Source organism: Helicoverpa zea, chromosome 3 (assembly GCF_022581195.2).
Source record: "Helicoverpa zea isolate HzStark_Cry1AcR chromosome 3, ilHelZeax1.1, whole genome shotgun sequence".
Taxonomy (NCBI): Eukaryota; Metazoa; Arthropoda; class Insecta; order Lepidoptera; family Noctuidae; genus Helicoverpa; species Helicoverpa zea.
In genome coordinates, this window is record NC_061454.1 from 3,455,164 (window position 1) to 3,599,342 (window position 144,179).

General features: G+C 36.0%; 2 protein-coding genes across 3 annotated transcripts; both read right to left on the reverse strand.

Moving 5' to 3' along the window:
- Window positions 1–21,246: 21,246 nt before the first annotated feature.
- On the reverse strand, window positions 21,247–95,352 carry LOC124646108 (homeobox protein aristaless-like). 2 transcript variants are annotated; one of them, XM_047186179.1, is made up of 5 exons: window positions 94,739–95,352; window positions 34,368–34,644; window positions 33,354–33,399; window positions 22,977–23,173; window positions 21,247–22,733 (listed from the first exon to the last, which is right to left on the reverse strand). In XM_047186179.1, exons 1-5 carry the CDS (start codon window positions 94,965–94,967, stop codon window positions 22,409–22,411), a joined length of 1,074 nt encoding a protein of 357 aa, XP_047042135.1. In that variant the 5' UTR covers window positions 94,968–95,352; the 3' UTR covers window positions 21,247–22,408. The 2 variants fall into 2 exon arrangements, with proteins under 2 accessions (XP_047042135.1, XP_047042136.1); XM_047186180.1 differs by lacking the exon at window positions 94,739–95,352 and adding an exon at window positions 38,048–38,102.
- A 31,890-nt stretch (window positions 95,353–127,242) lies between these two features.
- LOC124646057 (homeobox protein aristaless-like) lies at window positions 127,243–143,896 on the reverse strand. The gene is made up of 5 exons (XM_047186091.1): window positions 143,736–143,896; window positions 134,200–134,449; window positions 132,062–132,107; window positions 127,997–128,190; window positions 127,243–127,878 (listed from the first exon to the last, which is right to left on the reverse strand). Exons 2-5 carry the CDS (start codon window positions 134,400–134,402, stop codon window positions 127,461–127,463), a joined length of 861 nt encoding a protein of 286 aa, XP_047042047.1. The 5' UTR covers window positions 134,403–134,449; window positions 143,736–143,896; the 3' UTR covers window positions 127,243–127,460.
- Window positions 143,897–144,179: the final 283 nt, after the last annotated feature.

Below are 144,179 nucleotides of genomic sequence, written 5' to 3' on the forward strand. Positions count from 1 at the left end.
TTAAAGTAGCTCCATCTGTGGTAAATAAAATACATCATCAATTTGTCAAAGGAGCGAGGTGGTAAATGACAATATTACCATACATTCTTTATAGAGGATTATTATTTCAACAGATGGAGTTGTGTATTTTCCGTAATTCACCATATTTTAACACGAAGTGTAATTTTTCGATAGACATTTCAATAGTGTTTGTCAGTTTGCCGTGCCACATCAAAATCCAACTATAATTATTACCTTGATGAAAGGAAAATTAATAGTTCTCGGCCAAATTTAAAACGGTGCCATCTAAATTATTTTTTGAACATTATGTCAAAAATGATGACTTTAGTGGAACAATTAATTATCATTTAAAGTTACAGATGGAGTTCATATCAGGATTTTTTCATAATCATAGTTTAGCTTATCTTCCACTAATGTGGTGGCCTTAAAACAAATTACTTTGAGTGAGTAGTATTAAGTAGACCTTAATTATTTTTTCTGATGCAAAATATGTAAACTTAATCCTAGAAGAAATGAGGATCTATCTCTCGCAAGCGCTGCTAAGCGTGAGGTAGGTAATGTAGGATTCTGTAGCTTTAAAAACAAGCCCAGATACAAAGTGCAGATAAGAAATGGGAGCTTTCTCGATTTAATACCATACACACGTAAAATGCTCTATGCGTCTGAAAACGTACAAATTACGCGCCGCATACCAGAGACATGTTTACTTTCAACTTCTGATCGCAAATACACTGTTCACGATTACGAACAGTCTCCGTAAGACCCGAGCCAAGTCTAAAAAAACACCTTTTATACAAAACTACGTTTGATGTCATTTAATCACAAAGACAGAATTGTTCTCTGTTGCAAATCCTATCCACCTATATCCTATCCTAATCCAGAATGCATTGCAGGTGTGCATTGCACAAAAACCAATGGTATCCTATTCGAGAAGTCAAAAGACTTGACCTGCTAACGTCAGCTTCTGCGCTAAGCAAGTGTTCTTAATAGTACCATCAGAATTACATTCATCGTTGAATGAGGTGAATAAATTTTCAGAAACCACAATAACAGTAGGAGCCAAAGCGTATGATCGCTTCATAGAGCTCTGATTGGCCCCAGGTGACCAAGTCAGGTCTGATTTGTTCGTTCATCAGATCTTTGAAAGTGTTTCGATGGATACTTACTGTCGTCCTGTTTACGTGTGATACAAAATATGGTACATAAACGTCCTCCGCAAGAGCGAAATTTTCCCGGTGTGCGGTAGTGACGCACAGTATACAACACTTATGTTTCTTTTGATTTGCTGGCTCCACCAAGAAATGGCAAATTGCGAGCGTACATTTTGAAAATCTTGGCAAAACTGCAGGTTTCAAGTACGAACACATGAAGTGGACTCGCACAGATACGTACATTTTGCCTATTCGTGAACTAATGCAAACATTTCGGTGGAGTCCCGGCTTAGGCCACCACATTAGGCGTGCGCGATCCTCGGGCGTGTGAGTAGCGCGGGCGCCGCGCGTGCGTCGCGAGCGCGTTGCGTGAGCGTCGCGTTTTGCTGCCCTGCGGCATTTGCAGCGCGCTCGCGGCGCGCACGCGCCGCTCTCCTTGACGTTTAACTGCTAAGGCGTTTAGCGGGCGGCGGGGATAGCGGGCGAAGGGGTAACGCAATTCGAGCGCTGCGTGCTCGCCGCGAGCGCGTCGCTTGCACTCTTCACACATGCCGCAGGGCAGCAAAACGCGACGTTCACGCAGCGGATCACGCACGCCTAATGTGGGGTCAGCCTTACCATAGTGAGTAAGTGCACAGAAAATCCCCGTCATACAAGTGTTTCTCCCCAGTAGTGAAACTATCCTACCCTATGCGCCTGCTGATGATGATGACTCATTTTATCATCCATCCAGCTATTCCCCAACTATGTTGGTGTTGGCTTCCAGTCACCAAATCTGTTTGAGTACCAATATTTTGCTTGGAGCGACTACCTATCTACCTATCTTCAATCCAGTCAACTACACAAGACGATATCCATGGTAAGACTGACAGACTTTCTGGCTTCTGATTAGTCGCAGCAGCTGCAGAAAATGTACAAATGACAGCTTTGTCAGACTCAAAGCATATAGACATAGATTATAGCTGTTTCCTGTGAAAATTACTTACGCACCATACTTACGTAATAATTTTCCAAATTGGCTGACTAGATCCAGAGATATTCACAACGTCACAAACTTTACTTCTTTTGTTTAGATAAATGGTCACATCCACAACACAACCTTGATCAATGAATCTATGCGACTGCTAAGTGCTAATCCTAATTATACTGTCACGTGAAAGAATGCACCTACGGGATAAGTAGTATTTTGACTATTCTATATTGCCCACGCAGACGAAGTTGCGGGCAACAGCTAGTCATAAATAAGTGCACGAAATGTATTGCAACGGATTGAAAATGTTATAAATATGACGTTTGTGTTGTGTTTGAGAATGTGATGCGATTATTTATTGGTAAGTTTTCACCAAATTTGAAATGCCTAACTTTTCGATAGACTTAGAAACACCGTAATTATTATCTATTTCTGAATTAACTGACCCCATTTGACCTTCGCACGTTGTTGTCAAATAAGTGAGCTCTAAAGTTATAGTTAAAATACTTCTGATCAGGCATTACGGACTTAGAATTTATGTGTTGAAAGTTAGTACAAATTTTTGAGTTCCATGTCGCGATTCAAAATATCCCGCCGAATCAACGGTAAAGTCATATGTCAAAACCTTGTCGAGCAGAGGGGTTAATATACTACAATCAAAGAAAATGGAAAATTATATATTATGGAAAAGGCAAATTAATAGGTAGCCATCATCTTTTTTTGAAACCTCCGGAAGTAACTGAACAGATGACACTTGTCGTCCATGTTTGTTTTCAAAAATCGAACGGACTACATATCGATATGTCAGAATTTTTAATCGATAAACCATAGAGCCTTATACTCACAAAATTCTTAAACAACGAATTCAAAATGAGCGATTTATATCGATTGATATCGGTAATTGTTATTCGGTGCGGGTGAGTGCAGATTTGCGATTCGCCTCACTAATTTCTCACAGTTCTATCGATGTAATGGCGGTATGATTTTTGTTTTAACCGTGTAATCAGTGGTGTGGGTAATTCGGTGTTGGCACGTCGTAATTCATCACGATTTTGTGCTGTGTACTGTTTCCATTTTTCGAGGTCCGACGGCGTGAATCTTTGGTAGACTTTTTTTTTCTTTTTGAGTCCGCGATAAATTTTTAAGTGGGTTTGTTTGTGATGCTTGTGTGGTGAAAACAGACATTGCAATTGTAAAGAGTAAGCTTTGGAAGGCGATTAATTAGGGATGTATCTCTTAAAGCTCGGAGTCAAAAGAAACACAAGGTGGGGCTGAATTTTACTGGGTTTCCAAAAAAACTGTTCAAAATGAGATTAACTTAACCTTGTTATACAATAGAGTTACTTGCTTCTTGAAACTACATACCTACCTACTTCATACGAATCGGTTTTTTGTTTGCTAAACGGTGGGTACATCATCATCATCATCATCATCATCAGCCTATCACAGTCCACTGCTGGACATAGGCCTCTCCAAGTGCACGCCACTGAGATCGATTTTCGGCTTCTCGCATCCAGCTCCTGCCAGCCGTCTTGCGCAAGTCATTACTCCACCGTGCCTGAGGACGTCCTACACTACGTTTGCCAGTAAAAGCACTTCCGACGGATTCACTTTTAATACATGGTTTTTCAAAGTTTTCAGTAGGTACCTTGATCAATATCCAGTTTACCTACATGGCATTTTGCATATATCAAGCGCTTACGAAGGGTAGGTAGAATATTTATCATATACATATAATATAATATTACGAAAAAAATATGTTATTGAGGAGTGTTCTTAATATGTTTTTTTCCTTTAACTGTTGCAAGCTTCATCACTTTATTATTGCCTCTAATGACTTAATGATCGCTCACGATTTTTGTTTTTGGTATACATCATCAATAACACTTTTAGGGGTGTAACGTGCTTGCGATTAAAACGCACGTCGACACGACTTATTTGTCGTAGACTTTATAAATAAGTACTGAATTGCCTGTGAAATTGGAAAAATACGTCAAAACTATAGAGTACTCTATACTCTACTCAGTATATTATACTAGATACTTACATTATAAAATTCATACAACGCAACTCCTTTATCTGTCTTTATTCTATCCATGTTCTATAGTAGACTTTTAAACGTATCAGAATTCCTCAGCAAACTACACCCATATTAGCAGATCAATTGAATATTTTAACACCTTTGTAATATCCATAAATCCAAGTAAAGCGTTGACAGACATTTTTTCCGCACAATCTTCGACCTAAAGTTCAATTTGCATCTCATTCTCATGACGGGTCGGCTCACAGAGTAAAGAAAGAGTGAGCGGAGATGCCCATAATGCTGGTAGGTCAGGCGCCTTTTACTAGGTCAAATGAGTAAGGTGACCATGACCAAAACGATTAGTTACGAGTGAACTAACGAGGCTTATGGTTTCTTTGAGACATTTGTCAACGATTTGAAAAAAATATTCTGCTCCAAAGAAGGTGTATCTATAGGGGCGAAGACAATAACGATCCTCGTCCCCCGCGCTATTTTCTTAGGAGTTTGTCTGTTATGGCACCTCCTCTAGTCATTTTGTTCTCCATGGGCTGGCTACAAACTTGCGATTGTCAGTCGTCAATCGCATAAAATAGTCGGCTATCACTGGTGTACCGTGTAATCAAGGAGTTGGGTAATTGCTGAGTTCGCACGTCGTATGTCAAGTGACCGCAAATGCCTGAAGGCGATAGTCACTCGATTAAACCGCTGATTGCAACTGTGTTACGTGTTGGTAGCGTGTGACACTTGCTATTGCTTTGCCAGCAAGTACAATCATATCAACTGTTTGCTGAAAAACTATTAAAATATATTTACGGGAAGAGCTCAAGGTAACCAGTTGATAGAGAGTAGAATTTTTGTAGCATAAAGTAGGGTGCATTTTATATTTTTCGGCAACATTCATTTCGTGTATACGGCTAAGAAGGATTTACTTATTTTTTTTCTCAAAGCTATAACTTGGGATGTGAATGGCACGAATAAAAGATGAAGTTACTCCCAGGAAAATATGCTCTAGGTACCTTCACCTTAATCATATACCGTATATTAATAAAAAATATAAAAAAGTATATAGAATCACAGAAAAAGTGTCTAACTGTACTGTCTCAACATGCTAACTTTTGGCGTTAATGCTCTTCCGTGTTTACTTTTTTGACTAATTTCAAGTAAAAAACGGTTTCACAAAAGTCGTGACTGGTATTCCGCCATCACGTCACGATCAATCAACCAAAAACAAACTCCACTGACATTTAAATCCTCATAAACAGATTAACAGTTATACATTTGAATTTGGAACTCACGAAGGCAATTGCTGGCCATAGTGGCCATGTAGATACGTAATTGGCAACCAACCTATACTAGTATGGCCTCAAATGGGCCGGGCCCAGATAATGTCCCAGTGTCGCCGGGTCGTAACAGTTTGCCATGCAAATTGGTTTATATAAATGGCCCATAATTTGATTTTGTTTTTATTTATCCGCACACCATCAGGTAATAATTCAAATTATGAAAGACAAGTCCTACGGCCGTTATTAATTGGCTGTCAGCTGAGTGATTTGATAGTTAATTATACGTTTATGTGAAGTACTCACGAGTTATAGAGATATAACTGGTTTGGGTATCTTTCGCGACTCCTTGATGTGAAGCAATAAGCATTCATTTAAAAGGAATAACGACACCTTTTATTAATGTCGTTGTGTGTCAAGATGTTCAAGACGGTAGATTTGAGGAATAGAATAGCAGAAATGTCTATTGTCATTATTTAAGGAGCATACCTAAGTATTTCGCCGCGGAAACTAATTATATAACTTAGTACAACGAAACAATATGAAGAAGTTTAGTTTTAGAACATTCAACTGACGAACCACTCAGCTTCGCAAAATCCAGAAACATCGGAATTCCACATACTCCAGAGAAAACTAGTTAATAAATCAGAGAATTACCATCAGACTGGACGTCGCTGGCCTCTAGTTCGCTCCACCGGGGCCCGGCGGGGCCCGGGGCCCGCAATTACTCGTCGCAAACTGCCGCACCACCATTATACAATTTAGGCTAATTAACTACCGGATTTTGTTGTGCTACCCACAACGTAATTGCCTCCATAACATGCTGCTACCACTATTATTAGGCCCAAGTTCATTTTGTTGCTAATACAAGGGAGAACTTGTAATTGCTTCTGAATTTGTTTAGATGCCGATCTCGTGTTTTGGTGGGAATCTTAAGTGTTTAATTTACATGCTGTGTAATCGATGCGAAATTTTGATTAACGGCGTCTTTGATTTGACGGTTTTTTTGATAAAGAGAAATTTTGTCCATGCGCTACGGTTGACGGCGGTGTTTTTTTATTGATAGAGTTAACTACGGTGAACATTTTAATATTTTTTGAATTCATCAACATATTTATGTTTTATGACTTTTGAATTGAAACCAATAGATTTCTGTAAATAAAATATATTCATGATTAATATTTTAAATCTTGAGTGAATTTTAATTACTTAAATACCCAGCAACTTTGTAAAGAATGCCTCAAAATTAAACGCCTTTCAAAATCTGACGGCACGCGACAGTTTTTAAAGAACCTCACTCCATGTTGTTTCCGTGGTAACATTAAGTAAACCGTCATTACTCGGTGCCCTCATTCGGTGCAGAATTATTTAAATGTCAGCTAAATTGCTTTAACAGTCCGAGAGCAGTAATAAGGTCCATACAGCCTATAATTTGCTCTCGCATTCAATCACTCAGGCACAGGAGGCGCGTCAAGCCATAGACTATGAATTTACGAACTGTGAAACCTCTGTCGATTATTACTTCAAAATGGCAGGCAAAAAAGTGCATCTTGAAGCAAGGAGAATTAAAAGCAAACTCATTAATTAGAATTTCGATATATTTATACTCACACATTTCTGCTGATTGATAATCATCAGTTAAAATAATTATAGGAACCTTGAATCTGTAGGTATAAAATCGCAACTGTTTATCAAACAGTAATTGATGGCCAGCTAATTGAATTATACACGCCACATGCACACGAAAAACAAAACGCCGTACTTAATTTGAATCGTGGAACATCACTATCGTTACTACAGTATCGATTCTTTGGCCACACTTGAATTGACTTTCATCTCGTTCAACCTGTCCAGTAGTGTTGTGATAACTTTTAATAGAGCCTGCAATCATAAGCCTATTAATAAAGCTTGTGGCAGAGGCGTCTTCTCGCTTTAGTCAACATTTTCAATGAGATTATTAAATGCCGCCAGTTTCCAATATGGCCGCGGTTTATGCTCACTGATGAGTTTTATGATGTGACCGTGTTGGGTGTGGTGACCGTGTTGGGTGTGGTGACGTATTTATGACGATATTGACGTTGTTATTCTTTGCTTTTTTGACGTTTATCGTGGTTGACATTTTTCCTGGCGGGAAATTGGTCGGTTGAGTTGTTCTTCTGAAAATTTATCAGCTTAATTTATTTTATTTAAAAGGTATTTTTTTTTTGCTTAGATATACAAAAATAAAGACGTTATTATTATTAGCATTGTATAACACAGTGCCTACTTGTACATTATTTTACAAAAAAGAAATTGATTTGATGCTCTTTTCCATAAGCTTTTATATTATTGAACTAGCTTCTGCCCGCGACTTCGTACACGGATCCTGTCCCTTATGCCAGCGACTACGAGGTCAGCAAAATCAAAGATCCCCCTTTAAAGACAGTTGAAGGGAAAAGGGTTCCATACATTTAATTTTTGTACGTCAATGACAAAATCACAGCAGACTAAACAAAACGCTGAGAACTGAAGCGCAATAGGCATGCATGACCATAGGGATAAAAGTAGTGATTCTAATTAGTCACGTTTAACTTCAACAAAGCTTTATCATTGAAAGCATATCAAAGGCCATATAACGTTAGCTTATTCTTAAAAAAATGCAGCCTTTCATCTATTTAAATATGGAACTGCCAAATAATACGACCATATTGAAAGCACGAGCGTCAATCGGGAGCGTTCGTGTGTCGTCGGCGCTGTGTCATGCGCGCGCAATCTGCCCCCGCTGCGATGCGCCCGCGCTGACACCGATGTCTCACTTGATACTGTCATAGAATAACTTTTGTGGACAATTTATGGGGTTTTAATTCCCATCTTAATATTATAGACAGTATTTTGCTTGCAGGTCTAAAGAAAATGGAAGTAACAAGCCACTGCGACATCAAAATGTTACAATTGTACCTCTTCAACAAAGTAATATAAGCAACTAGATCATTTTACCGCCACCTAAATTATAGGTTCTTTGTAGTAACAGGATACAACTGCGACTGTAGTTGAAGTTGATATACTTACTTAGTTAATTTTAATTTAGTGTAGCTAGAGCAGTTTATAAAGAAGACTGATGACGGTCATAGAATAGTTACTTACCCGACAATAGACCTTTTCTTTTACTTGTAATGCCTACTTACCTGATATATAGTCTGCTCTATGTACATTCATTATATACCCACTTCATAAGGGACCATGTTATATTTTTGGGGCGACACGCCTTAAAGCGGGAGGGTCCCACATCTATGTATCTTCGAGAATTAAAATCCCACCTGTCTACGACCATAATCTATGAACCATCGGCAACATACCCTTTGCTATATGATTCCTAATTGAAATATACTTATAAAAAGTAGCTGAAAGCAGTCCGAATGCGATACAGCTTTATTAAAAGCCGCTCCGGTTGTGATTGGTCACCACAAGACGCCATTGTGCGTGTAAATCAAATAAAAAAACGTTGAAGTCATGATCTAATTTAAAGTTTAATGTTTGATATCTTGATGTTCGTAGGTCTTTATGTAATAGCTGTATGAATAGATACGTAGTAGGATGATGCAGAAGTTATTCTAGTTGTACTAACCAATCTACTCTACTTAGGTAATATCCATCCTCCGAGCCTTTTTCCCAGCTATGTTGGGGTCGGCTTGCAGTCTAACCGGATGTAGCGAGTACCGGTGCTTTACAAGGAGCGACTGCCCTATATGACTCCCTACTCTCCTTAGGTAATACAATTTATTTATTTGGATCACCAACACAAGAGCTACAGTTGCAACTACATGCACATTAAGGATAGTTTAAGTATGCTTTGAACTTAAATGATGAATTGTTGTGGAAAGGGCTTAGTTTTATTTAGGTGTAAAATAACAAAAAATATTATGTTGCAAAAACGTATCTTTTACAAAAAGCTTTCTTTGGAACATTTGGGATGAGGGCAGGACAATGATGATGAATCTAAATGATCCATAATTACGACGCACAATGATAGAACTATTTTTATTTACAGTAAAACCACAAATAAATGGCATGAGATGTCTTTTATTTTCTCATAGGAAATTGTAATTACTTAAGTGATCGGTTTTCAACCGCAAAAGATCAAGGAAATACAACCATTGAGTTTCTCTCGTCTATTTACTTCAATTGATTAGAAACTTTAACTATTTCGTCTCTTAGTTCATCCTGTAAAAATAGATTTCCTTTCAAACGCAACACATGTCGCGGGGCGAAAGCACATGTAATTCGAAATGCATTTCCTGAAAATTAACATCACCTAAATTACAATATTTTAAGTACAGACAGTACAAAATTAACATCACCTAAATTACAATATTTTAAGTATTTTAAGTAATTAAATACCATCCAAAAGTACGTTAAAAACAATAAGTCACTGTCAAAACATATTCGTTGTTGAACCATGATCTGTATCGCTGAAAGGCCTATTAAACAGAGACACGCCATTCGTTTACTAATTGCAGAAAACAACAGTCAAACCACAAGACAATGCGATAACCCTTCCCTTTTTAACCGACCAGCTTCATAAGACCCCCTACCCGTCTTCGAAAGTATCACTAAGAAGGACACAGAGGGGAAAGTTCATACATTAGCAAAGGTCAATGTAGGCTGGTGATGTTAATAGCTAAGAACCAAGCTGGGAGGTCTGCCGGTCACCCAGCTAATTGAATGTGTCAATCATTTTAACAACGCAAATGAATAGGGCATAGAACTTATCGCAACCGTTTTATTTTGACCCGTATGAAGTGCTACTTTGCATACCCGAGGGAGGTTTTCAAGAGTGGTCGGGGATTGCCCGCGGCGAGCTATCGCTCATAGTTGCATTATGCCTGTTTTTATCTGACAGCACTAATTGTGTAATTTTCCAGTAAACTCATTAGTTGGCGTGTGCCAATGGGTAAAGTTCGGGTTTTATATCTGAGGTTTATGAAGGGATTTGTTTGTCTATGTTATTTGTTCTTGCAGATTCACTGGCTTCTTGGTACTCTAATGTTTAAACATAGAACTACAGAATATTTTCGAGGAAACTCACAAACCATTTTCTAAAGCCAATAAATGTGTGCGTTCATAATTTAGTTTAAATATGTATTACTTTTAATAAGGGGAAAACAAATGCCCAGTGATGTATTGAATTAAAAATGAAGCAACTGAAGACTATGGTACAACTTTCACAACAGCACTCCTAGTCAGAATTATCCAAAACACAAAAGCTTATTACATATTCAAATAAACAATCAATTGATTGCTGCTCCCTATCATCTTATTATTAAATCAAACGCCAGGCTTTATTTACATTTAAAGACGAAGGAGCATAGAGAAAAAAAGATAATTTGTTACGATAAATCATAGAGAAGTCATATTTCATCGAGGTTGGATTCGAGTGTCTGACATGTCTCATTACAATGTAAAATTAAATAGATATGCCGCCATGTTGCGTTATGTGATTGTGGTATATCAATATACTCTTGGGTTATTTGGTTTATATTAAAGCTTATGTTTAGATAAAAGCGTGAGATATGAGCGACATATGAACAATAATAAAACCTACGATTGGTAAATGTTTCACTGCTTTAATTCAACTCTTTATTAACTAATTTATTAAGAAGGCCTGATAAATATTAGGATGCAATAATAGAGGTGTAAACATAAGTAGTATATGCCAAACTGCAAACACTTTTTGTAGTGTTAAGCAAAACATTTAAGCGCCACCACAATGTTCAAGATGATGCGTAAGGCCGCGTTCAGAACAAAACAAATGAAGAAATAGGTACCTATGTACTTGTCGAAGCAAGAGCTTTTTTTGACAGTATTTTTACTTAATCAATCCTTCTAATGTAAACAGACATAAATAAGTGTTTTGTGGTTGTATCTATACCCCCTTATATTATATGTATAAAGAGGCAAAAATTGAATTTTTGTTTGTAACGGATAAACTCAAAAACTACTGGAACGATTCTAAAAATTCTTTCACTGTTGAAAAGCTGCACTCTTCCCGAGTAAGGTCGGCTATATTTTATCCCGGTACGGACAGTAGTTTCTACGGGACGCGATTTCATAGTTAGAGATAGAATGAGAAGTTGCTCCTTTGTTTTAAACGCACCTTAAGCCGCAAGACATTCAATTTCGGTAATATTGCAAACATGATTAATTGTTATAAGTTGATTAAACGTCATACTCGTATAACAGTAACCATTATTTTAATCACTTTTTTTTATTAAATGTGTGGAAATGTTGGCCTTTTAGAAGCTGTATTTTAGCTAAAGTCCAATACATTTCTTAAGTCCAGGAGTTTTATGAACTCCTCGTAATTTATATAACCTGCGGAAAATGTTGGTAAGAATTGTCCTTATAAAGAACCTAAGTACGCATAATTTTATTTATCCAAAGTGTCATATTTAATGTAGAATGATATCGGATCCCATATTATTAACTTTTTCTAACGGTATTGACTAACTAATATAAGATACCAGATCATCATTATAATTTTATTAACGACTTATTAATATTTATGACATAATCTATTAATTTTTAATAACATCATCAAGTCAAAAAAATGGCCGAAAAAGTATTCGAGTCAGTTTTTATCGATAAAAAATATCATTATTTGCACCTGCGAATCATAATCGATTTCGGCTGGGCACATCTCTTTGGATGTGTAGCGACTGTGGACGTCAAGCTGCGCGCGCGCACCCCTACCGTTACACACGAATATTAGTTCTTTATTAAAACCGTATCGATAGTGTATCGATTTACCTTTTATTATCGAGTAATGGAAATATGAATGGTTCTCTATTGATGTAAAAATGACAATAAATTCGTTATTGATCCGCATACCATTGGACGGACATGTTTACTGGAGTTATTATTATCTTTGTATCAATAAAGACACAGTCTTCTATTATAGTATTAAAATGGCAGGTGGACATGTTTAGTTAATTATCAAATACATATTATTAGATTTGTAATTTTTCCTGCTGTGGAGTGGGCAAGATGGCGATACCACCCTGAAAAATCCAGCTTATTTCCTTTTATAATTTTCTTACGGACTCGCTATTACGCTACATCTGAATTATCATAAATGTGAGTAACTCTTGCGAACTTCATGGATTTGTTATAAATAATTTATACTTAGGCAAGTAAGATATGAAAGCATATTACTGGAATGTTTAAATTCAGAAATGAGTCAACAAACATTAGTAAAGCTGGCAGCATACAAACTCCAAGAGTGGCTTCTTATGATCAGCAAATCCGGAGCCAATTCTTTACCTCTTAACCCGTTGTACGGGAGACACAATTGATTTTCTGCTGTTTTAAACAGCGGCATAAAATCAGTTTTAAATCATAACTACTCTCCAATAAGGTTACATAACACCAAACGCTCCATTCACCCACAACAAAAACCTTCAAATTATAATACAAATCTAGTTTTTGTACTACCTTAACTTAATAAGCGTAATTCATCACTCTCTGGGAGCCAATCGGCTACCTACAGACTATCTTGCCGGTTGATTGAATTAGTTGTATCAATCATTTAAATGAGGCCCTGACCTTACCTGAGAGCCTAGTCGTGAATTGTTCGTGTTATGATATTGTACTAGTTATACATATGTGTATGTATTCGGGTTTGGCTGTGTATTTCTTAGTAGCAGAAAGGGATTTGTGCTTAGTTGATAGCGGTTGTCATTAGGTAACCGCTATCAACTAAGCACAGTTCAGGTAGGTACCTACTTTTCTGTTTAAAATGGAAGAAGAAATGAGTTGCACCTTCGTATCTAACTTAGTGATTAATATTGCTACTTATATTCAATGTCAGTAGTCACTTTCCGTAGTTCGTGAAGTTTAAACTCGTAATTGGTACTCTGTTAAGTTATTTTTCCTAGATCGGTTCTTTGCGTGAAAGTTGATATGTGTCTACGCTTAACTAATATTTATTGAATATACCAAAGCTATAATATTAAATTAATTAATGACATAACGAATCAATACTTACCTATTTATGTAATTATGAAAGATGAGAAACGAGAAAGCCACACAAAACTAACAGGAAAACCAAATGGCGCCCAAACAACCAAACAATACAAACATTCCAAATTCAAATTCGAACCCGCGAAAACAAACTGCCAATAATATTGATTAAAAAAATAACAATAGCGTGTCCACGCATCGTAAGATTATTTCGGGACAGTATTATAATAAATTCTGGTGTTAATTATATCGTGAGTGGGTCGTGCGGCGGTACAAAGGTAGGCGGCGCGGGTACTCGTGTTGATTTTCAGTTTATTTCATTAGATCCGCGCAGCGGGGTGCGCGGGAGTCGACGCCGGGTGTAGGGTGGGTAAACTTGAGGCTAGGTTTGGTATTGTTCGGCTTTGTTTTGGAATAATGATGGATATTTAATTGTAAATAGTTATACTACGCTTAAAACTATTTTAATTTGAAGAAAATGATATAATATACAATGATAATAAGATAAAGATTTGATACAAATATATGTATTCGCAAGAAAATTTATGTTTGAAATTTTGTTTCTCACCTATATATTTTTATTATTTTAGAAGTTATGCTGCAATAAATATCTTTCAAAAATGTCTGTAATCATAAAATTCCATCTGTAAGATTTGTTAACTAACAACAATACAAATTAACCCGTTTCCTTAATTCAACACATTACAATAAAACAGTCCACATACAAACAGCGATTCTCCACGCTTTACACTATGGTCACCCTACTCACCGCCATAGGGTTCACCTGTCCGTTTAAAAATTGTAAAATATAGCATTTTTAATGAAGTAACCTTTTCAATTTTCGGCTTTATGGCCTTTATCGGCGTGACATCAGCCCTAATCAAGAACGTTTGCTTGTTTCTGAACGATTCTGTTGATTTTTTTTCCATGCATTATTTAGTGGCGGGCCTGATTACCTTTCTTTTTTAATTTAAAAAGTGTACACGCACAGAAAATATTAGGTAATTGAATTTTTTTGAGCGTTTCACGAGGTGTAATAGGAATGACGAAGATACGGTTTTATTCGTTGTAGGTTGTAATAAAAAGTTTGTTTGATATCGGCGTTGACAGTATTACATTTGATTGCGTTTTATAAGCAGCTAATTATGTTTTACGCTTATGAGTTTCTAAGTTAGGTTAATCTACGTTGACGAGAGAGACGGAGATTTTAAATTCACGTTTATTTTGAGAACGGACATTTTACATATTTTTTATTCAATTTTCTGTCCAAAAAGTAAAATTGGAACGGAATTGTAAATCTTTTTTCATTTACATTATTGTAGTGTTCTTTAATGACGTACCATAGACAACTTTCTTTATGTTTTTTTACAAAACGTAAAACAGTATATTTTTATGTTGTATAGTAATAAAGTTAAATGGGCCTCTAAAACTTTGTTATAGAGGGTCAGAGGTTGAAATATATTCAATTTTGATGATCGACAGAGGGTTAAGTTATTGGGAATTTATTTAAATGTTTTCTCTATGTTGTGGGCGGGCGCCTAGTTTGACGTAACAACTGGACTATAGACTGATGGAATTATTTTTTTGTTCAATATAAGGCTATGTTTTGAAGAGATATTCTAACACGCTTTTCTGATGTTGTCTGGATACTATGTTTAAGATTTTTTTTATTTTAAATTATCCGTTTTCCAACAGATTCACCCGCATTTCGAGGGAATTTCTTCTCGTGACCGAAAAAAATATAGCTTATGTTACTTGGGGATTGACTGGCTTCTAAACAGTGAAATAATTTTTCATACGGTACGGATGTTTCGAAGCTAGCACATGTTATGGTAAACGAAGTACTAAATTGCTATTCGATTTAATTAGATAAAGAGAAAATAAGCGAACTGAAATAAACACTCGATGAATTTTATTCACCAATCCCAAATTATTTAGACTGGAAGCCGACCCCAACATAGTTTGGGAAAAAGGCTCGGAGGATGAATCCCAAATTACAATAAAATCCTTGTCACAGCAAATAAATCGCTAAGCTGACATCTTCATCTACACATAATGATTTCAAAATAATGACCTGTGTGCACTTAACGTGGTTTTTGTCAAATCTAGTGTAATTACTTTCGTACTAGCACTATGATACTGCAATTTATGAAATTATTAGCTTTTGGTCGAAGGTGACTTGTGCGAAACGGTATGGTGGTATTTAAATGGCAGAAACATGCAATAAGTGTGGGTTAGTAGGGTGTTAATGATTTGTGTGTTTAGGTGGATTACGTTATTTGTCTTAGTAGCGTTATACTTCTTTTATTTATTTGAATTCAGTTAACCAAGACTTGAAAAACATAGCTTCCATAAATATGTAGCTTAACAACACAAAATGCGAATTTTCTTAATATTCTACACTGCTAAGATCGAATAATAGACTATGGTAGGTACCTAATTGAAGCAAATACTTAGACGAGCGCAGATACAACCTGCGACGCTCTTTCAAAACCCACATTTGACAAATAATGAAATGTTTTTTTTTTTTTTTTAATGTACAATAGTGTATCTTGTGAAGTTAAGTAAAAGTCGTGGTGGCCTAGTGGGTAAAGGACCAACCTCTCAAGTATGAGGGCGCGGGTTCGATCCCAGGTCAGGCAAGTACCAATGCAACTTTTCTAAGTTTGTATGTACTTTCTAAGTATATCTTAGACACCATGGACTGTGTTTCGGATGGCACGTTAAACTGTAGGTCCCGGCTGCCATCGAACATCCTTGGCAGTCGTTACGGGTAGTCAGAAGCCAGTAAGTCTGACACCAGTCTAACCAAGGGGTATCGGGTTGCCCGGGTAACTGGGTTGAGGAGGTCAGATAGGCAGTCGCTTCTTGTAAAGCACTGGTACTCTGCTGAATCCGGTTAGACTGGAAGCCGACCCCAACATGATTGGGAAAAGGCTCGGAGGAGGATGATGAGTGTATCTTGTGAAGCTTTCATCCGAAATATAACATTAAATTTTACCCAATAACACTAGCCTAACTAAGGTCCCTTGCAAATAAGATTTAGTACGAAGCAATCTATTGATTTATGATGTTTGACCATTACTTTATTTACTATTCTAATAATTACGTACAAATCGCAATATAACATCACATCAGATGATTCTTGATAATTTCCTATCCGTTCTCTTTTGCATTTCTCCAGTCTCACGTTTTTGTGCGTTCATTCATTCCACTGATGATCTCATCAACTTAAATCTATCGTAAATTATGTTATTCCTTTCATTTTAATAGTTGCTGCAATTATGGGTTGAAATAATTGCTCGATCTTGCTGATCGCTATTTAGTGGGTTTCACTGACCCTCGGTAAGAAAAACCATTGTAGTTACTAATTAATTAACAAAATATATTGTCTTTGTCTCTTACACATTCAATTCTTGACACTTACACTCACTCAACTAGGGAACAAAAAGAAAAAAACACCGTCTCCCAAGGTGGCTTATGATAACAATAATAGTAGGTATTAGGTCTTACTGCTGTTTATTACTTTTGAAATTCGTTACAAAGCCCGAATATATTCTTACTATATTTTTATTTTAATGAGCTTGAAGCTTGAATTCATTAACGAACTGATTAAACAAAATATTAATGAAATTAATTCACATTTTTTTCTAAACTCGATCTACATTCAATACGTTCTCTAAACCCTGCCACCTGTAACAAGCTTAAATAAAAACTCTTAATTCCCTAATCATTAATCCTGAACTCTTCAAAACTTTGAACATAACGACATACCAATGCGTTCTCTAATCGCCAAGGATCCCCAACTGTGAGTAAATCATTAATTAGTCCAACTTCTTGCCTTCGACCCAAAGAAAAACTCTCCAATAATTTAAACCTCCATAATTGGATATTAAAAACAAAAATATCGCATTTAAAACTGGCCCATTCAATTTCAACCGACCTCATTTGTTACTGTTTGTCTATGGTAGTTTTGTTTTAAAGTCTACGTTGTCTCTGGTATGAGATATTGTTGGCCATTTGTTATTTTAATTTAGTGATGTTGCCGTATTAATATTTGGTTAGATGGTTCTGATTTATTTGAAGGATGTATTAAATTAGGTGTTAGTTACAGCCTACAATGTGAGAATGCCTTTCAAGGCATTTGTACATTCCTCTTCTAATTAAAGAACGGTGATTGTAGGTATTTTTCTGAAATACACACTATAATATGTATACTGACCATACAAATGAAGAATTATTTTTAATCCTGTAAGTGTGTTACAAAATGTCTGTATATTAACAGTAAATCTAATCAGAACCTCCTAAATAACTCAACTCAACTCAACCAATTAATAAAGTCCTCCAAAAATCCTATCAAGTTCCCACAATTACATTCCCAATCAAATTAATTTATTTACAACAAAAAACGTTTCGGTTCAAGTCGTGATCGGGCGCCATTACGCGCCGTGCGCCCGTGCATAGCCGGGCTGATAAATCATTGTGGCGCTTCTTGATGCTCATTGGATGTAGCTTTGATTGATGGAGCCAGGAGGTCCAGTTTATCGACTGTTTAGAGGTCCAGGTCTGCGTAACACGGTAATAGAGGCCGCTGATGAGTTGGAGTAATAATGTGGTTACTTGACCATGTTTGGCTTGGATCTTTGGTGCATTAAGTACATATAATATGTACTGCGTTTGCAGTCTTCTCCATGTAATCTTGCTGAAGTTATCAGGAGGAGATTAAACAAAATATACTTGCGTATGATCGTTTTTGTTATTCTGTGGGTACATGTATTGGGGTTCTTAGTGTAGGTCAGGTTTTGACTGACCTTATCCGTTTTCATCATTGGGCTGATGACGTAAGATGAATCAAGCCCAATAAATTTGCAATTGACCGATTCAAAATTAACGAATCCCACTTAATTGTAACCTTCAGTATTTGATACAACAACATTTACTTTTATCGTCAATTTTCCAATATTTTTTATGAATCCTCAATAATTTTTATTTAATCGATTAACCACGCGTATAACGAAGCGTACAAAATCTATTATTTCGAATTAATTTTATTGTATAAAATCACCCATCGTTTAGTTAACGATTCGTTACGAATTACCTACATTCGCGACGTCGAATATTTTAATCGAATCGCACGCGCATATAAACTTTATTTGGTTACTAACAAAGCGTGCGTTATGAGAGTTTCTAGTTTCGATTGTACTATCGATTGTCGTTACCGTTGCGAGTAATCGATATTCGGATGTTATCGTGATCGGGCGTATCGATTAATTATGAGAATTGATTAGGTGTGGGCGTGGTTCGGCTAACGAGACCGGCCGATCTCGTGTTTGTTTAATTACTTGAGATTCCGCCTCCCGCATCGTCATGTGGCCCTGGTACTTTGTAACTGAACGCTTGCTTCTGGTCTTCAGATAAATTGCTAAGGATTACGTACCTATGTGGTTTAACTTAGATTGCCTACATCAACTTCGATCGTGTCTATATTCTATCAGAAAGTCTCTATCTTATTTGATATATTCAAGTTGGAACCTCAGTTTATAGAGCTTTAAATATTCATTAGAGGTTCATCATAGGAAGACGATCATATCCTACTATCTACATAGTTTACCATATCACTGGTCGATTTCATAAAAATAATGTTGTTATCAGTTTGGTCTCTATAAATCACAATTAATTACTGCGTATTGATTCAGCATAAAGATATAATTTAAGAAACGCATCTGGGGTAATTTAATGAACATGGTATTATGAAAATCCTCCCATAAATTGATAATAGCCTGTCACAACAAGCAGACGCCTGTTTCACACGGGCGAATTCTAGGAGGTCACAAAACATACAAAAATGTGGTTTCTCAGTTACTTTTTGTGTGGAGTTCATAATTAGATTTGGCGAGGATCCACCCTCAACGGTAACCGAGAATTGGTCCAAGTTGTAAGCGATGGCATGACATTGAAACACGTTCCATAGGAGTTTTTCTTAATAAGTCCTTAAATTATCTAGTTACTACCATGGCACTTTCTTTAACTAAAGTCTATTTTTCAAGGCTTTAATCAAAAACTTCAAAAATGTGTTTTAATTTTTTTTACTCATTTACATCCATTTTTACGGCTCACATTTAGGTATAATAAAGGAGCTTTTAAGTTCTTTGTACGGAATCTTATTTATCTGTTTATTATATCTCATAATTATTATACATATATCGAATTTGGTCCGTCAGTATTCATAACATCTCTTTAGCGGCACTCGAAACTCAGCTAAAACATAGTGATCACCCAATAGTTCATTTTCCGCTGTCGCTCATGACTTGTTCCATGAACTAATAAGCGGCTGTCGGGAGGCGTTCCCCAGCAGATGAGTTCGGGAGGATAAAAATTCGATTACAATTAAATTAACCGAACTCATATTTATTTTTCATTAATATCTGATTTTGGAACTTGTAGAATAATATTTATATAGACAGAAATATCCTTTTCTGTTGCGTACTATCAAAATTCCAATGCATTATTTTGAATACTAATCTGTCTATGAATTCTTTGTATCATTTGAAAAGATTTCGACTATTTAACAATAACACACAGGTAATATGTTTAGTTCCTGAACACCTTCTACTGTTTTCCCTATCTGTACTGTTATCCGACGGGATTTGTGATTTTGATTGCAACTTGATAAATAATAAAAGTCTTTACAATATATATCTACATAAATATGGAGACAGACTTAGACACTTTTTTTTAAATATCAAAAGTTTCTGAAAATGAAGACTCACTCTTACAGAGTTAGTCATACTGATTAGTACCTAATCTCACAAGCAAAACAGAAAGTGGCAATTAAAACTTTTAGTACAAATCCAAAAAACTAATAGTCGTGAGTCACGGCTTTCTTTCAATCAAACGATGTTAAATCATAAGATAATTGAATTTTAGATTAATGGTTAATCATGAGCCAATCGGATGCGTCCCACGCACCGAACCCACGGCGGAATCCAATGTAATTGCATGTTATTGAATTACAATTTAATTGAATTCGATTATGTAATTAATGTGGCTCCATTGTTGTAGATCTCTCGTGATGAGTGATTCGACCCCCGAACAGTAAGCTGCCATATTTTTCAACTTTTGACATGTAATAAGATCTTGATTGATGTTCAACAACGTTGAAAGGTGAACATTATATCTGTGAACGAAAGCCGAGCTTATTGAACTAATTGAATATTTTAAACCATTGTCTGTTTGTATGTGTGTTTGATCGATTTTGTAGCACTACTATAATACGCGGTGTAATTGCCGATGTGGTGCGAGATTTCGAATAGTTAATCGAGTCATTTTTTACGAGTTTTGTATGTGAGGATCCGATGATGCTTATGGTATTTCAGGTATAGTTCAAACTGCAAACGCTTGATATTAGGGAAGTTCCTAATATTTGGTACTGAATGATATGGTAATTACTAGGTAATTTTAATTGTATAACTGTTGTAAAGTCTACTATTTGTGAATCTGAGGCAGCTTTTGGTAAACTCTTACGTACTGCAAGTTGTGGTCTATTAAATGTTTTGGTGTTAAAACATTTTGCTCGTTCACATTACATTTTTTTATGTATTATCACCTCATTTTTAAAGCAGGTAGCTTAATAGGACTTAAGAAATAGAGACACGTTTAAGTCGAAAGTGCTCAAAGAATAAATAGAAAATGTCAGGCTGAAGATTTAGTATTTAAATGTCTCGGCCACATGATTAATAGATTATAAATAATGGTTTGTCTCATATTTATGTTCAAAGTACTAAATGACTCTTTATTGGGTACTTAAGTAATAAAACAAACACGTAAAAGGTTTCGATACTTTTATTTTTATACAAGATAATCCATAATGATGTTTTTTTTTCCTTTTTAACAAACAGTAAAAGCATAGACACTGTATTTTGTGCAACTATTTTTTTTAAACAGAACTTTGTGGTTCATTCAATCCTCTTTGGTGCAACTTAAAATAACGTACTTTTCCAAAACAATACAAAAACGTGTTAATTTTGAATAGCTATTGATTAAAATGGCAACCGACACCACACCAAAACATATGCAATACCCACGCAATCACATAAAATTATTATTGTACAAAAAAGAGATAAGTTAAAATGCCTTTGAATTACTTTTAGTTAAGAAGTGATCCAATCTTTCTGAAGAAAACTCATTTTTACATTATGAATAAATACTTATTTATTGTATGTTTATTGTCTTTTTACGTATACATACAGTTTTCTAATACTTTTCGTGATTAAAGGCACAATGAAGGCATGAACATTTCCTCGGAATTAGCAAACATCACTTTGAAAAACTTAAAATAATTAAGTACTTATCCTACAATAAATAACAATAAGGCCTATAATGGACGGATTTGAAGTATTTACGTCTTTATAAACGTATTAACATATAACGTACTAATATTTACTACAATAGTTATCTTACAAGGCGTTTAGCCAAAATATAATTACATGTAAATATTTTATATAGCTCACTGGAACAGGTTTATACACTCGATTAATTTACAGAAATAAAAAACGTATTTAATTGTAAATAAGTACTGAGCCATTTAATTTTCTTGTCACTTTTTGTCATTATCTTCCAGATATTTCAAGCTGTACCAACCGAGTTCTTAATTACAATTAAGATATCTAACTGGTTCTAGGTTTTATACTTTTTACAATCTTCGTTAAATATATCTTTTCTGTTCACTTCTGACGCCTCGAATGGCTGAGAAACAATAACTTGGAACTCGTAACAAAAAGCGAAAATAATCAACGGCTAAATGACAAAAAGTGCGCAAAAATTATACTTAATTTTTTTCTTCATAACACAACCTGATTCCCGACATTTTACAAATAAGTAACAGCGTTCACATGTCTAGATATGTTCGCAAACCAGCCTTGCCAAAGGTTCAAGCTTCAATTAGGAAACCGGATTTGAGTTCTCCGAAACGGAGCCGAGGTTGTGTTCAACTAATCAGGTCTGTATGGTGCCTTTGTCGGAGGATCTCTAGTCGGAGCTCGTGTTCTCTGGCAGCCATCCTGAGGGCTGCGATGCTGGAACTTCTTCTCTCTATCTCTGGGGCTGATGGTTGTGTTGGGGGAGACTCGCTGCCGGGTGAGATGGGGGGTGAGACGGGCGGCGGGTCGGGGGACTGCCGAGGTGGGGCGGCTAGGCCTGCGAGTAGCGAGTGGAAGGGAGGGCTGCTGGTGTAGAGAGGGGCGCTGAAGAGCGGCGGCCGGGGGAGAGGGGCGCCGAGGTATTGCGCGCCCAGGACTGGCGCTCCGGCGTATCTGTTGACAGAAGATATGATATGTTAGGTACCACTTTTTTACGTGGGGTGTAGGTTGATTGATCTCTCATATCGTTTCAATTTTAATTACGGTTTATTAAGAATTATTTTCAAAAGCTCGATCATCATCACCATTTTGCTACTTAGACACATAAGTTAACCAAAGCCACATTTTATTTTTAATTATTGTATTCAGATCAACACAGACCCATACACAGTCATCTGCTCCACAAGACCAACTCACCTAAACTGTGCCAAGGCATTCGTATCAAACGGCTTCCTGAAGCCAAAGCCGAGCTGTGAGAAGGGGTTCGGCATGGACGCCACCACAGACGGAGGGGGAGCTCCCCCCGCACCTCCTAAGTAAGGGTTGTATGGATGCGCCTGAGGCCCAACCTTCTCCTGTTTGCGCCATTTCGCGCGACGGTTTTGAAACCAGACCTGGAAGAAGAAAAGGGGTTAGTTAATGGATTTTTATAACGTTTTTAAGTGGTTCTAGAATATTACCTAAGAGTTGTGAAATTCATTTAAATGTGTTGTTAATAGAAAAAATATGATTCAAGATGCCTAAGTCCAATACTCATGTGATGTGATTTGTTATGACTTGATCACAACCGGCAAGTTAAACTTTTTATGGAAATTAGTTGTAAAGAAGTGAACCACTGAATCATAATCTAACATAGAGGCAATTATGGATACCTAATCATTGAAATGTGCGCTTTACCATTCATCTACATACTGATTTAGGAGCCCAAACAAACTATCAGCCTTAAGCTATCTGCACTAAAAGGCAAGAGTACCGCTGTATTACTACTATTATTAAAGTTGAATCTGCATAATGCTCTCTGTATTCTGTCTGTATTAAAATATTTGTGTGTGCAATAAAGAATAATGATAATGCTTCATTATTAACAATTTCACAATCGAGACGAAAGCACTGAGTTTCTCTAGCTTAACCAACCACGCGTGGCTACTTTAACTAATAGGTGTTAAATGTTTGTAAACTAACAGTTAGCTAACACGCAGTTTACCACTAATAAATAACTTTATGGACTTCATACATCATAATCAGGAGGCAGGAGTTTTTTCTACAACGATCCAGTTTTCGTTTTAGGTTTTAATTACTACCTTTCACGCGAGAAGTGGGGTTTTAGAATAATAAATTAAGTATTAATTTATATTGAGCGAATTCTATACAGCTACATATATTTTGCTGAGTAATTTTTGCATAAAGTCAAAGCATTTTATTTCATTTAAGCCTTTCCAAGCACTTCAAAAATAAAAATTTTGATTGTAGTTGCCCTTTCCAAAAGTGGCTTCCTATAGAACCAGCAAGAACCTCAATGGCAGCCCCGGATCTTCAATTTTTTTTAGGCGGGGCAAAAACTGAAAAATGCCGCCCCGCCTACCTACGTACTTATGTTTATTTTCACCAACGAAAGTCACTTTTTTGGTAGGTAAAGGACTTAAAAAAATGTGTCCAAATCATTGTAGGCTCAAACTGTTCGCCAGGTTTAAGTTATGAAGTCGAGACAGACAATGCCGGCTTTAACTCTACTAGCGCCCTGGGCGAGATTTCTACGACGCCCCCAACTACAAGTCAAACCCATACGAAAAACAGAGACATAATATGTAGTTACCGATTGCGCGAGCGAAGCGAGCGCGAATTTTTTTTTATAGTTAACAAGTCAAAGCAAAAATTACCTAAATTGTAGCCCAATCGTACATAAGTTATTGCTGGTTGGTGAATGCAAAAACACGGGAACACAGGTTGTGATTGCGCGAGCGAAGCGAGCGCGAAATTTTTTGTTATATTTTAGAACTCAAAACAAAAATGACTTAAAATGTAGCCCAAACGTAGATAGATCTTTGTTGGCGTTGGCGCCTATGAATTAAAATTTTGGGACTTAAAGTAGTACCATAAATAGAAACTAGAAGTTACTTTCTTATTAATAAAAGGACTTAAAAACGACGCTACCTTTTTGCCTGGCAAAAAGGTAGCGTCGTTTGTAGACAAAAAAATGTTGAAAAATAAAAACAACTATAAAGTGAAGCAAGCCCGAAAAAGCTTTTTTGAGATTTGGATCACTAAAAGTCCTTAACATATATAATAAAAGGCGACTGTGAAGTGAAGAAGCCGCGAGCGAAGGGAGCGCGAATTTTTTTGAGCATTGAGACATTAAATTAAAAGTAGCTATATGTGAAAAAAAAAATGTAAGTGTAAAGTAAAGAAACCGCGAGCGAAGCGAGCGCGAAAATTTTTGAGTACACACATGATACACTACTTTTATGTCCCAAAGGACATAAAAGTAGTGTATCTAACGCGCGTGGCATTGTATGACAATACATTAATTTAATTGAAATTTCTTGGTCCAGGAGCGTACCGCGGCGCCCCTGAGCTCGCGGCGCCAGGGTTATTCGAACACCCTGCACCATAGGTTAAGGCGGCCCTGTAAGTAACTATTATGGTAAATGTAGGATTTAAAATCAGGCAGCCGCCTGATTTTGCCGCCCCCTGAATTTGCCGCCCGGGGCATGGGCCCCGGCTTGCCCCCCCCTAGATCCGGGGCTGCTCAATGGTTAGTCTTTTTTTTAAATAGTAGATATTGGAGTTCAATATGGATTGATACGTACAATACTGGCATGCGAAGATCATGTAGAACCGCAAACAAAAAAGTATAAGTTAAATAATTTCTCAATAACCATAGAAATTAATTTTTAATGGGGATGTTTTAATTCTTAGGAAATGAACTTATTTCTAGCATTTTAGAGTATTCCAAAATGGTTTAAGTAAGTTACCTCCTCTCTTACGTCCTCCAGAAAACACAATACAAAATTACAACATTAACTTATTGTAACTGCTGTAATTTGCTCTTTCACGACAGAACATTGTTATATTAATTTCATGGAACTGAACAAATGAAGGTTTTTCGACAAAAGCACAACCTAGCTTAAGGCCTTAACTTGGTGGTCTGAGCTTTAAGCGTAAGAACATAATATAAGCTATTGTTACATTGTATGAAAATCGCGTGTACATACATCTTGTAAGTACTCACGAGAGACCCCAGGCCTATATATGTTATGGACCATGTGATTAATTCGGGCATTATTTATAATGCCCGAGCATTATGAATAATGTCTAGCTTTATCGGGCCAAGTGATTAATAACTATCTTAACTTAATTATTTCTCACATTGTCGGGGCATTATTATACTGCTACATGATAGTTGGGCAATTTGATAATAAAGCTATATTTTATGCGGGGCGAGGGTGGCAGTTGTTCTAAAAAATAAATCCTGTTACTTGCTACATATTTTATGATTATTGTTTTAAATTATATGTTCTATTTTAATGGGAAATTATAAGTCTAGCCTCAAAATTATTAATTGGACAATTGTCATCTAATTTACTAACTCCGCCTCGTTTTTCTTGATCTCATTTTTCTTGGCTCGTTTTTTTTTAATGGTAGAATTTAATTTGGATTCAAAACATTGTATTAAAAATTGAACTTAGTGACGAAAACGAATCGCTGCAAAACCGACTCCACGTAGTCTTGTCTGCCCTACCCCTAGAGTGCAATTCAAAACCGCGTAGGCGCGGAGGGGCGAGGCGGCCTGCGAGGTGAGGCGCAGGTAGTTGAAGCGCTCGCCGCCGCGGCTGAGGCTGGCCGGCTGTGCCGGCCAGCAAGCCGAAGCTGCGGTGGTGAGCGTGAAAACCATCTGCGACGATAAGCTCGCATGGGACCGCCGGAGCCCCGCAGCGCCGGAGCCGTGACAGAGGCCATGCTTGCTGCATGTTGCATGCTTACTTCCATGCATAAATATATTTTATGATGTCATTTAAGGCAGAAGTCCTTCATAATTAATCCAAATCATGAGGCTGATTATTTAAGTGGTTTAATATTTAGTTTATTTTAAGTTAAATGTCAATAACAATAAAAAAAAGAAATTAAATATGTTTGTATTACTTTGCCCAAAAGGTCACGGGCAATATGTATAGTGCCCGGTCAATTTGATTGTTTGAATAATTATTATCAAATTGCACTCTCATATTGGGCATTTTTCATAATGACCGGGCATTATGTATACTGCCCAATTTATCACTTGGTCCATAACATATACATAAGTACTAGCAAGAATACCAATGGAATCATTCAGTACATTTAAATACATATGTCTTCATTACAAAGTTACAAAACATACGAACAGACTTTTACCCGTCTCTTACATTGTATCTCTGACATACGTGTCATAAAATATGGCAACCCAAACAGATATTTATTATATTAAAACAACAATAAATTATTGTTCAACAAACTCATGTTTATTTCATAATTTCGTCAGATGTCTTTTAACAATTATTTATGTGTTGCAAGGAGGAGAAAAACTTTGGTCCTTTTAGTTTAACGAGAAAATATGTATCAAAAACAACAATGTTTCTTACTCATGTCTGCACCTAGCCTTATTCTAATGCGAATTAGTTACGTAAAATGTGTTTTCTATTAAGAAATATCAGCATTTAATAAGTATAAAGACATGAGGTGCGTGTCGCAGGTCTCGTTAGATTTATAGCCCATTCAATGAGCAGGTCTGTACATAATATCATGTCTCCATCGATGCAATCAACTAGAATTTGTAAAATTATACCTCACACTGTTATTAATTTTTAATTGCACCATTCAAACTGACAGCCATCATATTTTATTGGGAACACAAAAATCCGGCTTTTTACAACAAAAAGTTTACAATTCAATACTTTAGTAAAAGGTCGATTATCATAGCATGAAATATTTATTATGCACTTACAAAAATGTTGAGTCACGAAAAAAATCGTCACGAACCGTACAGCCATTATGTAAACTGTTATTTTTATGGCAATTTAAATTAATTCACTTATGATAAATGGTGTATTGTAAAAAATTAAACGCGTTTCTGTAAATGTCGATGCGGTTTTAGCGGATGCTGTGATAAACGAGAAATGTTTTATGTTTACGATTACGGCTGTCTTTTTAAATTGAGCCTTAATGGGTGGTGTTTATGGTTGGAATTTGTGTAGGGGGGTATGATCTATTAAGTTTACAATGGCCATTACGGATATGAAGCCATACGGCGTTGAGGCCGCGAATTTATAAATGTTGTAATTGGTGGCGGGTAGGCTGACGGCATGCGGGCTCGGTGGGTGCAAAAAGGCACCGACTGCGTCCCAGGTGCCGTGTTTAATAGCTTAACAGAGTCGCGCATTAAGGTAATGACCACGTCGGCCGCTCGGCCAGCCGATGTGTGCCCGGAGCGCTAAAACTGCGCTCGAAGACGTTGGATTGTACACTCGTTGCAGAGCTAACCGTCACTGGTAAGCTTCGGAAATATATATCACTATAGAAAATTATGGGTAAAATAACCTCTTGAGCCCTTTTCAAATAAGGACCACAAGAAGGGAACCAAATCATCATCATCCTCCGAGCCTTTTCCCAATCATGTTGGGGTCGACTTCCAGTCTAACCGGATTCAGCTGAGTACCAGTGCTTTACAAGAAGCGACTGCCTATCTGACCTCCTCAACCCAGTTACCCGGGCAACCCGATATCCCTTGGTTAGACTGGTGTCAGACTTACTGGCTTCTGACTACCCGTAACGACTGCCAAGGATGTTCAATGACAGCCGGGACCTACAGTTTAACGTGCCATCCGAAACACAGTCAATGGTGTCTAAGATATACTTAGAAAGTACATACAAACTTAGAAAACTTGCATTGGTACTTGCCTGACCTGGGATCGAACCCGCGCCCTCATACTTCAGAGGTTGATCTTTTACCCACTAGGCCACCACGACGAAGAAGGGAACCAAATGATTAACTAATTAACATATATGCAATATCTTTGCCAATAGGATATACATTAGCCCTCGTTTAAAATAAACGCATTGGCTGTTTTATCTATACTTAATAACTAAATGCACAAACACCTTGTCCACCTAATAAATTGCCTTAACACAACCAATCTATTGCACCAATAAAGCGCGATCTTAGCCCCCCAAGCTCACCATGATCGAATCAGCTGGTAATAATACAAGAAAATTGCTAATGACCTCATTTAATAAACAAGGGTTTGAAAAATACGCGCCTATTACTTAAATGGATGGAAGCTGTTTGGGCTGAAGACACAGTAATAACTTAAGAGCGTCGTATCATGTAGAGTGTAAAGGAACGTCAAGATGTCGCCTCGTACCAAAAGGTTGTATGCGACTTACATACATTGATGAGGCTTTGGGCTTTTGAGCAAAATTATTGAGCGATTTTTGTTACATTTTAGCGGCTTTTTGTCTTAAATCTAATATTAATTGTTTCCTACAAATAAAATAATAAAATTTTCCACAGATTAGTTTCGCAAAAAAATATAAAAAATTACATGCGCAAATGACAAATAGTATATTGCCACCAGGTGCGGAAGTTTTATAAGTATATTTATTTATTTTACAAAATTTTCAGTTTATCCAAAAGCATTGAACCTAAGTACGAGTATATTCTTTCAGAAAATATTTTTTTACACCGCTTGGATGTAACACATTTAGGCTTATCCAGGGGGGAAAAAATAATAGGTTATTTAATTATAAGAAATGCTGCATAAAACCTATTTATCTTTCAATGTTTCAGCCGTATCGAATACAAATAGTATCGATCCATTGTATCGCTCGATTACTTTATTCTGTGCACTAATTTGTATTCGAATAATCGCATCGATTGTGAACAAAATACACCGTTGCGACAAATAAGTGTGGGTTTCGTTGTATTATTAAAAGAGCTCGAGTGACCAGGAATAATGATGATTGTATTTTTTCTTTGTAAAAAATGGAGGTGTTAATTTTATTTTCAGTATAATTATTTATTTGCTTTTATGTGTTTAAAAATTATATAAAACAACTCAAATTGTCTGTAAATAATTTTAGCCCTCAGTTTTAGTTTTCAGAAAATGCATAGTTAACGTGATTTCTTTATGTGTTCCTTAAAATCTTAATTTAATATTTATCATTGTTGAAATGAACATGTTCTTTAAAAGATGGTAAATATTTATGTTTAAGAAATATTATTATACAGTGCTATTAAATTAGCAAATAAGAACATACAAATTATCTCTGACACTCATGTTTTGTGTTCTATTAATTAACTTGACGAGCCAAGTGCAAAGTAATTCTTTTATTATCAAAACCATTCACAATTATCATTTATTAAATATGACGTTTGAAATGAATTCTTACGTAACATCAATTTGAATTAGATATTTCCCAAATAAAAAAGAAAAAAAAAAAAAAAAAACGTAGTCAATCATAAAAATATGCATCAATTTGTTTTTCTTTACGATATTTTTTTAAAATTACGTATGCTAACGATATTATAAAACGTCATAAAAAGTTAAATTCAGCCAATGGCACAGCGGGGGTCACGTTGTGAAATATATTGATAAAAGAATAAAAAGGTATTTTGCGTTAAAACTAATTAATATCTAAACATTTATTCAGACAATTATATCAAAATCTACATTTATAATTGAAGATAATTTAAGAGCGATAATATCATGTTTCTATTAGCATAGAAGATTATTAGATTGTAATTTTTTTCTCCTTGCACTGCAGTTTCTAATTTAAGTTTTACAGATTGCCATTTAATAAAATAGCAAATACTCTTCTTTACTTCACTGAAACCAGTTTTACTAACTTCTAAAATATTGAGGGCTGATTTTTCAATCATCAGTTGACTTTTATTTCAGGAATAAATATAACGGTTTGGCATATTTTCTATACTTACAAAAACTCTCAAACACATTCTTTAGATTCTACCGTCAATCACCAGATAACTTTTTATGTGGCAATTGACGTTACTTACTCAAAAATTAATAGTAATAGTAAAGTAATAGTAATATCTTTATTGCATTTTCTAACAGAACCAATATTTGATACATTGTAACTAAAATCTTTGCTAATTGGTGGCTATTTTTATAATAACCACTTGCATACCTACATAAGCACTATAAGAATGAGCATTTTTATAATTTCATGATGATTACAAGGAAACTCGTAAACGCGACACGTGTAACGATTGAATTAATTATTAAAATTATAATGAATAATAATTATTCATGACGTAGAATACTATATCTCAATTAAGAGTCTTGAATGAATTGTTGAATGAGCACTAATGGAAAAGCTATGGTGAAAAAGTTAATAATAAAACTGCATTTTCCCATTGTTTTTATATTGTCATAAATTATAAGATGGCAACATGCTCTGAAAGTAATTTACTTTTATTACCTATCCTACTAATATTATAAACGCGAAAGTTTGTATGTATGGATGTATGGATGTTTGTTACTCTTTCACGCAAATACTACTGAATGGATTTTAATGAAACTTTACAATAATATAGCTTATACATCAGAATAACACATAGGCTACAATTTGTAAACATATTGTTCGAAATACTAAACCTGCGCAGACGAAGTCGCGGGCATCAGCTAGTTATTTATATGTCACTAATTGATTCAAATTATATTTTGAAGTCATAGCATACTCATTAACTTTTAAATTGTGAATTTATTGGTATTGTAGAATATATAGATAGGTATCCCAAAATGTTTTTGTAGTTTATTCTTTTCAAGTCTACGATAGTGGCAAATATTAGATTAATAAAATACCGAATGTTTTTAATAGTTAAGTTTTAACCAGGCAAAGTGATAAATTATAAATGTTAATTTGAACCGTTTTCGGAATTGTTTCTTATTTTTGATTTTATCAAGGTAAATAAAAAAAAAGATGTCCTTGAAGCTAGGTTCACACGAAGAATTTTCCGAGCTGTCCTTGAGGACAAAATTTTGGTTCACGGGAAGAATTTCTTAAAAAAATAACGTTCATTACCTCAACCATATACCGCATCTAATCCTAGTGAGCACACTACGCTTCCCTACTCCATGTCCATACTACTTTATTATAGTTATCAGGCAGTCGTTTCTTGGTCTCATTCGATTCGGTCTCAACTGATTGAAGGTTGCGTGACAAGTCCTTGCAAACTACGAATTATTGGTCCCAGTTCCCAGTCTCAGTCAGACCGTTTTCTTAAGGTCTGTGCTGATTGACGCAAATAGAATAGTAGTTACAATGTTTTAAATTGTTAGAGAAAAGTTGCTTCTATGCAAGGTGTAAAAATATCTATAAGTGGCTGTTCTCCTAGCAATACAGGACGTAGGAAGGTCCTGAGGGAAGGTGCAGAAATATTAAGTAGCTATTCCCTGCAGTTGCATCTGCGTTCTGAGGAAGCCTCTTCCCACACCCGGATAAAAACTAACATGTGTTCTTTTTCGGGTTCTGTAAATTTAATTTTATTCAGTTCAGTGGTTTTGGCGTTAAAGTCGGCCAGACAGAGTTTGTTTCGCAATTATAATATAAGTAAGAATTACTGATATGCGACAATTATTTTCTCATTTTTCAAATACCGGAGAAACGCGGTTCGTGATTAGGTTCTTTAAGCTTGGAAATGATTTTGCATTTTTAGCATGCAAACTTATTCATATTTATGTGAAGACGGTTTACACTTTTCTCTCCATTTATTTTGTCGATAAATAAGTTTACGTTGGTACAAAATTCCTCCATTTTAAAAGCCGTTATTGTTCATACAAACAAGTCCATATTTATATATCCCTGATTATCTACTCAACTGAGATTGATCTAATTTATTCATTATTACCTGCCTAAGGCAGCAGGTGTACTAGAGTAAGTGGTACACTAGACTAAGATTCAATATATTTGTCTAGATTTCGATAACAGAAAATCTGGCCTGCATTTAAAATAAATGGTGATTTACTTACGTAACTTACTTGCTAAATTCAATTTGTGAGGCATATCGATAGATTTATGTTATTTGTTTGTTTCTATTTTAATAGTTTTTATGATAAATCAATTCTTCAGTTTTTAAGTATTTATCTATACAAATTTTATAAAGAGGAATACTTTGTTTGTTTGGTTGTAATGGATAAACTCAAAAACTACTGGACAGATTTTAAATATTCTTTCACCATTAGAAAGCTATATTATCTGCGAGTAACATAGGCTATATTTTATTCCGGTGCGGGCAGTAGCTCCCACGGGATGCGGGTGAAGCCGCGGGAAAATGGCTAGTTAACTAAGTTGCCGTTTAAATACAGGGGTTTTTCGGTTAAAGTACTTACTAATATTTACATAAAATTATACATAAATCTGGCCCTAATTTACTACAGATACATAAAATGTAAGGCTCTCGTTTCCCCCGAGGTTTCACATTACTCGTCAGTCTAACCCTCCCTTTACACCACAGATAACGAACAAATGGAATGTGCATCATTATTAACGTGTTCTTCACCCTCATTACCACGTACTAATGATACCAGCTGAATGTTATTGTGTGTTAAATAATTAACTCAAACGCTTTACTTAATTTTATGGGATTACACGCATATTTTTATGTTTATGGCTTTGTTGGTATTTGGAAATTGTCGGAGTTACGACGGCGCCTTTGAGCCATTGCATGGTAAGTGCACTATTACTAGCTAAAGTCTTAATGACTTTAATCGATGTTAATAAAAACTATGTAAGTATTGTTACCTGTATTCGGGCTTCTGTTAGGCCAATTTTCATAGCGAGCTCTTCTCTGTAACAAAAAGAAAGTTTTTTACAACGGGTTTCATAGTATTTTATCATAAGTACTCTGTTCATTCAATCATCATCGTCATTGGGTTCACTGTTCAATTGAGATGCATTGAGCCTTTCATGACGTTAAAATGTCTTTTGTAAGAGAGGTATAGGTGAATGAAAATATACGGAAGAAACCCTAACTCAATTAACAATAAATTGTGAATTCCTGCTAATTTTTGGGCATGTTTCGTCATCTCCCGAGCCTTTTCCTAACTATGTTGAGGTCGGCTTCCAGTCTAACCGGATTCAGCTAAGAACCAGTGCTTTACAAGGAGCGCCTGCCTATCTGACCTTCTCAACCCAGAAATATTTTTTTTGAAAGCAAGAAGTGCAAAATAATAAACAAAATGATTATCCTCACTTAATTACATAATCTGACTATTTATGACTGCTACAATAAATTGTGTAAACGCTCATAAATATAATTAAAATTATTATAAGTAATGTTTATTACCGGGGATTAAGATAATCTTCTTGCAATTATTTTTATAGAGAAAAATGTCTGTTACGCTGTCAGTTATCGGCATTATCCTATTATAAAATAAGGAAGGATCGGATTAATTCAGTGATTAAATACTTTGATAAGAAGAAAGGTTTTCACCACACCTAAACGATTGTATTCATGATTTCATTGAGTATTTAATAAATAATATCGGATTAATGCTTATTTATATTTCGTCGATAATTGTTAGTAGGTAAGAATGAATGTTTTGAAAACAAGAGTTCTTAAATTTTCAGGCACGTACATACTAGACCACATCTAAACTCAAATTATGATTTATGTACACACTACTACGAGTTATTTTTCAAACTATTTAATTAAATTTCATTTCTAAGGATCACTTTCTCAAAACCAACAGCAAACATGAATTAAGTCTATGTTCCTGCTACTAAATTGATCATAATCATCAAAAGCCAACAAACCTCGTAAAAACATCAGGATAATGAGTCCTCGAGAACGCTTTCTCCAACTCCTCAAGCTGGAAGCTGGTGAAGGTCGTCCTATACCGTCTCTGCTTCCTCTTGGGGGCGAACTCATCAGCATCATCGCTGTCTGCCGACCCTGGCGGTGGGCGCTCTGACGGGGACTGGTCGGCCCGGGACAGCTCCGGTGTCGTCCGGGGTGAGTCGTCTTTGGGGGCTTCGGAGACCCCCATAGCAGTTGCGTATTTCTGGTACTCTTGGCTTTGCGTGAAGTAATCTGGAAAGAGCGAAAGTTGGGTTAGGAATGGTGAAGACATTTTGGACAGTGGGTCATCTTTGGGGCGGGTTTTCCTTTTTGATTGGTTAACAATCAAGAAAACAGTCTTGTGTTTGCTTAATTTATTAGTATTAGCAGTGGTTGGGATAGTACAGTTAAACAATGTTTTGTTCGTGGTAAGGGATCTTAGAAGATTAAAAAACCTATAATATGTAGGTTTATCACAAAAACTTAATTGTATTGACGTATTATGTATGGCATTTTAAAAGATAAGTAAACAATTTAGGATTTATTTCCTTCTTAATCTTTAATCTGATAATCCTACTTTAAAGTGTATTTATAGGTAGCAAAATATATGAATGAAAAAACCCAATAACGATAAATATTTTTAACATGATTCATAAAAACTACTATAAGTAAATGTGAAAATATTTGTCAAATCAGGTTAGATGATGTTTTGGGAAGGAGATAGCTAAGTAAAGTAGGTACGTCAGATACTTGATGCTTTACATCCGGGTTAATGGAATAAAAGAAGAAATTATCCTAAATGGTTATTTGCCTAAGAATTTAGACCACCAGTCAAAATTAATTCATTATCCTATTCATTTATGAGTTCTGTTTTTTTCATAAAAAGTTGAGGTAGGTAATTTGTCCATTCCGAAGCGCAGATTTCCATTTTTAAATACAATGTAAGATAACGTTAAAAGTCATCATAAGTATTCAATAAATTATCACCAATTTAACTAAAAGAATTTAATTAAGGCCATTTATCCAATAAATTACGACAAAGCATTAAACATTGAAATAATAATAGCATCAATAGATTGGTTAATTGTCCGTAATCGAATTTATTAAATCAAGAAATTTTCATAATGACTCCATTAGAAAATCTCGTAAATTGCTACTATGATGAATGCGGTCTAATGTCACTTTGACAGTTGTGTACTTTGTTTCATATTTTTAATAACTTTATAAGAAAGCAATTAAATTATCATGGATAATTGCTAGTGGATCTACAAGGGTTAGGTACTTAAGCTGTCAAGTGAAAAAAATGACAGCCGACGTTTGACGTTTAGCTGTCAACTTTTTTTTTAAATAGAGATGTAATGTTGCAGTTTATTATACGTTAGGGACATTTTGCACTCGTGTTACATATAAATGGGCCTGCACTGTCAGAAAATGAGTAATGTGTGTAGTTAGTCATAACGGCTGTATTTTGTGACAGTATCTAGAATAACCGTCAATCGTTTCTAGATTGATATCTGTGGCGCGATTTTAATTTATATGAAGGCGTTTGATAGTCCAACATTTATGATTAAACGTTTCAATCTACGAATATTTAAATAAAATTAAAGGAGCCAATTAGGTCATAAATTAGAGTGATTTTACTTTTATTTCTTGCAGATGATGGATCTAACCTAATTACGACTTGCCAGCTGAATTTATTGGCAAATTAACCTATTACAAAGTATTTTTAAGTAGTCTATTCAACCAGCCCCCCTTACAAACTACAAAACAGACGATAAACTAAACTACAAACTAAAACTTCACAAAATAAACTCTGATCGTGTAAATGAAGCTAACGTAGGAATCAATTTGTTCGCTAATCACTGGTCGGTCGAGCTAACAGCCACGTGTCACGTTCGGTACAAACCCAGCAATGAATTATGAATTAGGTTTGCAGCGAAATTGACGTATTAATCTTTGTAAATGCCTGGTGGAGGTTATATTTTGTAAATTGATTTCTAATACTGTGTTGTTCTTCGAAATTGTTGTCATTTAGTTTTATAGGGAATAGAATTAGGCTATATATTGACGTATCTGTTTATATTTACTTGGCATAAAGGCATAAAGTCAGTTTATTTTTAACAATTGCGTTTCATTATTTCTGGTGCTGAGGACTCCTTTCTGAGGGCCCACAGTAAAGGAAACTACTTAGCGTAGGTGCTGTAAGTGTAATAACATTAGTGTGGAAACGATTTGTGCAAAAAATGTTGATGATGTAAGTGGAATACTCTCTATTTCGTTCCATATTGTTGTAATAGATATAGGTATGTCTATACCGTCATTGCTTGAAAAAATCACTATAATCACTTAACAATACACCAAAACTCAGAACAAACAACCAATCGAATCTACAAATTAAAAAGAAAAACAGCCAGCCGTGATCCCAACCGATTACCATTGATTCCGACCTCAGTTTTCCAGTAATCAACTGTGTCATTTAATTCAGTTAATGGCATTAAAATAATTGCTTCTGATTATGGTGTTATGTCCATAATTGAACAGTTATTATAGGGAGAACAACGCGTTTGTAATAACTCGTGTTTAGAGTTAATGATTTTGCTTGGAGTTGTGGGTAATGGGTAGTTGAGATAGGCTCGTTGTAAGTGATTTTGTTAAGTATATGTACATAGAGAGGGAAAAGAAAGAGAAGAACTCAAGAGATGTCAACGCCTTTTTGTTATATCAATATTTTTCGGATTTGTTAAGCTGATGCTTCGGAAAGGCTACTCAGATGATGAAATGTAATAAGATTTGTAGTGCCGGTACCTACAGTTAAAATAATGTATTTTTTTTTGGATAAATTGGAACACTTCTTTTGAAGTTGTTTAAAATAGAACTCAATTAAATATTCTATTTATATATTGTAAAACTTTCCACAATTTCAAGCTGCAGTTTGGCTAAAAATAACGTTATACAACAAACGTTCATTCTAAATGACGGAAAACTGCTAAAAACTTACATAAAAACAACTAAATCAGAGTTAAAAAGATCGCGTGCGATTATATTTACAAATTGCACAAATAAACTCGCGACCGCCGGCTTCTAGGAAGTGTTTATTTTAATTAAAATAAGTATAACATTTATGTTTTAATTTAATAAATTAATGGTTGAAAAACTTGCTGTGGGATGCGGAATTATTAAGAGTAATGACGCAAGTTGGTGGTTTTCAACTAAGTTGGTTGGAAAACTCGATGATATAAACTGAGCTTGTGGAAAATTGTGTGTGTTTTTAATATATTTTTACTAATTTACAAGGTTGTTTTATTGTGTACCTAAGACAAGAAATCTAGTATTACGTTTTCTATAAGCTTGAAGGACATCAAATCGTAATTGAAAATAGTGAAATATACTTAGTTTGGAAAATGTTTAGGGGTAGATAGGTTAGGGACACCCCCTACAGCTTAGGCTGTACTTGTGTTGTTTTGCTGTTTTAATTATTTTTTCAAAGGTAAATACGTTAATGTATTAGTAAACGAAAATACGATGTTTAAAAAGATATTACCTAATCTACACTAAAACTCCAAACCCAATTTTTTTTTATAACCAATCTTTTAACCCCACAGAAACAAAACACCGCACTGCTTAAATTAAAAACAACCACTTATAAATCACTCACTTTCACAGACACCCATTTTACTTTCTTTCCTTTCCTCACGTATCACATACAAGGAGGTTGGTTCATGAATGAGCGAAACTCTATGGAGTGCCGCGATAAGCCTGATAGTGCAGTTCCTTTGTGATTTTATCATAGCGAATTGGATTACGTATGTAGGAACGTAACTATTATAACTATTAATTATTTATAAGTGCTATGTGGCTCAGTTAAGTCTAGACTCAGTAAAGATTAGGATTAAGGAGATTCTCGGGTGGGGTAAAGTGTTATCGGAGTGTTAAGTGTTTTTTGGGTGTTATTGTCATAATCGATTTAAACTTTCCTCGGTTGATAGCAACGGCTGTCATTGAACATCCTTGGTAGTCGTTACGGGTAACCAGAAGCCAGTAAGTCTGACACCAGTCTAACTAAGGGGTATTGGGTTGGTCGGGTAACTGGGTTGGGAGGTCAGATAGGCAGTCGCTTCTTGTAAAGCACTGGTACTCAGCTAAGCTACATCCGGTTAGACTGGAAGCCGACCCCAAAATATTTGGGAAAAAGGCTTGGAGGATATTATATCGGTTGATAGCAACGATTCTCTATCGAGTTTTATACAAAACAGAAAAACAGTTTAACTGCTTGTTTTAGCAGTTAATTTGGGCGCTTTTGCGTAACAGTCTGAATAAAATATCGGTATATAGTTTACTTATCTTGTAGAGTTTCTTTCGTCTAGCGATTTCTATAAGCAGCGAATCTTGATTATAATTTCCTAGACTAGACTTAGACTGCAGACAGATATGAATATAAAATAGATTTTCAGACGTCAGAAGCTCGTTGAGTGACTCAAATAACGCTATGAGTAAGCAGCAATTAATATTTTCAATGATAATAAAACAAAGTCGATGTTTTATAAAAATTGATAAGAATGTTGTGCAAAGTTTAATATTTTTGCAATGTGAAAACTGATACACATTTTTCTGTCTATAAAATAGTTAAAATTGGAGGAGAAAGTATAAAAGTGCATTTGGGTTAGAGTTCAAGGACCTTAGAATTCTGATCAATTATGAATTAATTAAAGAACGAAATCAGAACCATTGACAAGTTCAGAAGAATAAAAAAGCGCTTCTGCTTTGCCTAGATTTTATTGCTTTTTGCTTTCTAGGCATTTCATTAAGATTTCTAAGAATTTTGAATAAAAAATAATATAGGTAATTTAGTCCGTTCCTCGATAAGCGATGCGCTCACCAACGAGCGGTATTTTATTTTTATTGCTAGATAGATGATGAAGCTACTTATAAAATACGATAGCCCCGAATTATATTCTAATCAATTAAAATCCCATTACAACGAACGAATAAACAGATCATAGATTTGCGAACACAACGTTACATGGCCCATTTAATACACGAACATAGTACGAATGCTTGTTCAATTTAGATTACCCACAGATAATCCATTAACAATAGTTTTTGTTTAAAATAAAAACGTAAGGTCCACAGATGTAGTTTTTATCGAACAGGCGGCTCTTTCATTTATCTAACAAACCAAGTTCCACAATATCACGATAAAGATTAAACAATTAGGTACCGAAACGATATCGATCTAGATTATCAATTATATGATAGAATTCGTATCTGGGTAATGCAGTATTCGATCTAATTAAGTTTACAAATAAAATCTGATCTAACAACAAAAGAACCGCTGAGATAAGATGTTGACGATTAGATGACAATACCAACTGTAATCGTTGATAACATATTTCGATATATCGATTTGCCGACTTACGAACCAATGCTGGCTCGTAAACCACACAAACGACTCCTGATAGAGAGATCGAACCGCGATAACGAAACTTGACATTTATTTTTATTGAATTTACATTTTTTTATTTCGTTTGCCATTTTGATTATGATCAAAGAAATCGGGTCGATTAGGAAATTCAATTAAAAAAGAAAAATCTTTTGATAATACTAATTACGGTGGCTATTGTCAGATTTTTATCAAGTGCGAACTGAATTTCCTGTTCAAAATATGCAGTAGCTCTAGAAAATTGTTCTTTAGTGTTTTTGACAAATAAGGCATAATATATCTTGTTAGTCGTGAACACGGCTTTATACACGGCGAACAAATTCACTATTAACCCTTCGCATGCTACTGTCATATCAATATTAAATTTATGACATCGTATCTCTAATACAAAAGATTGTAAATACGTTTTACGACGGATTACATTGCACGGAAAAACTATGCAAGAATCGTAGCAATTTCCCATGTGCCACAAAAAGTATGTAAGTAATATTCTATTCAACATATAAATGAGTTTTCATTTAATTTATATAACACAGAGAAAGTGAGATTAGTAAGTTCATCAAAACATAAGTAAGGCAAAAACTGCTAAATAGATTTTAATGAAGCTATCTAATAATGGGAAGAACTTGTGTATTTGCAATATTATCATTAGGGTATGACATTATAGAAAGTTGTTATAAGATATAATACGGTATACGTGGTGAAAACATTAGTTTGTGCTATGTTTCCGTTTTCTATATGTTTCTTACTATGATAATAATCAGGTATTGCATTCTGTGATGCAAGGGCTTGAATGGCCGTCTATGATGAGAATTGTATGTACTTTAGCTCAAAGAAGAAAAAAAAAATTCTGATTTCTATGAGATAGTTAATGGAAGTTCAAGAAATGTAACCAATAATCAAAATATGAACCAGGGACGTCAGAAGTACTAAAATTGGAAGTTCTAATATCGGTTCCGATATTGGAACGATTTATTTCGTTATAAGTAGTCGTTTATAAGTAAACATATAAATTAATAAACAGCTTGATTTATTACACATATGTTTTCTTAGTAGTGTCACAAAAGTTTTTAACCATCCATGATTAATTAAACAGATTTCCCAAAAAACCTATGAATCACTTTAAATGTCTTTTGTTTCCTTCCTTTTTGGATTTTTTTATCTAACTAAATTGTTTTAATGAATTAGTAATTGTGATCTGCGGTATAACCCTCTTATACGTTTTACACAATGTTATGCAAGTAGGTTTAAATTAAATTAAACTGTAGGTCCCGGCTGTCATTGAACATCCTTGGCAGTCGTTACGGGTAGTCAGAAGCCAGTAAGTCTGACACCAGTCTAAGCAAGGGGTATTGGGTTGCCCGGGTAATTGGGTTGAGGACGTCAGGCAGGGCAGTCGCTTCTTGTAAAGCACTGGTACTCAGCTACATCCGGTTAGACTGGAAGCCGACCCCAACATGGTTGGGAAAAAGGCTCGGAGGATGATGAGTGATTTGTCAGTAAGTAGTAAGAAGTAGTATCCCTGACAGTTCTTTCACTGTTGTAAACCTACACTCTTTCCGGGTAACATAGGGTATATTTTATTCCGGATCGGACTATAGTTCCTACTGGATGCGAGTGAAACCGCGGGAAAACTGCTAGTTTATATGTATATATTAATAACACATAGACATATTTCATTGGAAAATGTAAATGACGTGTTACCATTTAATGCGAAGTGAACACATTATTTCCTGGATTTGATCGATGTTAATAGAAAGATAAGCCCTTATGAGTAAGATGTTAAATTGCTAGGAATCGGCGGATATGATTTAATCGTTGTTATTGAATTAGATAATTATAATTATATCAAAGTTCCTCATTAGTTATTCTGGTGATTGATAGGGAATTCTGTTGAACACCATTTTCCGCGAAAATAAATAAACTTCGCATAGGTACTGCGCCTTATATTAATGCGACTTAAGAATATGGAGAGAACTAAGATTAGGAAAACTTTTGATCATGTAAATATGAAGATATCATGTATAACCATGTGTACAACATCCAATTTATGTAGTTTCAGCATAGTGGCTATGGCCAGACATCAAGCCTTAGTTTACCTATCTCTCACTTATTCTCGTGTCAGCAATGTATGCTTGCAATACTACCAATCTCCTGACCTCAGGGTACCGATGGTCGTATGACCAGACTCTTCTGAACATACGCTTTCCGTCAAAGTCAGTAAGAATTAAAAACTGTAGGCGAAAGTAGTTAATTGTTCTAGCTTTTGTAGTTGGGAAATACCGAGTATCCAAGTTTTTTGTTAGGCATTTCAAAGAAACCTCACGTCATCGCTATTGGCTGCACTCCATCAGCTGATTGATTAAGGATAACAAATTCTGTATTAAATTGTAATTCCGATAATCGCTGAAAATGTCACGTCATTTACCTTATCTTTCTTTCTGCAGCAAATCCAATATACCGTAACATGGTTTTAAAGTAATGATCTGTCTATCTCAAGTATTGAAAGCGATTTAGTTTTTCTTGTTTCGAATAAAAAAAACTGCTTTATATACTTTCGAGTTCATAAAATATACAGTGTATAAAATTAACCCTCCAACACTCGCGTCATAAGAACTGTCAAAGTCAAATGAAATCATTAATACGAAATGCAAACACAAATGTCAAAGCCTGTCCTCATTCTTCAAATAGATATTTATCTCCATTAGGATTACAATTTTAGATATATGCAATTAAGCTGATAATGCACCTGACATAATGTGGGGCAATTTGAGGCTAATAGCGCCACAATTAATGTTTGATTATATTCCTAGTATTCGACTCAATCGAGTACTATCAAGCGATCTTGTTTGTTCTCCGTATTTTATTACAGTAATTAATAACAGAATTGTACTGCTGAGTCATTAGTTCTTTCTACTATGTTGTCGTTTTGTAACTTTGTGATGTGCACGTGGATGAGTTCGACCTTGGGTTGAAACTCGAAATGACCTTGAGCAGCGGAAGGGTTAAAAACGGAACTCAAAAAATAAGCACCTATTTTTTTTTATACGATAAACTAAAGTTTATTTTATGCTACATAGGTAATGAAATGTATTCATAACCACCGTCAGTGCTCCGCTGACCTAAAATTCTTTTCAAATTAAAATGCAGGTCAGCTTCCGACCTTCCTCTTTGAGGAGTGGCTCGGGAGGAGTCACGGCGCCCTCACGTACCGCATGACGCAGGTCCTCACCGGACACGGTTGTTTCGGGAGGTACCTGCACCGCATCGGTCGTGAGGAGGCGCCCGGGTGTCACCATTGTGCGGACAGCCCCGAGGACACGGTGGACCACACAGTCCAGGTGTGCCCCGCATGGGAAGGGCACCGCCGGGTCCTCGTCGAGGCTTTGGGCGGCGGCGACCTCTCGCGTCCGGCCCTGGTTCAGGCCATGGTCCGGGGCGAGAGGGAATGGGATGCCGTCGCCTCCTTCTGCGAAGCGGTCATGCTCGAGAAGGAGGAGGCGGAACGCCAGAGAGTTCGCACCTCTCATCCCGGCCGCCGCGCTGGACCAGGTAGACACCATGAGCGCCGGGTGTCGCGAGATGACTCCCGGCCACCGTAGGCGTGGGTCTGTGGGCGGTGAGTTCGGGTGGCTCATCGTCCCTCTGTCTTTCTAGACGACAGACCCGTGTCGACGGCGCGCGTTGTTCCACGCGCTCCTCAAAGAGATGTCAGCAACCCCAGCGGGGCCCAGCAGGGCCAAGGCCTGCCGGGGCTGCGGGTTGTTCGAAAGAGATACCGCGGCCCTGGTACATAAAAGGCCTATGACGGAACACGACGATTTTAGTCAGTAAGAGTCTGACACTCCCTCACCGCTGCTAACCCACAGCGGGAGGGGTCATTTGATGATTTTACGTCGCTAAAAAAAAAAAAAAAAGCTTCTGACCTTCTCAAGGTCATCTGTCCACTAATTCACAGCAGAACACAGCTAAAACTTTTTATCGATATGATTATACCAGAAACGATTTTATATCGAGTTTACGAGAGCAAATCGTTGGGGTCTCAGATGCGCGTGGGCAATGATTATTTATAATTATTTAATTGCGAGCGAGCGGGTCGTGACACCGGCTCGGGAACACCATTTTCCTTTGGGTTTTTACATAATTATAGTTATTCCTAGTGATTGTACGTTTGTGTGTTAATTTTTCCCTTTATTTGTTATAATTTAATTATATCAAGTTGTGCGCATAGGGTAAACTGCTGTTGTTACTGTTGAACTTGGACATTTTTCTACGTCATTATACAGACACGCGTTGATTAATGAGCTTACGTAGTTAATGTCTTGTTATAAATGATTCTAGAAGCTTCGCTGAAGTCTTTTGAACCTTGGGTTAAGTCAAATGCTTCAAGAAATTGAACACAAAAATAAGTATTACCTAAGAGCGTAATTCTGACACCAGTCTAACCAAGGTGTATTGGGTTGTCCGGGTAACTGGGTTGAGGAGCTCAGATAGGGCAGTCGCTCCTTGTAAAGCACTGGTACTCAGCTACACCCGGTTAGACTGGAAGCCGACCCCATCATAGTTGGGAAAAAGGCTCGGAGGATGATAGTAAGAGTGTAATTGTGTCATTATTACAGCTAAAATCCTGGACAAATATTGTGAGCTAAAGATAGATTAACTGTTGCAGAAAATACGACCTCTTTCGACTAAGACCGCAAAATTATGATTCATAAAACGCAACGCATATGATTATGATACCAAAAAATTATAACTACTTCTCAAATGGCTTGGAACAAAACAATTTGAGCCAACTAAACGAGCGTCTTGTAACATTGGTGAATAATTAACTAATCGTCATCATTTCCATCGTAAATTATGCTTAATAATATGCGGTCTTATCTCGGCATAAGACATCTAATTTGACAAACTAATTTTGCTGACCACGAAGTAATCTGCACTCTTTACGTCCTTAACAATAGGGTTGAGATTTCAATGTGTTTTTGTTTCGTAGGTGTGCAGTTAAATTGGTATCTGTTAGTAATAAAACAAAGGGAATGATACGTGCAGGTTAATTACGACCAGAAATGTAATTAGGTTTAATCAAATAACGTGATCTTTTTGTTCTTTATGCAAGAATATTATGTGCTGTTTTTTTCAGTCTATGTTTTTGCTAAGGGTTAAATAATAACGTTTTTGTAACAATCTTGTAATTGAAATGTGTTAGGATATAATGTTTAATTTATTTATATATCAATTGGGATAAGTATGTGTTGGGTTGTCGACTTGCGGTTTTTTGCCAAAAACTAATTTGGTGAATTAGTTACATAGCTATTTTTGAAGAACACGATTTTTGAGGTGATTAAGTGTGACTGTTTTGTTTTGATTATTCGAATCAGAAAACCGTTTTTGTGCAATTTTTATAAGATAGGTAAATTAAAGGTATTTCATAATATTATATCACATAGGATCTAGAATAAGTTCAAACTACGCTATGACTCAATGAAAAACGAAATCATAATTACTAGAACTGATTAACAAAACAGAATAAAATACAATAAAAGTATTTTATTGGTCAGATAAACAATAGTAGACTTTAATGGTTCTTTTAATTAATAAACACCATTAAAAGAGACGAAGAAGCTTTGTTTCTGCAACAAAATATGAAATATCATAAAACTTAATAATTTTTTTAAGCTAACTTAATAATAGTAATTATTTTAATTACTTAGTACTAAAAATGCTCAATGCATTGTGTAATAAATATAATAATATCAACATCAGTAATTTGTATCGAATTACGTGGCAGTAGGCTGTGCAAAAACGCGGGAAAAGTGGGACTTTCTCGATGCAATTATAGATTGAGGAAGCGATATGTGCGCGTACGCATACTTCAAAATGGCGGCCAAGTTAACCCTTGCTTACGGGGTCAATTCGAATTAACTTGACAAGTGAATAATAATTTATATACCTGTACTATTATTATAAAAGAGGAAAAAATGTCTGTTTGTTTGTAACGGATAAACTCAAAAACTACTGGACCGATTATAAAAATTCTTTCACCATTAAAAGCTACATTATCTGCGAGTAACATAGGCTATATTTTATTCCGGTATGGACAATTTACCACGGGTCGCGGGTGAAACCGCGGGAAACGGCTAGTATGATATGAAGAAAATTATACCATCTTAATATAGGGTGTTATGATTAAAATTAATGTTTTATCGCAGTGTCTTTGACACTTCACTAAAATTTAATATTAAACTAGTAATTAGACAGCGTTTTCCGTATTTAGTTATAATAGAGCCAGACAGCAGATTATTTATAGCCAGTAATCTGTAAGCCATATTGATATTTTTCTTAAAAGATATATTTTTTTCGCAACAACCTGTTCGCGGTCTTAATAAGGTAGTGGCCAGTATGTTAATTACAGATAAGCAAGAAAACCTTATACAAGTGTTAAAACACGGTAGTTATAATAATGGGCCAGTCTAGTAGGCGGGAACTTCCCATTACGAGTACACCTTTCGGCACTAATTATTATTTTTTTATCTTATTTTTAATATAACAAAGATACCAAGCAACGGTGGCGCCATTACCATTGCAGATAACAATTGATATTATTTCTGTGACAAACAATTTTTTTTCTTCTTCATTTTATTAAAAAGTTACAAAAAAGTTATTAAGTTTTATGATTTTTTTATAAAAAAATAATTGAAAAATTAAAGGCAAAAAAAGATAACTTTCTCTGCTCTTACGCATATAATGTTTCTCATTTGAATTTCTACAGTATTAATAAAGGAAGAATAAAATATCGGATTTCATAACATAAAGTCGGTTGTACACCATTTAATTTCACGCTAGACTAGATATGATACTTACAAGTATTATATAAAAAGTGCCTTGTAAAGTATACTTTTAATACATGGTTTACACATGTATTATAGCCAAATATGTATGTATTGTAGTCAAGTATTTCTAGTCATACCGCATAGAGTAAACACGTTATCTGGTGCTGCCTTATGCAACTACACAATAATTATCTCTTTTAAAATCTAAATAGACTTCAATCACGATATTTTGGTTGATAAGATCATATCGAACAATAATTACCGAGTACAAACGAGCTACCGATTCAAGGTATATACTTTTATGTGCCGACTTTCATATAAGTAAATGTACATGTCCTGTAATTAATTAAATGATAACCAAATCTTAATTAATTTTATTTAATACTATGTATATTATACATGTATACATACAAAATCACTATGGCCAAGTATCTACGGTCAATTTAAAAATATTATTTTTAACCTTCCAAAGGTTAACTTTTACCGACCGAACGAATTAAAATTGTTAGCCAATTATTTTAACTCGAGAATGCGTTCCGGTAAATTGCAATTATATCGATTAAAATACAATAAAACAGTCACGAACTATTATTTATCGAGGCTAATTAAACAGATTTTTTTGGCATGACGTGTTTCAAAAATTTGAAATTTATTAAAAAATATAGGTACGTATTAACAATAGAAAACGCAACAGGCGTAGATGAACACATAAAGTAATTTGTAAAAAAATTGATACCACTCACTTGGAAGGAAATTAAATTCCCGAGTGCGTGCGTTGTCGCACTAAATTAAAAAATAATTCAATGAGTTCTAATTGCGGTGTGCGGCGCGCGCGGGGTTGATTTTATCTTCACTCCGTTGGTAAAAACATTGATCGATAGTTCTGAACACTCGTGTTTCAAATAATCATAGACATCGTTGCGTCATGATTTTTATTTTATAGAAATCTAAACAGGAAACTAAAGAAAATGTACAAAACATTCGTCATTGAAATTCCACTTTTATGTCTGGACTGATCGTATCAACTTCTTAAATAAGATACGCCCCATAAATGTTTTCTTTTTTTTCTGTCATTCGTTCAGGTAGTTTACAAATTACGATGACCAAAATTATGGTCTTCCTTGTCTTACTTGCTTGATCTAAGACATCTGATTTCGCGTTACTATTAAAATAAGTTAATAACTAGCATGATCTATCATGTGACAACACTGCTAATAGATGTCATTGACATAAATACAATGAAAAATGTAATGTCTCAGATAATCGCGTATGAATAGCCAATTAACCCTTTAATGCCGTTTATAATTCCGTCACTATTAATCCGCTCACATAGACGTTATTAGTCATATAATTTTATATAATTAAATCGTTTATTATTACGATAGTGGTATAGTGCGGTTAAAAATGAAAATAATTTCTCTGTAATTCGATCACACGTCTAGTGTTCGTGCTAATGGACAATTACGAGTATTATTATTTGTTCCACACGCGGCCAGACGAAGGTACCAAGTTTAACCACGGAGAATAAAATTACTAGCGGAGGTGCCATAACGGAAAATCGTCAAGGAAGTAGCGCGCCTAAATGCGGGTGAGCGTACGAACGTCACTGTCTTTACCCTTATACGCCTTATTTGGACGCGACCATTTTTGTAATACCAAATATCATTGACGGATGTCTCAAAGAATCCAAAAGCCACGTTATTTCGCAAGTAACTGATCGTTTTGGTCAAACCCACCGTATCAATTTGACCTAGAAGATGACACTTGACCTACCTGAGTTATGACATTTCCGCTCTTATCTTACTCTGTGTTAAAGTTACGAACACATTTGCAATTTCAAGCTATTAATGTACAGTCTCACGGATGTCCACAAACTGTTAGGTAATTGTTTAACGCCACAAGAAATATTGGCACTTAAACTTCTGGTCTCATCTTCGAGAAAAACGTGTTAAGGTACCTGCCTGTAGATAAGGTTAATTGTTATTACTGGCTGGCTAATTATTTTATGTGATAAAGTACTTAATAATAGCGTATTCAAAATAAAAATGTTTTTTTTTTACATCGTGTCAAAGATTAGTTTGTTCAATAGCATTTGAAGTGTTAACTAATAAATTAAATGTCGTTTGACATTTTTTTCTCATATTTAGATCATAAAATTGTGCCGAGTTTCATGAAAAGATATTTGAAGTGCTTTATTTTTTTCGTTCCATCACAAAGGTGTATTAATATTAAATGAACTGGTGTAACTATAAAATAATGAAAAAAGACACTATTTTATCTAAACTATTTTTTAACACAATCTAATGCTAATTTATAAGCTTCTATGAAATAAAAATTGAAAAAAAATGTAAGTAGTTCGTCGTAAATTTCCCTAAGTCGTAAGTATTGTAAAAAAAAGGGTATTCATTATATTAATCCTCGACATAGCTGAAGACAGGTCTATATTGCGTGATTCATAGAATAGGTACAACATACATGCCTATGTCTAAGTTGATTATTTATATCATATTTAAATAAAAGGGGAATTACCCTAACATAAAACGACGTTTTAAATGCCACTTCTGAAGTGCCTACAATATTAATAGACAGATTATTGAATTAATATAAATTATAGCTGAAGGCACTTCAAGTTGTGCATAAAAATGGCAGAAAAAATTCAAACCGTCTAAAGTCTAAACTATCTTCACAAGTCGAGACGGCGGGAAAAAATAAAGATATAATTCGAACAATGCGGTACATCGATTACAATTATTTCAATCATCATCAATTCATCAATTTTGACGAACTGTGTGTACGCGCCGGTGCAATTTAACCCTAGAATGCGCGCGGAAATGTCAGTCGGCACAGAGGCAGCTGCGGGCGCTCCCGGCCTCGCTTTCGACTTGGTACTTTCGCGCAACTATAAATTACTGACGACGTCCGGACATCGCCTTCCCGTGCGGGCACTAATTGCAAACAAATATCGCCCTTCGCGCCTGCGCACTGCACACCCGTAATTATGGCATCGTTTGCCCGCTACGTAAGTGCAGCTTTGTGTAAGGACATTAGATGCGCACGCTGACTTCACATTGATACTTACTATTGCCTGCGAGCGTTAACCGATCGCTAAGAGGGGTCGACCGGTTTAATCTACATAGCCTTTGTAGCAAATTGAATTGACGAGGAAAATAAGTTAATCACTGGGTTTTTAACAATCACGTTTTCTTCGAACATGCTTAGTGTGTGGATGTTGTACAACTGTTTCAATATTGTTGTGCGTGAGGCGATGTGTTAGTCACGCTCCCGGGGCGATTCAAGCGGTGACGGGCGTATTATCGGCCGATATGCGTCAACTTTATGACGCGCATAAATCTTGCGGGAGAGGCCGATAGGACCGATAAGGCGAGGCGGAGGATTGGCGACTCGGGACTTTCTAGGTGGCCCAGCATTCACGGGTTGAATGTCTATTCACAACTTGCATTTGCGTGGTCGTTTAGTAAATGTGATTTATTTATTAATTTATTTGATTGACATGAAGTGACCATGACGGATAAATGTAGACTATTCTGATATTGGATAAATATGTAGTGAAGACTAGTAATTATTCCATTTAATATGTAGAAGGCAATTATAGTTATGGAACGTCAATTAGGGTCGTCGAGTGATGACGGGCGTCTGTTTTTATTTTTATGTTATATTAGTTTAAATAACAGCTGTAGGCGAATTGATTAAATACACCGGGTAGCTAATACTATAACTAAATAAAACAATAGACAAACGTTTCCAAAAGAGTTTCGTAGTCATCATTGCTGCGAATGTATGGTTAATTTCTACATTTAATTCAGCAATGAATGTCATTAAACTGTCAGAATAAAAACTGAAAATGGTGCAACTCAACATAATTTTTTAAAAAGTATACAACCTATTGGAAGATATATAATTTTTGGGCAAAAAAAGTGTAAAAGAAAACGTTAAAAATATTCCAATGTCAAACAATGCTTTGATTTACAACATTTATTAAGTTTCATAATAATTCCCCATAACCCTGTGAATGCTACAGCCGGTCTAATCAGCCGTAGCGACGTTAATCGCTTTTGCCTCGCCACCCGACCGATTTGCAAATATCCGTATTTCATATTAATAATCCTAAATTGCATAAATTAAGTAACGCTAGGTTATGTAAGTTGTCTGTGTGAGTGTATAGGAATAGGACTTTCACTTAATGTTAGGCCGGTTTACAAAGTAATTGGCGGTTAACCTGATTATCTTAATGATTTAATTGGGTTTTTTACTGTAGGATTTTTTTTTATTAGGACAGAAGATTTTTTTAGTTTAAAACTGAAGGCAGAAAGAAAAGTTTTTTTTTGTAGATTTAACTTTTAATTTAATGTTTTGTCCGTAACAATTTTCACTTTTGATTGTACCTACTAGGAATCAATATTATAACCATTAAGTATTACTGACAAAAATTGGAACAATAGGAATTATAGCTTTTGATGGTCATTATTTTATTAAATAATGGTATGTATTTGTTAATTCGTACTACCAATTATATGTAATGAGTAAGAACAGGAAAATTATTTTCCCTGCTATTGAATTTCTGTTTGTTTGTTATTTTCGTTCGATTAGTAATTTTTGTATGTAAACAGAAATAAATTTAATAAATAGGTAACGTTTATGCAAAAGGATAAAAATAATAGTGATAAATGGTTTTTAATTGGTCCGATTTTAATTTGGTGTGGACGAAAGAATCGTCTTTAATTTAAAAAAATAATTTTAAAACTTTTGTAACACATTTATTCAATTTTGTAAAGTACCAAATGGATCATACAGATACGAGTACATAACATTATAATTTATAACTAAACAGTTGTTTTGTAAAAATAAAGAGTACAAAAGCATCATAACATACATTATTCCTCGTCGAAAAGAAATTAGATGTTACCTAAGCTTATAACATTTTTTATAATAATTAACCCTACACTGCCGACGGTACAATCAGTTGATATCGGTTCGATTAATCATAGATTCATAGAACTTTGATTAAACACGTTTAATTATGCATGTTAATTAAATGATTAGGTTATAAATAAAATATCTTGACGACCGTTTGCGGTGCCAGGGAACTAGTTGGTTCTGTTGACCAATAAGTACTGTTGTAGGGACAAATAGGAGGTAGTTAAGTAGCGGGATTTTCTATGACGTTTATATGATATATTTTCTTATGGGATATCAAGGGTGGTTCCTATATGTATGTTTATTGAAATCATAGAGAGCTTGTGCCTTCTTTCCACTTATCAATATTATTTTCTTGTGAGAGTGTATTGACAAAAAATTAAAAAAAGTAAACATAGGTAACTGAAGGTATATTTCTTTTAAATAAGCCGATAGATAGATAAAAGCCATAAGATAAATAATAATTTCACAAAACAGTCTATTTAGGTAGACTACTTACATTGCACAAAGAAAGCCTTCTATTATTTTAAACTTATTTAAAAAATAATCTTTGCAGATAAGTACGCACCGGTTATTAAAAGCATAAGAATAATTGGCATCGACCGAAGATATGTCAAGTTAAATTATTAATACAATTCACTGTAAAGGATTAATTGGATCAATCCAGTTTGTTAAGAATCCATTATAATTTATAAGTAAGTATCATAATTTCGCAGAACTTGTAAAGATAATTGAGTTAGCGGGCGCGCACACTGGAGTCTTTTCAGTTGGCCGACTGAAGGCCGGTGGAAGAAAAAAAAACATTTTTTTGAAAGTTGACAATCTATACTAATATTATAAAGAGGAAAACTTTGTTTGTTTGATTGTAATGGATAAACTCAAAAACTACTGGACCGATTTTAAATATTCTTTCACCATTAGAAAGCTATATTATCTACGAGTAACATAGGCTACATTTTATCGCGGTACGGGCAGTAGCTCCCACGAGACGCGGGTGAAACCGCGGGAAAACGGCTAGTTGTATCATATAGTTATTAGTCGGTCTGATACCGGACAAATAGTTATATAGTCCTTGTTACGTGTGTACTTCCATTCATTTTCATACTGATGAGCCCAAAACAACTATCGGCCGACTAAAAGTTTGTAGTGTGCTCTCTTAAGGGCACTTGAATACTTGCTGGTGATGGACTGATTATTGTAATTAGTGTTGCTTATAATTTTATTGCCGCGGCGTTTGAGGGTTAATAAGGCATTGATTGATTTATACGAAGGGGCTATTAGTGGTCATTTGAATGGTATTACGTCATTGTTATTGTTAGTGATTTTGTAAGCTGAAATGGAAATTCGTATCATTTTAGGATATATTTTTTTAATATTCTTTGACCATTCTTAATTGTATCTACCATGTTATTTTTAGTGTCACAATTAAGAGCTTAAGCTAAGTGTTTTTTTTGCTGATGTCAAATTCCGCTTTTGGAAAAAAAAAGTAAAGAAAAGGATCTGTCTATTAAAAAAGCAGCTCATATTTTAAGGGGTAATTGGCTATGTTAAGTCTTACTGTTTTACAAGAACCCACAGATTTATGATCATTTCAGTATGAATGATTAAATGAGTGGTAATCGAATATATCCGAACAATTACCACCAAAAACATTTCGCATGCGTTTAATTCACTTTTGTTAATTATATAATGGTTTGGCGTGTTATTATACTTCATTATACGCCTACAATTAAATGTAAAGCGATCTTCAGGCAAACACGTAATGTAACCAATAAAGTCTTGTTTGCATTACCTTTAAACTGGACTTGACTTCATACTAGGTACCTACTGTCTGCGATTTCGCCGGTGCCCCGTGTTAGCTACGTTGTGCCCCCGAGAAAAAATAGGCTAAAAATATAACCTCGATAAATGGATTATTAAAGACTGAAAGAGGTTTTCAAATCGATTTAGTAGTTCCTGAAATTAACGCGTTCATGCAAACATAAAATTTTCAGCAATAAAATATTCTTCAAAGGGTTAGGAAGAGTCTTAGACACCAGCAGTAGTTAGACTTACATTTAAGTTTAACTTAAAAGGCAGTTCTACTGCCCCGATAGTACACACATGCACTTATTTAGACCACGGTCTGTTTCTCAGAAAGTCTGTCTCTAGGAAACTACTTCGTTGCTCTTGGGCATCGAAGTCAAGACCACAATATGTTCTGCCCAGTACCAGTTATGACGAAATAAGACCATTGAGGCAGAAAACTACACCAAAGCGATTGTTGATTTTTTAAATTAATGGTTTTGGCTAAAGCGATTGAAATTGAAATGCAACGCCTCATAAGGAGTCTGCAAAGCCTTTTTAGATAAAAAAAAAACATTTGATTTGACTTTTCATAACTCGGGTTCTTTACATAACAATATTAGTCGGTAGGTATCCGAAATCTGATTAAAAAAACACAACATTTCTCATCCAAAATCAAGAATAAATCGGCACTTGTCCGAAAAGACCAAAAACTTTGACAGCCTCTGGCTAAACTGCGACTGCGACAAATTTTATATTGCTGTTCAGTCATTCAAATGCCCACCTTATTGCTTTGTAATAAAGTTTATGACGTGGTTGATTTATTTTGGTTTTATTGTAAAGGATTTGTCAGTTAATAAGTATTGAAGCTAAGATGTTGCATGATGGTCTGTTTTGACTGGATGCAATTAATGCATTCTTTGCAGTAAGAGGATTAGTTTGCAGTTTTATAAAGAAAATAATACTAAACAATGATGTGGATGTTGGGGGGCTTAAAACATCAAATACGTGAAGATATGTCTTTGTTTTTCTTTTTTTGCCAAATACATATTTTTGATTTGTCATTTCATGATAAATATATTTGGAAGGATCGGCTATTATCCACCTATTCTTATTATTTACATAGGTATTGGTTCCGCCCAGCCTTTTCCCAACTATATTAGATACGGTTTCCTGGTTTAAATGGAAGCAGCTCAGTACCAGTGTGTTACAAGAAGCGACTGTCTATCTGACCTCCTTAACCAAGTTACCCGGGCAACCCAATACCACTTGGCAAGACTGGTTGTCAGACTGTCTGGCTGTTCAAATGACAGCCGGGACACCAGTTTATCGTGCTTTCCGAAACACGGCTTTCCATCCCGAAAAACAAATATCATTTAAATCGCTTGAGCAGTTACGATTAAGAATCGAATGCAAAGTATGACCGCACCTTAACAAGATAGTCATTTGTATCTTATCCGCACAATTCATTAAGTTATTTTTATGTCATTCCGTAATTATTGTAAACACGTTTGTAAAGTTTTAATGCTAGTTAATTAACCGAGCTGCGGGCTTGACTTAGCGTGGACATGGCCGTTTGTAAAATGCGTTCATTTCATATTTACCTATATTTTCTTAACAAAATATGTTTTGCGCTTCCGAATAAGTACATTGGAGTATAGAATCGTCTTTATGGCAATGAACATTATTAACCTACTTCTAAAAGGAGCTAACGGATTAGAAAAAAAAATCGTAACATTGGGTACTTAGAGCCTGAGAAAGTTCACAGTCTACTTTTTATTATTCGATTGGTGGTAGAGAAGTTACTCTTTCGGGATGCATAGAACAGCAGAGAATAACTGGTACGGTTACTGTAGGTATATAAGACTTATTTTTAAATGATCTAATATATACGCTATAGAATATAGGGCATACAGAAGGAAACAATTGAATCCGAGTTGCATACAACGATACAATACAGAGCCAACCAAAGTAGCAATACCTATTAGCATTCTTTTGCGGTTGACTGTACATCTGACTTACATTCATAACTGAATAGATATCTATTAATAGAACTCATAGAACAATAGAATGCAACAAAAACTGTGCGGATCTTCGGTAAATCATGTTCTATCGCCAATAGATTTTATTGTTCCATTATTCTGTTAATTAGTCTCTAACAAAAGGCATCTATTGTTCCAAATTCTGTATCATATAAATCTAGCATTATACTACTTAGAATACTTGCACACTGCAGACTAAATAGTCACCCGATAGTTGACCCGATGTTTGGAAAAAAATAGTTTAAAAAAATCAATCGAAGTTTTAAGTTGGTCCTATGCCGGCCAAATACCTGATCGTTGTAATGTGCGTACTAACATTCCTATTCATACTGACTTATGAGCCCCAACAAACTATCGGCTGACTAAAAGTTTGCAGTGTGTTCTTGCACTTAGTGGGAAGGCAAGAAAAACTCGTATAAGTAATATTTCCCACGGTTGGAGCAGAATTTGAAAGAAATGCTATTATGCAGGTTTAGCAGTAATGGCTAAATTACATGTTGTTAGACAACTAGGTTTTGCAATCTGCAAGCTTAGGTTGGGGTTTGCTAAATGTAAATGGTTTTTTAATTGAGAAATTAAAAGTATGGTTTAAGAAGATTTGCTTGGTTGGCAAAAATACATTTTAAACGATGGTACCCATATCTTACACAGTGATATGAATTAAAAAATAGGTTTCAAAATGTACAATGTATGTGAATACGCGAAGAGTCCTATTTTAATTCTTATAACGGTCGGGAGAGAAGCAAAGTCCTATAGAAAAATAACCAACACCAAGACGCCACTTAGTGATTCCATGACGTGCTACCAATTAAAAATCGATATTTCTAGCTATAATGCTTAATCGCCAATTACTAGATAATGAAGAAAATGATCTAATTAGTGTCAGTGCTTCCACGAAGAGTCCACTCTCAAACAAACAATAGGTGTTGACATTTTTCATATTTCCTTTGTTTTCTGACGTCGATTATTTTCTGGTTAATTGATACCTTAGGATTATTAACAAGTGATTAGGGTGCAATCATACTTTGTTCTTCAATTGAGTTTGATGAAACTGCACTTTGTAGCTTGCTAGCTTTTTCCTGTGGTACCACCTGCGTGCCTGCGTGTTTGTAATGTAACTGTCAATAGAATACGTTAAGCTACATGATACTTCATGTCATATTACCCTTAGGATGATTTTTCTAGATGCCAAAATGTATGCGGGTGAGATTAATCATGAATGGTTGTTTACATCTTAAGTACAGTAACATAATGTTTGCTCATCTGTTGGACAGGATCTTCAATCCCAATGCCAAACAGTACCCTTTATATGTATATAAAGGGTACTGTTTACCCTGATACCCTGTAGGGTATCTACCCTGTTAGGCTTGGAGTGAGCATATATAAATATATTCAGTTAACGTTGAATAGCAAAGATAACAACAATTGTATAGTTATCGGCACGGATAATGAGCTCTCGACGGAAGAGTGGGGATCGCTTTGCGCACTGTACACTTAAGGCAATAATCCAATAAATCACTTCTGCTCAGGTGAAGGTCAGGGCTCAATATCCTTGCCGATGATTATACCTATCTTTTCTTTTCACTAAGATTTAGTCTTTGGGTTTATTAATCTTCTCCTGTTTACTAAGAGATACATTACTTACATACTCCTGCACCTTCTATTACGGGGAAATATAGGTGTAACGTTATGCTATAACAATTAAAATAGCATTCCAATACACTTGTAAATCAAAAAATCAAAACTATGCTCGTTAAGCTACGTTTTCCCATGTGTCTAATGGAATTAAGGCTTTTTTAGCTATCTTATTAGCCGAAAGCAGTAATCACTTGGCCTGGCGACTCACAGTGGGCCATTCGCGAAAGAATCCACTCGCAATTACGCCAATCAATTATAATGGAAGAGGAAATTGCTCGTTTCCGCGGCCGCTTACACTGAACACAGAGTTGACATGCTTGCCACAAGTTGTAAGCGAAAGCGGGTTCAGATATGTCCGTGATTTGTATAGGAGCAGAGTGATACACAATGAAGTGCAATACTTGGTGAGCGTAAGTTACATGGGGTGGTAGGTATGAGCTTATGCACACACAGTATTTCTGATCTATTTACGCTTGTGTCCATAATCATTAAACAAGACTACGTAATTCAGTTAGAGAGTAAAGTTTATTCCAATACTCTTCTTAAAAAAATGCGTAGGCTATATTCAAAAAGGGCTCTTTCCGATATTATGATTCATAATTAAATACTAGTTATGAAGTGATAAAGCTTATTGAAAGAATTGTTAGCAACGTATACCATATTAATTTAAATTAAACCATATCCTTCAATCGTTTAAACAAATCCAAACTTAGTTTATGCTTCTATACGCTTATCTCTTGCACCATACCACGGCCGCCGCGCCTAGCACGCGACTACGAGCGTTTCAACGGATCACGGCACTGGGCTCATCAAGCCTGTGTCCTGTTCAAAGTGAACAACTTCCAAGAACAGAAGACGAGGGAATGGTATCGAAGGTAGGTCACAAGAAACCACCACTTTTTGCCGACATTCTACGTGTAAACACGAAGAATTCTGACCATTTTTCGACAAAATTCTTTGAGCAATTAAGTGTAGATAGAACTTTCTATTTTTTGTTGTGTCATTTGGGGTTTTTTTTGAGATTTAAAACAAAACATTCGCTTTTTAAGCTTAAGTCACAAAAATACTTAATCAAAGTTCTCAAGTTTGACTGAATCTCAAAATAAGGTCACGGCCATTAAACTGCACCTCTTCATCTGCAAACTCTTTCCACAATCTTAACGTCCCGAACATAAACGGTTGTAACATCATCGACATACATACTACCTGATGTAGCATTAAGCCTTCAAGTAACAAGTAAACAGTGTTACTAAGAAACGGTTTATTTAATTAAGCCGCGCAATCAACATGCCGCTCCGATGTTACGATACCGCACGAAACATCGCTTTAACGTACTTTGTGTTTGTAACTGTATTTGGTAATAAGCCTGCTTTGTGTCCATTGATAATTTGTTCTTTACGAACAATGTCAATACGAACATATGAATCATCATCATCATTTCTTTAAAGATCGTCATGGGGTATATGAAAAATAACGAACTGACCTTTTTTACATGCTGATTTTTGAAAATAATTGCGTCATGAGAAGGTCATGAAATCCTTTGTAATAAGGTAAACACAGACATTCATCAAAATCAATATTATGCATCAATGTTTGCTATAACTCATAAGCAGCTATTTCCGATAACAATTGAGACCGCTTAAGTACTAATTAACAGAAACGCTTACTAATAATCTTGATAGCTGGCATAAGTACGTGGAATATGTGCTGTAGGTATACTCAGAACTTGCACTTACCTGACTAAATGAGTACAAACCAATTTACTAATGATTGAAATCATCGTTAAAACTTCAACTCTACATAATCTTGATATTAAATGCAAATTTGGAATGCCAATAAAATTATCGTTGAGGAAAAACTACATCATCAACGCAACTAGTTTACTGTGGGAGAGAAATAAAGGCGTTATAAAGACGTAACCTAATCGAATCAAAATCAACAGTGTATATCATCGTATCTCCAATTTTATCTTTTGGACAAAAACCAAAAAGATACCGGTACTAATGAAGACACAGCAGAATAAACATGAGACTCGTAATCAACGGGCAAAAACATTTTACAATCACGAGTCTGCGGCGGTGGGTGACAAAAATGCAATTTAAGTTATGCCAAACTAAAAACTCAATTCTGAGTCGAAACTCTGGTGTAATGGCGACCGCGGCTTTGCAAAAACTGTCCTTCGATCATCCCATGGCATAATTAGTCTCATGCTGAGCCGAGAAAGATATACTGATCTACAACTCTGTGTATATTGCTTTTTTCACCTATCGCATTGAATGCTCCCCGCAATTCCCATTTTATGTCGCCAATGTCTTCAATGATGTTTCTATCTTGAAATTTCACTTTTTCTTAGAACAATTTGCCGTTTTTGTCCTCAGTAATGATCATTGCGTTTACATCGAGATGTCTTATTTATCTTTGCAATTTATGTTTGTATTCTATACAGATGAGGATTGAACGTGTTTTACTTACTAATGTATAGGTGTGAGTATAATAACGTTGCTATTAATTTCCGGGCTTTGTACTTGTTCTGGTATTAAGAAAGAATGGCAGGTGATGTAAGAAGTAATCTTTTCATTTCATTAATGTTTAGATAGAGCTGCGTCATACATATTTACGTGTTATTGAAACTATAATGTTTTTTTTTTAAGTTAGCAACATTAAGTTAATTTAGTCTGTTCTTGAAACGAGTTAAAACTAGAAAGTCCGAGAGCTGAGAGTTAATTTTAGAACAAATAAAAACGTTTCCTAGTAAACTGGTAAAATGAGTTTGTAGCAAACATTGTGTAGTTATACCGTTCCATTTGTCAAAACAAATAGAAATATTGAAGTGTTCCAACTAACCAGGCGTTTGATCCTAAATGTAATAAGTCATATTTATCTCTTTGAATGTCTATATCAAATTGTCTGTCATTAATTCTATTCGATATCTATGGGCATTTCGTTAGACCAAGCTATTTTATGCAAAAACCATTTAACCTCAAATGGCAAACCGTTGTTCTCATAGAAATCACAATTTATTACCTAGTAGCGTTTGTCTGTGACGTTGATATATGTTACAATAATGGCTAATAATTCATAAACACTTACTTTAGATATGAAGTGGACATTGTGGGAAAGATATCGTTCGTCATTTCATCAGGTCTCCTACATTTGCATGATCGAGACCACCGCGGCGACAGGACATGTGGCTTGACGTACCTAATAAAGAATGCTCGACAATCTGTTATTTTGTGTGCTATAACCAGAGCTGGGCTCCCTGGATTCTTCGCGGAATCAGTCACCTCAGCTTGACCACTTTTTGCCGACCCGCGACCGGCCTCATACTGTTCTTTCTTTCTTATACGCTACAAAGAAGGTCCTAAGTACAATATTATTATTGATTTGCTGTTTATACTCGAATTGCGATATGTCCTTTCAATATTGAACAGGCCCATCCAGCAGGGTGGCAAATGCCTCCTTTTTCGATAGTCCCAACTGTATCGTCAATGCAGGAATTTATATCATGGCGAAACGCTCGCGCTTATAAAAACCAAATTCCATTTAATTATGGATGATTTTTAAAATCTGTGAACAATGCCAGCCATCCTTTGTGGTCGCACGGCAGCTTTTTTTATTTCCGATGAAACTAATTTGATAATTTCTTATTGAAATGCGGGCGAGTCCTTCTCTGAACGACCGATATAGACTATATAACTGGGTTTCAAAGAAATGAATTAATTGACGGACGAAACGGTAGCATTGCGTACAGCGATATGAAAACCAATTAATAGAATCAAGGATGCGCGAATCAGAAAGTGTTTTGTTGGCAATCGTCATGTACTCGGAGTTATGGGGAGATTTATTAATACCTATGTCTAGACTGCTGTCGAAGGCACTCGACTATATCCTCCACGTTTTGCGATGAATATCTTACGAATTCATGAACTTGAATGTGCAAAACAGTCGAACTGTGTACGTGCTTCGTACAGTTTTTTGCCACATCTATTTGCAATTTAAGGGTTTGTAATTCCAGGACGTGATGTCCGAATGGGAATTGTTCAATAAGAAGTTTGTAAATTATAGCTTACTACTCTGAATGTGACTGGATTAATAAAATGAGCATTGTTAATGGAAGTTTCGAAAAAAGGTCAATTACTCGAAACTGGTTTTATAGAACTGTTGGAATTTTTAGTTTTTAAAAAAGTACTCACAAATAAAAAGTTCTTTATCGAACCGTTAATTTAGATCCAAAACCACAAACATTCGGAAACTCCTAATTTGCACATAAATCCGCAAAAACCTTTTCGAAACTATCCATCAATATCCTTAGTATGCAAACTATCAGTATTATTAATATATTCGCAATTAATATTTGTGTGTCGTCGCCATCGGCCGCCGTCACTTAGATATGTCAAGATTTATTGAGTGCGTCACCAGCTAAAAGGTTTGAGACAGAGTCTGGACGATAAGTAGCTACGTATAATTAGTGGGGACACGCGACCACCGAGACGTGAGCTGGCTTACAAACACACTGATGAACCACTTTTTTTTGAAAATTAGATGAAAGTAATTAATTTTATGATAGCAATATTAATAAAAAAAAAATACTAGTTTATAGTTGTTAAACTTAATTACGTTTTGCAGTCAATGTTAATTCTACAGTCGTCATAAACTTTGCTGAATAACCCTTCCCTTTTGTATGACACGTCAATACAAATAGGATCAGTCGCGTCGGAATCGCGTGACGCGTAATAACCAGTGTGCAGCCGAGATGGTTTGTAATGAAATCGCTGATTCACGATAACTGAACACATATTGCCGTGAAGCTTATACAGAACTTCGTGACATATAGTTTACGCGCCTTTATCCCCATGTATCGCGTGTGAGCAAGGCCGATTAGTTAGCCCACGGTAAAATATTACAGAATGAGCCCCAGGGCCCTCGCACATGGTATTTTCGCGCCTTTCCCTGTCAAAACGATATAATACCGCCATGACATTTGACGTCATACCATCACACCTGTACTGCGCAATTTCACAAAAACGAAAAAAATCGTAAAGTCATAATTTATTTATTGTGAAACAATGGTACAATTTATTGCCAACAAATAAATAAGCACTTTATTTTCAAAGTGTGTCCGTACATATCGTGTTGCGTGTTAACCCTGCGCCTGCTACCCCGGTTGACATTCCGGCGGCGTGCCTGGGGCCTCCGCGACCAAATTGCCGCCTTTATCTTAGGCGCCTTCGACAAATTACGTCGGCCCCAAAAAGTCAACGAGCTTATCACAAAACGTTAGAGCGTGTGTTAGTTGCTTGTACGTCGTTGCTTTTAATTTCGCCCGTATAGTTTTTGTTATGTCCTCATTTTAGGGTTATCTGAGTAGGTAAGGCTGGAAGGCTGCATGCCTCTGTCACATATGTTCGTCTGGTGTCCTTTTTGGACGTTTGTCTGAGCTTATAAGTGCTTGTGTTGATTGGAGTGTGCTGTAACATGTTTGTTTGTCACATTTTATGTTTATTGTTGAACACACGCTCCCGTAAAGGTTGTATAACGTTCGGTTGGGCTGTTATTCTTTGTGTGGCGTTAATTTAGTTGGGTGGGCGAGTAGTGATGTGAACATAAAGTGCGTCGGTATTCTTGAAGGCGATAGCAATTAGTGTTGTCTAAAGGTCGCAGTGCGTAAAAAGCACGAAGGTAAAAAGTGACAACTCAAGTCGCCTTCATACGTAGTTGACTTTTATAACGCGATGTCGATGCTGATAAGCCGATAATAAGTAATACATTTTTCTGCATTAGACCACTTTGGAAAGATCCATATGTATGTAGGGCAGTTTTTGTAGAGAATTCTAACCGATCGATTTTCAACTTAGTTGCTTTGAAGATAACGTCCACTTATCTCTAATGATTGAAGTATTAAACAAAGTTATAGTTCCATGTTTTGAAAGAATTATAATTTTGACTTATAGTCTCTATTAAGGTGCTAACAGTATAACGGATGAAACTGTTTATTACTTATTATTCAGAATAACGTATGGACGCAGAAACAGCCTTTATACAACAAATGCTAAATACCATTAAGACAAATTAAGGCCATTGAATAAATTAATTTGTTTACACATTGTTTTAATTTATTCCTACGTAAGAACTATCTATTTAAAATGGCGGAAAGAATTTTTAATATTGTTATCCCCTTTTGGCATATGAATTGAAATATTTATAATGATTGCATTATAATTTTATTGTAATGTATACCATGTCTGAGTGATATAAGGTTCAAAATGCTGTGCTGCTGCACTTAATTAAAGCTTAGTTTCCGGTAGTCAACGACTCTTTAAATTTATTAGATAGGTACTATAGGTTATTCACGTGTTTTCATCCAACTAGGGAGAACCACTTTCCGTGCTTGGATAAAAAGTAGAAAATTACCTAAGTATATCCTTTCTCAGGTTCTGGGAGTAGTTTTGGCGTTACTCAAAGTTAATAAGTAAGTAAGGATTACTAGTGAACCGTATAACAAACAAACAACCTCACTAAATAACTTTAAGATAATGTTATGTATGATGCCTAGAAAAATGAAAATTAATGCCGAATGGATTAACCTTAATTCTGAAATCACTTTTACGGCACATTTTATTCAAATCGACAACGCGTTGAGTGGTTTCATTAATAAGGAATAAATTATTGTCTAGTTATATATAGATAGACCTTGCCTTTGGCACGGGCCGATGTTTTTTTTTAATTTTGATACCCTGATACCTTTAATTGGTTTCTGAGCTGCGCGTGCGTCTCGCAATGTCTCCGGGCCGCTATAAAGTCTGCCGAGATTTTTGTGCCTACCGGATTTTTATTTGTGGGGGTCTAGTATAAATGTTTTAGTTTTAGTCTACAGTTTAGGTAAACGTAGTGTTAGACGTCTTGCTGCACGGTGGACCGATGATTTGAAGAGTTTGGTGGGCAGTGGCTGGATGTGGGGTTATCAAAGACCGAGATGGTTGGAGCTGCGGGATTGTTCAAAAGAGTCACCGCGGCCCTGTACATAAAGGGCTTAAGAAGGAACACGATGGTTTTAAGTCAGTAAGAGTCGGAAACGCTGCATCCACAGCGGGAGGGGTCATTTGGTGATGACAAAAAAAAGAACGAGAGGCCTCCGTTTGGCAGTGGACAACAATAGGTTGAGAACATCATATCTCCCCTTTGAAAACTTGTCTCAACTTACACTTACTTACAAGGTTTTCACCTAAGGTGTCTTCATGATGGTGATTATGAAGTCCTATGGAGTTGCGAGTGATGTCGTCGGTAGGAACTAGTATACATAGTTAGCAATATTTGCAATTCGCAACCTAATATGACTGTAGTCGTGGTACCAAACACCTTGTAGGTATAATTTATCTATCCGTTTTGCATTTACTACAGAGATACCGATGAGTGATTTATTGTGATCGCTGGTAACATGCAATCGGTGAAATGCAATATGGATTAACCGTAACTAGGTCTTTGGTGCAAATGTTCGTTTTATCATGATGGTTGTGGATTTATGGGTATTTTAGATCACTTTCACTGTAATGCACAAACGAGCACTAGGTCTCTCTTGACAAATAACTATCTAATATAAAGTTACTAATACTATGTATAAATTTATCTACTAAAGCTTTAAGTAGTTCATAATGAATATGTTTAGGTACTGCAACCAAAAAAAAAAGATCACGTGCAGATTATAAAACAAGTCCACACGTCAAATTTCAGGAAATTGTGAGTCCAATCAAAGATTTTAGTCCATCTTATACCGGCTAAATACTTGTAATATAAAAACTCCATACAGATTTATGAGGCCAAATCAAGTTAAACTTAAAGTTGACAGTAAGAGCAGGTTTCAGAGTACTCTTAAATTCATAGTTATCCAACTAATGTAGAAACACTAACAAGGAGAGTCATCGTAAAAGCTTTTATTAACAAACACAATGCTATGTTGAAGTATGATCCCATGACACGAGAAACTGATAATGTGCACTTTTTGCACCGTTCCCAGATCAACATGTTGTAATTATTGATCAAAAAAAATTAATTACTCCAAACGGCCTGTTATGACTTTCATAGAAAACGGCGCCTAGCTTGGTAAGTGCCTAGAGGTACTAAGTAACTTTTATGAAAGTTATAAGTCGTTGTAGTAATTAGACTTGGCATTAGTTGATGGTAATCCTAACTAATAACTAGGAACATAATTATAAAAGGATGTAGGTAATAAAGTTATTGAGTATTGAAAGCTAAGTTCTTGATGAGAAAGTGAGTAGGAAGGCATGTCATGTTGTAAATATTACCTACTTAACTTACTAATGTTATAAACGCTGTAGAGTTTGTTTGAATGCGGTAATTTCAGGAACTATGCATCGGATTTGTATAAATATGTCATTCTTACATAGTTCATCTGTTGAGAAAAGCTAGGAATATAGGCTAAAGTTTTTATCTGAGAGTGAGAAATAGTATAAGTACTTAGGTATCTTGTTTTATTAATTGTTTATGAAATATAGGTCAAACCAAAAAATATTAAGTCAAACATGTATTAATCACTATGTACTTATGTAATACAATGAAAAAAATATAAGAGGCAAAATTCAATATTGCATTCTTTAATATAAAGTCATTTACAATGCATTTTTCTGATACGATCTTTCCCGTCGGCAAACATAAAAAGCTAGCAAACATTAATAATAAAAGAAATATTACGAGTACTTCTCTCCGCCGACGTCGCCACCACCTGTACGTCGGCAGGGGAGACGCCGGCCACCGACGGGCTTGGGATCGGGGGACCATCAGGTCCCTAGCAGGGTCCCCGCTACCGGTGGTTGTGTGCAGCGCATGAGATGGACTCAGAAAATGAATGAGAACGTCATGCGCGCATACTACGGGTCCACAGAGGGAGGAACTAACCTCACTGCGTACCGTGATAGGATGCTGTCTCTGTTCCGGGTGCTTGAGCCAGCCGTCAACGTATCGGCCCAACGACTGTCGGATCAGGTGCGGGTTATCCAGCGCAATCACAGACTGGACGACGCCGCACTTGATCGGCTGCGCTTAGAGATGCTGAGCAGCCCTATGGTCACCACCTCGTCACAGGCCGCGGTGCCACCGCCACCTTCAGGCGGAGTCACGCCGCGGTCCAATCTCGTTGAACGGGATGAGGACAATAGGGTTGTAACGGTAAGTACTCAGTGCAACGAACGTGTGAGGAGTGCTCTGGAGGATGCGATTCAGGAATTTAGGTACTCACCCGTCGAAAACCGACCGCGACTACCTCGCTTGCCTATGCACAGACAGAATAGGGCGTTGGTGTGTGCTCTGGATTCGCTGTTGGAAAAATATTTTGAAAACAGCGAAGACCTCCTTGATACACACTCAATTATGTATTGCGCGGCTGTTGCTGCATGTCGTGTAGCTAATGTCAAATTCCCTGACAGTAACAGAGCTACACGACCAAAATCAGCGGTACCAGCTTGGCAGTGCAGGATTGAGCGTCGTATCGAGGGGGCCAGAGTACTCATCGGCAAACTATATTGCTTCAGGGAGGGTAATACCCGACCACGGGTGATGCGCTTTGTGAGACGTGCATTCATGGGGACTGGACTCAGTCCTCATGAATATATGCCGCGTATCGCGGAGCGCATCGACTTCCTGAAGCAAAAAGTCTGTGCATGGGCTAGCCGTATTCGAAGGTATAAACGACGGGTAGAACGTTACACCCAGAATCGTATGTTCCAGAGTGATCAAAGATGGGTATATAGAACTTGGGAGCGACCTGAGCAATACGTGATGGACGGGAGCCGGCCGGATGATGGTGCCACAAACACGTTTTGGCGCAACCTCTGGTCGACGCCCGTATTTCACGAGGAGGGTGACTGGACACGTGATGTTGAACGGAAGTGTGAACAAATACCAGAAATGGAGGAGGTCAATATTACCTCCTCCGACGTAGCCTGTGCAGTTCGTTCGATGCAAAACTGGAAATCACCAGGACCGGATGGACTGCACAATTTCTGGTTAAAGTGGCTGCAAAGTTCACACCCCTGTTTAGCATCACAGTTTCAGTCATCCTTAGAAGCCGGGTCGCTCCCACAGTTTCTAACAACAGGAGTTACCCATCTGCTCCACAAATCAGGCAGTACCGCGGAACCCAAAAATTATAGACCGATCACTTGTTTACCGACGGTCTATAAACTTCTTACATCTATTTTGAGATTAAAAATAAACCAACATATTGAAAAATATTCAATTATGTCAGTTTCTCAAAATGGATGTAAGAAGGGGTCCCGTGCTACTAAGGAGCTGCTCCTCACTGATATGGTCATCAGCCAACAGGTTCGACGATCCCGAAAGAATTTGTCGACATGTTGGATAGACTATAAGAAGGCCTACGACTCGGTCCCCCATGCATGGCTTAGGAGGGTACTGGAGTTGTATAAAATAAATACAACTCTACGCGCCTTTCTTGCGTCATGTATGGAGCAATGGAGAACGGTTCTTCACTATCCAGGATGTAGACAAATTGAAGGGACCGGCGATCCTATTAAGATCGAGCGGGGAATATTCCAGGGTGACAGTTTGAGTCCACTTTGGTTTTGCCTGGCCTTGAACCCTTTGAGCACATTGCTAGAGGGTTCGGGGCTGGGCTATCCTTTGCGGAGAGGGGGTCAGGTTATATCCCATTTGCTTTATATGGATGATCTGAAACTGTTTGCCACTACAGAACTGCAGCTGATGAAGCTACTGAAGATCACTGAAAATTTCAGTAGTTGCATCAGGATGGAGTTCGGTGTGGACAAATGTGCAGTCATGCATGTAAAGCGAGGGGGAATTGTGGAATCTGAGGGAGTACAACTCTCAGATTCCATAAACCTGAGATCACTCTCCGCAAACGATACATATAAATACTTGGGTATGGCGGAGGGGTTAGGCATCAATGTGGCTGTCATGAAACAGTCATTACGGGAGCGTTTCTTTGGCCGCCTGAATAAGGTCCTAAAAAGTTCCTTATCAGGCGGCAACAAGGTTCGCGCCTATAATGGTTGGGTCATGCCAGTCCTGATGTACTCCTTCGGCATACTCAAATGGACTCAAACTGAATTGGATACCTTGGATAGGAGAGTCCGCACACTGCTGACCGCAGAACGAATGCATCACCCACGATCGTCGGTGATGAGACTGTACATCCCACGGAAATGTGGAGGCCGAGGCTTTTTAAATGCAAAGACGCTCCACAACCGTGAGGTGTGCAGTCTCAGAGAATATCTTCTCAAAAGCGACGTGGGTATGCATCGTGATATGGTAGCAGTGGACAAAGGACTCACCCCGCTATCGTTGGCAAATGAGAACTGGCGCAGACCTGTGGTACTAACTACCCATGATCGCAAGGAGGTATGGCAGAGCAAACAGCTACACGGACGCTTCTTCGGGGCTCTTCATGGTCCCGATGTAGACTTCAATGCGTCCGTATCTTGGCTACGCTTCGGTGACTTGTTTGGAGAAACCGAAGGGTTTGTATGTGCAATTATGGACGAAGTTATCCTTACGAATAACTACCGGAGATATATCGTGAAAGACGGGACGGTTGACATATGTCGGGCATGTCACCATCCGGGTGAGTCTATCAGACATATTATATCTGGTTGTTCTCGTTTGGCTAATGGTGAATATTTGCACAGACATAACCAAGTGGCCAAGATTATCCACCAGCAGCTTGCTCTGCAATACAACCTTGTAGACCTTGAGGTACCGTACTACAAGTATGCGCCCGACCCAGTTCTCGAAAAGGACCATATCACGTTGTACTGGGATCGATCTATCATCACTGACAGGACTATTGTAGCCAATAAGCCTGATATTGTGGTGATAGATCGATCAGCGCGCCGCGCGATGATAGTCGATGTCGCCGTTCCGCATGACGAGAACCTTGTGAAAGCTGAGAAAGAGAAACAAATAAAGTATCTCGACTTAGCGCACGAGGTTGTCGCCATGTGGAGTGTCGACACGGCTGTTGTTGTGCCGATTGTCGTTACGGCCAATGGTTTAATAGCCAAGAGCCTCGACGAACACCTCAGGAGGCTCTCGTTGGGCGGCTGGATCAAGGGACTGATTCAGAAGGCAGTACTCCTTGATACGGCACGTATTGTGAGGAGGTTTCTGTCTCTGGGACCCTAACCACCGGTACCTTGGACCCTGTGCCCGATATCGGTGGCAACCTATTTTTTATATTTTTAAATGTTTTTTATTTTTATATTTAATATTTAAAAATGTAAATTATATGCTTGAAAATAAATAAATAACAACAAAAGAAATATAAGTTCAATTATGTAAATATGGCCATCCATCTGTTATTTGGACAATTCCACAATAGTATGTCAGAATTGCATCGTGCAAATCGTCTAATTCAAATTAGATTACAATTTTGGCAACAGTTTTCATTTTATCAAAACGCGCCTTGCAAAAATTAAAATGCAACGAAACACAATTATTATAAATTTTTAAGTTTTGACGTCAGCCATTTTCCGGATAACAACCATAATTGGATTACAGTAGAAGTTGATGAAAAAGTTGAAATAAATAAAACAGTACAATTAGAGGGAATTCTAGAAATGGAAGTAAAATATATCTGACTCACGGTTACACGACGGGTGATAGTCTCCGTTGCTGTAACACTAAATCTAATAAAGTTAAACACTCAATTCCTGATATGAACGAGTAATTAAAGAACAAGCAATTAAATGAAAACATCAATTAATTAGAAGGGGAGAGGCGAGCGGGCGCGAGGCTGCGGCACTCACAACTGGTTTGAAGAAACGAACGCAGCATGCTTCATCCATAATTCAAATAAAACATGGGGCCCAGACCCCGCCCCTGCGTACGCCGGCCAATAGCTTACACATCGAGCACACTCCGCAACTCCGCCTGCTCACTTACTTCCCCACCTTTCCTATTCTAAATTAGCCCTATTCGATTTCACCAATAAATTAATACGAGACGATAATATCATCCCGCCGAGCCGACGGTACCCGACGACGCAGATGTAATTGCTCGTGGGTGCCGATTGATTATTTGCAATATTCAATTAATAACAAACGTGATTTCAACGATCACGACCCGAGCCGGTCTTTCGATTCTAACAAGAGTAATTTTTAATGTCTTAATTGACAAATTGAATTTCTGAGAAGATAGAAAGCAATTATAACGTTCGATTGATTTTTTTAAAGTGGGTAATCAATTTCGAGTCGTTACCGCTACCGGTAAAAAATGGCCGACGTGGTCCGGTAGCAAAACTAATTTGGGTTTGGACTTGTTACTATTGTACAAATGAATACGCCGATATGTTTTGACGTATCAAACAGGAAATTCTTGGTTACTAAGCGTTATTGCTTTATCAGTATCAATATTTTACAAAGGTGAATTGACACGAAGATAAAAATGGGATCCTGGCCTCGGCTCCGGGTTCATCGGCGGGCCAGTCACGAGCTCGACCACTTTATGCACATTAACTAATTTATTTTCGGAGATTTTGCTTGACGACTGACGTTCGACTTAGTCCTTGTTGATAAGAAAATTGAAATGGTTAAAAGGATTTTGATGCCTCGGCTACATAATTATTCATCGTCGATTGTTTCTTTTACACAATGTGTCCGCATTAAGCTCGATGCAAACACAAAAAGGATTAAGCGACAGCTTGGTTCCTTTCCTGTATTGATACCGTCTTACACATGCAATTGTTAAGTAAAGGTTTCATTATGAATTGCTGTTTCAATTTCGAGTAAAATATCTGAAAGGTGGCATTAAGGACAATGACAAATAATGAATCCTTTATCATTATGTTTCATTGTCATTACGACAAAAGAGTTGCAGTAGGCAATTACTCGCTTACGTAAAGCTTTTTCTTTGTTGGCAACACTAATTCATTTTCGAGGGAGCTTCGTTTTTTTGCTTTTAGCATTGTTTGTTGGTACAATTTGTCAGTTTGTTGTCCTTTTGAGGTTCAGCCGATAGACTATTGCAAAAAAATTGGGCCCTTTTCGGAAGTTGCTAATGATAAGGCGCCAGTAGCTTTGTTTTTTTTTCGTCTGTGGTGTGAATTAGAGCTATGATTTCGATTTTAGAGCTTCGTATTTGTTATTCTTGTATGTGGAATGGTCCATTCTCATCCTTATATCATTAAGGATGGTATAATTTTGGGGTTCATCGATCGCAAAGATATGTTGGTCTATATTTTGTGGTTTGTAAGTTGATGACACGTGTCGGCGAGTCAACAGAGGATCGGCATTTAATAACAGGCCAAATATCTCGGTCGGTGTGGTCCGGAAGTCGAGATTGTCATCATGAGACATTTCGGAACATTTTTATTATCTTCTTCCGGAGACTAGTTCTCTATTACTGATATTAATGTTAGCGGAGTATGTTGTAATGAAGTTTGTCGTGCTCGTCTCGAGATTTCAAAACCGTGAGAATTGTTGTACATGTTTATAAGCTGTTATAAATAAATAAGCATTGTAATATGTAGTTGGAACCTTAATTATGGACTGATGGTGTGAATTTATATTCCATTGAAAATTAATATTAAGAGCAGTTATTTATGAATAACACGTAATTTCCTTACAGACTCACATTAGCCACACATAATTACATTTATCGTAATAGGTACAGGATGCACTGCAGTTATCTTAGGCATCAAAAATCAAGGGTACGTTGTAATTACAATAATTTCGAACCAGATTCAATGTTTGTGTATAATTTAAAGCAGTCTTGTAACATTACAAGTGTAAACACAATATTAACGGGAAGCTATCCCCCAGAATTAGTACGAAACGATTACACAGATAGGGATCGCCCTTATAATTGTTATTTTTACTGTCGTTAACGCGCGCTACCTAAATTTAGACACGAAATGCCACCTCATTTACTTCCAACCCCTCAATGTCATTTACGAACATGATAATTTCATTTTCCAAATTACATTATAGATGTTAATCTTTGACAACGACAGTGGTAATAATGTTACGACGGTAAACTGGGGGACCGTTAAAACGGTTGGTGCTGGAGACTGGAGTTAAAAAGGCGACGAAAAAGGAGCTCATAGTTGTTTCGTAAAGCGTCACTAAATGTGGTCCAATAAAGCTTGTATAGGCTGTAATGCGGAGCGGGCGTGCCAGTGCGCGGGCGCACGCTCGCGGTGCCCCCCTCCCCTCCCACCGCCGCCGCCGCGCTACCGTTCCGCTAAACAAACTTCACGCAGAGACGCCAAATCGATTCTCTGCGTTCGCATCTCCGCCTAATAATACTAAATCACTTTTTTATCACAACTCAGATATTGTTAACGGATCGACTATGAAATTATAGCGGCAATCGCCGTCTCATTGTTTCCGCTCCGCTCCCAGAGGATCCCGACGGAAAATCTGTTAACTCATAAGTTCATTATTCCCAAATCGGTTCTGCATTGTTTCTGATGAACATCTTTGTTCGCCAAATTGCCGTAGTCGAATCCACTTCGAGATACCGGCTACGGGCATATGTTCCACAGATTTGCTGAAATTAGATTTTTGTAACATAAAGGAGGGTTGAAGTGTAACGAAACTGCATCATCAATATATTAGGCATCCTCAAGTCAGGTGACGTGATGTGGGTGTTCCGGTGAACCCGAAAAATGAAAAGTCACCTAATGATTGAAAATTGGAACCGCCAGTTCAAGTGATTATAAAGTTTATCGAACTCAGGTTTAATCAACTATTACTGAAAGATTGAAAAAAACTGGGGTAGATAAAAAACAAAGATGGCGGTTTGCGGGCAATTTGAATGGTCGTCCATTGAGCGGAGTGAAATGGAGCGGCGCGCGCGCAGCAGCCGCGGTGACACGAGCCACGTACCAGACAGAGATTTGCAACATTTTTTTTCTTCTCTTAATCATTTTATAGAACAAGATTTAGTTAGAGACACATTTGTTGCGCTTAAACTATAGCGAATCGGATGAAATATCGATTTCTTTGCAAAATTGCATGAAGAATAAATACTTTAGATCGTTGAGGTGATTTATTTCGTGACCATTAAGAATTTAACTAGCAATATGTACGAGGTTCTCTATATAATAGGTGGTCGGTAAAAAGTGTGGCACGCTATTTTAATGGAGCCTTATTTAGAGCGTCACGTTGTACAATTAGGATAGTCATTACACTTGTATTATGGCTATTTAATTTCAAATTTTCGGTGACTCATACTGAATTTCGCTATTAAATAAACCTGTGCATAAAATGTTGAGGTTCCCTGTGAACAATCACAAACGACTAGTAATACAAACACATTTTACATTGAAAGTAGCAAAGAAACCATTTGAGGTTTGCCCCGCTCGCAGCAGATAGGCGCAGTTTTTGTTGCGCGCGCGCCGGATGCGGTTCAAGTGGCCCAAGAAGTACGTCTACCGTAATGTGTATATGATTTCAAGTTAATTGCTCGCTAAATAACTTTATAATACATGTCATTATAATTGTATCAACATTAGCACGAGTTGCTTTATTTGATGACATCGTTCTCAAAAGATTTATGTGATCTTGATGGGGTAATAAGCTTTGAGATGCTGGGTTTACTTCGAATAATGGCAGCTTTTGATATAACAGTACAATTTTTTATGAAAGTTACGGTAGAAGATTCGCGTTATGGGTTTCAAATTATAACAACAGCTTACAGGAATTAATGTTATCGAAAATGGTCCCTTTTTAGGTAGAGAGCGCTGATTATACTAACTTCCATAACTGTTAAGGCTAGTTAGACAAAATTGTTATTGGCCAGTATGCCGTTAAAATATAGATAGGATAGGAAGGTCAATAAAGTATAAACAGTACACGCAGATTCTTTCTGCGTTGTTCTATTTACATGATCAAAGTTGTTATTGAATTTACTAAATATGGCTAGTTCATTTGGTCTAAAGTAAATTAGTAATACAACAATCGAAAACATCAAAGACGGAATAACTATGGAACTTGTGACTAAGTGCTATTATAAGAATTCATAAAAGACGTTTATCTATGGCTAAATACCCAGTTTCTGAGCTTTACACTTAGTAAAGCTTTGTGCGGGTAAGCTCCGCGGCTTGCAGTGAAGTAGATAATTTTGTTGCAATAAAAAAGAATTTTGTAAACTACAAAATATTTTTTGGAATGATGTGTTAAGGGCTTGTGTTTGGCTTTAAACTTATAAATGTCACGTTTTTTACCGGAACATACCTAAGGTGAGCCTTGATATTTAATTGCAATACATACCTGCTACATGATTTGAAGAGAATTTCGCTACGTTATGCTACAACTAAACTAACTGCAAGCAACTAAATACTTTTAAGCAAGTCTCAATCACCTGTCATCGACGTCACTTAAGAACACAACAATAGTCAGGTTTAACTTTACTTTTCCTTTACTAAAAGAATTCCTGGGAAACATTTCAGAGATTATTTACCTTCTACTTCCCAATATAACTAAGTGAATAAGTAATTTGTGCCAGACTTTTTGGGGGCTTGGATCCAGAAATAACCATTTTCAGGTTATCATGTATGTAAAGTAAATACACGCATAACCATGCATTTATGCTAGGAAGTTGGTAGGGAACTGCTAAAACAATATACGTATACATATTCTACATTCATAAGTACAAACAATAAAAAAGGCCCTAAACACATAACCAACAAGCAAACAAACGTTCATCAAATATGTTTCCCTTTTCACAAGTCGGCAAAGCCTTGTCCGCGACTATGTAACACGACTATAAATATTAAATTGTTACGGCCACTCGCGATCCGTGCTTAGCGTCCATTAACATAGACATATTATGTAATCCTGGTGAACGAGTAATGACTTATTTGGACCCAAATGAGGACGTTTCGTGAGGTTTTAGTCAAATATTTTTTGGGTTGGTTGGTGGTGTTTAGTGGGCTGAAATTCAGGTGTGTTAAATAAAATACTGTAAGTTAAATATGATGTCAAATTTTGTTTTTAGGGTTCCGTACCCAAAGGGTAAAACGGGACATTATTGTTTTTGCTCCTCTGTCCGTCCGTCCGTCCGTCTGACACCAGGCTTATCTCATGAACCGTGATAGTTAGAGAGCTGTAATTTTCACAGATGATGTATTCTTGTTGCCGCTATAGCAACAAATACTTTTTAGTAGGTAGGTTAATGAATGCTATACCTACAAACATATTCATTAATTGAAAAAGGAAAGTCGTTTGAACCTAATGTTTTATTATACCATGAATAGTAAAACGATATATTTAGCACCTAAGACGGAGAGTGTAAATAGCGTTTTGTTATTGACACGACGCATTTATTTATCGCGTTTCAATTTTAATTATAAAAATATTTGCTATTCCCTGCGGTTCCACCTGCGTCTCGATGGAACTCATTCCCTCCACCGAATAAAAAATAGCCTATGTCAGACGTTTTAAGCTACGAACATACACAATGAACCTGAAATTACGAGTAAATATCTCAATCGCACACATCAACATTATTACAGCGGCATTTTAATACCTAAAAGAGTACCACAGAGCCATAACCACATAAAAATTCATACACCAATACTTTAACAGCCAATCATAGACTCGTAATAGCAACGGCTAATCTTCCAACTATTTTTATATACCTCCAATAAAGTGATATTACGAAAGCCAATACGCTATAACAAACTTTCAAACAAAGTAACCATAGTCTTGCATTATTAAGCAATTTTGGAAGCCATTAATCCAATAACAGGGGTAATAATATATTTGATAACAACGTTATTAGTATTATTTCTTTGATTGATGTTGATAAGTTGGGATTGGATTGCTTTGTGATCGAATATTATGTGATTATTGTTTCGACAGCGTCGGTTAAGATCTAATTTTGCAATTGTGTGAAGAGAATGCTGTTTTATAATGAGGCTTTAAGTATTTTTGTTCAAACTATTTTCGTAGTTATTGCTGTTCATAGTTTAATGATAGAAGAAACATCAATGGGCATCATATCAGCCTATAAACCATCTCGGTCTTGGGCATTCCCCATTTTATATTCTTGGAGAGTGATCGGAAATCGCAAGTTCGTTCTCTCTACAGCTCTGTTCTTTGAGTGATAAGTATCAAAGTGTAAGTATCAGAGTTACAAGATAATATTTTAGTCTTTATGATTCCGAAGGTATATTAGAACTAAAGTATTCCCTACAGTTTGACCATTCCTGAAATGTTCGCATAGTTGGCAATACAACATTTGCTCTCCTTATAATTCACTGGGTAAAAGAAGGCTTCCTATTTTTTATAATAATATATCCCGATTTGCATCGATGTCAAATACCGATCGGTGCTGAAACAATTGGTGCTAACCATTTTGACGATGTAGGTGGAATTCTCCGAAAAAACCCTGAAATTGAAGCCTTCCATGACATTACTGACTGCCTAAGCATTATATAAACTGGATCCACCCAAGACCATCATAATAACAACTTTACTCTTTTACCTTCCGAAGTCCCTAAGACCCCGACTATCACCATCACTCTATAATCATGACCAAAACCTTCGTAATTCGATCACACAGAAGCATAATCATAAACTGTTACGGTAAGCAGAAACTAATGTGGTTTTAATACTTGGATAGCTGAGTACTCGGCAATTTGGTGCCAAAAAAACCCATTTGGTACCCAAAAGCTTAATGGTTTACTAATTATTTGTCGCCGTTTTGGACGAAGGGTTAAATGTAAACGGCTTTCGATTCAATTGTTGAGGTTTTTTGTAGGGAAATTATTCTGTGTGAAGTGTATGTTTGGGCTTATTTAATTTTAAGTGCAATGACAGCTGGCTTGAGTTGTTCCGCAATTATTGTATTGAAATATACATACCTAATTATTATATAAGTCGATTTCGCAAACAATGTCGCTTGTGCCTTTTGGCCGTAAAATATAAATAATACGAAGATTTTTTTAGTTAAAAATATTTTAGACGTTGTTTTCACAATCATAACTTGTTGTTGAAGACTATTTTTTGTAAAAATAAAAATAAATAAAAAATAGTGACCATATAAGATGCATATGACCATGATAGGAAATGTGTCTTTACCATAAACAAGATGACAGCACCTGTCATTGCAACTTTTTAATGCATGCATCATGTAAATTTTCAGCCATCTGGCCGACATACTGCGTAAGTAAAAAAAAAAAGAAAAAATCTAATGTATTCCCAACTAATAGTGATGTAACGACACGAAGGCGTGTAATTCGATAGCCATGCGTTTAGTGAGGTGCCTCAAATTGATTCTTATTGTAGGTTCCGTATACAAATTAGGAAGGGTTGAAAGTTTTTAGGGTCATTCCGTGATTATGTTTTTTTGTTTGGTGTTAAGTACCTATACGGTCTGATGGTGATCGAATAGGTGGATATATTCTCTTTTCAATTTGGTTTGAGTTGAATTTTTTATTATTTATTTTAAACTGAAAACTTTTTAAATGGTATTGAAATAGCAATGAAATATGCTGAAAAGTCACTGAGCCTAAAATATTTCATTTAAAATCAATCATCATCATCATATCAGCCAATTGCCATTGCCGAACGCAGGCTTCACCAAAGCAAATGCCAAAATGCTACTCATAATCAAAAGCAATATAATTAGACTTGGGTCTAGTTGCACTTCCTTTCAATCTAAGTAACTGCACACTTTCATTAATAAATGTTCACTGTGCCTTTACAACGACATACGACATCATACAGCCTACCCTTCACCCAATCCATCCAACTTCAATTAACGCCGCATCAAGAAACAACAATAAAAACCTAATTACAGTAAATAAACAAAACAAATGCGCACGTTATTACAACCGCAATTGTATTTAATTACAAGCTCTTATTATGTGCACTCTTGACATTAAGGGTGCATATACACGGTGCAAGTAGCTTGCGCATATTGAGGCACATGTGTAGGTTACCTACATGAGTTTTAAAAAACACTAAAAAGCAAAAAAAAAAACTATTTTTAGGTGCATCGGCCTAGAAGTCGGTGTCTAATGGATGTTACTAAGTTAATTTTGCCACCGACTTCTAGGCCGATGCACCTAAAAATAGTTTTTTTTTTGCTTTTTAGTGTTTTGGGAAGTCGGTTTAATTTTTTTGTAAAAAAGTTTTTTATTTAAAGCTTTTCAGTGATACGAATAGTTGTCACTATCCATACAAGTGAGAAGTTCTCATCAATACAAAGAATATAAGTCCAAATACGAGGTATTTTACATATTCAGTTGTCGAGTTCCCTCGACTTACTTTCTCTGGTCTCCATCATCAGATCAGCTCCAAACCTTCACTGTTGCAAAGGCCTTGTCAATACAAATAATTTAAGCCCAAACACGAGGTAGTTTACATATTCAGTTGTCGAGTTCCCTCGACCCTCTCTGGTTTCCATCATCAGATCAGCTCCAAATCTTCACAGTTGAATAGTGCTTTTAGGCGTACACCTGAGTGTCAAGTTTTTACCCTATGTATGCCTACAGCTTTCGAAGGTTGCCCTCGATTTCTCAGGGTTTCCATCATCAGATCCTGACCTGATGACTATGGGACCAACTGGCAGCTATTCCGAGTCGAACAAAAAAAGAATCACGTAAATCGCTCTATAAACCTCGGAGTAATCGATGTACATACATATAAAAAAAAAAAAAAAAAAACATACCGGCCGAATTGATAACCTCCTCCTTTTTGGGAAGTCGGTTAAAAACGCGCGGGTCCTACCACTCTCACATGTAAAGAAGCAAAATACCCACCCGCGTGCTCTTGTCACTTGTCACTTGCGCATGTTAACTTGCTCCAGCTACAAGCACCGTGTAGACGCACCCTAACAATAATTCCGAATGCAACGGAAAAGCCTAGAAATATAATAATCAAGTGATTGCAATCAGAGGCAGTGTGACAATCGGGTAACTTAACGATCACGTACTCTGTGCCAAATCGCATTTTAATTAGACAGATAAGGCTCGTCATTAGCTAGTAAATTGCCCACGGAGTTGTTTGTTTTATTTTATTTCTGCTTATCTGTTAATGTTGCATCTTGTAGTTTAAATTACCGGAAAACGTGTAAGGTTGTAGTGTGCGCGGGTTGTTATTAGCGATTTGTTTCTTTGTTCACTTTGCTGAAATTACAAAAGTACCAGATATGACTTGCGATTAAGTTTTAATAATGACTACTAAATACCTTAAACTGGGATACATAAACATTTACCGTCTTACCACAAAAACTTTTTAACGTCAGTTTAAGCCTTGTCTAAAAAAATGTCAAATTATGACGTTGACATATGGTTCATTTTGCAGCCAAAATTTTTTTAGACAAGTGTAAAACAGGGGTTAAAGTTTTTGTAGTAAGACCATTAGATTTTTCTGTTTACAAAACAGTCTATGTAAAGCTATACGTTTGTTTCTTTAGATTATATATACCTCAACAATCTTCGAAGATATTATGATAGTTTCAGGCAATATCAATATGTTTGGCAATTCCGATTATGCCTCAATCTTTCTTACTATATACTACTCAGTCCTAAAAAGCCTATCACTTCAAAAACCTACATAATGACTAATCCATAACCATATATGTATTGCATTACTTTAAAAATAAAATTACCACAAAATATCCAATACATTAGGAAAAACAATACATTTCCTCAAATAACTTGTAGGTAATGTTCAATCATATCTATATTTTTCCATAATAAGGATAATTTCAAAAAATATGGTGTCCATTCGGAATTGGGTAAGTAATCACATTTTGAAATAACAATCATACCCATAATAGGTATTATTGGGTACAATATGTTACAAAAAGAGGTTCTATTAGAAGGCTTATTTCAATTTCACGAGAAAAAACAGTGAAAACTGCTAAGCCTTTAGCGGTTTTTTCAGCGTCTGGAAAGCAAAGAAAAAGTAGCAGCACTATTGAAAAGATTTCTAACAATAAAAACCTCATTAAGTTAGTCTGGAAACCGTCTTAAAAACTAAGTTCGTTTATTCCAAAAAAATGCGGCTTTAAACTTTCAATCAATAACGGCTGTGTTAACAATTACATTTCTGAAAGTTTTTTCGAAACTGCAAATGTTACAGACACTCACATAAATTAAAAAGGGCAATTAATAAACGTGTTGTATCAATTAATTAAAAACATTAAATTAACCGTATACCAAAGACAAAATAGGTAGCCATTAAACGTACTATATACCAAAGACAAAATAGCCATTAAAAGTACCATTGACAATTCCCGCCAATTTCCGCCCGCTCGCGATGTGACCACGATACCAAGATGGCTGCCAGTCATCAGACGCATTCATTTTACAATATTTTATACACATTCTATTACGTTTGTGTGTACAGTTTTTGCATCATTTAATTTCCTGTATGCGATTGAGATTGTACTGATGTGGTTGTAATGTGATTTTATTTATTCAGTTACGTGTCATCTGCAGTTTTTCCTAAAGGTTTTGCAATCAGTTATTTTAATTTGCTGCGATTTTCCAAGAAGCTGAGAGATCATGTTTTTCATGGAAAGCTGTTAAGTCTTTCGCATTGAGGATCAAATAGGAAAACGTCTTCTGGACTTGAATACATAATTTTGTAGGTACATATTTACAATATATCTAAAGTAGCAGTCAGATCTATTATTTTAAGTAGGTATCTTTATTGATATCGCCCTAATCGAGTATCTGAAAAATTCAAGGCTTGATTTTCTAGAAGAGGTGAAAGAGTGTGGCGTTATGGGGAAGTACATCTCGCAAACTTTTCTTGAAACCGAGTCACCAAATCCTGATGGGTCTTTTCGTAACACTTGAAAACGCGGGTAACAAACTCACTTTGACATGACACATTGCAAGACTCAACTTAATCCTCTTTCAAGGAGTAAATAAAGCTCTAAGGCACTTTATTTTACGGAGCTAACATTCTTCAAGTGTTGTCCACTATCCCTTATCACCAGGCTAGTACGGGAGTCCCTCCATCAACCATTGTAATGGTCAAACGACATTATTTTTACGACCTTCATGAGTGATCCTTTTTTTATTTATTTTTAGTGCAAGGGACCGCGCGTGCGCCTCAAATGGGACCCCGTGATAACTCTCACTTTTAAATCCATGTCACCGTGTAAAAGATTTTTTGGTGACACACGATTTTAACCCCTATTGTTTGTTAGGTAAGGTTCATAATATTTTTGCGTTAGTGTAGTACTTTAAATTCTTGAAACATAAGTCATTTGTTAAGTTATCAGCACTTTATTTAGAAACGAGATTTTCTGAATATCGAGATGTTTGTTTTTCGATTCCGTGCGCGTGCGTCGAATTTTTGGAATGTTTCCGTTCTGGTTGTAAATCGTGGTGGTAGTTAGGGAGCCGTGTTTTTCGAATAATTTAATTGTTAATTTGTAACATTTGGTGTTCTTTTTTTTGACTGATTAATTTTGTTCGTAAGGACTGGTGTCTTATGGTTTTGGCTTTGGGATTCGTATTAAAGTTTTGTGACATTATTACAAATTAATAGTTTTAGACATGCGTACATGTAATGTTGCAAAAAATTCCATTTGCGACAGGGGTCAAGGTTCATGTAATATAAATTACCTACACAATTATTAAAGGAAATGGATAATATTGGTTACTACATCTATTCTTGCACACACAAGACACAGGCTGACTACTATTACATCGCTATGGCAACTGTCAAGGGTGTGCTCCCAAAATATATTGGAATTATGATACCTACGTATTTAAGTATCAAAAGGTTTTGAAGTAAATCGTTTTGGACTACTTCGCTCCGCCTTGGCGACCACACGCCTCTCCATCTTTGCACGTAAATAAAAAAGTTTTGGCTGTAAATAAAAATCACAGAGGGCTGCAGCCAAGATGCGGCGCGCCGCGACGCAGCGCGATGCCCTGCCGAGCGGCGCCTCCTGTCGCGGCCCTGCGCGACTGCGCCGTTCTGTCTGGTTCGCTGACATACGTCAGTTTGATTTTAGTGGATTTTTTTTTGTGAAGTTTTTTGTGTTGTTTTATTTTTAAGTAATAAATAAGTGTAAATATTTTATATTCGTAAGTACCTATATTTTTATATGAACAGCATAAACGGCTGTAGTGATGCGGAAGACAGTCAACCTACCACATCGTTGGATACCTCAGTGAGATGTCCCCACTGTTCACAGGCACGTTTTTTTAAAGGTGAACGAGGCTTGAGGGTACACTATGGCAAAGTACATAAAGCCCGCGGTGTACCCTCAGCCTCTCAAACTGTACCTACCACATCGACAGCTACAACACTTACCCCACTTTGGCAACAACTTTCCAAATTAAAACATTCAGTGCCCATTCTGAAGAGAGTTCCTCGTGGCGCAAGACCGTCGGTTGCAAAAAGTTTAGCACGATGCATATCCCTTGCTGCCCGAGAGAACTCTGAACGTGCCTGGGAACAGTTATTAACCTTCCCTTATAGGGTTCTACATGTTCAAAAAAGTTTGGCATCTAAAAAAACTTTAACAGCCCAAATTAAAGAAAACTGTATGAGTACTATTTCTTCTTTTGACCCTAAATTACCGGCACGTCTACCCCACAAAGGGCTTCTACATCATGTGGAATCCAAATTAGGGGAAGGTGACATAAGTGGGGCTGCTAGGGTACTTTTTAGCAGCGATGTGGTCGCGCCATACTCTCCAGAGACTTTTACAGCCCTGGAGAGTAAACACCCGGCCGCAGCAACTGACCTCTCCTTCCCCGACCCCAATGATACAGATCCATTGTACATTACAGCTATCCAATTGCGCTCGGCTGTCAACTCCTTCAGGAGCGGCTCCGCCGGGGGCCTCGATGGCTTGACGCCGCAACATTTAAAAGACTTAACGAGTGCAAGCGCCGGGGAGGCTGGTGAGTCGCTTTTGAGGGAGCTGACAGCTCTTATAAATTTAATGCTCGCCGGCAATGTGCACGATGCCGTCATCGATGTCTTGTATGGGGCTAACTTATGCGCCCTACGCAAGAAGGATGGCGGCATTCGTCCCATTGCCGTAGGTAGCACCTACCGACGTATCGTAGCCAAAATAAGCTGTGCCTATTACAGCGAATCTTTGGCCAGCAAGTTCCAGCCCCTACAGTTAGGTTTCGGTTCTAAAGGGGGCTGTGAGGCTGCGGTACACGCATTAACGACTTTCCTCCATAGTAATGAAGGGGAGGTCATTTTAAAGGTTGACGTCATGAATGCCTTCAACTCCGTAAACAGGGACATTCTGTTGACAGAAGCAAAAAAAGAAATTCCTAAAGTTTTTAAATTCCTTTGGCAATGTTATAGATACCCTTCCAAATTATTATATAAAGACCATCTTCTCGAATCTGCTGCTGGATGTCAACAGGGTGACCCTCTTGGGCCAGTCATTTTTAGTTTAGCTATAAATCCAATTATTCGTCAGCTAAATTCAAAATTTAACGTCTGGTATTTAGATGATGGCACCCTAGGAGGCGATGTAGAGACTGTTCTCAATGATCTTACACTATTAAAAGAAAAATTCAAATCAATCGGTCTCACACTCAACTTTTCGAAATGCGAAATTTTCATTCCTGACACCAACATTCATAGGCAAACGATTATTTCAAAATTTCATACCATAGCTCCGCAATTAAAAATCATTGAGAAAGCCTCTCTTCGCCTACTAGGGTCTCCGATCTATGACGACTCTTTTTCCTCTTTTATAGAGGAAAAAATTCAAAACTTCAATGACATTTCGGACAGGTTACTTAAAATTAATGTACATTCGGCATATACCCTTATTCGATATTGTTGTTTCGGACCAAAATTTACTTATATCCTTCGCTCTTCTCATTTGTGGAAACATCCGAACCTATTAGATAAAGTTGACAAAATTATCAGGAACACCCTTTCTCTAATATTAAATGTGGCCCTGGACGACCGAGCCTGGCAACAGGCCTCACTGCCTATTCGCTTGGGAGGCCTCGGCGTCCGCAAAATTTCCAGTCTTAGTTTACCGGCATTCCTCTCCTCGGTCCACAGCACCGCAAGTCTCACTAGGAAAATTCTATCTTCCTCACTGGTGGACTTTGGGGTGCCGTGTTTGGCCGATGCGTTGAATGCTTGGAAAATGACTTGCCCAAATACGGTTATGCCCAGTGACCCCTCCTCTCAGAGGCAGTGGGATGGGCCGCTCTGCAGCATCACACGGAATGATCTTCTTAATACGTGTAATGGTGCTGCCGAGCGTGCTCGCCTGCTGGCTGTGGGAGTATGGGAATCTGGACTATGGTTGCAGGTTATTCCGTCAACCAGCATAGGCACTATGCTGGATGATAACACCTTCCGGATAGCTACATGCCTTCGATTAGGCGCTCCCTGTGTTGCTCCGCATCGCTGCCATTGCGGTGAAGCTGTCGACAGCCTCGGGCACCATGGCCTGTCGTGCTGCAGAAGTGCTGGTCGTATTGCACGGCATGCCAGCATTAACGACATTATCCGTCGTGCTCTTTCCACCGCCGGCGTACCAGCTGTTTTAGAGCCTAATGGACTGGTACGTGACGATGGAAAGAGGCCAGATGGTATGACGTTGTTGCCATGGAAGATGGGTAGGCCCTTGGTGTGGGACGCAACATGCGTCGACACCCTGGCGCCATCACATCTTCCTAGCACGGCAGTCTGTGCTGGGGCGGCTGCAGCTTCTGCAGAGACCACCAAGCGGCGCAAATATAATAACCTTATTGGAAATTATAGTTTTGAGCCGTTTGGGGTCGAAACGCTCGGACCGTGGGGCCCGAGTTCGCGGTTACTTTACAAGGACATCGCGAAAAAGCTTGTCGACGCTTCGCGTGACCAGAGGGCTGGCTTATTCTTTGGACAAAGAATTAGCATTGCCATTCAACGTGGCAATGCAGCCAGTCTTCTGGGCACGTTTCCGGAGGACAGTGATGCGGAGGAATACTTCGACGCCTGATCGATGCTCTTTTATATTATGTTTTATGTTTATATACATTTTGTATATAGTTTTGTATAAAGATAAGTAGCTTAAGTTTGTATATATGTATAGTGTGTACATTAATAATTCAATAATAAAAATGTTTTGTAATTCTTGTAATTTCTAACTTTAATAGGTACAAGTAACAGCTGCTTATTATACCTAATGTAATCAGAATAAAAACGTAGTATAAAGTAAACTTGATTGTTAATATCGGTATTATCTATTTTCTATCAAAGTCAGGTACTCGTAAAAGTTCCTGTTTTTTTAACATATCATAGTTAAAATACTCATTGAGCATGACTAGGATTATAACGTAGGAAATGCATAATACTAGTAATTATTAAACCCACGTAGGAAACACCTTTACACGATAATTTCATTCATAATTACTTTTTTTATATAATATCAGAATACGCTTTTCAAATCTAGCAATTAAACCATGTTATTAGGACCTCTAGCTTATATTTAATCGGTTGGCAATCAGAGCTCAGTTTATAGTGGTTAATGATATTTTTGCAATATGTTCTAAGTAGGAACAAAGGTTATTTTCTAAGAATTTTCGTAATTATAATGTTCCTTTAAATTGAGTAAAACATTTTGTAACAATTTAATAATACAATATTATTAAGAGTTTTATCAGTTTTATGGCGATAAAATATTAATTATTACATTATTATTTTTGGTATTTAAACATTTATTGTTACACAATATAATTATCTACATGGCCATGGCCGTACGTCATATTAATTTTCGAATCAAATTAAAATTCACATTATTGTCGTCATTTAACATAATGTATTAATTATTGTTAATGTCAAATTTAATAAAAACCATGAACATGTGAAAAGCAATAAATATGTACAACAATATAATTACTTATTGTTTAAATAGGTATAATTTTGTAAATTAACTCTTTGACCTAGAAACTAATTCCATGGAAAATGTGATGTTATTTAAGAAATAACAAAGATATCAAATGTGACACTAATTTGTGGGAAAATTGATACACCAAGAAAATATATTTTCTATTGATACCTAACGGTTATTCTGTGAATGAATAACTTAATAAGTCGGATAATACAAAACAACAAATTAACAATACATTTAGTTTATTATGGGGTCGTTCATTTATAGGATATTTGTATGGTGCTACCTTAATTACTAGATCAGTCATGAAGACCGTTTTCGAAATATGGCATCTTCTGATATGATTTTACAAGTGTAGTTAGTTAGTTAGTGTAGGCTTAAGCAAGTAGGGATATTTAAAAGAGTGACCATGGTGGAGGACCTTGCTAGTTCTTCTAAACGTGACTACCTTGATTTTTCATAAGGACCTGTATCTGTATTACATAAACAGGTCTAAGCATGAGAAATTAGAGGCTTTTCAGTTTCATCTACGTAATTTTGTAAGTCCAATAATATTCCTGATTGAGATTCGGCCACGGGTGGCTATTCGTGAGATGCGCAGGAGTACGAGCTAAACTATGATCATCATATTATTATATTTTGATATTCCTTTTTAGAAAAGTAATTTCTACGTCTGAAAATTGCTGGGGCTTTCCTTGAATTGAAATCTGAATTTTATGTTATTTTATATGGTTCTATGGCGTAATATTTTCTTTACATGTAAAGAATAGAGCTGTGAGCTGCTCCTGCTTAATATATATAACCTCACCCTCAATCATACCCTACAAAATAAACGACCGATTGACGGAACCAACGAACCCATGTTACCAGTAAAGCGAAATACTGATTAATTGACTGCGCGTACGCACCTGCTCGCTGTATATGTAAGAATTGTTACTTGCCTTTAATAACAGCGCACGTACCAACCGTACATTATTAAATACACCTGAAATTATTTTGCTTTTGTTGTTTTTTTGTTAGGGTTCCGTACCCAAAGGGTAAAACCGGACCCTGTTGTTTTCGCTCCTCTGTCCGCCCGTCCGTCCGTCTGTCACCAGGCTGTATCTCAAGAACCGTGATAGATAGAGAGTCAAAATTTTCACAGATGATGTATTTCTGTTGCCGCTATAACAAGAGATACTTAAAACTAGAATATAACAAATATTTTGGGGGGCTCCCATTCAACAAACGTGATTTTTTTGCTCATTTTGTAAATAATGGTACGTAACCCTTCGTGCGCGAGTTTGACTCGCACTTGGCCGGTTTTTTGACTCTACACGAGGTACAGTTGTCCGGGTCTATTGTAAAGGGCGTGTTTGGAATTGTTATGAGAAATGAATGGCTTTGTTCTCACCTTTTGTTGTTAATAATGAGGTTAATTTGGGTTAATAATTAAGTATGTGGAGAAATCAATTCGAAAGTGTGTTGATTTCTTCTTCTGTATCAAACATCAAAAGAGGTTCGTCTAGCTAGTAGATGTTCAAATGTTACGTTACTTAAGTAAGACGCAGGTATGTTGAGTTGTATCTGATACTTAGGAGGGTAATATTTACATCTAGGAAAATATATTACCGCATAAGGTAAAAAGATTATCTAATTACCGCAATAGAGAATAGGTAATACTTAGTATCTATGCTAACTTTTCAACAATTAACCCTTTCAAGAGCTTCTATAAATACGATGTCTTCAAAAAGAAAGTGCCTAAACTATTCACTCAAACATCAGTCAGAAACCAAGTGATCTATTCAAATAACCTAGACGCAAGAACCCTACAATCTTTTTTTTTGGGAAGTCGGCTAAAAACTATTCAAGCCACAGCATCTTCACAATCCATATATTTACCACTTAAACACACGATCGTGTCTTCAGTGACTAATAAGTCCTAATTGCATCGGTGTTACTGCTTACCGAAACTCACTTAATATTCAGCTGGTGTACGAAATTACCGATATCATGAATACTGTGCAAAAAATATAGAACAAGATAGACTAGTTGTGGAGCAAACATCTGCTAGGTATTGTGGGGTGGGCAAGCAATATGGGGCTTGAATTTTGGAAAGGAGACAACATTACATAGGCAAACGAGAAATATTTTGGTACATAGGATAAGTATCGTCGTTGTTGCTTCAGCCGAAAGACGTCCACTGCTGAACAAAGGCCTCCCCACAGGGTACTTTTCACTGCATTATAAGTATAAATAATTAGTATAACCCTAAAAATGTCGCCTCTGTCAACTGAAGTAAGCATGGTAACCATTCCCTAAGAAAAGCTTATTCTTACCCTGTAACCCTCAGAGCAACTGAATAAACACTAGTTTTGGAATTCCTTTATTCCACTGAAAGTCTCGGACATCTAAACTTTAAGTATGTCTTTAATTGCTACATTTCCAAGAAGCATTTGGGAACGATGACTTAATATTCGCTCCTAGGCAACTAAACCTAATAAGCGATTGTCCAAATACCTAGTTACCTTTACAATCAACAACGATTTGACAAACGAGGCTTATAACAAACAAAATGGTGTCATGTAATTCTAAAATAATGCTTATCAAAAGTGACGCAGCCGTGGCATTAAATCGACAAGCTTGTCACGATCTGTGCTGGTCAAATGATTAAGATTATATCTATTGTGATCGTGGCTGTTTATTCAAAGTTCAAAGATGTGAAGTAAAGTTGACATTGTCGTTGTACGGTATTGATTCTATAATATTGTAAGTACGTTGTTATTGTAGACTATGACTAGACTTGTGGTGTATATATTTTTATTGGAAAACATGCCCTCTAAAGTTTTCTGGATGACTGTATTTTCGGTAGACAGCACATCAGTGGTAACTGTCATGCACCTTAACTCAATAGTACTAAGTACGATTTTCCTATAAAACTGTTACCAGTGACCTGAAGTTGACTATACTGTGTAATACACCCATTTTCTCCATAATCAATATTTAGGGCAGATTTTCCTATTGTTTATGAAAGGAATCAATCCGACACCTGACATTTCTTATTTCAAAATTTTCTCTAATATGAGAAGATGTATGTTCTCCGCAATTATGCAATAAAAAGACTGATAATGGTGAAATCTGGATTTATACACCTACCTAGTGAATTAGTGATTCCTCAGATAAAAATACTTGCCTACTGGCAAATAGAAAAGCCTTCTAAAAAGCCCAACTTACAAGTTAAACCCATCGTAGTTAGCCTCACCTGTCGACTGTAGACTGTTCAATTTACTCCCGGAAGCTTCTAGTTAGGGAAGTGACGTCACAGGACGGGTACTGAGGGTTGCTGCTGCTAATCGGTTGGTTGGACTTCAAAGGGGATCTTTGATTTGTTGGTAAGGCTTTTAATAAGGAAATTACTTTTGGCGTGGTTTAAAATCAAGAAACCGAAATCTTAACCGAGCCATGGAAAAACACGTTGTTTGTTTGTAACTTTCTGAAGCTGAAATGGCTGAAGTGATTAAGATTTAGTTTTGTGTGCTGAATTAGGTATAGATGTCCTCAAGAATGCATGAACTTTGAGAAATGCTAGTGTTGTGAAAAAAGGATTGTTATTGATTATGCGATTTATGAATCTTTCACAATCCGATGTAGCGGTGTACCTATTCCATTTACCTGGAATTTAGGTAGCTTTCAGTCAGATGTTATTATTTTAATATCACGTGTATTTCATTCACCTTTAGCTTTAATTTTCTTTGTAACTTTATTAAATTGTTTCAAAGAAAGAAGTAAGTAATAAATGATATTGAGTAATTAAATGGCCCGTGTACAGTTGTTGGGGCAATGGGCTTTGTAGAACTAACCGCATTATTTTAATATGTTTGTTTATGTTACGCGGCAACATGACTCCAATTGCCTTTGTTTTTAATGTAGGTACTTTTAATTCAAAAATGGTGTATTTATTGTACTTGCATCATGTAATCTACAAATACTATAATATAAAGGAAACTGATGAACCGATTAAAAAAAAAACACGTTTGGAAAGTTACACTTTTGCCAAGTGATATAGGCTAGGTATAGCAAATATTTTATCCATCCGGGTACGGAAGAAGTTCCACATTTGCGCCAAAGTGCGAAAATCACCATTACATTATTAGTAATCCACCATTTTAAAAGCATTTTCAAAGCAGGCTATAAGTAGCACTTCAGTTTAAAGAAGCTTTTATCTGTTTCTTGTTTAGGGAAACTGAGCCTAATACTCAATTAAAATAAATCTAGCAATTTCAAATTTGTATATCAATGTTATTGTGAATTATAAAGTGAACAAAAGTAGCTACTGCATCGTTTTATGCTTGCATATGCAACTGTCAGATTTTTACCATAAACGTAAGACAGTTAACTTAAGATCGGACCAACATTAACAAACATAGGTACTACAAGTACTCATTAAACCAACTTGGCGACACAATAAATTAAAATACACACAATGCAATAAATAACGCAATTATAATTTGTAATTTATTATAAATGATCCGATGTAATTGCTAATGACATCACATCACCTAGGCTAAATATGTCGTCAAATAATTATAACGTACATTGTACATTTATAGTCACTTCTATGGTCATAAAAAACCGGCCAAGTGCGAGTCGCATTCGCGCACGTAGGGTTCCGTACCATCCAAACTTATATTCTACCTCTATATTTTTATGGATATCGAGCAAAAATTAGCAAAAAAAATCACGTTTGTTGTATGGGAGCCCCCCGAAATATTTATTTTATTCTAGTTTTCTAGTATTTTTTGTTATAGCGGCAACAGAAATACATTATCTGTGAAAATTTGCACTCTCTAACTATCACAGTTCATCAGATACAGCCTGGTGACAGACGGATGGACGGACAGAGGAGCGAAAACAATAGGGTCCCGTTTTACCCTTTGGCTACTGAACCCTAAAAACCATAGAATCATTGCAACAAGGACTATATAACGTCACAAGTCATCATACATGGTTTTATGGCAATGTCAATATAAAATGCTCGTAAAGTAAGTTTTTCTTTGCATATAATTAGCAAGTATACAAATGCATAATAAAGTTAATTGATATCTGTACAATAATTGTGTTTTATGTTGTTTGTTGTTTATTACTGTAATTGTTAACTAGCTTTGCGCATGATTAGTGAGGAATATTGTTGGTCGTTATTGAAATTATAAATGTCTGCCATAACAGAGTAGAACGTCTATCAGTAAGTCGCGGTTTTACTTTAAAATAGACGAACTAATTAATTTGTCTAAGTCTCACTTAAACGTAACTTAAGTACAACTTTAGTTATAATTAGGCCATTATAATGCTGCTGTATTGCTTAAAATACATCGTTCTAAAATCAGCACTTTTGTTACACGAATAAATTTCAAATTGCTTTGAGGCTTTAAATGTGGGTTGGTGCTGATAATGGCTACTTACTATGTATAGGTACAAATTATGTATCATTACAATAACAAATCATTAAAATAACAAATCATTCATACTAACAGATGTCTGTCATACAATTACAAATTAACAGATGCGGGAAAGGAATCCCCTTCATACCACATCATCATCATCTAGGTGACTGTCATAGTGCAACCATGTAAATATGTACATACCTACCTACGTAAGAACTGAACTTTGTAAGAAGGTACATACATAGGGCTATTTGTAGATGATCATTCTTCTCTTAGCCTACCCACATACTGCACACTAAACAGTCAGCCGACTGTTGGTCAGGTGATTGGAAAAAAATATTCTCAGAAAATCGTGAATTCCAGCACAGTTTACCTACGTAGATCTGATACCGGACAAGTACCTGATCGTTGTAACGTGCGTACATTCATCTATTAGCCACCTAAAAGTTTTTAGTGTGTACTCTTCTTTATGTTGCTGTTTTCAGAGATATCTATTCCTAATTCGCCTGACTTGTAGACATCTGCTGTAGAATGTTAGCAGCGCCTGCATATCACGGCAGCAGCCAAAAACGAAGGTTAAACGCGTCAATTTTATTTCTCATGGAGGCTGTACGTTGTGCAGTAATTTAGCATTCAGTAAAACGTAAAAAGTAGTACGGACTGAAGGATAGAAAATATAGCACATTTTCCGGAAATTCTTCTATTTTATTAAAAATCTTATTGTGGTCCCCCTTGCATTACAAGGCATGTAAACCCCTGCAACCATTCTTACTGTAACCGTTATGACTACTTTCAACACCCTAAGTACTCACGTAAGTACTCTACTTAATATCCTACACATAATTAACTTACAAGAAAATGAAAACTTATCTCCTACTTAGCCAATAAATAAACATTTTCCCGCCTGTAGAACAACTCGTCCAAGATTCTGATTGGCCAAGAAATAGCCAAGTTATTGAGCAACTACAACGTAAATAACATTAGCACTTATTGCATTACTTAGGGAGTGGTGCAAGTCTAAGTGAGAACTTGGAGCAACTTAGAATTAATGCGTCGTGTAAGTTTGTAATGGTGGCAAAAGAAATTTGTACGCAAAGTTATGGTTGTGTCTTTGATAAAATTGAAATACCGAGTGTTGGTGATCCTTTGTACTAATTACTGGCTTCTGTCAAGGGTTTCACTAGCGTTCCGTGGGAACTACTTCATGCAACTATATTAAAAGTAGCCTATAGCCGGTCCCTAAATGGGCTAACTTAAAAATTGAATCTGTAGTGCCTTAGATTATTGCATTTAAACTGGTCTGTCCTTTTTCAAACGCCAAACTGTCTGTGAATCAAAGTTCATTTAAGTCGGTCCAGCAGTTTTGGCGTAAAAGCTCAAAACGCAGACATTTTTGCATTTATAATTTAGAACATAAGAGTCTATGTAACTATGTTACAGAATATACTGTGTAGTCACATAAAGTCTGTAAGGGAAAGTGTGATCGTGAATCAGGTGATAACAAGTACCTAACAACTATGTCGTAGTATCGTGAACAACCTGTTTAGCCAATCCAGAGAACAAACAAGAAATTGATTGGATAGGTATACAGGTATATATTGGTAGATATCTAGTTTTAACTTAAGTCGTGGTGGCTTAGTGGGTAAAGGACCAACCTCAAGTACGAAGGCACGGGTTCGATCCCAGGTCAGGCAAGTACCAATGCAACTTTCCTAAGTTTGTATGTACTTTCTAAGTATATCTTAGACACCATTGACTGTGTTTCGGATGGCACGTTAAACTGTAGGTCCCGGCTGTCAGTGAACATCCTTGGCAGTCGTTACGGGTAGTCAGAAGCCAGAAAGTCTGACACCAGTCTAACCAAGGGGTATCGGGTTGCCCGGGTTACTGGGTTGAGGAGGTCAGATAGGCAGTCGCTTCTTGTAAAGCACTGGTACTCAGCTGAATCCGGTTAGACTGGAAGCCGACCCCAACATGATTGGGAAAAGGCTCGGAGGATGATGATGATCTAGTTTTAACTTAAAAATACCTAGATATCTACCTAAAAAATTTAACTAGCTGCTTCACTCAATTTTACCCACGTGGTGGGATAAGTTTAAAATATAGCCATTCTCCAAAAATGGGTTGTCTAACGCTGAAATGATCTTTAAAATAAAATAGGTAAAGTAGTTCCTGTAATCGGCGCGTTGAAGCAAACAAACAAATTATCCCTCTTCTCTTTATAATATTAGTAGGTATAGATTTTCTTCAATTACGTAGTTACTTACCTGTCTAGCAAACATTTTATTGGATTCGTATCTAATCGCGGGATTATTCGAAAGAGTTACTGCGGCCCTGGTACATAAATGGCTTAAGAGGGAACATGGTGGGTTTTAGTCAGTAAAAGTCCAACACACATTCAAGCGAAACCCGCAGCGGGAGAGGTCATTTGATTTAACATAAAAAAGTATCTGATCTAACTACCTACCTATGTCTTTATAATTTGCTCTAATCTATATGTTCCATGCGGTAGTATCCAGTAGGTCTCAATGGAGTACATGACACTATTAAAACTTGGCATTATTGATCATTTAAATAATAGTCGTTACTAAGTGACATATCATATGAAATATTACCCATAATATTGTTTTTCCATTATTTGGAACGATTCTTGAATTTAAAAGTTCCTGGTAATTAATTTGCAAACAGTGTCCGCCGGTAATATGGTGGAAAAATAAAATGCAATTCCTTAAAAACTAAGATAATGCTTGTTGTTACAGTATAGATAAATAAATATAAAATCCAGTAAGAACATTAAGGTAATTGTCCTAAAACTACTTTAAAATACTTTTGAAGCTCCATCTAAAATTAAGCCGTTTTAAAAACTTAAATAATAAAAAATATTAAGAAGAATAAATAGGCTTTACCAATTAATTAAATTATAATTCAGTAAAATAAAGAAACATTTTTCAATAAATACTCATTATAAGATTTTTTTCTTATTTTTAGCAGACAGATTATAAATAAAGTCATAAAAATAACAAATGCATAATTTTATAAATACTTTTTTATGGACTAGCGGTATTATATTACTTAATTAAAAATACATTAATTAATGAAAGCCATTAAAAAACACCTAAAAAGAGTTGCTTTGTATTTTTTAATGTCATAAAACTCAATATTCAGATTTACTTTCAATAATATAAATATCTAAATAAAATGTTACTTTATGTTCGAAAATTAAATTCAAATGTCAAATAGTTCACATGTCAAAAAATTGTTAATGAGCTTTTTCTGAGAATTAATTGTCCACCTGTCGATTGATTAATAAATAAATACTTTTTTGCGCATCGAAACTTTTTTCTCGTAGTAGCATTGTGTCTAAAACTCTATCCCAAATTTCGGGCCGAAGAAAAAAATCTATGGTCCACTTACCATCGCTATTGTTAGGCGTATCAGCCGGTCTATCCGAATCTCCCGTGCCGACGAGGTTCCTGATGCTGAACGAGCTCGTCTTCCTCGAGGTCGTCACTTCAGCTGTCACCGTGCTGACGTCACAGCTCTCCGTTCCGTTCACTAGCTCCCGGCACACCTGGTCAGTCCCGTTCAGCGTCACTTCCCCGGCACCGTCCAGCATTTCCCCTCGACGAGTCGTCAAGTCCATTTTCGACTAACTTGGCACACAATTTCCTTTTCCCAACAGTACTTTTGTTTTTATTTGACATTTTCGAGTCACGACGCGCGCGAAAATTTGACAAGCAATCCGTATTTGGAACTCATTTCAGTTTTTTTTTTCTTACGGAGTTATCACTTGTTGAGTCACTGGCCACTAAAGTTTTAGTCACTGAACGGCAACTTTGCAATTTTTTTATAAAGTAAAGTTTCTTTGTAAAGTTTAGATTAGCACAGTGTTCACTAAAGTCACTGGGGTGCAAATGATAAGAGCGTAAGGTTCGAGTAAAGGCGCGTATGTTCCCCGGCGGCGTCAGTTGCGCGAATTTTTGCGACAGTCGCGCGCTACGCGCGGTGACTCCGCGGTGGTGAGGCCGACTGGTCCTCCGTCCTCCTCGGCGACGCACTCGCGCGGCCCTCCCTACGCCTCCGGAGGCGGAGCCAAACGCCCCTCAGCGCGCCACAATTGCAGCCGAGCGACTTTTTAGTCGTCAATGACGTCAATTACTGCGCGATTTTTTCCGCTCGATCGATTTGTTCTAATGAGTTCTAATTGCGTTTATTGATAACTGCGAGTGTTTAACTTTACAAAAGACACCGGTTGACGCAATTTTCTTAATGTGTTGGCTTTTTGTGTTACTTTTATTTATTAGTCGCGCTAGCTGTACTGACTTAATTATGGCGGCTCTTTAGTAGGTGTCATTTAATTATCATAATTAGACGAGCCACGACCTCCTTGATGAGAATAAAAAAACCACATTACTGGTAATTGTAATCGACAGAGTCGTCCATTGTCATCGTATTTTCAATTTTAATGAATTCTACATAGGTATTTCCCTATGTTCCTTAATTGGATATGTCACGTGATGATGTGTTTGTTTTGTCCATTGAATAAGAATTCTACAACACTTGTTCGTAAACAACAACATTCTGAATCGAACTTAAAGTACTCACTAAGTTTTTTGAACTGCTAAAACTTCATTGGTGTACAAAATAAAATACCTATGGAATTCAATTTTAGCACCACTGTACCTCTTTAGTTAAACAATACCTAGGTACTTAAATACTTCGTTACTACCACTACTTAAACCATAAATAATATTCACAATTAGCGACAACAAATTCGCTTTCCGCTTATTTTAATTTAGCCACATAAATTGAGATAGCGTGGGACCCCTAGCTAAATCAACATTGACAGATAATGAAGGAGAAATATGAACTGAGGTTTAATAGGGCTGTCTCATTTCGTAAAATGTATTGTTTTAGAAAAATCTTGAAGTTTTTATAAAGAGTTGTCACTTTTCTATTTAGAATTTTCATAATTTCCCAAATAATTTTCCAACCGAACTACATACTTACCAATAGCTTCCAATACATTCGTACATTATGATTATAAAAAGCTAAAAATTGGTTCATTTCTTCTATGAGCATTAACATTTCTTTAGAAATCATCATTTAATCATTGAACTCACCAGTTAATTTTAAAATTGATTTAGAAAGGCCTTCCTCCCTGTAAATAAACAGTATGATTACTTGCAATAAATGGATATTTCACCCAAGAAAACCCGCTTATTCTAACCACCCTTTACCCTAATCGGTGCATAGATAGGCACTTTAATTGATTGATTTCAAAGAGAAAGCTGTCCCAATCATTGCCATTGCTATATCTTGGCTGATAACCCTCACCACACCTAGTCAGGTTCTCTGATTGTCTCAGTCCTATACATTTTCTATTTGTCGCCAAATCATAAATTCTAGTTAGTCTAGTACGGAACCGCTCGAGGCAGCAATGGATTTACTCAAACCTGTCGATCGGTTGGACCCTAATATTTATGTTCGTGTTAATGTAAATACTTTAATTGTGGTATTTGATTAGGCTTTATTTATTGTTGTTTCAAACGGGACCTGATTTTGCAATTTGATTGCTATAGATTATTGTTTGTATTTTGGTATTAATTTTGTAGTCAGACTAAAATGTGTCAAAATGTCACATTTTAGATTCCGACTATTGGTGACATTTTGTGACCATACACAAAAGTTGCATATGTGCTTGCATATATTAATAAAATATCTATGTACATTCCCTTCTTAAACTTTTAAAACATTTTTATACCTTTTTTTCAAATAAAAAGATTCATGTGTAAGAAAACTGATTTTGTCAGCCTGTATAACCCGCCATGTCAAAGCCCTCTCACTGCCTTATAGCCTATCGAAAGTACATAAATGCCAATGACAACGCATCACTAAGGTACCTATGTACCTAGGTACTTTCCACATACAATCAAATAAAAAAAGTCTATCAAATGAAAACTTCAATTACAAATCGAATTCCATCGATATCAATTCTACCACACATCATCTACCACTAATAACACACTTTTTATTTATCGACCACCATTTCCAAACAAAAGCGGTCACATTTAATCAACTTCTACCAATTTTTGTGAAGTAATCATTGCATTCGTATTTACTATACTAGCTCCACCTGCGGCTTCACCCGCATCACGTGAAAACCTCTGCACGAATCCGGTTAGGTTAGCCTACAGCCTTCCTTGATAAATGGGCTACGTACGCACTGAAAGAATTTTTCAAATCGGACAACTACTTCCTGAGATAAGCGCGTTTAAGCAAGCAGACAAACACACAAACAAACAAACTTTTCATCTTTATAATATTTGTATTATTGCAGTCCAGGTTGGTGCAACCGGCGTCTTCAAAGGCTCGAGTCAGCGGGGTGCTCAACCCAATTATAAAGAGCTCGCTGGTCCTATTTGTATGTTAATGCACTCATTACTGAAGACAAAAAGGGTAGTTTGGATTTATGGACCCTTGAAGGGTTAGAATTCTAATGGTTTTGTGTGCTGGCTTGGTGGCCTGGGACAGTGCGCTGGATTTGAGCAGGAAATGTTGCTTACTGTTTGCGCGTTGCGGTTAAAACAATGTTTTTGGATGAATATGGTGTCTTCATAATCGAAAATATCTAAAACACTATAGGAATATGTACCTACTTAAAGGAATTTATTGACTATGTAATTATGGTTTAGTACTGAAATATCGATAGTTATTGCGACGCACATAATTTTTCAATTGATTAGTTTGTAATTAGGTCTCCTTGGTTTAAGACTTTGATGGAACTTTTGTATGTTCAATAGATGAGCGAACTGAAATAGTTTTATATAAATAAATCAAGAGCTCCTCATATCAATATTTACTTACTTAATTTAATGCTATTTTACAACTAATACATTTCTTATGCGCTCTAATATCCAGTTTAATTTCTGAACGATTTTCCATACCATACAAAAAACGTGGCTTCAAATATCAGCGTCAAAAAAAACTACCGCTACTTATAATATCAATCGGTATCACAATGCTTCGAAACTACCCATTAACCAACATAACTTGAACTATCAAGAGGGCGCCACTATAAAAAGACTACCTCCCAATCTAGTCCAAATAATCTTAGTTCGTCTTTTCACCACGGGTCAACTTATACTGGTTATGTAATACACTTATATGTATTAAGTTTTTATATAAAGCGTTATATTGAACTGAAATGTATAGTCATCGGCGTTTAGTTAGTTACAAAGGAGCCGACGCGGTTACAATGAACTACCGTTGTTTGTTTGTCAGTATTGTGGCAGAGAGAACTACTATTGAATCAATAAATAGATTAAGAAGGCGTACTTTGTAAGCGATATGCCGACTGGGTTTTGTTTTGGGGATGTGTAGTGTGGAGTTATGAGTTTATAGAAAATCATATATTTACGTTACATAAAGTATCTACTTAATGCAAGGCAGAAAGGAAGACATGAAACAATGTAGGCGTAATTCGCATTTTTGCCAAGAGGAAAGCATTTTTTCAGAAAGCCTTTTAACCAAAGCCTATAGAACCATTTATTTACGCTTTCAACTTAAATCTCCAGATTTAAACTTGTATGTTTCATGAGGTCTTTAAGCATCTTTCGCACTTTCTTACAAATGCTTCCGGACAAATCACTGAAGTCTTTTTACAGAACTTAATTACACATGAATGTGTAGATATATCTGAAATAGATACCTAAGTACCTTAAAAAAAATCCCATTCTACATCTTATTGATAAAATTAGTTAATAAGCATTGTGTATTAAAATTCTGCTACTGGTTTTTAAACTTCATTCAAAAACTAATCACCAAAATCACCACCGAGTCCCAAAAATACAATAAAATTGCTATCTCACGCCATTTTCCCAATTAAAAATACAAAACGAGCGAACAAAATCGCATTCTATCTTTTCTAAGACCGTAGAAATCAATATTCTTATATTCCCTAAAAACCGAAAAATTAACACACATGAGAAAATTGAAACATTCTTGTTATATTCCTTGGATCACTTAACCAATTGGAGCCGCCCTAAACTGAAATCTCTGTGTGAAAAGGTCTGTTAATTTATGTTGCAAGCAACGCACGTCACATTGTTAACACACGCAGTTATCAAAATAAATTTTTCAATACCTGCGCGATTGGGCCTTAATTATTGTATGCTCAAATGGTCTGATTGACGAACCCTGTATCATACTATACATAACATCTTACCTCTAACCTGCTCAATCAACACAAAAAAGACAACTTCACTTTGAACTTGACGTTACTAAATGTATATTATGTAAAATGGCCACCTTCGGTCTAGAACCTTCCTCAGAGATGAAGGCACAAGGAAATGGTGTCTCCAGTTACTTCAAAGCTCTAAGTTTATTCCAAAATTTTGGCTACGGAACCTTGCACATATGCTGTGTCCAATTTGACGGCGTGCCTCAGGCGCCTGCGCAGTTGCAAGTCACTGGCGTGCAATCAGTATGCGCTTGCGTTGCCTTTGTTTCAAACGCCGCCGCTTGGCGCCAAAATTTTGTACCGTGTTGCCAGTTATTTGTGGCGAATTTGGGGGTTGGGAAAGCAGGGTGATTTGTGAATGGTGATTTTAATGAGTTGAGTTTATTCTGCTGTTTAATTGGTTTTGTTGTTTTTGTCAGCCAGAATTTATGAAGTTTCAAAATTTTTTTCTTAGACTGCAAAAGCTCTATCAGTATAAGTTTAGGAAAGTGTGAGCTTTAACCATAAAAAAATAACAAAACGTAATGATACATAGGTACATGATACCCAAATTCAGACCACATGGCAACACTTATTTAAATTCATGGCACACAATCAAAAGTTGATATTAATTAACTGCCAATCGATATATTAAGAAATAAAAAATGGTTCAACTCTCAATTAAAAGTCTTTCTATACGGCCAGTGTTATCTTCAGACGTGTTCTGAATTCAAATCACGTGGCTTGTCAAAATATATGCGTGGGTAATTGGTAGAGTGACAAGGACTTAAGATCTCGTAAAGGAACGCGTAAAGAGAGAATAATCAGAAACATTTTTGAATTACGTATTGTAGACGTTTTTGCCAAGCCATACCTTCTGCTAAAGTTACGAAAACATATCTATGCCCTTCCGATGCTGATTGCTTGAAAGAGTTAGCGCGGCCCTGGTACAAAAAGGTCTGATAGTCCCTTATACTCCACGGGTGGGGTTCATTTGATGATTTTCCACCATAAAAACTCCAGTCATACATAGGTAGGTACTCATAAGTCTCTCTTTGTCAATTTTGTCGCGTGTGTACTTAACGCTGTCATCGAAAATGCAAGAGTGATCTATTACTATTTGTTGCATTTCGTCGCCCTACACCTCTAAATTCGCAGCCAGCCTAAATTCGCAAACTTTTAAGCATAGAGAAACTTGTGATAGCGGCTCCAGTAGGTAAAACTCTCTAAGGTTTACAAACACAGTCACTGTTTCAATTTAACTAGAGCTTCCGTGTATTCGCTCTGCCGCCATACAGTCGTGGTTAACGCCCACTAATTTAATTTACATCTATTCATTTGAGCCAGATGTATGGGTAAATCATTGGTTTTTGGATGCTCACTGATATTTTCTAAATCAATATTTTTAAATGATTATGATGGACTCTTTCAATAAACACCATTTTAACCAGAGTACCTAAGGTTCTTATTTATAAACACCTATTTCAGCTTTGGTTGGTTATTCGCCTTGCACGGATTTCCAAAATAAGTAGGTAGATGATTATCTTTGAAAAGGTAAGAAGAAATGTGAAGATTACTTTGAAAAAGGTATGTAGAAATGTGCATACTTACTGAAACTGAAGAAATATGTTACAAGTAAAACATTTAATATAAATATTGTTAAGGGAAGACGACCTTTCTGGCCCTGCCATTGAAAGCTCTTTTGATGATTCAAGGCTCGATTAAGTTAGTCTAGATTAAGTGAACTCCTAGGATTATTTTATTTTTTAAGATTTATTTACTGCCATTACAATGAGCTATTTGTATTTGTACATGTTGAACTATGTGTTTTTAATAAATTAATTTTATTATTTTATTTATTTATTTTATTTATTAAGGCTTATTATTCAATCTTCTAAGATACAAGATTATCTGGTAAGAAGTCTATCTACCTACACATTAATTCAAAACAGGTCGCGTAATGTAGGCTGTAACCATAGTTATAGCTTCTTCTTACTAGTTACAAACGCAGTAGCTAATCATCAACCATCTTTTTAAATAAACAATTAATTATAATCATAATTTATTTATAATAATAACTGCTTCCGTGTAATAGGTACCTCATACTGCATACCGCAGTGCTGGTACCGTCGTGTCCACGCCCACTAATTCAATTTACATCCCTCTCTGTTGCTGTACAGTTGTGGACAATCGTGCTGGGTGTGGGCACTGATTTTTATTTAATAAATTGCTAATTAAACCTAAACACATCGACAACATGAATGTTAGTTAGCTATTTACAAAATAAACAGTTGTTGTCGATGCAGTTGGGCCTTAACAATTCGGTACTATGTTACAGAATTGTAAATATTATTATAAACTAGCTGACCCGGCGAACTTCGCACCGCCTTTTCCTTATTTGCTCACCGTTTAGACCTACCCTGGACTACGACAAACATTTTAAAACCAAAATCAGCTCAATCGGCCCAGCCGTTCTCGAGTTTTAATCAGACTAACGAACAACAATTCATTTTTACAAGCTTTTATTACAAGCTTTTTACAAGCTTTTATTACAAGCTTTTATTATTACAAGCTTTTATTTAACTTGCAATGTATGTATGTATGTATGTATGTATGTATGTAACTATGTGTGTTCGGGTGGAATTTTACAACTCAATTTTAAGGCACTTGCCCTCAACCGATTGAGCTGCAATTTTGCATACATGTTTAGTTTGGATGACAATGCATGTTAAGCTATGTGACGTCATCCTAAATCCAACATGTCTAAATATACAAGATGGCGGACTAGTTATTTTTAAAGTACCTATACAATATGGGTATCAAATGAAAGGGATTGACAAGTAGAACACATCGCACTTTACGAAATAAAAATCCAAGATAGCCGCCGCTACAAAATGGTGAATAACCTATTTTTTTCAATCCCATCCATACCTATGGGTATCCCATGACAGGCAAGTAGAATAAAGTGCACTTTACCAAATCAAAACTAAAAAGTATAAAATAAATTGAGGTAAAAAAATCTTTAAAAACAAGCTTTTATTTAAATGCGCTAAAAATAAAAAAATAAACTTTACTGTAACTTTACTGATTTATGTTTTAAAAGCTTGTCGCGATTTTACTAAGAAAGTAAATACGAGTACTTAAATCTCGCGACAAGCTTTTAAAACATAAATCAGTAAAGTTACAGTAAAGTTTATTTTTTTATTTTTAGCGCATTTAAATAAAAGCTTGTTTTTAAAGATTTTTTATTTATATAGATAAATGATTACATTTTGAAAAAAAAAATTGTTAAATGTTGTAGGAAGTCTTGGAGGAGAAATGCACAATTTATAAAAAAAATGTCTAGAAGGTAACCTGTACAAGAGTTTTGTAGTGAGATAAGGAAACAATCAAAGATAGAGAATTGTCTATTATAATGTAATTCATAATAGATTTTCTTCCGCTTAGGGGATGGCTGTACCAGAAGACTGAACCTATACGTTTTCATATATTTTTTATTTTACTCTTATTTCAGGCTGTATAACCTAACTTAAGCGCGTTGCATCTACCAAACCAACGAAACAATCAAGGTACTAATATCAAACTCCTCTAACCACTTGTGTATCTAACAGTACAAATGTTTGAATAAATGAGCGACGATGATTTGCGAAACAAGAGGCTGGCTTGTATTAGCTCAGTAATTATTCGACTCGGCGCCGGCTGCCCTACGCGCCTACTATGTTATGAAGTAGCTGATACACCTAATTGCTTAACTCGGTGAAGATCTTGGAAGGTTCTAGTAGTTAGGAGTTGTTTTGGAGGCTTTATGTTCTTCTTTTGACATAATTATCATCAGTTTTAAAATTACCTACTATTTTTGTAAGCTCTATAGTATCGGAAAATGAAACTGATGATAAACGTAGGGGCATTATAGGGTAAAATCCATACGGCTGAATACTGAAAACTCACGAAATTTTAACTACTCAAACATCACTTTCCCACTGTAACACGTAAATTGCTGCGACAGTAGGACTAACTGAAGTTTGTGTAACATTTCAGTATTTCTTGGTTAGTCATTTAATATCAGTTTATGAATAGCATAACTGTATATTTTTGTACCCATATTTTGCCTAAATTAACAAAACTGAGTGCAATGTATCCCTTTTCAGGGTCAACCGACACAAAAACTGATCTTCTATAGGACACGCCATTCTCACACTCAAATTAAGGTATACGCACCAATACCCTACACCTAAGAATTCACCATATCGTCACGTTCATCCAAAACTAATTAAGAAAAAAGTAAGGTAGCTGCGCCTATTACCGTCCACCAATAAATTGCTCCAAATTGAGTTATCGAGGATCAGTGGTTTTTTGCTGAGAGCTCGTGAATGCAAGGGTTGTGGTTCGAATCGGTGGCCATACAGCTTTTTGTTGAAGAACCAAGTTTAATGACTCGAAGGCCTTGAGACGTCGCTGATTGAAATTTTGTTTAGGAATTAATGGTCTGAGTTATGTAATATAGTGTTGTTTTATGCTTTATTTTTGTAGCTAAAGTTTTGTAAGATATTCTAGCAGGATCATCAGTCAGAGTTAAGAATTCGTAATTACATAATTATAAAGTACCTACTTAACTTATAATACTGAAACTGTTATTATTCTTAAACTATTTTTTTAAGAATTCGAGCATTAAGACACCCACATTAAATAGAACACACTAATTACATGCTAGGTATATGAAAAGATAGATAAATTGGAAAGTAACACCACTTAAGGCGCGGCTCCACCGCGGTGCACGGAGAGGCTACGCACGTGTATTAAGCTTCGCTTTGTAAGAAAATGTATGTGGTTGTGTCCACTGCAACCCACGGAGAGGCTACGCATGAATTGACGTCATTGATACACGCGTGGCTTGCTCGAATAGGCGGTTACATAGCTCAACGCTGTCAACGTGGGTCTACCCGTGCGCCGTGCCACGCTATACATAGTCGTGGGTTATATTCGTGTACTTCAGTGGAAACGTAGACCCACGTTGTCAAACAAATGAATACACGCAGCTAAAATGCGCCGCGTGTCCGTGCACAGCGTGCACTGCGGTGGAGCCGCGCCTTTACAGTCTTAGGGACTTGGCACATTATAGCGGCACCGCAACAGCACGGCTCCACACCAGTATTTAAGTTGACATTCAATTTAGAGCATTAAATCGTGTATATTATAATATATTTCGTAATGTCAATATGAAAAAGCCAACGGCGAGCAGTCAGCGCGCTTGCCGCTTCCCAAAGACTATAAAACCACTTGACTGCGCATACAGTGCCCCGACGCTCGCCAAACCTTAGTGATTTTGCGCGTACTATAAGGCTACGATCAGTAAGATCCTTTAGTAGCGACCAAGTCTATGACCTGCGAACACGCTAAATTATTGAGGATTTTATTTAGTAAAAAATAAAAAAAAATGCCTTCATGCGCGATGAAATGGTGCGGGAAACAATCCAGGACATCTAGTTACAAAAAGGATGGCATTGGCAAGTATCAATACCAAAATTTGGCCTTGATTTAATTATATTACGAAATACCACAGGGGTCTATTTAAATTGGTGGTTGGTGAACCGCGCTCACGCTCGTTGATGTCTTTTGGGAAAGTCCCTTTCTTTCATTAAGAAATTCTAATATGTCCATCTCTTTCTTGCCCTTTGTATTCCTATCGATGAAATTTGGGCTGTTACCTTTAAGGACGAAGTGGATATCGATAATAGTACATTTACATTAATTAAAAAATAGGTTATTTTTTGGCTAATGAGTTAATTAACTGACCATAGCGACGTTAGAGGCAGCTGTTCCTGGTGCCTCCACAAATTACTTTTAATGTAATCGAAAGAAGATTTTTGAAGATTCCAGAAATAATAGAGAAGTGGATATATTATACTATCAATGGGGAAAATTGGTCCCCAACAAGTAAATATGTAGACGCTCGATTATCGTTTTTTACCAAAAACAATCAGGACACTAAAACATTAATTCGAAAAACTTATACTAAATAAATACATTTTAAGAATCAATAATTTTCTTGTACGGAGTTCTTTTTTGTAATAGACTGATTTTTATTAAATATTCTTATACGATTTTTATTGAGCATTTATTACTACGATGAAATACATTTTATCGATATTTTTCAATTGAAAGAGAGCAATCCCTTGCTGAGCGTACTCATGCAACTCGACCTTGAACTGACCAATAGTAGCCGCGAATTATGCCGCGTCCCCCGGCCCGCAGTGGTGAGTCGTGTTCTTAGAAGGAATTGGCGAGTGCGCTCTCTAGTGGTTATTTACTTTATGCCGCTTCCACACAACTCGACTCGCCGCCCGCGTGCTGCAAGCGAGCGGACCTTATGCGTACAGCGCGCCGACGGCATGCTCATTACGCGCCGACTCCGAGTCGGCAGCGAAACAACGTCATTGCGCCGTGTTCAATCATAACTGTCTTAAAATAATATTGAGATTGCGGTGACAGCAAGCTTACACCTCGCGGCCGGCGCGCGGACGGCGAGCTTGCACCTTGCGGACAACGCGTAGTTAGCGCGCTGACTGCTCGCCGTAGTCTAAATTCGAGGCGACGCCGTGCTGCAGCCGTGCTGTTGCGGTGCTGCTATAATGTGCCATGACCCTTAGACCACGTTATGATAAATTACCACTATGAATGAATATGCGGGTACGTAAGTAAACTAGTGTTTAAATATAATTTACGACATCGGAACTGTTCTAAATAATTTATGATGATGACGTGAAATAATAAAAAAAACGGCAATGTACTACGTATAAATATTTATTGCGTTTACTTTTCAATATCAGGCGTTTGATTGTAATTTTATTTATTGCTAGACGTTACTCGCCATTTCACCCGTACTTAATTATAAAAAAATAAATATGTAGGTATACATTTGATTAATTACAAAAAAAATAGCTTGTATATATAGCATAAGCTGTATAAAAACTATAGATATTCCCAGTTTTTTTCTTATACGTACTAGAATAAAAAGTAAGCCTCAAAGAGGCTCTAAAATTCGAATCAGTAGGTCTGTGTAGTACCTACGTGATTTCCTGAGATTACAGTGTTCTACCAAACAAATTCTTCAGCTGCAGGCATATTTTACAGCCTGTGGAAATAAATGCATAAAAGGAAACGATTATTGAATTAACATATTGGAGTTTATTCATATACATTTAGAAAGCTAGAACTTAACATATAAAATTAGATTGTACCTATACGATTTTTGTCTAAATCATGTAATGTATGGTACAAAGGAGGATCGCATAAATGTATTGCGTAAGTTATCTTCTGGATTTTTATTTAATGCTAAAAATAGGAATAATAATAGACTCTCTGTGTTTAGTGGCATAAAAAAAAAATTTCCACTTTCACCGAAATATAAATATAAATACACCTTAATTTACACACCTAAATCACAGCTAGAAAAATAACCGCTCCACCAAAAGTAATTAAGGACGAATTCTAAATAAATATCGATTAAATCAAACACGATTGTGTTTCGATTCGATTAATCGCGAAGCACTTTAAATTCGCTCACAACACGCAAATAATGTTTTTGTTCGCGCCCACACTAAACTTACTAAAACCGAGCGGATGTGTGCCCGGCTCTACGGGACGCGAGGGGGTGGAGAGAGGGACGCGGGCGCAGGACGCGCGCGCTGGAGCCGCGCGCCGCCATATTGATATTGCTAACTACGCACGCCACAAGAGCATTGTCGAAACAAATTAAATTAATATTAAGCGAAGAAAGTGTCGCGTCGTCCGTGTCCTTACACCTGTATTTATTTTATTTTAATTAAATTACTTTTCTTTACATATACAAGAAGAAGTATTATTTTGTCTCCGACAAAAGTGGCGACCGTGACAGGACAAAGAAAAGGACGCTGCGGCGACGCCATTACGAGCCACATATAATCCGACGCGCCGGCGAGGAAAGGAGTGAAGGTGGAGGACATCTGAGCTGCTCGGGAGCCTACTGGAGCCACAGGAGGTCTAGCCCACAAGGAGAGTAAGCCCTGTTCCTTTAATCTGTCCATAATCCTAAATATCCTTTGTGTGTCCTCGACTGTGCGTAGCGGACGCTTGCTACTCGAGCGTTAGGTGTTTATATTCCTAATCTAGCTCCCGGTGGCAGGCTGTGCACGTAATTATAAACATAGCGCTTCGCCCAAGTTTTCGACTCGGCTATTTACATAAAGGTGTTGCGTTTTTATAACGTTTAAGCATGTGTGTGTGACGTTTTCATGGCGTCAGCTCTATAAAGTTTTCTAGCTTGAGAGTGAGTTTTAACTGTAACACACGCACGTTGCACGTACCTAATTTTCACGCAATTATTCATAACTCATTATTTCGATTTTCACGCTAATTCCATAGCACTCACAACGCTATTTACGTGCAAATACTAAGGTATATACCTAAGTATATAAAGCCTTTCTAGACTTTTCAATACTCGAACCGCTTTTTCATTTTATTTGCCGACTATTCCAGCTTCCCTCCCCTGTTGGGTGGAGGTCGACACGTCGTGCTAACGGGTTCATCGTGTGCGCGTGCGGCTACGGGCTGCTGGCCAAACTGTCTGCTCGGCGTGAGCTTCAGCACCGGCACCAGCAGCGCGTGCGACTGGACCTGAGCTTCTCTACTTCCCGAAACGGGTTTGAGTGCACATAGTAATTTATTATTACTTATTATATTCGTTATTTGCGTTTGTGAAATTGTGATTATTGTATAAGTGCTATAATATGAGTGAATCAGAGCTCAAAATGGAATTATCCACCTTAGTTAAACAGCGTGGAATAATAAAAGGTAGATTAACAAGATTTGAACAGTATGTAAAGGAATTAACAAGTTTAAAGGATATACCTGCTTTAAAATACAAAGAACTTGAATTAAAAACTAGTAAAATACAATCATTAATAAGTGAATTTGAAGATATACAAAACAAAATTGACATTTTACATTCGGATCCTGACGAGCAGATCCAAGAAAGAGAAATGTTAGAAAATAAGTTCATTAATTTAATAGCAATAAGTCAAGAATTATTAGATAATAGTGGTGTTAAAAAAGAGACAGATCATAATGATCAATTTTCAAGTAATTATAGTTCTCATAAACACAGCGGGATCAAATTACCCACTATAAAACTTCCCACTTTTGATGGAAACTACCTAAAGTGGTTAGAATTTAAAGACACATTCTTGTCTGTTGTAGATAGCAACTTAGAAATACCACATATAAATAAGTTTCATTACCTTAGGTCTGCGCTTGAAGGAAGTGCAGCTGTAGTTATAAAGTCCATAGAGTTTAGCGCTAAGAATTATAAAGTTGCCTGGGACTTATTGTGTCAACGGTTTGAAAACAAAGATATTTTAGTTAATAACCATTTAACAGCATTATTTAATATCGAACCATTAAAGAGGGAATCATACAAATCTCTAAGATTCATTGTTGACCATGTCATGAAGCATCTCAGAGCACTTGAGACGCTAGGCCTGCCAACAAATAAGTGGGACATTCTCATTATATTTATGATTTCATCAAAGTTAGACTTGCATACCGCCAGGAAGTGGCAAGAACACAAAAGTAAGTCTAGTGAACTTGTATTGTTGACCGATTTCTTTGATTTTCTTCGCAACCGGGCTGACATACTTGAGACTTCCTACTTTAATAATACTCACTCAGACAAAGTTCCTGATCACAAACATAAAACAAACACACACTCCAAAAGTTTTGTTGCAGCTGTTGATAAGAAAGTAAATAATAATGAATGTCTTGTGTGCAAGGAAATTCACCCACTTTACTTGTGTGACAAATTTAAAGGTATGACTGTGGATGAACGTCTAGGTGAGATTACCAAGTTTAATTTATGCAAGAATTGTTTTCGAAGTGGTCATAATGCATATCAGTGTAGATTAAAGGCGATGTGTCGTACATGCAAGAAAAAGCATAACACATTAGTGCATGTCACACAAACAGAGAATAGTGAACAACCATCAACATCATCTTTACCGGTGTCACTGTCTGTGGTCAGCAGCGACCAGGTGTTATTAAGTACAGCTCTTATCCAGGTTGTGAAAGATAAGAAAACATACACAGCCAGAGCCCTGTTAGACACAGGAAGCCAATCATCCTTCATCACTGAGAGTTTAAAAGAAAAATTAGGTTTAGTGATTAACCCGGGAGGGTCTGTAAATGTTTGTGGTATTAATAATTCTAATTGTAGTATTAAGCAAAGTTGTAATTTAAAGCTTAAGTCTAGGTGTAATTCTTTTGAGATTAAAGTTAAGTGTTTAGTTGTTCCCAGAATTACTGGAATTTTACCAAATTCTTTAATAAATACTGAATATTTGAAATTACCAAGTAACATTGAGTTAGCTGATCCAAACTACTTTTTCCCTTCTGAGGTAGATATCCTCTTAGGGGCAGATGTCTACTGGGACATAGTAGGCTCTAATTTAATTAAATTAGGTAATAAAAATCCTGTTTTACAGGAGTCCAAGTTTGGGTGGCTAGTGAGTGGCCCAATAAGTACACAACAGCCAACCTCACAAGTTTATTGTAATTTCACTCAAGAAATAAAGGAATCTTTAGAGAGGTTTTGGACAATTGATGACCTTCCAGTTACTAAAACATATTCTGTAGAAGAACAGCTTTGTGAAAACAATTTTATTGAGAATTTTTCTAGATTACCAAATGGTAGGTTTGCTGTGACAATGCCTTTTAAGGAGTCCCCTGAGGAAGCTCTTGGGAACTCATATTATATAGCTAAGAAGTGCTTTTTAAATCTAGAGAAAAAATTTGCTAAGAATCCTAGTCTTAAGATTAAATACAAGGAGTTCATAGACGAGTATGCTAATTTAGGACATTTAACAGTTTTAAAAAATAAACCTGAGTTCGGATATTATATGCCCCACCATGCAGTAATACGGGAAAAAAGTGAAACCACTAAACTGCGGGTAGTGTTCAATGCCTCATGTAAAACTAGTTCTGGAAAATCACTTAATGATATACAGATGGTCGGGCCAGTTATACAGAGTGATTTAATATCAATTTTGCTTCGCTTTCGTAAACATAAATATGTTCTCACCGGAGATATAGAGAAGATGTTTCGGCAGACTGAAATTAAGGAACAGCAGCGCCACCTACAACTAATATTATGGCGCGATGACGAAACAAAACCGATAGATATCTTACAGCTAAACACAGTAACTTATGGTACTGCGTCCGCACCATTTCTCAGTACTCGATGTTTGCTACAGTTAGCAAAAGAATGTGAGGATAAGTCTATAGCATGTGTCATTGAAAATGATTTTTATGCTGATGATTTAAATACTGGTTCCGAAACTGTAGAGGGTTTAAAACACATTTATAGGGAAGTTGTTGCTACTCTTGATTCAGCACTCTTGCCTTTAAGAAAATTCAGAACAAATTGTCCTAGCTTATTTGAAAATGATGATGATACAGCCAAATTTGTAGATTTTAATAAGGAATCTAGTGTATTAGGTCTTATTTGGTGTCCTAAGTCTGATAATTTACTATTTTCCACAGATTTACAGCATTCTGCTCAAATAACCAAACTGTCAGTAATCTCTACTACGGCCAAAGTATTTGATCCTTTGGGACTATTAAGCCCTTGTATTATAGTACCTAAAATTTTACTACAACAATTATGGTCTGCTAAACTGGACTGGGATGACCCAGTACCAGTTGAATTTTGTAAGGATTGGTCTAACCTTTTGAAAGAATTTTCATATTTGTCTGATATTAATATAGAACGTTGGGTTTTATGTGACAATCCTAAAACTATAGAACTACATTGTTTTGTCGATGCCTCACAACAAGCCTACGCGGCATGTATCTACTTGCGCTCTGAAGACTGTACTGGAAAAGTAACAGTTAGGTTGTTGTGTGCTAAAGCACGAGTCGCCCCAATGAATCCAACCACTATACCGAGGCTGGAGTTGTGTGGCGCACTCCTAGGGGCTCGTCTATGTTCAAAGGTATTAGATTCCTTACAATGTAATATATCCCGAAAAGTTCTATGGTCTGATTCGATGGTTGTGTTGGGATGGGTGCAAACTCCACCCAGGGATCTTAAAGTATTTGTTTGTAATAGAGTGAACGAAATAAATCAACTGACACCGGGATTCGACTTTAGATATGTACCAACTGATCAAAACCCCGCAGACATGGGTTCTAGAGGTGTGTCTCCCAAGCAGTTAAAAGCTTCTAGCCTTTGGTGGGCAGGGCCTTCGTTCCTCGCTAATGACCCTACTTGTTGGCCTACACAACAACAAATCCCTAGTTTACCAGAACTTAAAATCCCACGCAACATTGAATGTCACACCACAATTGTAAATAACATAATTGAATTTGAAAAATATTCTAACTTTAATAAACTTATTAGGATCTATGCATATGTGCAACGTTTTGAACATAATTGCTTAAATAAAAATAGTAGAATTAGTGGACCATTAGATGTTAAGGAATTAGATAAGTCATTATTAACTTTAGTTAGGTTAAGTCAGTTGGATAGTTACTCTGACGAAATTAAATTAATTAGCGACAAGAAAACTCTTAATTGTAAGTCTAAATTACTGTCGTTGAATCCTTTCTTAGATGACAACAATATATTGAGAGTTGGTGGTAGGCTTCAAAATTCTGAATTTGATTATGATAAGAAGCACCCCATGATTTTAGATGCAAAACATCAGTTCACTCAATTGTTATTCAGGCAAGAACATGAACGTTTATTTCATGCAGGACCGCAACATCTGCTAGCGTCTATCAGAGAGCGATTTTGGGCCATAGGAGGTAGAAATTTAGCTCGCAGTACGACTAAGAAGTGTCTACTCTGTACTCGCTTTCGAGGAAAAACCATTCAACCAATAATGGGTAACTTACCTTCGGAAAGAACTTACTCAATGTTTCCTTTCTACACATGCGGTGTAGATTTTGCTGGTCCTTTTACTATTTCTAGCCGCAAAGGTAGAGGAAGTCAATCCTCAAAATGTTATCTATGTTTATTTGTATGCCTCTCGACTAAGGCGATTCATTTAGAATTAGTAAGCAGTTTGAGCTCTGATGCATTTATATTGTCTTTAAAAAGGTTCATATCAAGAAGAGGCAAACCTAGTGTCATCTATTGCGATAATGGCACTAATTTCAGAGGCGCAAATAACGAAATGTGTAGAGTGCTCAGGTCCAATCGTAAGTGTACTGATAATTTCGCGAATGATAATGGTATAAAATTCGTATTTAGCCCGGCGTACTCGCCTCACTTTGGGGGCATATGGGAAGCAGGAGTCAAGTCGGCAAAGTTTCATTTAAAACGCACGGCCGGTAAAGCTTCCTTGACGTTCGAGGAGCTTGCTACGTTATTAGCACAAGTCGAGGCCATACTTAATTCCCGTCCTCTGTCTCCCCTATCTTCCGATCCTACCGATCCTACACCACTTACCCCAGGGCACTTCCTTGTCGGGCGACCTCTCACGTCGTTACCGTCGGCACCTATTAATACGAAGAGTCCAAATCGTTACCAACTTATAGAGAAAATCAGACAAGACTTCTGGCAAAGATGGCGCCGCGAGTTCGTAGCGGAGCTGCAGCAACGCACGAAATGGAAAACCAGGCAGCATGAGCTTCGTGTGGGTGATCTGGTGATCCTAAAGGAAGAAAATGTTCCCCCACTGCAATGGAGACTCGGCCGTGTCACACATTTGTATCCTGGGACGGATGGAGTCAGCAGGGTGGCCGATGTCATGTCTTCCAGAGGCACAGTACGAAGGGCTGTGAACAAAATGTGCATTCTACCAAGTTCAGCCCCAGCAGACACGACACTGATCAATGATGACAAGGATGCTGCCGAGAATAAAGAAGCTTGAAAGCTACCCTTTCAACCCCGGGAGGATGTTCGCGCCCACACTAAACTTACTAAAACCGAGCGGATGTGTGCCCGGCTCTACGGGACGCGAGGGGGTGGAGAGAGGGACGCGGGCGCAGGACGCGCGCGCTGGAGCCGCGCGCCGCCATATTGATATTGCTAACTACGCACGCCACAAGAGCATTGTCGAAACAAATTAAATTAATATTAAGCGAAGAAAGTGTCGCGTCGTCCGTGTCCTTACACCTGTATTTATTTTATTTTAATTAAATTACTTTTCTTTACATATACAAGAAGAAGTATTATTTTGTCTCCGACAGTTTTAATTCAAAACACTCTTTGGGAATTCGATAAAAGGTTAAAAGAAACATCGAAACTCGAAGCAAATAATGCTGGCTGATAACGTTAGCACGAACTCGGACCGAATCATCCAAACTGTGAATTAGGCCCATTCAAATTCCAACCTTATTTTTTGTGCAATAAGCTCTAAAGTACCTTAACAAATGCAGTTCGTGACAGTTCTTAATTTTTTTCCAAAAACGAATCATTGGGTAAAGCTTTCCATTAGCGGGCACGCGCCGAAGTCGACAAACAAATGACATTTATAAAAAACTCGATTTGAAATTTGTTTGAAATCGGAACGTCTCGGCCGATACAAATGGCGTCTAGACTTTTGATAACGGCCACGTTACCACAAATAAAAATGGATTGCAGACTAACGATTAACTATTGTTTTTGATTTATTTGTATTAGGATTTTTTGACTGGTTTAATCTTTTTCGGGGAAGAGGGTTTCAATCATCAATGCTTATATTTTCGCCAGAAGCAGGAATATTTATTGTATTACCTACTAAATGATAACCTAAGACTCGCTAGGGCCTTCCTAAGGCCACTAAACATTAAGCTACTATTAGGCCCAATCATTTTCACACACGTTTCAAATCTACACAACTCAAAAATAAATAAAAAAAACTACAACCTCATTACAGGTATTCGATTACCCATAGTCAATAGTCATAGAGTAGAACCACTTTACACCATAGATAATGACAGATAAGAGCAAAAGCAAACATCTCGAATGGTTACGATCGATTTGGCGTCGTGATTGCGGTCGCGCTGGGGAAGTCGCGTGCGCATACAATTGATCGCGGTCGCTATCGTAATTGTTGCTTGGAGCTACAAAATGTATCGATTGGATAGATAAATCTCTGAATCTTTTTGAATTTTTTGTGAAGTAAGTCATCTATATTTTGGAGTTAAATTGTCCTATTAAGTCAGATTTCTCGGACATAATTCAAAATTATTGTGTTAGAATATTAAATTGTGGTGTTATTTATATGTATATGTATCGTGGCTTAGGTATTACAAAAAACTTCCTCAAAATTTTATTCATCATTTTCATCAGTATTTTTTATCGTCCCACTGCTGGGCACAGGCCTCCTCTCACACAGAGAAGGATTGAGCGCACTAATTAATGAATTGAAAAGAAAATCATGCCTATATTACGAAAATCATGACTTAAACACTGAAATATCAGCAAAACAAACAACGTAAGCCTTTTCCAATAATATTAACGTAACACGAGGCATTTACAAAACCGCAATAAGATCGGATTGTGAACCGATCCGAAACAATTGCCGACCGGCAGCCATTAGAAATAAGAAAACTATTATGGAAAATTATCGTTATGCAAACGGATTATTTGAAATGGTAAATAGATGTTGTAAAATTATTTTATGCTTAGATGGATTACTGCTTTCGCATAGTTATTTTTACTAACGTAGGAACTTATTAAGAGGGGCCTATTGCAGTTTATGCGATTCGGCTCCTTGGATAAACATATTCAAAGAATTTTACTTTAGGAGTCACTATCTGTCTCAGTTTTTGATGAAAATATCTGAAGGATAAGACAATGTAACGATGTTATATTATTAGGATAAAGTTATGCCAAGTTATGATTATGATTCTGTTCTATAGCGTTCTAGCGTTACCATATTCAAGTTAATAACTCAGTTTTAATGTAAAATGATGCTGAAATCAATGGAAATACAGCAAAAACCGTTGCTTCATTAATTAAATAATTATATTTTAAGCAGTTGTTTATTTAATTAATATGAATTAATGTAAAAACTCCTACCAAGATTGTTCAGTGTCTACTCATATAGAGTATAAGTAGGTAAGATACATTCCAAATACCGTCAAAAAATTCGTGACACACTTACCACCCATTGAGCACAAGTACCAACAACTAACATACCAAGTGAACCAACTAAGCAGTACCAAGTCACCGTCTGCGGTTTGCCTTGCCGTCCAAATTGCCGGATTGCCGGCCCCAGTTGTTAGAGAGCCATTAGGTGCGGTTTGTCTACTGGGACACTCAACTGTGTAATGATCGTCATTACGGATTACTTGAGGTGATGATCTTGTACATTTTTGTGGACGCGGGATAAGCTTGTAAAACGAATGTTATTTGGTGCAAAGGGTGCATATTTTCTTTATTATCTGCCTAGTCTTTTCACAACTATTTTGGGTTCGGCTTCCAGTCTAATCGGATGCAACTGATTACCAGTGTTTAACAAGGAGCAATTGCCTATCTGACCTTCTCAACCCAGTTACCCGGGAAACCCAATGCCCATTGGTAGGACTGGTGGTCAGAGTTTCTGGCTTCTGACTACTCGTAAGGAATGTCGAAGATATTCTAACGACATGCATATTCTCCGACGTTTGTTATCAAATTGAAAGGTATGACTTTACATGTGTGAGTTATGTTTCTTACTTTATTAACTGTACTGTACCTAACCACTAAATTGAAATGTAGGTAATGGGAAGGGTCAGCCTTCTGAGATATAAGCGCTGCCTAGTTCTGGATGCAGAGCATCATTATGAAAGATTTTTAGTTCAGAAACAAAGACTGTTTACCTTATTGCATCACCCACTAGGCTAAGTCCATTCGCTTCCTGAAAAAACTACGAACTCACGAACCCTTATGAACAGTTACCAAGTCTATTTTTATGCTGGATTTCAATGAGCTGTTTTAAATTCAAAACAAGTCACCTACGCCTACGGTCTATCACAATTTGCAATTCTCGAAAAAAATGGGGTTATGATGCTTAAGCACTTAGCAATTTAAATATTTTAAATCTGGTTAACTTACCTAATTTATTAGTCACTTAAATTTTAAATGCGCGAATAAATAAATTTCACACCAATATAATGTAAAATGTCAAAAATTAACGTGTGTTAACTGTGTGTCCACAACCCAAACTTTTTTCCGCATAAATAGCTAAACGAAGTTTGATGAAACTTGCCATTTATATATAAAAATAACATTATGGTTACTTCTTGCCTGGCCGCTACCTACTTACTGGGTTTCCTGCCCATTCTTTTCCATAGGAATCTTTATTTGGAATGAGCGACTATAAATAATCAATCCTTTTTATTTTTTTAACATTCGTAAGTGCTTGTAAAAATCTAAAAAAAAATTATTTAATTTTGACTTTGAGTCAACTTGGAAACGGGCGAAAACGCTGAATAAAGTTTGTGTTAAATAACTGTCTGCAAATTGCGTCAAAACTTAATTAAAATCGTATATTAGACATTGTTTAACTTGTATTAATTATAGAATGTTCCTTCAAAGACGCTCGGTCAAAGAATACATAATAGTCGTGGATAGATGGTTACATAATAACATTATGTATATTGGATTGGTTTTATTTATTTATTAAAAAAGGGTAGCTCAGAACTGTATTATTATGTTCCATTTGGAGACATAAATATTACGTTAAACATTATTGAAAATTAAGTTAATTTTTTCGTAAAAAAGTTTTTTTGTATGAGTTTCCAAACAAAATAAGAGTTACGTACAATTTTTACGTTGTACAAAAATATATTTAAAAATAATTAAATTAATAAGTTGAATACAATATTAATATGGAGTAAATTTCGAAAAACTGATGCAAATATATTGCTAGTTTTTTTTTTGCTTTTTGCGTAAGTGTTACCTAAGCCTATTAATTAATCATATAGGCTTAGTATTATATGCAAAACAGTACAGACTATGAACTATTTATCTAATTGTAATGTAAGTTAAGTTAACCTTCAGAATAGGCGGAAATATACCTACATTATACAAACCAAAATTAAAAAATAAAACGGATAAGCTACTATAACTATATACTTTAAAATCCACTTTGAACATCTTGAGCAGTAGTTTCTGGTAGTCAGAAGCCAGAAAGACTGATAGCCAGACTTAGTAAGAAGTATCGGGGTACCTAGGTAAGTACAGCTCGAACCAGTGTTCGAGGAGATCAGATAGGCAATCGCTCCATATAAAATACTAATACTCGGCTTGCAAACTAGAAGCCTAGGTCAACTTAGCTTTGGGGAAAATACTAGTGAGCTTTATAATACCCAGTTAAGTACCTATGATAAATATGATCGAATAGAGCCTTATTAAATTCGATAAAAAAAATACTAAAGACCACTCATTACTCTATCCTAAACAATATAAGCTTTTTCTATACAAATTCATTAAAATATGTACCTTCTTACCCAATTAAAAGACGGCTGTCACCTTTTCTGACCTTTAAATCTTTCTACAATCATAAAACAACATTATTCCATAGTAGGGTCCTAGTGTACTAATAAAAAACCCCTTGGTTATTTGGGAACAGCGTCCAAAACCGTTTTGTGGAGTGTTGATAGTTTTCTATTACGAATTCAATCAACATAAATTAGATTTAATTTGGCCGATGACGACCCGGCTACGGTTTCATCTCGCCCGATTATAAAGGTTGGGTACACACAACATTATTGAAGTTTTTTTTTGAGATTTTATTCTAAACGAGTTTATAATTATTATACTTTCAAAAACCCATATCAAGCCATGAATAACTATGTAATTTTTTATAGAATTTAGACACTGGTACTCAGCTGCATCCGACCCCAACATTATTGGGAAAAGGCTCGGGCGAAGACTATGTGCTAATTCTGTATAGAAGTACTTACCTAGGCAATGCAAATGAGAGTTATGCATAAATTCGAACCGACCGAACCCTATTTTTTTTAGCAAAAGTCTAAACGCATCAATTTTATTGCATTTCTAGAAAACTTTCTCAATAGGTCAAACTAACATTGCACACTAAATTATTTTTCAGAGTTTTCGGCTGCATGTTTTTTTATATAATGTTATCGAAACTTCTTCAAGTCTCAGCAGTGTGTAACTGCCCTTAGCGATCATCCGCTTTTGTGAATCCACGTTGATTACTCATAATCAATGTTTTTTGTTTATTTATAGTTTAAGAGCCGAAATGAACGGAATCGAGTGGATACTATACCTACTATGTCTGTGTGTGGGTATTATGTAAACCTGTCTGTAATCAAAATTCATATAGTTACCTACATTCGACCTCTATTTTAAACAATTGTAAATTAGTTCTAATCCATTGTATTCAATTAAATTAAAAATGCTAGATAATTTGAATGTAAAATGATTTAAATTGCCTAAATTTAGCAAAAAATAAGCTCATTTCCATTTTCGAAAACATTAAGCGACCTTGTGACTTGCGTTTTTTGATTTCTTACATAATACATACTTAGTTACATTTATTACGTCAATTCACCTTCAGTTCAATCGATTACTGCTAAATTCTAGTATTTAGGTATCTAAGCACAAGCTCTAAGAACTAAGACCACACACACACATACATATACCATAGAATTTGAATCGACCAATAGTTTGATAACCGATGAATGATTATTATTTTTCAAATTGATTGGAATCAAGTATACACATACACATCAAAGACAGGACTCTTTGGAGATGTCAGTAACCAGTCTACAGAGCCCTGAAACTACTACAACCTACTTTCTTGATTAGCACAAGCTTTCCTTTCATCACCTTTAGTACTTCAAAACATAAAATGTCATTATACTTAGCCATTATTCCACAATAACACATAACATTATTTCAAAGTATGGAAAACAAAATGACAAGCGGATGTGCCCTAACCAAAAATCTCTTAAGAAAGGACCACGCCAAAATGCGGGTGTGGAATGTTACTGTCTTCGCCCTTATACGACTTTTTTGGACCCGATTATCTTTGTAATGTCAAAATCGTTGACAGTTCTCAAAGAATCCGAACGACTCTGTAGTTAACTCGTAACTTATCATTTCGGTCATGCACACCAAATGATATGATCTAGTAGAAGAAGGCGTCTGACCGACCTTTATAATGGCACGTCTGCTCATCTTTTCTTACTCCGTGCTATTGCCTAATTAATTCCACAATAACCGACAAAGTCTGTGATTACCCGGCCAATGTGTGAAATACACTTTAACGAGCGGTTAAAGCTATTATATGTCGTTAAATGTTTTCACACTTCGGCAATGTGGATATCTGAAACGTGTTATTCACAATACCTTGCTATTCAGTTATTTTAATTTTAGTTACATTTTAACACTCATTAGAATATCGCAATCAGGAAAAATACAATGAAAAAAAAACATTTGATTATAAATTAAAAGTAGGCAATTGTAAATATTATAATTAGGCTTTCCTAATAAATAATGATTTTACAAAAAAAAGAAGTCAAAACCTTTGACTTTTTTTGTTGCTGAATAATTTAATTTAAGTGTTGTATTGTTAGATATAGTTCCTACTACGATATTTTTCATAATCTTAACACTACTGACGTTCCCTGATTCTGGTAGTCTATTAGATACTTCTATACTACATAATATAATCTATACTAATATTATAAAGCTGAAGAGTTTGTTTGTTTGTTTCAACGCGCTAATATCAAGAACTACTGGACCGATTTGAAAAATTCTTTCAGTGTTAGATAGCCCATTTATCGAGGAAGGCTGTAGGCTTTTTATCCGGGTTCGTGCCGTGGTTCCTACGGGATGCGGGTGAAACCGCTGACAGAAGCTAGTAAGATATATTTCATTTTGTCGGTTTGTACCCTAAAGGATCAAAAAATACTGAAACTATTTGAAAGATTATTATCCTTTTAGAAAGCTACACGATCCACGAAACACATAAGCTATATTTTATTCAGGTAATGGAAGAAGCTCCACGGGACGCGGGTGAAACCTCAGTATAACATGTAGTAGTTTGAATGTCACACATGAGAATCGTTCGTCACATTTAATTATAGGTACTTAATGATTATTTTCTCAACTTTACAAAATACTAAGTACCTGAAAACTAACTGTCAAGTTATTGCTAACTTAGAAAGCTAACATGTGTTTACAAAATAACTGTTGTGTGTGTGATTAAGTAAAGGTGTCGGCGTCTTTCAAGTATAAGCTTTGAATCCGAACGATTAATTACTAAACTTGCACATTGCAAGTAATTATTGCTATAAAGAGTACTAGCAGACTGCAAACTTTTAGTCGGCCGATAGTTTGTTTCGACTAACATATCAGTATGAAAATGAATAGCAGTAAACGCCTTACAAAGACCTGGGGCCCGATTCTGCTAAGTTAATAATGTCAAAATTGAATAGAAATCGAATCTCAATAGCAGTTTTAACCATATCGGGCATTCTGCTGCTAATATAAGACCAATCGTATTCCAAAGACATTCGATCAGCTTGCGATTGTCTGCCATTTTGGTGATTTTGGTCTATACGGTAGTTTGCTCTATAAGTAATCATCTTGGAATTGTAAATCATTTGCAGACAATATGATTCATTATTGAATCACAGGAAATGATAGTAACGTTTATTTAAAAGAAAAAATAGCAGCAGAGTGCCACATACGCTTCAATCGTAATTGAGTCGTGATTGGATCTCAGTCGAATGTGAATCGTATGTCGCTTAAGTAAAATTAGGAGAATCGGGCCCAGGTATTAAGTCGGTATTAGATCGACTGAAAACTTTGATTGGAATCAAGATTTTTTTATTATTTTTTTGCTTATCATCAGGTCAACTGTCGGCCGACTGTTTAGTTTCCAGTGTGTGGGTATTAGTCTTTACAATGTTGTATCAATTATGTTGGGAAATTATCTAATGTGTTATTAGTTGATAGTTTATGTGAAGAAATTGATGGTTCAGATAAATGTTAGGTACTAGAAACAGCTGTGGTAAGGCTGGCTAATTTGTCGTGAAGGCAAACGGTGCCTATGATTATACTGTAATCTCTAGTGCCACGTGATGGTTTTTCACCAGCCAGCCATTTGGCCATAATCAGCCTTGATGAATTTAAATAATTTTTTTATGCTTTATTTTATGTATATTGACTGTTGTGTTCTTGTTTATAAACGAATAATATTGTAGTAATAAATTAGTAACTTCTCAGCAAAAAAGACTTTCCAATGCTTAATTTTGAGCCTTAAGCTTACCTTTTTGTCTCACTAGTTATTTTAAAACAAGAAAACTTGGGCACATCATCAAAGAATCACAAAATTTCTCTAGAAAACTGATTTTTTTTTATTATCTTTCATTAATTTAGGGGCTTTTGGTCACAATAACACCATGCCAGCCCCATCATAACCTAATACAAGTAATGCTACTAGAAAACTGATTAAACCCAAAACAGGAAACAATAACAGTTGGTCCAGTACCATATGTTACTATTAGCGATAACTAGACGTTTATGGCATATCGATATAAATAGAGAATCGATTAATTTCTATAAAATGTTAATTCGATCATCAAACAGTATCCAGCTCGTTATACTAATCAATGTATAGTGCTATAAAAATTTATGTTAGGGTATGTTGTAAATAATATTATTACTAATTGGGCCTCGCCAGTGTTCTTATGTATTGAAACTATTAGTTTTGTGAACACGGAGGAGGGAATGATAGCGGAGATGCTATCAGGAAGGTAGGTCAGGCGCCTTCTTGTAGGTCAAGCAACGTGCAGACGAGACGTTCAGGTTTTTTGGCACATCAAAACCAATCTGTCAAAGGTTAGTCTTGATTGATTGGTGATATTATTTTGATAATAATAGAACCCTCCATAGATGCAGAGAGACCCTGCAAAGGCAGTGCCAGTAACGTTCCTCGTCCCCCGAACGCCCGCATTTGTCGCGTTACTTTCTTAGTAGATTTTGCGTTATGACATCTCCGCTAGTGATTTTGTTCTCCATGGTTTGAGTAATTATTAGTATTTATAGAATGTAATATTATGACTTAATTGATTACGTGTTTTGGCGCAATAGTCATAGTGCGCCGGTATGTAATTGTTTTATTTGATTAATTGGTGGGAAAAGATACTATTAACTTCGCCACTTGCGTATCAATATAACAAACTAAGATTATTGAGGAGATTCACTCAAATTAATTGAAAAAAAAAAACCTGTAAAATAAACTGGAAGACACCAGATTTAATTAAGATGAAGTAACAAAAAAAGAAGTAAAAACCAAGTGTCCTCTTTTACTGTCTACAATTCTTCACTAATTATATTAAAAGATGAAAGCCTTTACATTCCTATGTCGATCAAAATCCGATGGACTGATTTCAAAATACTTAGGCTCTTTCCTATGCTTAGGAAACGGAGAGAAACGGGAGTAAGAATAAGTACTTCACCAAATTCAAATATTTGAAAAGAGGGTTCATGGTGATTGAAAAAAAAGTAAAGATCAGATTTTTCGAATAGAAAAAAAAGTATTTTTTTCTATTACTGAGCAAAGAGATGAGCAACTTGTACCTAGTTTTCTTTTTAATTATTTGAAACCAGAATTCTGAAACTAACACGATTACTTATGACCAACTAATTGGTGACACAAAATCGCCATGACGATCGTAAAATTAATTAAACATTCACTCTATTACAAATTAAACTCATTTAATTAGCAGTTAAGCAGATGGACAAACTCATAATATGTAAATATAAATCCTCTTTTCTGAAGCGAAATTCATGACGCAGGTATATCCATCACCATAACCAAACTAAATAATTATATTTTAATGATCAAAAGGCAGAAATTAGATTTGATTAATTTATTTAAAACCCAACATTTGATTGAGCTGATGTCTCTTAAATCATAATTCTTTTTTTAATCATGTAATAAAATATTGAAGGCAGTGTTGTAAATTAGCAAACTGGAAATATATCGATACCTATGCACGAGTTGCGAGAGAAGACGTAAACAAACACACAAGTTAGAGCGTGACACAACGATGCCAAATATTGAAGCGAAATTGATTCAACACAAAGCTTATTATAAATACTGCCGCATTAAACCGCGAGTGTATTTAAAATAATTTAAATGGAAACGTCCCAGCATCGTTTTACTTTCACAAAACGTCTTTATTCCTTCGTATAATTTACGACAAGCTATAAACTCCGGTACCTAAAGATCGGTGAATAAAAGTTAGCCAGGCGCAGGCGCTTGCACCATCGTGGATCCAGCACTAAAAAATCGATCGCAATGGCGTGGCGTTATCGATAATTGTATCGATAAACATTTGTATACTCGAATAGTCGTGGAAATCGATTTGCCACGCCACTTATTTAATCTGTCGATATAAGAAAATTCAATATAATAATAGGAGTTTAAATTTAATTTAGGAAATTGGTATAACTATGTGTGACCTTTAGAGTAATTTGAGTTTGTTAGTATACCTAGTCGAATGATCTTTTGATTGGTTTTTGAGTTATTTTTGGTGATCTGTGACGTATCCGTTTTCTAATAAACGGACACGGTTTCACCTTAAAAGAATTTTGGTAATTTGTATAAATCACATCCAAGTCTATCCTCTATATTTTTTTTGCATGTTAATTTTGTTTCTGCCTTTTATTCATACTGTTGCACATACACGACAATCTTTTAAACAATTGCCTCAGTAGCTTCACGACTAAGTAGAGTGATTTTCACAAAACGATCTAATAATATGCATAACAAACCAATATCGACAATATCCCCATCACTACCCGCAGTCTGCCGGTCGGCGAAGCTCATAAAATCTTATGATAAGCGCCATTATCATCACAAAGGATGCGTGTAATTGTTTGTCAAATAAATACTAATAAAATTTTGATGTTTATTAAATATAATTTTGAAAAGGACCCCTTTTATGTATTCTTGATTGTCGTAAAAAAAATAGTGCTTTACGATTGTGTAATCGACTATCGATATCGAACAAGCTGTTACGTTTAAGAGGCGCTCCCAATATTCTGTCGATCTTTTTTTTGGTTACTAGAGAAAGAATTTGACATTAGCCCCAGTAGCTTTTTAGGTTAGCCAAGTACCGTCGTACCACAAAAACTTTTAGGCGTCTGTTGAACACTTGTCTAAAAAAATGACAGATTATGACGTTGTAATAAGGTCCGTTTTGCAGCCACACTTTTTTTAGACAAGTGTTCAAGTTTCTTTAGTAAGGCTGGTAATGTCAAAGCCCTATCTGTAGTTTACATAAGAACAGATAGATAGGATAATGGGTTCGGCCGCTAGGGACTATAAAAGTTTAGTTGAAAGATAATAAGGTTGTAATTACAAAAGGTTGATTATGAAATATGATTTCCTTTCGAAAATCTTTCACTTGAATTATACTAGGTATTCTAATATGCCTTAATTGTTTTCGTATTTTTAACAAACAAAGATTTTATTAGTGAATATATTTATAGAAATGGTAAGATTAATTAATTGTTATATGAAAGGTCAAGCAAACCAAAATAAGTACCGTTGTTAAAAGTAAATGCATGACAATTGCAATAAGTAACACTTGTAACTATTTTATTACTGTGTATAAATAAATGTTGGGTGTTATGTAAGTAATTAAATAATAGAATGTATTTTTTCCTAGGGTCTTTTTAAAATTTTTCCAATTAGGCGTTTTTATCCACATGCATATGTCAACCCTATCGTACTCTCTTGATTTTAATTTCATCGATTAAATAAATAATTTTAGGAAGAAAGATTATCATTAATTAGTTACCATATATTACCATTTCTAATCTACTTAATCTTTTTGCTAACATAGACTTAGGACTCGCTAAAATTGACTGAACTAACCCTACTTACTTGCATCTGAAAAAAACCGTTTAAGCTCTCGTCTTTATCCTAAGGGCTTGTGACCTTATATGCATCGTATATGTAAATTACAATCTTATCTCTTCACTTGAATTCTAGGAATGTTTTTATTTAGTCTATTCAATAGTTTTACAAATGATCTTATGATAAGGAAATATTAAAACTAAGTATCAAAATATTCATCCGCATCGCTGTCAGCTGGGATCGTGCCCAAAAGGCTGGCTGCATTGCCACGCTGGATGGCAATGCATATCCTTTGGCCGAAGTATAGGCAACCCCTTTGGTCACGAGTGGACTCCACTAATTACAATTGTACCTTTTTTCCACATTCACGAATTTCCTTCATATCTTTGATTCAAAAAAAATGGTGGAATCGCTATTTGTACATCCTTCATATCATCTTAATTATAGCTCTGTTAACCGATTCCCCAAAAAGAGCAATTTACATTCACAGCATTCACTACAAGAACAATTTCAAACCTACACCTAAGTACAAAATCGCATCTGACATTTAGACCTCCCAATCAAACAACAATTACAATCATAACTAACCCCATTTAAAATCCAAAATCCCCACTAATTACCGAAACATACAAAATGACTCTATACTTACGAAGTCACAATCTAGGCTCAAAACCGCAGTCACCCTATGAAGAGAGGAGGTCAGGCATAATTGGCTGATCACGTAGACTCGTCCCTTCACCCGGCCTTGGGTGACTAATGCCAAATTGGTGATGATTGTGTGTGATTGACGGTGAATCATTGCTGTGTTGGATTGTGAGGAAGCTGTTGTGCGAATTTTAGCGAGTAGCGGGTTTATCGCTCGCTGTTTTCAAGATGGCTTCCAAGTACACAAAACCGTTGCTTATGCATATAAATTACCCCCCTATACTTTTACTTCGTTTACCATTTTTTTTTTTGGGTTCAGCTCCAGGAAAATAGGCCTGAAAAGACAATTCAAGCAAACCGGGTCCCTTCCATATTATTCATGTTTGATTGTTTGTAATCCATTGCTTTGTTATGTATAGGTCTATCATAAGATGAATGATAAGAACTAAAAATATTTTATGTCTTTTTCGAAGCTTCAACGATAATTCCTTGCGGATTACAGTGTTAACGATAATTACTAACTACATCATGGCTAGGCACTGGATTCTGCCGTTCATCTACACTTAGTTAAATCTACAGCTGTCTTCTGAATCCCTGATTTCCCCCTTGCAGATATCATTAATTGCCACTCCTAACTCCAGGATTTGCCCACACGCAGTTATCTTTGAGTAAGATTTTAATTTTGTACAAATCGCTTCTCGCTATCTATCTTACCACATCCTCGCGTAAATCTCAGAGCCTTACAAATTGGCCAAAGCCATATTTTGCGGATGAAACCATTGATATTAATTACATTAGGCTGTCATGGCGATCTTTAGACCGTAGTATGGTTCTCCATGGATAGAAACGTGCGATTAATGACCCCAGCATTGAAGGATTGAGTCATCCTTTTCTATTGAGGTATGGCCTATGATAATAGATGATTTGTATGTTTGTATGTTTCAAGTATGTATCTAGTATTTGATCTTTCTTATAAATATTTGAATGTAATTCAGTAAATGCTGTATCTGCTGACATAATCGTTACCATGATTCGCTATGTTAATTTTTGTTGAGGGTTCTAGAATTTTCGAATTACTGTAAATTATTATAGTCCACGTCATTTTTGTCCTTTCTGTTTATTATTGCAGTTTTCAATATAATTATGGGTAAGTAATGGAATGGTACATAGTTATAAGTCAAAAAAAAACAAAGCGATTAAAAATAACTGTATTTATTTATTTATCACTATAATAATAATTACAACGTAAGGACGGATTTACGATAGGAAAACTAGAAACTAAATTAACATACTTACATAAACTTATTTACAATATCAAAAAATACACGTCTGGATACCAAATCTATGTCTCAAATCTCAAAAAAAAAAATATTTACACTATTCTAAAAATCATATAAAAATACAATTTTCCTAATTAACACATCAGATCAGCTCGTTGTCTTAACAATTCTAGTCTAAGTTCGTGCTCCCGCGCAGCTAGTCTTAAGGCAGCGATACTAGACGTGCGTACATCATCCATTACTGGTTGCATATGCAGGCTTTCACTGCCCGGGGATATCGGGGGAGACATGGACGGCGCCGGAGATCGTGCAACTTCGGGCGACAATCGGGAATGTCCGGACGACGGTCGGGAGAGATCGGGGGAATGCTGCGATAGGTCGGGCGCCGGTCGGGACTGCTCGGGAGAAAGTCGGGGCGGTTCGGGAACTGTTAAGTTCGCGAAGAGGGAGTGGAAGTGAGCGGGTGAAGTGGCGTAAAGTGGGGCCCCGAAGAGAGGCGGGCGCGATAGCGGAGAGAGGTATTGTGCTCCAAATAGAGGTGTGCTTGCGTACCTGTAGAAAAATAATTCAATTAGTAATTGTGGCAAACTTTTTTCGTGATTAATCATCACTGGGGATGGGAACTTTGGACGATAATATGGCTTCTGGTATGAAATCTTTTTTAACTCACCTAAATGACGCAAGCGCAGCATCAAAAGGCTTCCTCAGCCCAAAGCCAAGTTGTGACAGCGGGTGTGGAGGGCCCGGCAATGTGGCTGACGTGGGCAGCGGCTGGGCCCCTCCCAGGTACCCGCTGTATGGGTGCACGTGGGGCCCAACCTTCTCCTGTTTGCGCCATTTCGCGCGACGGTTTTGAAACCAGACCTGGTGACAAAGAAATGTCGGGTTTAGAAGGTGGCTATGGCTAGTTTTTCTAGTAGAATGAATGCAGGCGAGGACCTAATAAGGAAAGCCATTAATAAAATTATACTATGTTTAGTTAAAAGGTGAAATGAAGCCTTAAAAAGGAAAAACATAACTACGCACTAACATTATCGTACAAAAATAACAATCCCTGTATAATCAATTTACTTACAGCAACAAAATTAATTAATATAATGGCTTCACACAATACCGACTGTGTTAAATGTAATTATCATTATGCTAAAGCCACGGTTGAACTTTTAAAATGGACAAATTAACATCCACCTAGCAACATTAAATACTTTTTCCTCAATTTCGAAAATTATCGTATTATGCGATGGCAACACTCATTATGTACGGCTAATCAATTTCCTCGTAGATTTATAAGCTTGCTTTCTAGCTTTTTAATAAGTTTTTAAACATGATTAAACAATCAAGTAGAAAGTTTACGACCTACAGACAGTATTATGAGGGGATATTTATATATTTTATAAAAAAACATAAGAAATGTAACATAAATCAAAGTTGATTAGGAGTCAGTGTGCGTGTTGCTTGCAAAGGCCTAAACTGGACATAAATGGAACTCCTTGTCATTAGCCGGAGTTCGCTATTGAAGGCAAACTTAATTAATACGCGGTTAGCTATGTTACATGGACCTGACTATTATTATTATTTATTTATTATCTATCGATAATTATTTTAGTGTAAACTATTTATATTTTAATTATATCGGCGCCACAATTAACTTTATAGTACCTATTAAAGAAATTGTTAAAAGATCTACTTTCTGCCTCTCGATGGGACCGAACAGTTATTTTTTGTAACCGTTATTAAATTGTTCGTTGAAATGATTAATCAAATTGTGTTTCTCTTTAATTACTATATCAATTAAGTTATTAAAGAATACAAAAATATGACATCATATTAATCATACGTGTTTTGAAACTTCTGTCCGTCAGGATTATAGATTTAAATGTAGGTACTGATATGTGATTTATTAACTTTGGTAGCGAATTATAATTTAATAAAATAACATAACTCAATATTTAAATCACAATTTACAATAATAATTATTATGTTTGATAAATAATTATTAACCTTGTATATTTGAAGTTGCTTTTGATATATTCAATAATTTCCGGACAAAACATTATGTTAGGTATGTAATTTGTGAATATAATGTTTCATATCCATGCAAATTCCTCAACATAGGAATAAATTACTAATTGCACTATTTTATTATGATGTGTCGCTTACACGGCGCATTTACATTGCAAAATGCGAATTGACTCCTTATAGGAGCGCACTTTAATAGAAAAGATCACGACCGATACATACAAATTAATCTATCAACAGAATATCATGCTCCTCACATTTCAACGTAGTTCCATAAAAAACAAACAATTTCCAATAAGCTACAAACGTAAAAAAAACTTATCAACGTTTTCTAAGTAATTGGCAATTTCCAACAAAGTCGTATTTCCAATTTTGCAGCGACTCGGACATTAATGAAAACATCCGACGGTCTCGTATGCCGTGATTAAGTGATCATTAAGGTGTCGTTCCACCGATATGTGTACGGGCGGAGTCGCGTTTCCCCACATGTCATATAAGGAAGGTTGATACACCACGGTGACCATACATCGACAGCGTAATGACAGATATTAATCGCTTTAATCTCTTTTAATAGTGCACTTTGAGTGTGTTATGAAAAAACGAAATTCCCAACGTGACCTTTTTGAAAATTGTAAAATTTTAACGGTTATGCGTTTTGAGGAATTTATTTGCGTTTCCATAATGACTTGGGGCCGAATAAGTATTATATAAATTGACATATTAAAATTACGCCATATAAAGTATGTGAATAGGTTCAATACAGCTTGATATGGCCATTATTAAGACTACAACTATTTGCTAATTATTTCTATATAAGTAAAAAAGAATGCTTGGACTGTTTCTAAATCATATTTATTACAATATTAACACACAATGAGTGTTATTAACTTTATAAGTAAGTGCATAAAGAAATCATAAATCGTTGGTTTGTAACAAATTCCTGAGTAATTGTGTTATTGTTTTGTACAATTTATTAATTGTGCCGTGTCTTAAGCAATTCCTATTACGGCTGCATAGAATGATACTGTTGACTATAACAGCATTTTATAAAAAAAGTGAAACGTAAAAAACTGTTTTTTTTTCTCTACATAAAGCACTCAATTTAATTAATGTAAATTAACAGTGCTTAGATGGGAATGTTCCTTCTTTAATGTTACTTTTATATGGTCATAGTAAACGGACTAACCAACTTTTTCTAAGTAAGAGTACTTACTTTAAAATATTTACAACTTGAGATAGTTTTAAACACGAGTTTTATTTTCGGTTTGTTGATAAATAAAAAAAATGATAAAAAAAGAAAAAAACATTATTTCAAAGTTTTTGGATTTTTCGAAATCCTTTTTTTTAATTTTCTTTCGGCAAATTGTAGATAAATCAGTCGACTGTATTAACAGGCTTGTACAGACTTCGTTATTAAAACATCGAGGGCAATAAAATCATGAGGCATAAATACACATAAATATAAAATAATGTAATGTAACTGATGACTTGATTGGCAACACGCGTGGGACTGTTTGTCTGTCTGTCATAACTCTACTGCAACGTGTGAAAATCTACACTTTCACGTCTTATCTATGAATTGACTTACATAAACTAGGGTGTGATGGTAATGAGGTAATATAAAAATAGAAAACAACTGGAATGATTTTTTGTTGAATTTAAGCCCACGCACACACTGTAGACTAAACTGTCGTTCCGATGATTTAAAAAAATGATTTTTTTTTTTAAGAAAATCGTCAAATCGTCGTGATTTCAATCAAAGTTTTTAGTCGGACTGATACCGGACAAATACCTACCTGATCGTTGTTACGTATGTACTTCCATTCATCTTCATACTGATTTATGAGTTCGAACAAACTATCGGCCGACTAAAAGTTTGCAGTGTGCAAATTGTTGTTAATTGAATTGAAATGTTAATTTAAATAATTATGTTTGTTAAAAACAGAAGAAAAAATAAAGTAATTTTAGTCACGTTTTTAATTTCAAATTGATTATAGTGTCCAATTAAAGTGTTTAATTTTGATGGTATCATTAATTTAAATTACAATACCTTCCTATAAATTACGAATGCGTCTAATTGTTTTTTTCCTACGATATGCGATTTTAATGAATTATTATTCATTAAAATCGCAGAATAATATACCGGAATATAATGATTATAATCACTATTGACCTGCAGTCGCAGGTCTAGGATGTGGTCTTCCGTCCTTAATTGTTTTATTTTAATTAGTTTTTTTTTATATAATTGAATATACTATGTAACACAACCATGACCTATTCAACTTCCTTCGTGGGAGTGTCAGTTCGATTTTTAAACAGCATCATCAATAAACAAACTTATTGAAAATATCATATCTTGAATATCAACATAATTGAATCCAACTGCGTAAATTAACTAGTGTTATTATCAAAAGCGGTATTTACAACTAAATTTTATGTGCCATATTAATAGAGTTCGGAATGTGTAAACTATTCGAGTGAGCGTGACTTGTGAAGTCGGCGTCCTGTCGCGCGTCTGCAGGGGGCCTAACGTGCGACTTTTTGTCGCACCGCTGACAAAACGCACTTTGATTTTATTACTTTACCTTAACCGACGTTTTGATTGACTTAATTATATCGCCTCGATGAATATATGGATGATCCCAAAATGCGGACAGAGAACAAAAATTACTAATTTACTGTCGAAAGAAAATCGAATTTGTATAAATATCCTTACCTGTATTCTAGCTTCGGTGAGGCCGATTTTCAAAGCAAGATCTTCTCTGTAACAATAAAAATGTTTTATTAACATTGTTGTCTTAATAAAGTTGTTTTCTCAAAGTGGAGTTGTGACCACTTCGCTGTTTTTATTCGCAATACAATGAGGTATTTTAATACGGAATTAACTTCGAATAACCTTTTGCATAATCTATCAATACAATTGTAAAACCGAACATTGATATCATGGGTAATTATGATTAATTTTTACACATTTGTGGCGGACTAAAACCTGTACAGTCGGAACTTTTTGTGTGTGTGTTTTGTTTTATATTTTATTAATTTTTCTCCTTCAAAAAAATAAGCAGACAGATGACAATACTTTTACAATCTTGATGAAGCATTTTTATTTTAGTTAGCATCCTGCGTAGTATGCTTATGAGCATCTCGCTTAGATGCTACACATTGAATGTAAATAAAATATGACTGTTCAACTGTAAAATTAACATCATATGTAAAACATAATGATTGTTTAACTACACACATCAAAAGTGTCTAGGGATCAACATATATTTTTGCAATAACTTTTCTCCTGATTGATATTAATTAAAATTTTCTTTAAGGATTCATCAAATAAAGTGTTTTCGTTTGTCACAGTAACGATAAACCAAGTCACCTTTGCACTAATAAAGAAATTTGCCATTTTCCTAATAAAGGGATTTTTGACATTTGAAACACTAACACAAAAGTTCGAAAAAAAAGACTGAAATAACAGTTTTCTTTAAAAGTTTATTGGGTAACTTAAACAATTAATAATCCGTGTTTCTACCGCGAACACTAACAACACAAGAACATCGGTTTGGCATACTCAAAATGAGTTCATCCAAATCACGATGTGGAATGGCCGCCCATGTTCGTTGCAACAACAAAAAAAGGTCTTCTTGCGACTGGATACCCTCCATATTCGGCAGAGCTCTTCTCTGTAGCATATCCCATGCATGCTCAATCGGGTTCAAGTCTGGCGACTGAGCAGGCCAGGGCAGGACATTGATGTTAGCTGCCGCGAGAGTCTGTCTTACAACTCTTGCGGTGTGCGGTCGTGCATTATCATGCATTAACTGAAATAAGGGACCGATTTGCACTTGTAGAGGAACGATGACGTCTGATACAATCGTCTCAGCATAAATTTGAGCGTTGAGGTTGCTTCTGATCCAAATCAACTCAGTTCTTCCGCCGATCCAAATACCCGCCCATACCATGATGGTTCCACCACTATAAGGATGGACTTCCTGGCAGGATTTTAATCGCTGTTGGCGTCCAGGGGTTCTCCAGTGTCGTATACGTCTTGTATCCGGTCTCATACCAAAACGAGACTCATCAGAAAAGCACACGAAACGCCATTGTTCTTCTGCCCAATTTCTGTGTTCAAGAGCCCATTGATATCGAATCCTACGATTGTGCATTGCTATAGGTGGTACCCGTAGCGGTCTTCGGGAATGAAGGTTCACTTCATGCAAGCGGTTTCTGACTGTTTGGTCGCTAATTAAGTTCCCTGAAGAGTGATGAAGCCTCACGGCTAACATCATGGCGGTTATTGTTGGAGCTCTTCGAGTTAAGATTTGAATGTATCGGTCTTGTCTCCGTGTGGTGCAGCGATACCGTCCTCCATGGCGCTCAGCTACGGTACCAGTGCTTCGGTAACGTGTCCAAAGTCGACTGATAACACTCTGACTTGTATTCAGAGCTAAAGCCACAGTACGTTGCCGGGAACCAGCTTCTATCATTCCCACGGCTCTGAGCATTTCTTCCCTGCTTAAATGACGTCGCCGCTCCATAATAACGTTGGTTTTAATCAGTAGTAGGGAAACAGTAGCACTAATAATGTCTTCAATGCGTTGTATGTGTTTATAGGGAAAATATTGACAGCTGATTTTCATCTTTTACTCGAATTTGATTCACAGTTCCTGATTCAAATTATGAAATGCACCAAAAAGGATCCATATAAATTTATAAAATCATAAATTTATTACAAAGCCACATCTCAATCTCAAGAAATCCGCATAAAAATGCTTGATCCCTAGACACTTTTGATGTGTGTATTATGTAAGTACTTCGCGGTCATTAAATAAATAAAATATTCCAATTTTTCTCACTAACCTAGTAAAAACATCAGGATAATGAGTTCTCCCGAAAGCCTTCTCCAGCTCATCGAGCTGGTAACTGGTGAAAGTAGTTCTATATCTCCTCTGCTTCCTTTGAGGAATGTCTTCGTCATCCAGGCCGCTGCCTGACCCTGGGCGCTCGTGCTCCATCGGAGGCAGGTCAGGGGTGGTGGAAGAACCGGGCTCAGACACACCCATGATGAAGTGGGGGAAGTAGAAAATGATGGAGTAGTTCGAATTGAGTTCTGTAACAAGGAAAATAGTGTGTTATTCATAGTCATATTGTTTTTTGCATTCTATAATGAACTTAAATAAAGAGGAAATATAAAATAGGTGTCACAAACGGATCCTGATGGGTACATCAAGGTAGTAATAAGATTAGAAGATGGCGTTTTAAGCAAGATTAATATAGGTATAAGCCTTGCAAATACCAAATATGATTAGGTAGTGAACTGAATACATGAAATAGATCAAAGTAATTTTCCAAGTAGTAAAATGGCCATAGGTAGTAAAATAGCAACTATTGCCACTACAATTAGCAACATAAAATACGATGACACATATAGCCTTAAACGAGTTAGACAAGAAAAATAATTTACAACGTGTCGCAAAACAAATACACATCACTAGGTATAGATAGTTTATTAGCAAAAACTGCACATATGAACAAACATGAACACCATAATAAGAAAACTAATACACAGATAAAATCAGCAATTTAACCAGAAGGCAATGTTACGTGAACTTCACAGTTTTATATTGAACAAGATATAATTTCATTAGGTATTTTAAAGACTTAACTATTCCTTGCGGTTCTACCCGCGTTCCGAGAGATAACTTCCTATACCCGGACAATAAAATATAGCTTATATGTTGCTCTGATTATAGTAAGTAGATAAAGTTTAATCAAAATCTAGTAGGCAGTTTTAGCGTCAGAGAGGAATAAAATTTGTTCCAAAGTTGCCGCTGCCCTGGTACTCAAAGGGCTCCAGAAGGAACATGGTGGGCTTAGTCAGTAAGAATTTGACACTCCCGCACGCTGCATCAACGAGATCATTTGATGATTTCTCTCAAAAAAAAATGGGACAAACTTCGACACACACATACAAACTTTCGCATTTATAATATTAGTAGGATATTAATGTTTATAACAAACCAACGGCCTGTGTCGGGCCAGCCCTTATGTTTAAACGTCATACACAATTAACCATATATCGTGGCCGATCTAAATTGCAATACCAAACATCCGCTTTCTTTATACGCCATTGTTTATGACGAATAAAATGTAAGCACTCCGATGAAGATAGCCACAAACGACGTGTTTATATTGACAAGTGAGAAAGTTAATGAGAAACCATAAAAATATGTCGTTAATAAGAGGAAAAGTATTTATGTGAAAAACGTTGATGATTTTTGGAGGTTCATTGGTCTTAAAGTGGTTGTTAGGAATAAGGATGCCATTAAGATTGATTTTTTAGCCGTAGTAAATAATACAGCAAAAAGTTGTAGTTTGTTGAAAGCGCTGATCCCAGAAACTGCAAGTCCCAAGGCTATAGGCTACTTTTCTCTCGAGACATGGATGAAACCGCTAAAGTTAAAGAATAATGTCTTAAAAAAATATCTTAAAAGATCTAATTAACTTTTTCCCTTACACTCGAAGAAATAACAACGTTCAACAATTATAAATATCAGTACTTAGTGGCTTTTTTAATATCTAACGAATTAATTCACATTGGCATATTCCAAATATGGAATGCAAAACAGCTAGGGTCTATTTATCTGCATTTTAAAACAACTAGAAACAGGCTAAAGGTACGTTTTGGAAGCTAACTGTCGACTGCATCTGATGACCGCACGTTCCGCAGCTGCACCACTTATTTTATTTGTATCAAGTTTGTCCTGAAATCGGGCTTGGCCGGTAACATCTGTCTGCATGGTATAGTTTTGGTTCGAAGCGGCAGCAGCACATGCAGTCGCTGTCAAGTATCGACAGATTTTATGCAGTCGCTGCGGACGGCAGTTGCAGTCGAAAGTTCGCTTCCAAAACGTACCTTAATAGTGAAATAAAATGCTTTTTAGTACCGTCTCGCATGGGGGACCATAACGTTGTTACCGCAATGTACTTATAACAGAAATTATCACCATTTAGTTAGAAAAAAGTGTTTATAACTTAGAATATTTTAACTTAACATTTTTATTGATAGCAATAAACTATAGAAGAAAAGTTAATATTTTAACTTTTAATAGGAATGTAAAAAGTAGAGTGCTTGAAAAGTAATTTCCTGTTCTGTTCATGCTCATTGACTGAGTGATATTAGATATCTAAACTAATATTATAAAGACGAAAAAAAATACTGTTTACTACAAAAAAATACTGTAATACTGTTATAGTCGTTTTTGAGCCTTTTCCACCTGTTTTTGAGCCTTTTGTACCCCACAAACAAATTGTACCCCAAAAGGCTCAAACACTACTGAACCAATTTTTAAAATTCTTTCACTGCTGGTAAGCTACCCCTGAGTGATACATACGTACATTTTCCCAGACGGTAGTTACCACGGGACACGGGTGAAACTGGAGGAAAAGCTAAAGGTGACTAATTGAGTTCTGTGGTCTGTCCGGATAAGTTTTATTCTACACAGAACTCTTCAAAGGCAATTAACCAGAGAACTGTAGCCTACAATGTCAACAAAGCCGACTAAGAACTTAGAAAAAAAAACACAAAAGCAAGAATTACCGTAATGCTGTTAATTAGACGCATATTTCTCTAACCGGACTGAGACAGCGATTCGTTATATCTGAGAAACAATTAGCGCAGTTAATCAACTAGAGAGATCCAATTAAACAAGTGTTTAATTACATTTCAGTAATAATTAAACGGTTAATTTCGTTCCAATATTTTGTGACTACAAAACTGAACTTTAATACCCAGTTATTGGGTTGAATGTCGCGTGTGTGTTTAATAGTGCAAAAAAACTAATTTAAACTGTCTTTTGTTTTTGATAAGTAGTCGCCTTTTGTCTTACGCATAGTTTAGCTGTGTAAAAGTGAGACGGGATTGTTCATGGTAAAATTTTTAAGTGGTATTTATAATTTCTATCTTGGAATGGCACTAATTTCTTGGTGAATCAGTTGAGGTAAAATTTAAATCTATTTGGGATATCGTTGCTAAGTTTAACTGAATATAGTTGAAGAGCATGAAAATATCTACTGAGAATCTAATGAAGGTTTGAATAGCTTTAATGATGAAAAGAAAACGGGAGCACTAAATTACACCCAAGACAACAAAAACAAGAAAGAAGAGTTTGTTAAATATTCGTAAATCTCAGTAACTACTTGACCAATTTGAAAAGTTATTTCATTATTAGATAGCCCATTTATCGAGAAAGGCAACAGGCTACTTATAAGTTTCCCCAAGTTGCGGGTGAAACCGCAGGCGGAAGCTTGTGTCATAAAATTAGTCCCGAATCATAGTGTAAAAACCATAATTGTCGGCCATGTATGGTAATTCCTAATTAATAACAAATATATAACATTATAAGGATAAAATTACAACTACGCATAGGCAATGTTTCTGGTATTTTTGTTTTTAACGCTACGTCATAACGGGATATTTGTTTGTTATTTAGGAAGGAAAAATAGTTTCAACAATATTTTAAAATCGATATTCTATGTAGTGTACTCGTTGGAGTATAAACCACAAATAATTTAATAAGCATGATTTTCCATATTATGGCCTTTTTATTTGTAGGTACAAAATATATAGGTGGATAAGAAAAACAATAAAGTTAGGACTGTTAGAATAGAAACCTTTTTATGAGTAACATTATTGTAAGTCATAATCATAGGTAATATTATTTTCCAAGACACCAAAATGGCTCGCATTGGAAATATACTAAGGAGATAACAGGCACAATTTACCAATAATTAAGTAAGTATTTATTGCAAACAGAAGTATATAGTCAAAGCCTTTTCTTATAAGATTAAGACCTACTATTTCATCCACGTCATCATATCAGTCTATTGTCTTAAATTTCTGAAACTAGCTACCAAACAAATGCATAAAGTATAAATTACATGTCGTATACAAAAAACCTCGTTATAAAACCAAATGCTCACAACTACCACAGATTTATTTCTATTATCTTTTGAGACAGTCCTCAATAAAATTGGTTATAGTTCACGAATGATTAGCTAGACCGCTATCGGCTGGCTCTATGCTCTATCTGTTGTCTATGGAGCGTGGCGGCACCTGCGCGCGCATCTGTCGCACGCGCCGGTAATCCAACATCAGTTAGTTATAATGCTTAAGTTTTAGGACGAAAATATACGGTATTATCTGATTTTTTAGGGTATTATTTCGTAAATATGGATGCTAATTGGTCCTGGAACCTAATTTATTAAGTGTATTTTGGTGCAAATGTAATTTGATTTAGATTTTTGTGGATATAATTAAGACCAAGGAAGAATAGAGGATAGAACTATTGCAGAATGTTATTTGTAGGTTTAAGTAATGGTTCTTATATTGTCTTAAAACTGTGAGAAACAGCCAGTTATAAATGGTGTTAATTTGTTTGTAGTACCTAAGTATAATTTTCTCAGCTCATAGACATTTTTAATTTATTTTTCTAAGTTATTTCAGCAAAAAATGTGGTTAACCATAGCTGTCATCTATGCGAGATCGTAAATTACCTAAGTTTTTTTCGTCTCATAGCAAAAGCATGTAAACGCTCTCGATATTTTTTCTATGACACCAAGAGATGGTCGTTTTAATGGAATTCATTTTCAGCAAGGTAATTATTTTAATGTATGAACGTAACTATTTCAAAATGGCGATAGGAGAAATATAAATAATGCGACGTCAAAAAAAACCTAATTACACTTTACAAATGAAACAAAATTTTTGAAAAGTTTTAGTGAAATTCGTGAATAAACTGTCTCAGAAAAACGAAAAAAATAAATTAAGCGACACGGTCCAGCGTTTCCTCTTTGCCGAGTTAATATAAAAAATACTTTGGTTAAATTAAATAAAGCAATCAAGATGTAAATTTCAACGCTTCAGCGATTCCCGCGGTTAATATTGACGAATATTATCCACTGATTGGCTCTGCTGACCGAGTAATCGATACATTGTTAGACAATTTTTTTATTCGATTCTAGCGGTATCGAGTTCGTTTGCCCCATGAATGTTAAATAAACCTTGACTTATATTTTACCGCCAATTTCGAAGAAAACTTTCGGTTATGCGAACCGCCATTGAATGACAAAAAAAATTGCCAGACATGAAAAAAATTACTAAGAGTTTTTTATTGTGATTGTATTAAGAATTAGAACATTATAATTAGGCATCCTACCTACAATAATTTGCAAAATAGAGTATTTATTGATCATAATAAACATTAAAGCTATAATTGAAAATGTGCGAATAAAACCTAACGAGAGTTTTAGCATACCTATTAATTATCAAGTCGACGTATATCGTTTGTATTCGATACAGTGTTTCAATTAATTCCTTCGCAATAAATATTGGCAAAGATCGTAATAATTTAATACACTATTGGTAACTGGTCGTTATGAAGAATGTAAAAACTTGTAATTGTCATAGTTTAGTGCCGTAAATGAACATGCTTTTGGCATAGGTAATGTGTTTCTGAAGCTTTGAGCCCGATGTGGTTGTACCTTAATCGATTCACGTACCACTATAATTGTAGACCATGTTGGTACGAATAAATTAAATTCCCTGTATCCCTGGTAGTTGGTGGTAAAGAAAAACTGTAATAATTTGATTTATACATAGCCTTATAGAGTTAACAATGCGGTGTGAAATTTGCGATCAATGATTTATGTTAACTGTGCTAGACGTTGCTGTATTTTTGCATTAAATGTTCGTTGGACTTAAATCATAAGTTGAATTGCTAAGAAATATGAATAATCAATTGCCATTATAGATGCAAGGGTATTGGACACCCTGAAAGCGAATAAGGTGGATTCCAGTATCTGCTAAACATTATAAATGTGTGTCTTGAGACAAAGTAAGTTTATGGTGACTAATTTAAAATCTTCTAAACGAAAACAATTAACTGTATATTTGATACAGATTTAATTCAATTCTGACACTTCTGAGAACTGTTAATTGAAAATTATTTGCCGTATTTACCAACTTCGTCCAACGAAAAAATATCCTTAGGTACTTTTTACAACAATTTCTGGCTACCTCTAGCTGTATAATTGATCCGATCTTAGTTTCACGCGATTAACTATGGAAATACGTTAATAAACTCCATAAAATACACGATTATATGACACAAGACTGAAGACTACAATTATCCGTTGTTATTAATTCAATTACAAAATTACCATTTATTTCCTATATAAATACAGAAAAAAGTATGTTCGCAGAAAATAATAGGATGGTTACAAAAAGGACAAAGAAAAACTATTAGTTGCGTTGATCCAAAGATAAATTATTATGAAGGTTTTAATTTAATACATTCAGATTAGATAATATTTCCTTTATGCAGATAGTGGAAGAATTATAATATAATAGGATTATGAACGAGAAACTAAGAGGCGCCTGTAGGATTAATTTTTTTGTGTCCTTTCAACGACACGGGCGATAATCAACTGTTTTAGCTATTGTAAGTAAACTTATCTATTTAAGCTACTGGGAACGTTTTTCAATATTGAATTAAAGTTTTGTTATGGTGTAGCGTGAAGTTCATTGGAGAAGGAATTAATACTTATTCCTATTTCGTGAATTTATTTGCCAAACTTTTGTGATATTATGGTACCCTAATGAATTCAATGAATATTGAACAAAATTACGGATTCAATTTTCTAGTTGATGTCTTCAAACAATTAAAATCAATGTAAATAAAAGTAACAAAACCTCTAGCGATTGTCTTACAATGTTCTCTTTGAATATTTCTAACGTAATACCTGTAGAAAGAAAATCCATACTTGCATTTAGTTATACTACACCTACAGCTTTATTTCCCTAAGTTACGTCTACCAACAAACAACCATTTATCCAAACTTCGGAATCTCCATTCTGCAGTTTATCGTTTGCTCTAAGAATTGAGGGATTAACCGTTTTTGTCCATTAGGTCTGCAGCTAAGTGTTAATGGCGTCTCGGATTATATCGCTGAGCTTCAGATAACAGCTGCCACTGACTCATGCGTCTCCTGACTGATGTCTGACGGTACCTGATAACCCTGACGTTACCTCGCTAATGCTATTACACCAAGTTCAAATTCCTCCGACGTATCATCCTTTACTCAAGTGACTAGATCCCTTGGAACATTAACTTAAACACAAAGCAATAAAATTCATTATCGTTTACTTCCCCACTTGTAGATTTATTTGAACAATTTAATTACTCCTTTGTTCCAACTGCATTAAGCGCATTGCATAGTTTTTCTATTACATTCTTCGCTACTCCATTGTCGGCAGACAAATGATTATCACTTTGAATACCGTACATTTCTACATAATTTGTTTCATCGTAGAACTTGGGAAAAAAAAGATCTGCGCGTCTAATAACATTCACAAAGCTAATATTATTTATCGTAATCACAATCTCAATAACATCCGATTCAATTTCATCACCCCATAACGAACAACGGAGAATCTTCAATTTTAATATTATGAACATTACAAAAAAATAATCAAGATACAAGCGGTATGGATTTAAATGGACATTCCTATTACGAGCGCGGCTAGTAGCATCGAGTACCGTGTAATGAGAAACCAGAATGTTAATTAAGATCTAATTAAGTCTAATACAATCAACAATGCTGCTCGCGTTCCGGAGGCATCCGCAAGTCATCACGAAGGTTTAATATCGTCTGGTGTATGAAGATCTCTGACCTTCCATCGCGCCGTCATCCTCCAAGCAATTGTTCCGCGACCCGGGTAGCCGCGCGGCTCTACGCAACTGGTAATGTTAATCGAATTGAGATCGGACAACCCTTTAGTAAAAAATCGGTTAAAATCAGTCTTTCCAAAGGCTATTGTGATGTGAGAACTCAATTTAGTGAACATTGCAGCAATGTAGACGTGAGATCAGTTGAAAGGGTAATAAAGATATCTAACGACTGCGTGCGAGTCACAAATCATTTCTGAAGTTATAAATGTGAATATAAAGGAAATGTAATTACTATTTTAAACATAAACTAGTACATAGCAATTATTTTGTAATTTCTGTTAGTTTTATGATTATAATAAATTACGAGTTGCGGTGAAAAAGAGATATTAACATTTTATTTCATAGAAGTAATTAAAATTACTATATCATAAAATATACAATTAATATTTTACTTCATTTTTCCTCTTTATTTCTTAGAATGAGTTAAATAGTTTAAAAAGTAATGACGATTTTTATGTAAGTAAATATGTAGTTTATGAAAGGAGTGCTAAACGCAGTTAACTTAAACTTTTATATTTTTCCATCAATTATAAAACTCATCAGTACTTATTTTACATCACACTTTACGCCACCCGTCGCTGCCGTCGGTAAAAATATCGATAGAAATATTTTTTATTACGAATTTAATAGCAATTACGAATAGATTTTATAGTTTTATAATTAACATACATGTAAATTGGACAAATTATGAGCACGACACATTTGCCCACAAACACGACAGTCATAAAATAAATGACACTACACGAGCTTATAAAAAATATGAAATGACCCACACATTCCGGCGCTCAGGCTAATAAAATCAAGATCAATAACATAAATACGCTATTGTTGTCCATCTGTACAATATCTAACAACTTTTATAGAGCTTGAGATATGGGAATAACATTCAAAACTGACCATAATACAAGCTATAAACAAAATTAACAACACAAGGACCCCTGCTGATTTCAATTTTGAGCCTGACATCGGCCCTAATTCAATAAAGCAATAAAATTCACCTAATTATGCAAATGCCTTTAAAATATCAGGTATTATGCCTTTTTTGACTCCCAAAAAATATGATGGGAGACATCAAACTTGTGGGCTTTGATTAATGGAAGCCGGTAACTATAGTAATGTCATTATTTTAATAGATTGTTGTTACGGATAATTAGAAAGATGGGAAGCGTCATGCGGATACTTTCATTAATTATGTCCAACTATATCATTAAGTTTTGGTTAGTGAGACCTTTTTTGGTATTTGTAACAGTTGGTGTAATAATTGTGTGAAGTAAAATTTTAAAGTAAAAATATTTAAAATTAAAAGCAGAACAAAAATTGGTTAGTATTCCAATAAATTATTAAATAAAAATAAATAGATAATAAATAGGACCCCATCAAGGTTATGAAATAATGTAAATTTAAGTATAATATTGACGTCAATTTAAATAATTTGCATTTCAATATTTTTTGCAGATATCAAAATTAATTTGAAGATTTAATAGGCCTAGGAAAGAAATTGAAATATTACTTTACAATGATATTAATAAAACCCAATTGTACTAACTTCATGAAAAAAAAGTTAATTAAACATGAGCAATAAAATAATAATTGAAAAACACTTACCACACTCAATTCACACCGATGAACTCCGAAATAAAGTCCTTATTAAGCACGAGACGAAAGATAGTGAACACGAATAAATTGCCGTCAATAAAGGCCACAATTTACATGATACCCCGTGACGTCTCAAACGACAACAGAGCAATAAACTATAACACACCAACGCCTTCAATCGACTGGTAGAGAATAAAGCCGGCTACGGTCGCCTACGCACCGCTCAAAAAGTATAACAAAAAAGTGGCGGGCCGAGGCCACTCCCCTCAGGCACGCCCGGCCAATGGCGGCGCGCTGATATCACCGCCGCCACGACTGTGGGCTGAATCACTTGATACGGGTCCCTACTTCGATACCGCTAATTGACTTTATCAACAAACTGACTTTACTGGCCAAAGTCACGATATATGCGTTTGTCTGCCGTGTCAAAAGCCTAACTGTGGCCCACTAGCG

What these genes read in the sequence shown, in the direction of transcription:
- LOC124646108 (XM_047186179.1), bottom strand. Translation starts at nt 94,967, where the DNA reads ATGGACTTGACGACTCGTCGAGGGGAAATGCTGGACGGTGCCGGGGAA. An exon ending in TACGCCTAACAATAGCGATG is followed by an intron (nt 34,645 to 94,738) that starts GTAAGTGGACCA and finishes CGCTCTTTCCAG; the next exon opens with ATTACTTCACGCAAAGCCAA. An exon ending in TATCCTGATGTTTTTACGAG is followed by an intron (nt 33,400 to 34,367) that starts GTTTGTTGGCTT and finishes TTTTTGTTACAG; the next exon opens with AGAAGAGCTCGCTATGAAAA.
- LOC124646057 (XM_047186091.1), bottom strand. Translation starts at nt 134,402, where the DNA reads ATGGGTGTGTCTGAGCCCGGTTCTTCCACCACCCCTGACCTGCCTCCG. An exon ending in TATCCTGATGTTTTTACTAG is followed by an intron (nt 132,108 to 134,199) that starts GTTAGTGAGAAA and finishes TTATTGTTACAG; the next exon opens with AGAAGATCTTGCTTTGAAAA. An exon ending in TCACCGAAGCTAGAATACAG is followed by an intron (nt 128,191 to 132,061) that starts GTAAGGATATTT and finishes CTTTGTCACCAG; the next exon opens with GTCTGGTTTCAAAACCGTCG.